Genomic DNA, 144,179 nt, shown 5'->3' with positions numbered 1-144,179 from the left:
GATATATTACCAATTTTCACGTAGCTAAAATGAGAAAAATTATCCAATCTTGTTTTACCCATAACTTCTTCACTTTAAATCCGTTTTGAGTGAATCAAATTGCTATGGTTTCATATTGAACTCTATTTAATGAATCTAAACAGAAAAAGTATAGGTTTATAGTCGGAAAAATAAGTTACAAGTCGTTTTTGTAAAGGTAGTCATTTCAGTCGAAAGAACGACGTCTAGATGACTATTTTAGAAAACATACTTCCACTTTGAGTTTAACCATAATTTTTGGATATAGTTTCATGTTCATAATAAAAATAATTTTTTCAGAATAACAACTTTTAAATCAAAGTTTATAATAGTTTTTAATTAACTATCCCAAAACTGAAGGTATTTCATATGCCCGAGAGACATATTAAATTAATGTGGCTAACTTGTTATGATCCAAGTCGGGTCATACCCAATAACAAGCTTACCGACACCTTATTCGTATTTGATCTTAAAGATTGGATCGTGGATTAAAATACGCGACACTTGGATTTTAGAAAAATGGTTTTCTAATATAATATAACTTGATGTGGATATAAATTATGGAATAATTTATATAATGTGGATTTAATTATTTATAGGTTAAATAATTAATTTTGTTATGTTACATTTTATAAAATTGGTTTTATAAAATAAAAATGTGCATAACAAATAATGGAAGTTTATAAAACTAATTTTATTTAAATTCATTAGTGGCATTGGTAGTGGGTTCTTGCATGGCTTTTGATTGGCTAAAGATGTAAGACCCATGTGCTTATCTTGGAGGCACAAAAACACCAATACACACACATGCAAAAACATCAAACAAGCAAAAAAAAAATCTGCATTTCTCCTCCTTGCTGCTGGCCGAAATATTTTGGGAGCAAAAGGGTGTTCAAATTTTTTTTTGCAAGCTAATCTCAAGTGTAATTAAATCCTAACTAAAGGCTAGGGTGTTGGTGATAAGTTTGGGGTATTATCTCTTGAGGTTTCATACATTTGGAGCTCCATTCATCCTCATCTTCTTCATCATATTGTTGTAACCCTCAACTAGCTTGAGGAGGTAAATTACTAAACCCACTTGTTGTATGTAAGCATATTATTTCAAGACTTGATATATTTATGGAATTTGTCTTTTAAAATGGTTGATATATAACATGATACTTGCATGCTTCCGCTCACTTTATCTTCATAAAATGGGTTTATGAACTTGTTAAAATGTAGAACATGTTTCTCAAAAAGTTTGTCAAATTCCATCAATGGTATCTAGAGCCAAGGTCTTTGAAATATGCTTCTTGTTTATGACTTTTAAATCCACTAATCTTACAATCTAGTAACATGCATGAAACTAGAATGTAAAAATTTTTGGATTTTGGGTGGGTTCTTATTTTGGCCGAATTTTAGGGAGTTCCAAAGTGGGTTTGGAACTTATTTTTTGGTCAAATTTTGTTGTTTAATGTGGTTCACAATCATGCCTAGACCTTGTGTTTGAATGGTTGTATGTTGTGGTTGATTTATTCATTCTTATGGTTTGTAATATTAATCATTCATTTGGTTTGTAATAATTTGTAATATTCATTCATTTGTAATTTATTTTATATTTGGTATGTAAAATAGATTAGGTTGTAATTTCATTTTCTAGAAAAAAATGTATTAGGATATATTTTTTGTAAAGAGAATGAAGAATGAAGATGATGAAGAAGATTACAAGATGGAACTTTGAAGATTACAAGATTTAGTGGGAGATTTTGCTTAAAATCTTTTACTTGTTTAACCCTTTAGGTAACACTTGTTTTGGCTAAACAAGTGCTTACCACTTTGGCATGATTGTGGACTTTTATTTTGCATGCTTGTATGGTTTTGTGTATGTGTTTGGTTGCTACAACAATTTCACATGTTTACAACTTGTAAAATACATTATAAATGGTTATAATATAAATAACAAATGACACTAATAATTGGTTATTAGACCTAAATAAAATGGTTTATTTAAAAGGTTATGAAATGGTTTATAACTAGTAATTGGTTTACTAAAAGGACATGAAAATAGGTTTTTCATAAAACACTACACACCAAATGCATGTTGGTGTATAGCATTTTGTTTTCTAAAACTAGAATGTAGAAAACATAAAATCCCTTTAACTAAAACAAGGTAAACAAGTTAAACGCCATCCTTTTGTGGAAACACTTAGACATATTAGGAATCTCTTGATGGGATAAAGGTCACCTAACCGTCATGAGTGAACTAATATGAATAAGGTACACTTCGCATAAATGTGGGATAAAGGTCACCTAACCACTTGTATGTTAAGTCTACATGTTTACACAAATAGGACGACTTGATTTGGAAATCATGAACTTAGGGTCACCGAAGCATGAGGAACAAATAGTCGTTGATGGGATTAATATGCCATGCAAAAGGATTGCATGATCCCATAACTTAGAAGTTGCAAAAGGATTGCAATTGTCATTATGACTACCTAGCTAAATCAAATGAAGGGATAAAGGTCACCTAACCGAAATTTGATTTACCGTTGGATTCTAATATTTAATAAAACAAATTAAAAGGGTATTGTTTATTAAATTTAAAATCGATACTTAAAAGGACTTTGTTGAATTTTGTAGATGGCCGCCAATAACAACAACAACAACTTGCAAAACGTACCACTTAACATGAACAACCTATCGTTACGGTCTCTCTTAGAGAAAGACAAACTCAATCATACCAACTTTATGGATTGGTTCCGCAATCTTCGGATTGTCCTCAAACAAGAGGATAAAGCGTATGTACTTGAGGACCCCATTCCCGATCAACCGGATGAGAATGATGTGGAGGCAATGGCCTCTTACGATAAGTATTGCCACGACTCCCTTCAAGTCTCATGTTTAATGCTTGGGACTATGATACCCGAACTCCAAAAGGATTTCGAGCATCATAGTTCATACGACATGATAACGCAATTGAAGGAGATGTTCCTCCAACAAGCGCGTGTCGAGCGCTTCGAAACGGTTCGGGTGCTACATGCTTGTCATATGGACGATACCCAATCGGTTTCATCTTATGTACTTAAGATGAAAAGCCTTATCGATCGTGCTAACCGTCTTAACCTAAACATATCTAATGAGTTAGCTACCGATCTTATCCTTAACTCCCTATCAAAAAGGTTTGATCAATTTGTAATAAATTACAATATGAATGAGATGGATAAGAGCATAGGTGAGCTTCACGGTATGCTTAGAACGGCGGAAACTAGCATGGGTAAAAGGGCTTTACCCGTGTTAGCAATCGATCAAGGTGGATCCAAAGGTAACACCTCTAAGCCAAAGTTGGCTAAGAGAAAAGGACCCGCCCATCAAGGCAAAGGGAAGGGGAAGATGGTTACCCCAACCATCAACAAGGCTAAGAAGCAAAAGGTAGCCGAGAAAGCAAACCCCAAGGAAGACCCATGTTTCGGTTGCGGTGAGATGGGTCATTGGAAACGAAACTGTCCGGTCTATCTTAAGGAGTTGAAGGACAAGAGGGATGCAGGGCAAACCTCAGGTAATATATATATGGTATATATAGAGCTTAATATTACTTCTTCTAATACATGGGTATTAGACACGGGATGTGGAACTCATATTTGCAATTCTTTGCAGGGGTTCAAAAGAAGTGATCATAAGGTGGGAACATCAAGTCTCTATATGGGCAATGGTGCAAAGGTGCATGTTAAAGCTCAAGGAGATTTTGTTTTGAAGCTTCCAAGCGGATTGGAACTTATATTAGAAAATGTTTTGTATGCTCCGGATTTGTGTAGAAACATTATTTCTATTTCTCGCTTAAAACAATGTGGTTACGTTGTTAATTTTATTGATGATGATATTCATGTTACTAAAAATAAAATTTTCTATTTCAAGGCTTCGCCTTCAAATGGAATTTATGAATTGGTTCATGATGACGCATCATCGAGCTCTATATACCATACTAGCACCAAGAAACTCAAAAGGGATTTGAGTGATTCCTATTTATGGCATTGTCGCCTTGGTCACATAAACAAGAACCGAATGCATACACTTCAAAGGAATGGACTTTTGAAATCAAATGAAATGGATTCGTTTGATGTATGCGAATCTTGTTTACAAGGCAAGATGACTAAAGCACCTTTCAAAGGGACTTATGAAAGGGCTAAAGATTTATTGGGATTAATACATTCGGATGTATGTGGACCCTTTAAACCCATGACTAGGAATGGTGAAAGATACTTTGTTACTTTCATTGATGACTTTAGTCGTTTCGGATATGTCTACTTATTAAGACACAAGGACGAAACGTTTGAAGCATTCAAAGAATATCAAAACGAAGTACAAAATCAACTCAATAGGACAATTAAGGTACTTCGTACCGATAGAGGAGGTGAATACCTAAGCGATGCCTTCCAAGATCATCTTAGGAGTTGTGGGATTATCTCACAACTTACTCCACCCAGAACACCCCAACTTAATGGAGTTTTCGAAAGGAGGAACCAAACCCTAATGGATATGGTTCGATCTATGATGGCAAGAAGCTCGTTATCTCTATGATTTTGGGGTTATTGTCTAAGCTCCGCGGCTCGTATTTTAAATATGGCCCCAACCAAGAAAGTGGAACGAACTCCTCATGAGATGTGGTTTGGAAAACCTCCTTCTCTATCATACTTGAAAGTATGGGGATGTGAAGCTTATCCTAAGCGTCATGTTGCTAATAAGTTGCATGCTCGATCCACAAAGTGTATCTTCATAGGATATTCCAAGGATGATATGGGATACTATTTTTATGATCCGACCGAGCAAAATGTATTTGTTGCTAGAAAGGCGGAATTCCTTGAAACCAAATTCCTTATGGAAGGTGATGGTGAAAGGAAAATAGATCTTGTAGAGGTACAAGATCAAGTCGATGATACACAAATGGTTGACACTAGTACTCAACATGAGGATGTTGAAAATGATCAAGTGGATGATCAAGGTACACAAGACGTTCGAAGATCTAGTAGGATTAGTAATCCTCCGGAGAGATATGGTTTTCTCGTGGGTAGTTGCTATACGGTTGATTTAGATGAACCGACAAACTACGAAGATGCTTTATCAAGGATTGATAAAGATACATGGCAGGAAGCCATGAACGCCGAGATGCAATCTATGTATGAAAACCAAGTTTGGGAACTTGTTGTGCAACCTCCTAGCTCCAAGCTAGTTGATTGCAAATGGCTTTTCAAGAAGAAAACCGACATACATGGAAACTTGGATACATACAAAGCTAGACTTGTAGCAAAAGGTTTCACTCAAACTCAAGGGGTTGATTATGATGAAACTTTCTCGCCAGTGGCAATGCTAAAGTCTATTAGGATATTATTTGCCATTGCTGCTCACTATGACTATGAAATATGGCAAATGGATGTCAAAACCGCTTTCCTAAATGGATATCTTGAGGAAGATGTCTATATGGTACAGCCCGAAGGTTTTGTTGATCCGAAAAATCCTAAAAAGGTATGCAAGTTAAAGAAATCAATCTACGGATTGAAACAAGCATCTAGAATGTGGAATCATCGCTTTAATGAAGAGGCAAAGAAATTTGGCTTCATTAAAAATGGTGATGAAGCTTGTGTGTACAAGAAGGCTAGTGGGAGCTCTATAATGTTCCTTGTGCTATATGTGGATGATATATTATTGTTTGGGAATGATATTACCACAATGCAAGGAGTCAAAACTTGGCTAAAGAGTTGCTTCTCTATTAAGGATCTTGGAGAAGCATAATACATATTGGGGATTGGGATCTATAGGAATAGATCCAAGAGATTAATAGGTTTAAGTCAAAGTGCATACATTGATAAAATCTTGAAAAGGTTCAAGATGGAAAACTCTAAGAAAGGTTTGGTACCTATTCAAAAGGGAACCATTCTCAGTTCATCTCAATGTCCTACCACGAAAGATGAGCAAGAGAGAATGAAGAAAGTCCCATACGCATCTGCTATTGGGTCTATCATGTATGCAATGATATGTACTAGACCGGATGTGTCATGCGCCCTAAGCTTGACAAGTAGATACCAGAATAACCCGGGAAATAGTCATTGGACTGCGGTTAAATGTATATTGAAATACCTTAGAAGGACTAAGGATATGTTTCTAATATATGGGTCTGGTGAGGAGGAACTCGCTGTAAAAGGTTACGTGGACGCGAGCTTCCAAACTGATCGAGATGACTCTCGATCACAATCCGGTTATGTCTTCATGTTAAATGGTGGTGCAGTCTCTTGGAAGAGCTCTAAACAGGAAGTTGTTGCGTTATCCACTACAGAGTCGGAGTACATTGCCGCCTCACTAGCAGCTCAGGAAGCTGCATGGATGAAGAAATTCATCGACGACTTAGGAGTGGTCCCTTCCATTCAGGACCCTCTTGAGATCTTTTGTGACAACGAGGGTGCGATTGCTCAAATCAAGGAACCTCGTGCTCATCAAAAGACTCGTCACATTGAGCGGAGATTCAACTACATCAGGGATGAGGTTGAAAAGGGAAAGATATGTATTCACAAAGTTCACACAGATCAAAATGTTGCGGATCCACTCACGAAGCTTTTACACGGGCCAAAACATGAGGGACATGTTTGTGCATTAGGGCTTCGATATTCTAGTGATTGGAATTGATCTATTTTATGTATTGTATCGGAACGAATTAGTTCAAACTCATTAATATAATTATGGTATTAATTTAATTATGAGTCATGTTCCAATTTTGCATATTTTATCCATGAATAAACTATTATTCTAAATTCCGTAGTTGATCACATTTGTGGGAACAAGTGTGAGGTCTAGACTATTATGAACTTGGATTGGTTAATATTCAAATGGTGAATGTGGGGCAAGGTTGCAACCAAGGTTCATAGATATTTGTGGGACACAAATATTGGAAGACCCGCTCTCAAGATTTACTATATGGAGCCTTTGTGGTTGATCACATGTAATCTTGAGTAAAGGAGAATATCATTATATCCTCTGACCTGAGGCACATATTGGGTTCAGACTTTCACCGAATATTGTGCCTTGATTCTTTCCTTCGCTATTCTGAAACATGGTAGTACATAAGGGAGGCTTCAGGTATGCTACGAAGTGTAGTGTCTAGGACGTATGTAGTCAAGATGGAATTTGTCCCTCTTATTCGTTGAGAGTCGGATGTCTAAGGCCTGATAAAGTTAGATCTATAAGAGAGTGATCACTCTATGTCTCTTGGATTTGACATGACATCTAGGACAAAAGGATATATTGAAAGATTCACCTAATCATATTCGAGATGGGAACTCGAAAGGGATGATGTTATTGAATGGCACTAAGTCATAACATATTAGGGGTGATGGACGGTCGTTAGGTGGTATCCATCACTTGCATTAATTTCTTATGTTTCTCGTGCAAGTGGGAGATTGAAGGTATTTCATATGCCCGAGAGACATATTAAATTAATGTGGCTAACTTGTTATGATCCAAGTCGGGTCATACCCAATAACAAGCTTACCGACACCTTATTCGTATTTGATCTTAAAGATTGGATCGTGGATTAAAATACGCGACACTTGGATTTTAGAAAAATGGTTTTCTAATATAATATAACTTGATGTGGATATAAATTATGGAATAATTTATATAATGTGGATTTAATTATTTATAGGTTAAATAATTAATTTTGTTATGTTACATTTTATAAAATTGGTTTTATAAAATAAAAATGTGCATAACAAATAATGGAAGTTTATAAAACTAATTTTATTTAAATTCATTAGTGGCATTGGTAGTGGGTTCTTGCATGGCTTTTGATTGGCTAAAGATGCAAGACCCATGTGCTTATCTTGGAGGCACAAAAACACCAATACACACACATGCAAAAACATCAAACAAGCAAAAAAAAATTCTGCATTTCTCCTCCTTGCTGCTGGCCGAAATATTTTGGGAGCAAAAGGGTGTTCAAATTTTTTTTTGCAAGCTAATCTCAAGTGTAATTAAATCCTAACTAAAGGCTAGGGTGTTGGTGATAAGTTTGGGGTATTATCTCTTGAGGTTTCATACATTTGGAGCTCCATTCATCCTCATCTTCTTCATCATATTGTTGTAACCCTCAACTAGCTTGAGGAGGTAAATTACTAAACCCACTTGTTGTATGTAAGCATATTATTTCAAGACTTGATATATTTATGGAATTTGTCTTTTAAAATGGTTGATATATAACATGATACTTGCATGCTTCCGCTCACTTTATCTTCATAAAATGGGTTTATGAACTTGTTAAAATGTAGAACATGTTTCTCAAAAAGTTTGTCAAATTCCATCAAAAACAGCTCGCGGTGTTACTACGACGGCGTAAATCCGGTTTTACGGTGTTTTTCGTGTTTCCAGGTTTTAAATCATTAAGTTAGCATATCATATAGATATAGAACATGTGTTTAGTTGATTTTAAAAGTCAAGTTAGAAGGATTAACTTTTATTTGCGAACAAGTTTAGAATTAACTAAACTATGTTCTAGTGATTACAAGTTTATACCTTCGAATAAGATAGCTTTATATGTATGAATCGAATGATGTTATGAACATAATTACTACCTCAAGTTCCTTGGATAAACCTACTGGAAATGAGAAAAATAGATCTAGCTTCAAAGGATCCTTGGATGGCTTGAAATTTCTTGAAGCAGAATCATGACACGAAAACAATTTCAAGTAAGATTTCCACTCGAAATAAGATTGTTATAGTTATAGAAATTGAATTAAAGTTTGAATATGATTATTACCTTGTATTAGCAAGATAACCTACTGTAAGTAACAAAGGTTTCTTGATCTTGGATGATTACTTGGAATGGATTTAGAAAACTTGGAAGTAAACTTGCAATCTTGGAAGTATTCTTGATTTTATGAAACTAGAACTTTTGGAATTTATGAAGAACACTTAGAAATTGAAGATAGAACTTGAGAGAGATCAATTAGATGAAGAAAATTGAAGAATGAAAGTGTTTGTAGGTGTTTTTGGTCGTTGGTGTATGGATTAGATATAAAGGATATGTAATTTTGTTTTCATGTAAATAAGTCATGAATGATTACTCATATTTTTGTAATTTTATGAGATATTTCATGCTAGTTGCCAAATGATGGTTCCCACATGTGTTAGGTGACTCACATGGGCTGCTAAGAGCTGATCATTAGAGTGTATATACCAATAGTACATACATCTAAAAGCTGTGTATTGTACGAGTACGAATACGGGTGCATACGAGTAGAATTGTTGATGAAACTGAACGAGGATGTAATTGTAAGCATTTTTGTTAAGTAGAAGTATTTTGATAAGTGTCTTGAAGTCTTTCAAAAGTGTATGAATACATATTAAAACACTACATGTATATACATTTTAACTGAGTCGTTAAGTCATCGTTAGTCGTTACATGTAAATGTTGCTTTGAAACCTTTAGGTTAACGATCTTGTTGAATGTTGTTAACCCATTGTTTATTATAACAAATGAAATGTTAAATTGTTATATTATCATGATATTATGATATATAATATATCTTAGTATGATGTATATACAGTTAAATGTCGTTACAACGATAATCGTTACATATATGTCTCGTTTCGAAATCATTAAGTTAGTAGTCTTATTTTTACATATGTATTTCATTGTTAATACACTTAATAATATATTTACTTATCATTTAACATAATTAACTAAGTGTATCAATATCTTAATATGATTCATATGTACCTAGTAAGACGTTGTTATAACGATAATCGTTATATATATCGTTTTCGAGTTTCTTAAATTAATAGTCTCATTTTTATGTATATAACTCATTGTTAAAATACCTAATGAGATACATACTTATAATAAAATCATGTTAACTATATATATAACCATATATATGTCATCGTATAGTTTTTACAAGTTTTAACGTTCGTGAATCACCGGTCAACTTGGGTGGTCAATTGTCTATATGAAACCTATTTCAATTAATCAAGTCTTAACAAGTTTGATTGCTTAACATGTTGGAAACACTTAATCATGTAAATAACAATTTCATTTAATATATATATAAACATGGAAAAGTTCGGGTCACTACATATAACTCATTGTTAAAATACCTAATGAGATACATACTTATAATAAAATCATGTTAACTATATATATATATATATATATATATATATATATATATATATATATATATATATATATATATATATATATATATATATATATATATATATATCCATATATATGTCATCGTATAGTTTTTACAAGTTTTAACGTTCGTGAATCACCGGTCAACTTGGGTGGTCAATTGTCTATATGAAACCTATTTCAATTAATCAAGTCTTAACAAGTTTGATTACTTAACATGTTGGAAACACTTAATCATGTAAATAACAATTTCATTTAATATATATATAAACAAGGAAAAGTTCGGGTCACTACAAAAGGATCGTTGGATGGCTTGAAAGTTCTTGAAGCAGAATCATGACACGAAAACAGTTCAAGTAAGAATTTCACTCGAAATAAGATTGTTATAGTTATAGAAATTGAATCAAAGTTTGAATATGAGTATTACCTTATATTAGAAAGATATCTTACTGTAAATAAGAAAGATTTCTTGAGGTTGGATGATCACTCTACAAGATTGGAAGTAAGCTAGCAAACTTGGAACTATTCTTGATTTTATGAAACTAGAACTTGTAGAATTTATGAAGAACACTTAGAACTTGAAGATAGAACTTGAGAGAGATCAATTAGATGAAGAAAATTGAAGAATGAAAGTGTTTGTAGGTGTTTTTGGTCGTTGGTGTATGCATTAGATATAAAGGATATGTAATTTTGTTTTCATGTAAATAAGTCATGAATGATTACTCATATTTTTGTAATTTTATGAGATATTTCATGCTAGTTGCCAAATGATGGTTCCCACATATGTTAGGTGACTCACATGGGCTGCTAAGAGCTGATCATTGGAGTGTATATACCAATAGTACATACATCTAAAAGTTGTGTATTGTACGAGTACGAATACGGGTGCATACGAGTAGAATTGTTGATGAAACTGAACGAGGATGTAATTGTAAGCACTTTTGTTAAGTAGAAGTATTTTGATAAGTGTCTTGAAGTCTTTCAAAAGTGGTTGAATACATATTAAAACACTACATGTATATACATTTTAACTGAGTCGTTAAGTCATCGTTAGTCGTTACATGTAAGTGTTGTTTTGAAACCTTTAGGTTAACGATCTTGTTAAATGTTGTTAACCCAATGTTTATAATATCAAATGAGATTTTAAATTGTTATATTATCATGATATTATGATGTACGAAAATCTCTTAATATGATATATATACATTAAATGTCGTTACAACGATAATTGTTACATATATGTCTCGTTTCTAAATCATTAAGTTAGTAGTCTTGTTTTTACATATGTAGTTCATTATTAATATACTTAATGATATGTTTACTTATCATAATATCATGTTAACTATATATATAACCATATATATGTCATCATATAGTTTTTACAAGTTTTAATGTTCGTGAATCACCGGTCAACTTGGGAGGTCAATTGTCTATATGAAACCTATTTCAATTAATCAAGTCTTAACAAGTTTGATTTCTTAACATGTTGGAAACACTTAATCATGTAAATAACAATTTCATTTAATATATATATAAACATGGAAAAGTTCGGGTCACTACAATTAGGGCACAACAAAGTCAACTCAAAGAATCTCTGCTCGTAGGCATCTAATTCGGTGCCCTTCATTTTCAAGTTTTTAAGTTCAACCTCTAACTTCTTAACCTCACCCCTAGGTCGGTAGCGGGTGATCATTCTTTCCTTGAAATTATTCCAAGTTAAACCATAAGCCACATCATTTCCTAAACTGTTAACCAAGTTGTTCCACCAGGTCAATGCACTATCCTTCAAAGTGCAGCTAGCAAAACTAATCTTGTCCTCCTCTCGGACACGGCTAACCCTGAAAATAGACTCAATTTTCTCGAACCAGCGGGTAAGTCCTATGGGTCCTTCTGTACCACTGAATTCCTGTGGGCGACTTGCCATGAACGTTTTGTGGGAGCATCTGTAACGACCCTACTTTTTCCGTTATCTTTTGCCGTTAATTATTTAACGACCGTTAATTATTTTTCGTGCCACGTCATTTCTATGACCTATATTATTATTTTTGTAATAATATATTAATTATTATGTGTTATATGAATATTTGTATTCATATCTTTAATTGTACGTTTCTACGTGTCGCGGATTTCTATCCGGCGAATCTTTTCGGTTTTCAAACCAACGGTCGAACTTTTGGAATTTTTAAGTCCTAATTATTTTAAATATGATATTTTAATGTCATATGATTATATATAGTGTTTATATATTCTATTCGTCGCGTATTTATTATCTCTTCGAAAAATCAATCGCGTAGCGGCGTTTTCGCGTTTCGGGTTTCGTTCGGGCGTTCGGGCCACTGGGATTTTGTCATTTATCAAATTGGGCCACTATGGGGTCCACCCCATTCAGTTCTTGGCCGAAATTGTCAAGGAGGGGGGTATACCCCATTCATTTTTGCAATACTCCTCATTTTTACATTTTATTCCTAATTTTATCAAACCTAATTTTAGATATTTGCTCTCTTCCTCCCCTTTTGCTCCCTTGAGCCGTCGCCACTTCCACCACCAACATCATCATCATCAATTAATTTTAAAGCTTGGATCAAGGATTGATTAACACCAACGCGTTCCTCTCAATCTCCTCTACGCGATAACATCCATTGATTATTGATTAGGGTATAAACCCTAACCCTAGAACTTTTGATTTTTCATTTATTTTCTGTATTTTTATGATTATTTAGTAGTATGATGTTTGTGGATTATTGTAATGGTGTTTGTATGCATAGATGTACTCATAATCACATGTTTTCGGTTTGTAAAATTCTGGACAGCAGCTTTTTCGTGTGTTTCTGATATGATGACTGATATAAATGTTAAAATAAAGTATCTAGATGAGTTCCTCTCATCAAGACGTTAATTTTAGACTCCGGATTCATGTCGTTTCGATTCCCGGAACCCTAATTATGATCAAAGTGGTATTTTGTTAAGATTGAAATGTGATTTTGGTATGAACCAGGTTTGGTCCGACTTTGTGACCATATTTGGTGACTTTAGGGTGTGTTAGTGTGTTAGAACTGATGGTGGGGCGAACTTTCATGTTTGGGTCATCTCAATCCAAGCCACGAATCACCCGTTACGTCTAAAACACGTTTTTGATTGAATTAAAGTTCCAAGTAGTGTATTGGCTGTATATCACGACTTGTGGGCTGTTATTGGTGTGTTCTTGAGTGTACCAAAGTGTCGGGTGGTTTGCTTAGGCGGAGATATATGTAAGGCTCGCCGAAAACCGACAACCGGGGCTCAAGATACGACCCGATGAACTTTTGATTAAAACTTATGGTTAAATATTAAAACTTATGAGAAAAATAATGATTTTCATTATTGATTAATTACTTATGATATAAGAAGTAATTATTATTATTTAAGACTTATGATATATATTTATTATATCATTTAATTATGACTTATGATTTAATTAACATTTTAATTAAACTTATGATTAATAATACTTTTATTATTAATGAAAAATACTTATGATAAGTATTAAACTTATATTATGAGATTACTATTATTATAGGACTTATAATAAGGATTAAATAATTATTTAATTATTATAAGACTTAGTTATTATTTAATTATTAAATACTTATGATTTAATAAGTATAATTAGAAATTTATGATATGATTAATAATTCATTATTAATTAATAATACTTATGATATGATTTAAAATTTATTATTAATTAATAATACTTATATTATGACTAATATTTAATTAATTAATTAAATACTTATGTTATATTAATTATATCATTTAAACTTATCTAAACTTTAATAATTCATTTTTATTTAATTAAACTTATGTTAAGACATAATTATACACTTTTGACTTTAATAAACATTATAACCTATGTTATTATTATAACTTACACTTTTCAAATTAATGTTGACTATGTTTGACCAAGGTTGACTTTTGAGTTGACTTTCGGTTGACTTTGACTTTCAGTTGACTTCTGTTGACTTTCTAAATAAAGAAACTTTCCTAACTTCAAAACTTTCTAAAAATAGAACTTTCTAAATTTGGAAACTTTCCAAAAATAGAAACTTTCCAAAAATAGAAACTTTCCTAAAATAGAAAACTTTCCAAAAATGGAAACCTGCTAAAAATAGAAACTTTCTAAAAATAGAAAGTGTGTGTCCGTATGCTGTTCTAGTCAAACCGATGCTTGCCGATTGTTATTCTATGTCTACTTGCAACATGTACAATCGCTATCATACTAAGACTTGACCTAAGTTAGTTATTTATATCGGCCTGCTTTATTTATAGGTTGGCGTTGTGATCTTTCTTGATCACTTTACTTTATTTGCTGTTCGCTTGTTTGTGAGATTTCTTCAGTTGCTATTAAGGTGAGTTATAGTCCTATTTTTCTATCTTAAATCTTTTGGGATGAGAATACATGCAATTTATTTTATATTTTGGACACAAGTGGAAGTTGGTTTAAATTATTCATTGTGAGTTGAACAAAAATATTCCCTAGTCTGGTAACTGTAATCACTGGTTTCTACTGGTGAACGCGAATCCTACGGATAGATCTATCGGGTTTGACAACCCCATTTCGAGCTAGTGGCGCTAGCAATTTGTTATCGGAATGTTTAGTACTTCGTATTTTGTTGTAAATACACTTGTTCGGTGTATATTATTTATTGTGTTTGGCAAGGGTAAATAAATGGTTAAGTGGTTACCAGGTGGCTCACGGAAAATGGAATAATGTTTTATTATATGTTTTCTAGCATATAATTTGGTGGTTCAAAAAGGAGTTTTTATGTTTTCAAACATAAATTTTTATTGTTTAAATTAAATATTGTTTGCAATATTAAACCTATAATTCACTCAACATTTTTGTTGACAGTTACTCGCATGTTTTATTCTCAGGTTCATGATTGATTTCTTCCGCTGTGCTTAGAGAGTCTGCATATTTATGACGGCAGCTTTTGTTAAACATTAACTTGCATTCTATTTTGTTACATTAAAAAGTGGTTGTTTGTTGACTTTATTTTGGTCAACTCTTGGTTAAAGTATTATTGTATAGTTTTTTTCTAAACTTATACATTTTAGTAGATTTCCTTTATAGGAAATCATTTTTAAATAAAGAATGCAAGGTTGTTTTATTAAATTCATATAGAGTTTCGATCAAGCTGTGGGACCAAGTGACGGAGCCGTTAAGTGTTTTGACGGAGTCGTCACAGTTGGTATCAGAGCGTTGGTTGTAGGGATTTAGGCTGCATTGATGTCGTTACCCGAGTCAATAGGGTGCATTAGTGAGTCTAGTCTACAGCCCGGCCTATTATATATTATTATATGGGATTATTTGTATCGTGTTGGTATGTATATTGTTATTATACATACATTTTTATTATGTTCTGAATCCGGTAGGAACTCCCATTCCGATTTAAACGTATTCTCCGACTCATGCGAGTTCATCTTTTAAAGGAACACCTCGGTTAGTGAAACCGAGGGGGTGTCATTCTTGACTTCTGAAATTCTCGACATTTCTATGTCATAATTTGTGCTTATTGATATAACGTTTGAGTTACATTACGTGTTCTAGAATTCTAGGCATTTCTATGTCATCTATTATGGTTATGTATATGACTTTTGAGTTATATTGCGCGAGATGTCATTCTTGACTTCTAAAGGCTCGGCATTTCAATGTCAGCTATTGTGTTTGGGTATATAACATTTTTGTTATATTACGTGCCTTTGTGCCGTTGTGCCTATATACTTTGGTTTTTGAAACGGAAAACGTCATTCTTGACTTTTAGAGATTCTTGGTACTTCGAAGACATTTTTATGACATCGTTACTCCTATTCATTACTTACGATGTCTTTGTCTCTTGTGCTATCCTTAGCACATTATTAAGAAATTGTTTTAGGGAAATTGTGTTGAAATTCGAGGTTGACCACGTGTCCTGACCTTATGTAGTGATATTGGAATGGAACTATGAGTTAGTGAAATATAATGGCGTCAGGCCAACGTGATTATATTACGTTAATTCATAAGAAGTCCCAATATTGTGACATGAGGAATAGAAAGCGAGTCAAAGAAAATTTGTACACCACTCATTCGGAAATTCTAACGTTATTACATGAGTAAGGAAGATACTCATTATCTTATTTGTTGATATGCGAGAGACTCGTCTTAACCGAACTACCTACCCCATGTTTTATCATTTATAACTCGCTTGTTAGTGACAGTTTCGCACGTGAATAGTTTTGACCCAAGGACTTGTGTTCTGATAAAAGTCAAGACAATATTTAACTCATTGGTTTTCATGACCTCGTAGCATTTATTGATTAGATGTCGCAAGACGATTCAAGTCCATCACCCGAGCTTTAACGATCTTACTTCAACTCATAACCTCTGTAATGCGGATACCCTGCTTTTCATTAAAATTTTTACACATTTGTGTAATTGGGCTGTTCTCACGAGATTTATGGGCGAATAGAAGTAATGAAATATTTTGTCATGTATACTATTTATAAAATCATATATGTACGTATGAATTCAAATGGACTAATTTATATAACGACCCTCATTTTTCCATTCTATATTTTTCCAATATTAAATGCCCAAACAATATAATCAAAACTTAATGATTAAACTTTAATCAACAATTGTTAAGTATTAAGAGTTAGAAAACATATTAATTAACTTTGTGCAATAATTGACAAGTTAATAAAAGATGAAAATAATAAACTGTTAGTCGACACTCACTGCTAATTAAAATTTATGCATTTATGTAATATTATAACTGATAACCTATAAGTAATAAATAAAAATTGACATTTATATAAATAATAAAACAATTGAGAACTAAATATATACAAGTCATGAATTAGTAAAAAGAAAATAATACTTATCATGTAGTAAATGTAAAAAATAATAATAGTAATAATAGTAATAATAATGAGACTAAAGAATCTTAAACAATTACATCCTTATGTTGACTAAAAATTAAAATAATATATATATAAACTAGTACCACCTATTGTTGACTAAAAATTATAAAATAAAATAAAATCATTAATTAGAACATCCTTATGTTGACTAACACTCTAATACTTGCACTATATAAACTCCTAGTTTCTCATTCACAAATCACACCAAAATCCTCTCTCAAAAACAATCTCTCCCTCTCCCTCTCTTGTGGTATTCGGATCTTCAAGCTTTTTCTTCGTGTTCTTCAAGAATCTTCAAGGAGTTCTTCAAGATTTTTAAGGCTTTGATCTTCCATCTTCATCGTGTTCATCTTTTCTTTGTTAATTATCTTGAATCTTCAAAGGTATAACATAAACCCTAAACTATTTACATAAACTTTAATCTTTGTTAATTCATATTCATATTATAAACTTGTTATTCATAAGTATATACATAAACACTCCTAGATTTATATATACATATATACATGTAAAAAAAAAAATATTTTTATGTATATATACGAATTATATATACATATACATATTAAAACCTTAAACCCTAATACTACTTATACTAGTACTTAACATGTATACACTATTACTATTACTAGCACCTATAACCTACTACTTATATTGTAGCACAAAAATATTTTGGGATATGTATTAGAGATGTATAGATCTTCGAACTTTCTTGACGAATGGTTTCTACGAGATTCTAGGCAGAGGGTTTGGACTTCCGATTTAAAGGGTCCTATGGCTCAAGCCCCTAGATCTAAATTAGCCATTCGAAGGGAAAGGGGTGATTGGAAGCTTATCTAATACGGCAAGTATCCTAAAATGAAAAACACTCATAAAAGTAGAAACTCTATAGTCATAGAAACTTAGTAAAATGAGAAACTTTCTAAAAATGGAAACATTATAAAAATAGTAACTTACTAGGAATAGAAACTTAGTAAGACAAACTATACTTAAACACATACTTAAACTTAAACATGGGCAAAACACTTAACTACTCTTAAATGTCAATAGGTTGACTTTCCTGCTCACTCGTTCAACTCTTTATTCCGAGGAATAACTCTCTCTCTACTTACTAAGGTGAATTCATAGCCCCACTCTTTATTGCTAGCAAACTTATTTAATTTATTTGGGGTGAGACACATGCTGCTTTTACTATTTACAATTTAGACACAAGTACCAACTGCTAAAACTATGCTATACCCGGCTATGTCCGACTAAGTCCCTACAGTGATATTTTTAAGTGCTGCGGCATGCTTATTTATTGGGGGTAGGCCTATCGGGAGTAACGTCCCCGATACATTTGACTCAGTCTTTGTATTACTTGATAATGAAATTTAAACCGACAAGGACAGACACAACTTGTCATGGGGCAAACTTGAACGTTTAGTCTAAATATCACGCACTGGCATAACTTTTTGATCCTGCGGGAGATCAACCTTACAAATTAAATCTTGTGGTCTAAAACAAACGGTCAAACTTATTTGTTAAACCTATGAACTTCACTCAACCTTTTGGTTGACACTTTAGCATGTTTTGTCTCAGGTGCTATTTGATTCAAGCTCTTATACTTACTGCTTATGTGATGCTACTTGGACATAGGATCAAGAGATATCGCATTTATTACTTCTGCATGTGAACATTTCCATTATTGTTATTCCTATCATTGTAACTACGTTTCATTTTCCGCTGCGTGCTCAATAAAGTTTGTTTTATCATTTAGTATTGTTCTCGTATATTATAATATGTTGGTTGATTTGATATTAAGTCACATTTCACCCAGGCCCTAACTGGGGGTGTGACAGATTGGTATCAGAGCAAACCAGGCTGTTATAGAGAACCAGGATTGCATTTTTATGTGTGCCTTACTTGTTAGCTAGGGTGCCTTAGCAATCTAGGAAACTATAACCTTTCCTGCCTTGGACTTAAAGCACTTAGGATTGTCGTATAATCTTAACAATTATGCTTTAATAAACTTGACTCAAAGATTCTAATCAAGGTATCTTTCCTAATGATAGGATGTTAAGCTCAAGCGTTAACAAGCCCAACAAAGCAACTCACAACCCTACCACCGAAGTAGGTGTTGGACACTCTTCAACTTCGAGACCAGTTCGAAGTCCTCTTTATAATCCTGCTTCACCACCACTGAATTATAGCCCGAATACTATTTTAGATTCACATGGGTCTCCTCAATACTACCCAACTCCAAGAACCCAAGATAAGGGAAAACGGCATGAAGAAGTTGGTCCATCAAGGAAGAGAGCCCGATCTCCTTTTTATGATGGTCCTAAGTATGAAATCATGAGATTACGAAACGATACCGAGAGAAACATTGGAGGTCTACTTCGCCACATGGAAAGAGTGGATCGTCGAATGAAGAAACTTATGAAAGAAAACGTCGAGCTAAGAAAGGAGTTGCTGATGCTAAAGTGCGAGGAAGAACGCAACACTCGCTGGGGAAAGCAATCACTTGCTTACCTCAAGGAGGATGTTGATGTCCGAATGAAAATGGAGAAAGGTCGAGTCGACGAACAACTTGCCATAAGAGAGTACAACACTAATGCCTTAAACAGTCGTGTTACCAACCTTTATGACAACTTCGAGTATCTCTATGAGAAACAAAAGTCGAAAAATGAGAAAGTTGAGGAGTTTATGAAGAAGGTTGGAGACGAAATATGAAGACTACTTCAATCTTAATATTTCCTAGTTATTTTTCCTATTTTCCATCTATGTAAAGGCTGTGCCTTAAACAATTTCTATTTCCGAATCGTGTAATAAAGGCTTATTTAATGCCTCGTTCTAATAATATAAAGTGTTTTATTAATATCATGCGATATCAATACTTTAGTTTATTCATACTTGTGATTACTCAAACTTATAACTTGTTAAACTTATCAAACATATGTTCACTTTTATGTAGTGACATCATGGTTCGTTCAGCTGCACCTACCGTTAACAACGTTGTGTTAACTACTGAGCAATTCCAACAGTTACTCGCTGCTGCCCAAGGCAACGCCCAAGCTAATCATGCTAATACTCAACCAAAACCTTGTTCCTACAAGGACTTTACAAACTGTCACCCTCCCGCTTTTAAGGGAAACGAAGAAGCTGTCGAACTAGTTCGTTGGTTCGAAAAGATGGAATCTATTTTCCGTATTTGCAACTGTGGTGATGATGATCGAGTAAAGTATGCCACTAGCTCGTTGGGTGGTAATGCTTTAACTTGGTGGACTGCTTATGCCAAGTCCGTAGGAATTGATAATGCTAATGCAATTCCATGGGACGAACTCAAAAGTATGATGGTCAACAAATTCTGCCCAAGGAGTCAAGTTCAGAAGCTTGAAGCTGAGTTCTGGGAACTCAGGGTCAAGGGTACTGACATTGAGAATTATACCAATCGTTATCTGGAGCTTTCTACTCTATGTCCTGAAATGTTTCCTACTGAAGCTAGAAGAATTGAGCGGTATATTGAAGGTCTTCCCGAGGATGTTCAAGGGAATGTTATTGCTGCTGAGAAGGTTACTTTGGATGCTGTGATTCTCATGGCACAAAATCTCATGTTGGCCAAGAGAAGAAGGGCGTCGGCCAATAAGCAAGTTGAAACCAAGGGTAATGATGGTAAGAGGAAGTTTGAGCCGTCTCAAGGTTCAAATCAGAATGTTAGTAAAAAGCTTATGGATAGTACAAGTACGAATTATAAGGGCACTTATCCTTTTTGTGTTCGTTGTGAAAGGCATCACCCGGGGCAGTGCACTGCCACTTGTTCGTTGTGTAAGAAAGTGGGACACGTAGCTAAGACGTGTAGGACTCCTCCAAAGAATAAATCTATTGTTCCTGCCAAAGCTCCTCCTACTTGTTATACTTGTGGGGAAAAGGGACACATTAGTCCAAATTGCCCTAAGAAGAGAGATAATCCTGCTACTGGAGCCAATACTACTGCTGCAAAGGGTCGTGCATTTGTTATTACTGCTGCTGAAGCCCGAGATGAAGATGAGGTCATCACGGGTACGTATCTCGTCAATAATTGCTACGCAACTATTTTATTCGATACTGGTGCCGACCGAAGTTACGTATCTAATGAATTTTGTACCCTATTTACTGAAAAGCCTCAACCCTTAGAAACTAAACGATTAGTAGAAGTAGCCAATGGAAAGATCATGAAAGTTGATAAAATTTATAAAAACTGCAACCTAATCTTAGCCAGCAAAGAATTTAAGATAGACCTTTTGCCGGTCGAGCTAGGAAGTTTCGATGTCGTAGTTGGAATGGATTGGTTACGTCCATTAAGAGCTGCGATCATGTGTTACGATAAAACCGTTCATGTTCCATTAGGAAATGGAGAGACTCTTATTATCCAAGGTGAAAAGAGTGGTTCCAATCTCAATATTATCTCCTGTATTAAAACCCGCAAATACCTTATGAAAGGTTATCCAGCTATTCTAGCCCACGTTAATCTGATTGAATCGAAAGAGAAGCGAATTGAAGATGTACCAGTAGTTAAAGACTTTCCCGATGTGTTTCCCGAAGATCTTCCGGGTATTCCACCTCCTCGACAAGTTGAATTCCAAATTGATTTAACTCCTGGTGCTGCTCCTGTTGCTAAAGCACCATACCGTTTAGCACCTTCCGAAATGAAGGAACTATCCAACCAACTCCAAGAACTATTGGATAAAGGTTTCATTCGTCCAAGCTCGTCCCCTTGGGGAGCTCCTATTCTGTTTGTTAAAAAGAAGGATGGTACATTAAGGATGTGCATTGATTACCGTGAACTTAACAAGCTTACTATCAAGAACCGTTATCCGTTGCCACGTATTGATGATCTATTTGACCAACTTCAAGGGTCAAGTGTTTATTCAAAGATTGATTTAAGATCCGGTTATCACCAACTCAAGGTCAAGGAATCCGATATTCCTAAGACTGCTTTTCGCACTCGTTATGGGCACTATGAATTCTGTGTCATGCCTTTTGGTTTAACTAATGCTCCTGCCGTGTTCATGGACCTCATGAATCGTGTTTGTAAACCGTATCTTGACAAATTTGTCATCGTATTCATTGACGACATCTTGATCTATTCGAAGAATGAGAAAGAGCATGAGCAACATTTGCGCATGATTCTTGAACTCTTACGAAAGGAACAACTTTATGCTAAATTTTCTAAGTGCGAGTTTTGGCTCAAAACCGTACAATTTCTCGGACATGTTGTTGATAGAAACGGAATACATGTCGATCCAGCTAAGATTACTGCTATTCAGAACTGGGAGATACCAAAGACTGCAAAGCATATTCGTCAATTTTTGGGACTTGCCGGTTACTATCGAAGGTTTATAAAAGATTTTTCTCTCATTGCCAAACCTCTTACAAAGCTGACTCAAAAAGGGAAGAAATTTGAGTGGTCCGAAGAACAGGAATCGGCTTTCAAGATTCTGAAGGAGAAGTTGACCACAGCCCCGATTCTTTCTTTACCTGAAGGTACCGACGACTTTGTTGTTTACTGCGATGCCTCAAAGCATGGCTTTGGTTGTGTTTTAATGCAACGAGAGAAGGTTATCGCCTATGCATCTAGACAGTTGAAGAAACATGAAGTAAACTATACCACACATGACCTAGAGTTAGGTGCCGTGGTATTTGCATTAAAGATATGGAGACATTATCTCTATGGTAATCACTTTACGGTGTACACTGACCATAAAAGTCTTCGACACATCTTTGATCAAAAACAGCTGAATATGAGGCAAAGTCGATGGCTCGAGACATTGAACGATTATTATTGTGAGCTGAAATATCATCCTGGCAAGGCGAATGTAGTTGCCGATGCCCTTAGTCGAAAAGACGATATTAAACGTGTTCGTGCTTTAAACCTAAAAATCAAATCGAATCTTATTTCACGAATCTGTGAAGCTCAATTGGAAGCTATTAGACCGACACTTATCGAAGGTGAAGGACCTATTGGTTTTGAGAACCAACTTCAAGTGAAAGCTAATGGTACACGGTACTTTGGCAATAGAATCTGGGTTCCTCGTTTTGGTAATCTTCGCGAACTAGTCTTGGATGAAGCACATAAGACTAGATATTCTATCCATCCCGGTTCCAGTAAGATGTATCACGATGTGAAGGAATTCTACTGGTGGCCTAACATGAAAGCCGATATTGCTACTTATGTTAGTAAGTGTCTCACTTGTTTGAAAGTCAAGGCCGAACATCAAAAGCCTTCTGGTCTATTGACACAACCCGACATTCCGCAGTGGAAGTGGGAAGGTATCACTATGGACTTCGTTACTAAGTTACCTAAGACTTCGAACGGTAACGATACTATTTGGGTCGTAGTTGATCGTCTTACTAAATCTGCACATTTTATACCAATCAAGGAAACCGACAAGATGGAGAGATTAGCACAGCTTTATATTAAAGAAATCGTCTCACGTCATGGTGTTCCTATCTCGATCATTTCTGATCGCGATAGTCGATTTGTTTCTAGATTTTGGAAAACTTTACAATCTGCTCTTGGAACTCAACTCGACATGAGTACAGCTTATCATCCGCAAACCGATGGTCAAAGTGAACGAACCATTCAAACTATGGAGGATATGCTACGTGCTTGTGCAATCGATTTCGGCAAAGGATGGGATAGACATCTACCTTTGGTTGAATTTTCTTATAATAACAGTTATCACTCCAGCATTAAGGCTGCACCTTTTGAAGCTTTATATGGACGGAAGTGTAGATCCCCTTTGTGTTGGGATGAACTTGAGGACAGACATTTAACTGGTCCTGAAATTATTCACGAAACTACCGAAAAGATCGTTCAAATCAAGCAACGTTTAGAAACTGCCCGTAGCCGACAGAAAAGCTATGCCAATAAGAAACGAAAAGACATCGAATACCAAGTTGGAGATAAAGTCATGTTGAAAGTATCCCCTTGGAAAGGTGTTGTCCGCTTCGGTAAGCGAAGTAAACTCAGTCCACGATATGTTGGACCATTCACAATCACTGAAAGAGTCGGTCCCGTGGCATACCGATTAAAACTGCCAACCGAACTTAGTCAAGTACATGATGTGTTTCATGTCTCAAATCTTAAACGGTGTCTTGCCGATGACACACTCGTTATTCCTCTGGATGATGTCCGCATTGATGAGCAAATGCACTTCGTTGAAGAACCTATAGAAATCATGGAAGGAGAGGTCAAACAAACGCGTAAAAGCAATATACCTATCGTTAAAGTCCGGTGGAATTCGCGTAGAGGCCCCGAATATACCTGGGAACGCAAAGACCATATGAAACGGAAATATCCCCATCTCTTCTCAACTGCTGATGCAAACGAGAAAACTACCTAAAAACTTCGGGACGAAGTTTTCAATAACGGGGAGGTACTATAACGACCCTCATTTTTCCATTCTATATTTTTCCAATATTAAATGCCCAAACAATATAATCAAAACTTAATGATTAAACTTTAATCAACAATTGTTAAGTATTAAGAGTTAGAAAACATATTAATTAACTTTGTGCAATAATTGACAAGTTAATAAAAGATGAAAATAATAAACTGTTAGTCGACACTCACTGCTAATTAAAATTTATGCATTTATGTAATATTATAACTGATAACCTATAAGTAATAAATAAAAATTGACATTTATATAAATAATAAAACAATTGAGAACTAAATATATACAAGTCATGAATTAGTAAAAAGAAAATAATACTTATCATGTAGTAAATGTAAAAAATAATAATAGTAATAATAGTAATAATAATGAGACTAAAGAATCTTAAACAATTACATCCTTATGTTGACTAAAAATTAAAATAATATATATATAAACTAGTACCACCTATTGTTGACTAAAAATTATAAAATAAAATAAAATCATTAATTAGAACATCCTTATGTTGACTAACACTCTAATACTTGCACTATATAAACTCCTAGTTTCTCATTCACAAATCACACCAAAATCCTCTGTCAAAAACAATCTCTCCCTCTCCCTCTCTTGTGGTATTCGGATCTTCAAGCTTTTTCTTCGTGTTCTTCAAGAATCTTCAAGGAGTTCTTCAAGATTTTTAAGGCTTTGATCTTCCATCTTCATCGTGTTCATCTTTTCTTTGTTAATTATCTTGAATCTTCAAAGGTATAACATAAACCCTAAACTATTTACATAAACTTTAATCTTTGTTAATTCATATTCATATTATAAACTTGTTATTCATAAGTATATACATAAACACTCCTAGATTTATATATACATATATACATGTAAAAAAAAAAATATTTTTATGTATATATACGAATTATATATACATATACATATTAAAACCTTAAACCCTAATACTACTTATACTAGTACTTAACATGTATACACTATTACTATTACTAGCACCTATAACCTACTACTTATATTGTAGCACAAAAATATTTTGGGATATGTATTAGAGATGTATAGATCTTCGAACTTTCTTGACGAATGGTTTCTACGAGATTCTAGGCAGAGGGTTTGGACTTCCGATTTAAAGGGTCCTATGGCTCAAGCCCCTAGATCTAAATTAGCCATTCGAAGGGAAAGGGGTGATTGGAAGCTTATCTAATACGGCAAGTATCCTAAAATGAAAAACACTCATAAAAGTAGAAACTCTATAGTCATAGAAACTTAGTAAAATGAGAAACTTTCTAAAAATGGAAACATTATAAAAATAGTAACTTACTAGGAATAGAAACTTAGTAAGACAAACTATACTTAAACACATACTTAAACTTAAACATGGGCAAAACACTTAACTACTCTTAAATGTCAATAGGTTGACTTTCCTGCTCACTCGTTCAACTCTTTATTCCGAGGAATAACTCTCTCTCTACTTACTAAGGTGAATTCATAGCCCCACTCTTTATTGCTAGCAAACTTATTTAATTTATTTGGGGTGAGACACATGCTGCTTTTACTATTTACAATTTAGACACAAGTACCAACTGCTAAAACTATGCTATACCCGGCTATGTCCGACTAAGTCCCTACAGTGATATTTTTAAGTGCTGCGGCATGCTTATTTATTGGGGGTAGGCCTATCGGGAGTAACGTCCCCGATACATTTGACTCAGTCTTTGTATTACTTGATAATGAAATTTAAACCGACAAGGACAGACACAACTTGTCATGGGGCAAACTTGAACGTTTAGTCTAAATATCACGCACTGGCATAACTTTTTGATCCTGCGGGAGATCAACCTTACAAATTAAATCTTGTGGTCTAAAACAAACGGTCAAACTTATTTGTTAAACCTATGAACTTCACTCAACCTTTTGGTTGACACTTTAGCATGTTTTGTCTCAGGTGCTATTTGATTCAAGCTCTTATACTTACTGCTTATGTGATGCTACTTGGACATAGGATCAAGAGATATCGCATTTATTACTTCTGCATGTGAACATTTCCATTATTGTTATTCCTATCATTGTAACTACGTTTCATTTTCCGCTGCGTGCTCAATAAAGTTTGTTTTATCATTTAGTATTGTTCTCGTATATTATAATATGTTGGTTGATTTGATATTAAGTCACATTTCACCCAGGCCCTAACTGGGGGTGTGACAATTTACCCTTACCTATTTTGGCTAGTATACACTAAATTATACCTTCAAAATTATTTTAAAAACCACTCTTGTTGAGTTGTCTAGTTAACTCAAATTGATTTACGTAAAATGGTACACGTTGTACATACTTCTAAATTTACTAAGAGCTTCGTTCCATTTATGGGGTTACATCAGACGTTTAAAGTTTTTTTTTCAAAACTTCTTTGATTGATTACATTAGAATTTTCGCATTACTCTACAGAGTGTTTGGATCACATTTCTTCTCATCCTCCGTTTAAGGATGAAAATTTACCATTAAGTCCATTGATAGAAATTCTTACACCAGCTTGGATGCCGGTTTTATAAAATTTGTTGGAAAGTCTTTGCGCTCATAGAATTTTCCCTCTTATGGTTGGACATGGCCGAAACGCAGACCGATAAATCAAGTTTCTGGGGTACACTCGATGGTCACCTTATTGTAGAAAAGGCGCTAGGTGGGTTTCTACCCCAACTGTTGTTATAATGGGTATCATGGATATATATTACTCTAGACCGTTTGAGGAGTTTCTACTCTCAATTTTCGCTGTCAACCGCAACACCCTCGTAAACATCAATCCTAGGATTCAATACTTTGAGGTACACGAAATTATTTTTGGAGATTCATCTCACTTGGAGTCGACCATTCTTTATAACCCATGATTCGCGTTCTTTTCATCCGCACATAAATTTAAGAATATGGATGAATCCTAGACTTCCTCGCTCATTGTACAAGGAAGTTCACTCTCGTTGAATTATCACACCTTTCATACGTCTTCCTTTCGGAAATATAATGAAAATTTACTTTGGAGTCCATGATCCTCGTTAACTCCTTTGAGAGAATTGCCTTAAATATCTATGCCACCGATGTGACTACTCCATATTTATTTCTTCCTTCATTATTGCAACTTTATTTCATCCGTCCCAGTTCGTCCCCTTGGGGAGCTCCCGTTTTGTTCGTTGAGAAGAAAGATGGTTCATTTCGTTTGTGTATTGATTATCGTGAATTGAACGAGCTTACTGTTAAAAACCGTTACCCTCTTCCGAGAATTGATGATCTGTTCGATCAACTTCAAGGTTCGTCCATTTATTATAAGATTGATCTTCGTTCCGGTTATCACCAATTACGCGCTAAAGAAACTGATATTCTGAAAAACGCTTTCTGTACCCGTTATAGTCACTTTGAATTTCTTGTTATGCCGTTCAGATTGACAAATGCACCTGTTGTGTTCATGGACCTCATGAACCGTGGGTGTAGACCCTATCTGGACAAATTCGTTACTGTTTTCATCGACCACATCCTTATTTATTCTAAGAGTGATGAAGGGCGAAGAACATTTGAAGTTAGTGCTTGATCTGTTGAGGAAAGGAGAGTTGTACGCTAAGTTCTCTAAGCGTGCTTTCTGGTTAAGAGAAGTTCAATTTCCTCGGACATATTGTTAGTAAATAGGGAATACAAGTTGATTCTGCTAAGATTGAGGCGATTGAAAAGTGGGAAGTTCCGAAAACTCCTACTCAGATTCGCCAGTTTCTAGGATTAGCAGGCTATTATAGAAGGTTCATTCAAGATTTTTCACGAGTAGCGAAACCTCTGACTGCTTTAACGCATAAGGGGAAGAAGTACGAGTGGAAGAGTGAACAAGAGTCTGCTTTCCAAACTCTGAAGAAGAAGTTAACTTCTGCACCGATATTATCACTACCTAAGGGTAATGATGGTTTTGTTATCTATTGTGATGCTTCGTGTCAAGACTTTGGTTGTGTTTTGATGCAACGAACGAAAGTTATTACGTACGCGTCACGTCAGTTGAAGATTCACGAGCAGAATTACGTAACCCATGATTTAGAGTTGAGAGCTGTTGTGTTTGCGCTTAAGATTTGCAGACATTATCTATATGGGGTCAAAGGTACATTGTACACTGATCACAAAAGTCTTCAACATATTCTTGATCAGAAACAGTTAAACATGAGACAACGCAGATGGATTGAGACGTTGAATGATTATGATTGTGAACTTTTATATCATCCAGGAAAGGCCAATGTTGTGGCCGATGCGTTAAGTTGCAAAGAGAGGGCTGAACCCCGCAGGTTTAGAGCCTTGAGCATGACCATTCGAACAAACCTCGCAAGGCAGATTCTTGCAGCTCAACAAGAAGCCTTGAAGGATGGGAATTTTGTAACGGGAAGGTCCGAGGCTTGAGTAAACAGTTAGATGTACGAACCGATGGTACTCGGTATTTTGCGGGACATCTTTGGGTTCCGGAGTTTGGTGACCTACGACAACTTGTTTTAGATAAGGCTCATAAGTCTAGGTACTCTATTCATCCTGGTTCAGGAAAGATGCATCATGATCTTAAGGAGCTGTATTGGTGGACTCATTTGAAGGCTGATGTGGCTACGTATGTGGCTAAGTGTTTGACCAGTGCTAAGATTATAGCTGAACATCAGAAACCGTTTGGACTTTTGGTGCAACCTGAAATTCCCGAGTGGAAGTGGGAAGGTATTACGATGGACTTCATTACGAAGTTACCAAGAGTTGTGGGTGGTTATGATACCATTTAGGTGATTGTTGACCGACTCGCTAAGTCAACTCATTTCTTGCCAATTAAGGAAACAGATTCGATAGAGAAGCTTACCCGTTTGTATTTGAAGGAGATTGTTTCTAGACATGGTGTTCCCGTATCTATTATTTCGGACCGAGACAGTCGATTTACATCGAGGTTTTGGCGATCCTTACAGGAAGCTTTGGGAACTAAGTTGGATGTGAGCACCGCTTATCATCCTCAGATGAAAGGTCATAGTGAAAGGACCATTCAAACGTTGGAAGACATGTTACGAGCATGCATCATTGATTTTGGTAATGGTTGGGATAAGTACTTGCCACTGGCTGAATTTTCTTATAATAATAGTTATCATGGAAGTATTAAAGCCGCACCGTTTGAAGCTCTGTATGGTAGAAAGTGTAGGTCTCCTATCTGTTGGAATGAGGTTGGGGATGCTCATCTCACAGGTCCAGAAATTATTCATGAGACTACCGAGAAGATTGCACAGATTAAGGAAAGATTGAGAACTGCCAGGAGTAGGCAAAAGAGTTATGCTGATAAGAGAAGGAACGATATCGACTTTCAGGTCGGTGATCGTGTTATGTTGAAAGTTTCACCTTGGAAGGGTGTGGTACGTTTTGGTAAAAGGGGAAAGTTGAATCCTCGATTTGTTGGACCTTTTGGGATTATTGAGAGAGTTGGACCAGTGGCTTATCGTTTGAAATTTCCACAAGAACTCAGTGCTATTCGTGACGTTTTTCATGTATCGAATTTAAAGAAGTGTTTGGCCGAGGCCAATGAAACTATTCTTTTTGATGAACTTTATGTTGATAAGCAACTTTATTTTATTGAAGAACCTGTTGAAATTATGGACCGAGAGGTAAAGACTCTTAAGCAGAGTAAAATTCCTATTGTTCGAGTTAGATGGAACACCGGACGCGGTCCCGAGTTCACTTGGGAGCGTGAAGGTCAGATGAAGCAGAAGTAACCGCATTTGTTCCCAGATGCCGAGGAAACCCCTGCACCTGCTTAAATTTCGGGACGAAATTTCCGTAACGGGAAGGTACTGTAACGACCCTACTTTTTCCGTTATCTTTTGCCGTTAATTATTTAACGACCGTTAATTATTTTTCGTGCCACGTCATTTCTATGACCTATATTATTATTTTTGTAATAATATATTAATTATTATGTGTTATATGAATATTTGTATTCATATCTTTAATTGTACGTTTCTACGTGTCGCGGATTTCTATCCGGCGAATCTTTTCGGTTTTCAAACCAACGGTCGAACTTTTGGAATTTTTAAGTCCTAATTATTTTAAATATGATATTTTGATGTCATATGATTATATATAGTGTTTATATATTCTATTCGTCGCGTATTTATTATCTCTTCGAAAAATCAATCGCGTAGCGGCGTTTTCGCGTTTCGGGTTTCGTTCGGGCGTTCGGGCCACTAGGATTTTGTCATTTATCAAATTGGGCCACTATGGGGCCCACCCCATTCAGTTCTTGGCCGAAATTGTCAAGGAGGGGGGTATACCCCATTCATTTTTGCAATACTCCTCATTTTTACATTTTATTCCTAATTTTATCAAACCTAATTTTAGATATTTGCTCTCTTCCTCCCCTTTTGCTCCCTTGAGCCGTCGCCACTTCCACCACCAACATCATCATCATCAATTAATTTTAAAGCTTGGATCAAGGATTGATTAACACCAACGCGTTCCTCTCAATCTCCTCTACGCGATAACATCCATTGATTATTGATTAGGGTATAAACCCTAACCCTAGAACTTTTGATTTTTCATTTATTTTCTGTATTTTTATGATTATTTAGTAGTATGATGTTTGTGGATTATTGTAATGGTGTTTGTATGCATAGATGTACTCATAATCACATGTTTTCGGTTTGTAAAATTCTGGACAGCAGCTTTTTCGTGTGTTTCTGATATGATGACTGATATAAATGTTAAAATAAAGTATCTAGATGAGTTCCTCTCATCAAGACGTTAATTTTAGACTCCGGATTCATGTCGTTTCGATTCCCGGAACCCTAATTATGATCAAAGTGGTATTTTGTTAAGATTGAAATGTGATTTTGGTATGAACCAGGTTTGGTCCGACTTTGTGACCATATTTGGTGACTTTAGGGTGTGTTAGTGTGTTAGAACTGATGGTGGGGCGAACTTTCATGTTCGAGTCATCTCAATCCAAGCCACGAATCACCCGTTACGTCTAAAACACGTTTTTGATTGAATTAAAGTTCCAAGTAGTGTATTGGCTGTATATCACGACTTGTGGGCTGTTATTGATGTGTTCTTGAGTGTACCAAAGTGTCGGGTGGTTTGCTTAGGCGGAGATATATGTAAGGCTCGCCGAAAACCGACACCCGGGGCTCAAGATACGACCCGATGAACTTTTGATTAAAACTTATGGTTAAATATTAAAACTTATGAGAAAAATAATGATTTTCATTATTGATTAATTACTTATGATATAAGAAGTAATTATTATTATTTAAGACTTATGATATATATTTATTATATCATTTAATTATGACTTATGATTTAATTAACATTTTAATTAAACTTATGATTAATAATACTTTTATTATTAATGAAAAATACTTATGATAAGTATTAAACTTATATTATGAGATTATTATTATTATAGGACTTATAATAAGGATTAAATAATTATTTAAGTATTATAAGACTTAGTTATTATTTAATTATTAAATACTTATGATTTAATAAGTATAATTAGAAATTTATGATATGATTAATAATTCATTATTAATTAATAATACTTATGATATGATTTAAAATTTATTATTAATTAATAATACTTATATTATGACTAATATTTAATTAATTAATTAAATACTTATGTTATATTAATTATATCATTTAAACTTATCTAAACTTTAATAATTCATTTTTATTTAATTAAACTTATGTTAAGACATAATTATACACTTTTGACTTTAATAAACATTATAACCTATGTTATTATTATAACTTACACTTTTCAAATTAATGTTGACTATGTTTGACCAAGGTTGACTTTTGAGTTGACTTTCGATTGACTTTGACTTTCAGTTGACTTCTGTTGACTTTCTAAATAAAGAAACTTTCCTAACTTCAAAACTTTCTAAAAATAGAACTTTCTAAATTTGGAAACTTTCCAAAAATAGAAACTTTCCAAAAATAGAAACTTTCCTAAAATAGAAAACTTTCCAAAAATGGAAACCTGCTAAAAATAGAAACTTTCTAAAAATAGAAAGTGTGTGTCCGTATGCTGTTCCAGTCAAACCGATGCTTGCCGAGTGATGTACAATAGCTATCATACTAAGACTTGACCTAAGTTAGTTATTTATATCGGCCTGCTTTATTTATAGGTCGGCGTTGTGATCTTTCTTGATCACTTTACTTTATTTGTTGTTCGCTTGTTTGTGAGATTTCTTCAGTTGCTATTAAGGTGAGTTATAGTCCCATTTTTCTATCTTAAATCTTTTGGGATGAGAATACATGCAATTTATTTTATATTTTGGACACAAGTGGAAGTTGGTTTAAATTATTCATTGTGAGTTGAACAAAAATATTCCCTAGTCTGGTAACTGTAATCACTGGTTTCTACTGGTGAACGCGAATCCTACGGATAGATCTATCGGGTTTGACAACCCCATTTCGAGCTAGTCGCGCTAGCAATTTGTTATCGGAATGTTTAGTACTTCGTATTTTGTTGTAGATACACTTGTTCGGTGTATATTATTTATTGTGTTTGGCAAGGGTAAATAAATGGTTAAGTGGTTACCAGGTGGCTCACGGAAAATGGAATAATGTTCTATTATATGTTTTCTAGCATATAATTTGGTGGTTCAAAAAGGAGTTTTTATGTTTTCAAACATAAATTTTTATTGTTTAAATTAAATATTGTTTGCAATATTAAACCTATAATTCACTCAACATTTTTGTTGACAGTTACTCGCATGTTTTATTCTCAGGTTCATGATTGATTGCTTCCGCTGTGCTAAGAGAGTCTGCATATTTATGATGGCAGCTTTTGTTAAACATTAACTTGCATTCTATTTTGTTACATTAAAAAGTGGTTGTTTGTTGACTTTATTTTGGTCAACTCTTGGTTAAAGTATTATTGTATAGTTTTTTTCTAAACTTATACATTTTAGTAGATTTCCTTTATAGGAAATCATTTTTAAATAAAGAATGCAAGGTTGTTTTATTAAATTCATATAGAGTTTCGATCAAGCTGTGGGACCAAGTGACGGAGCCGTTAAGTGTTTTGACGGAGTCGTCACAGCATCCCACCTGATTGTTGTTCGCATTAGCATTAGCATTAGCATTTGCTGCCATAGCAGCAGCTATCCCTTCGTTAATAAGACGTTGCATACTGGCTTCGTTGGACTCTCTAGGAGGCATGATCTTCAAAACAGAATAACACAACCGTTAGTACTAAGAATAATACTAGTGTTATAAAGGAATAGATCGAACATGAAAAGATTAACCATTAAAATAATAGTCAGTAACCACTATGTGTAATAACATGACAGTTATGATTGTTATAGAAATAACCACCACATGCATACATATTTTATGATAACATCATACAACATACATAGCACCTAACATACATGATCTACATTACGCATAATATAACATGCCAAGAGTCACAAAATCAGAAATAAAATGTGATAATGACAATAGATGTCATAAAAATAACCATCCATACATAATGAAAAACATCCCATAACAAAATCTTAATAAAATCCTTGGCAAAATGCCGTACATAACCCAAAAATGTATGTATGAAAGGATATTAAGTCTTATGAAATAAATTATCAATCATGAATCATCATATCACATCTGCTTAGAGCGGGTGTGATAAGCTGGGCCAGCATGATTCTCAGCAGGTGGCTCACACTTTCGCAACTTTCCTTTCACTTCTTCCAACTCTTCCTTCAAACCACGAACTGTGCTCTCCAGAGCCTCGAACCTAGCATCAACTTCACGGTTACGCTTACGACTCTCGATCCCAACATTGTTCTTGAAGCTAACAAACGAATCCATACTAGCTCGAATCTGGTCCATCATCTCGTTATGTGGCAAGGTACGCATACAATCACTAAGAGCATTAATACGCGTCACTTCATTGTAATCCCTGTTCATATGGGTAAGGGTGGAAAAGTAGTAGTGAACAATATCATCGATCTCTGGTTGACCAGCACGGCGTCTGGCAGCAGCCGGAGGAGCAGGAGCAGCAACTGAGTTATCGCTCAAAGTCGACATCTGCAAATAGTAAAACCGCAAACCACATACCAAAAGATATAAATGCTAATGATATAACACATCTGAAATGAAATGCATAATAATGCTATAGCAAAAGGGTCGGGCTGTAGACTAGACTCTAATGCACCCTAAGATCCACGGGTTGACCACATTAAGACCGCCTAGTTCCCTACAACCAGAGTATAGTGACCCGAACTTTTCCATGTTTATATATATTAATTGAGATTGATGTTTACATGATTAAATGTTTCCAACATGTTAAGCAATCAAACTTGTTAAGACTTGATTAATTGAAATAGGTTTCATATAGACAATTGACCACCCAAGTTGACCGGTGATTCACGAACGTTAAAACTTGTAAAAAAACTATATGATGACATATATATGGTTATATATATAGTTAACATGATATTATGATAAGTAAACATATCATTAATTATATTAACAATGAACTACATATGTAAAAACAAGACTACTAACTTAATGATTTTGAAACGAGACATATATGTAACGTTTATCGTTGTAACGACATTTAATGTATATATATCATATTAAGAGATATTCGTACATCATAATATCATGATAATATAATAATTTAAAATCTCTTTTGATATTATAAACATTGGGTTAACAACATTTAACAAGATCGTTAACCTAAAGGTTTCAAAACAACACTTACATGTAACGACTAACGATGACTTAACGACTCAGTTAAAATGTATATACATGTAGTGTTTTAATATGTATTTATACACTTTTGAAAGACTTCAATACACTTATCAAAATACTTCTACTTAACAAAAATGCTTACAATTACATTCTCGTTCAGTTTCATCAACAATTCTACTCGTATGCACCCGTATTCGTACTCGTACAATACACAGCTTTTAGATGTATGTACTATTGGTATATACACTCCAATGATCAGCTCTTAGCAGCCCATGTGAGTCACCTAACACATGTGGGAACCATCATTTGGCAACTAGCATGAAATATCTCATAAGATTACAAAAATATGAGTAATCATTCATGACTTATTTACATGAAAACAAAATTACATATCCTTTATATCTAATCCATACACCAACGACCAAAAACACCTACAAACACTTTCATTCTTCAATTTTCTTCATCTAATTGAACTCTCTCAAGTTCTATCTTCAAGTTCTAAGTGTTCTTCATAAATTCCAAAAGTTCTAGTTCATAAAATCAAGAATACTTTCAAGTTTGCTAGCTCACTTCCAATCTTGTAAGGTGATCATCCAACCTCAAGAAATCTTTGTTTCTTACAGTAGGTTATCATTCTAATACAAGGTAATAATCATATTCAAACTTTGGTTCAATTTCTATAACTATAACAATCTTATTTCAAGTGATGATCTTACTTGAACTTGTTTTCGTGTCATGATTTTGCTTCAAGAACTTTGAGCCATCCAAGGATCCATTGAAGCTAGATCCATTTTTTCTCTTTTCCAGTAGGTTCATCCAAGGAACTTAAGGTAGTAATGATGTTCATAACATCATTCGATTCATACATATAAAGCTATCTTATTCGAAGGTTTAAACTTGTAATCACTAGAACATAGTTTAGTTAATTCTAAACTTGTTCGCAAACAAAAGTTAATCCTTCTAACTTGACTTTTAAAATCAACTAAACACATGTTCTATATCTATATGATATGCTAACTTAATGATTTAAAACCTGGAAACACGAAAAACACCGTAAAACCGGATTTACGCCGTCGTAGTAACACCGCGGGCTGTTTTGGGTTAGTTAATTAAAAACTATGATAAACTTTGATTTAAAAGTTGTTATTCTGAGAAAATGATTTTTATTATGAACATGAAACTATATCCAAAAATTATGGTTAAACTCAAAGTGGAAGTATGTTTTCTAAAATGGTCATCTAGACGTCGTTCTTTCGACTGAAATGACTACCTTTACAAAAACGACTTGTAACTTATTTTTCCGACTAGAAACCTATACTTTTTTTGTTTAGATTCATAAAATAGAGTTCAATATGAAACCATAGCAATTTGATTCACTCAAAACGGATTTAAAATGAAGAAGTTATGGGTAAAACAAGATTGGATAATTTTTCTCATTTTAGCTACGTAAAAATTGGTAACAAATCTATTCCAACCATAACTTAATCAACTTGTATTATATATTATGTAATCTTGAGATACCATAGACACGTATACAATGTTTCGACCTATCATGTCGACACATCTATATATATTTCGGAACAACCATAGACACTCTATATGTGAATGTTGGAGTTAGCTATACAGGGTTGAGGTTGATTCCAAAATATATATAGTTTGAGTTGTGATCAATACTGAGATACGTATACACTGGGTCGTGGATTGATTCAAGATAATATTTATCGATTTATTTCTGTACATCTAACTGTGGACAACTAGTTGTAGGTTACTAACGAGGACAGCTGACTTAATAAACTTAAAACATCAAAATATATTAAAAGTGTTGTAAATATATTTTGAACATACTTTGATATATATGTATATATTGTTATAGGTTCGTGAATCAACCAGTGGCCAAGTCTTACTTCCCGACGAAGTAAAAATCTGTGAAAGTGAGTTATAGTCCCACTTTTAAAATCTAATATTTTTGGGATGAGAATACATGCAGGTTTTATAAATGATTTACAAAATAGACACAAGTACGTGAAACTACATTCTATGGTTGAATTATCGAAATCGAATATGCCCCTTTTTATTAAGTCTGGTAATCTAAGAATTAGGGAACAGACACCCTAATTGACGCGAATCCTAAAGATAGATCTATTGGGCCTAACAAACCCCATCCAAAGTACCGGATGCTTTAGTACTTCGAAATTTATATCATATCCGAAGGGTGTCCCGGAATGATGGGGATATTCTTATATATGCATCTTGTTATTGTCGGTTACCAGGTGTTCACCATATGAATGATTTTTATCTCTATGTATGGGATGTGTATTGAAATATGAAATCTTGTGGTCTATTGTTACGATTTGATATATATAGGTTAAACCTATAACTCACCAACATTGTTGTTGACGTTTTAAGCATGTTTATTCTCAGGTGATTATTAAGAGCTTCCGCTGTCGCATACTTAAATAAGGACAAGATTTGGAGTCCATGCTTGTATGATATTGTGTAAAAACTGCATTCAAGAAACTTATTTTGTTGTAACATATTTGTATTGTAAACCATTATGTAATGGTCGTGTGTAAACAGGATATTTTAGATTATCATTATTTGATAATCTACGTAAAGCTTTTTAAACCTTTATTGATGAAATAAAGGTTATGGTTTGTTTAAAAATGAATGCAGTCTTTGAAAAACGTCTCATATAGAGGTCAAAACCTCGCAACGAAATCAATTAATATGGAACGTTTTTAATCAATAAGAACGGGACATTTCAGTTGGTATCCGAGCGTTGGTCTTAGAGAACCAGAAAATTTGCATTAGTGTGTCTTATCGAGTTTGTTAGGATGCATTAGTGAGTCTGGACTTCGACCGTGTTTTCTTTAAAAATGATTGCTTAACATTTTTGTTGGAAACTATATATTTTTAACATATGAATATTATGTGATATATTAATCTCTTAACGTGTTTGATATTATGTGATAGATGTCTACCTCTAGAACAAGTCCCATTGACTCACCTAATAATAATGAAGAGTCAAATGTAAATTGGAATGATTTGTGGACTGATTCACAAGTTCCCGAAGAGGAACCGGAAGAAGAGTCGGAACCGGAAGAAGAATCGGAACCGGAAGAAGAATCGGAACCGGATGAAGAAATAGAACCGGTGGGGGAAATAATAAAACGGTTAAGTAAAAGAAAATCCTCAACCAACCGACCAAAGTTAATTATGGTCAATGGTGTTTCCGCCAAGGAAGCAAAATATTGGGAGGATTACCAATTCTCCGATGAATCGGATTCCGACGAGAATTCCGATGATGTTATAGAAATTACCCCAACTGAATTTAAAAAGGCAAAAGAAAATAATAAGGGAAAGGGCATAAAAATAGAGAAATCTAATTCCAACCCCGATGAACTTTATATGTATCGTCAACCCCCGAAGTCCTTAAGTTGTAACAATGACCCGGGAACCTCTAAACCACCAGGTTTTTCTAAACCAATGTGGACAACGACGGCTCGTATTAGGGGAACATCATATATCCCTAGAAACTTGGCAAAACGAACCAAAACCGAAGAAGAAGAAACGAGCGAGTCGGAATAAGATAGTTGTATTCGTGTGGTGTAATATATGGAATATATTGTTCTTATGCTTTATGATATATGTAAAAATTGCTTGTATTAATAAGTATTTTTTTATGAATCTAACTCTTGTCTATTTTACAGTTTAAAAACACAAAATGGATAGACAACCCAATATTTTAAGAGACCTACCCGGAGACATGATTGATGAAATCTTGTCTAGAGTCGGCCAGAATTCTTCGGCACAACTATTTAAGGCGAGATCAGTTTGTAAGACATTCGAAGAACGTTCCAAGAATGTCTTGGTTTATAAGAGACTTTCGTTTGAAAGATGGGGGATATCACATTGGGAAACCCATAAGTTACGATGTGTTTACTTTGACGCATATATTGCGGGGAACCCAAATGCTATTTTACGCAACGGGTTAAGAAATTATTTTGACTCAATATATCCGAATATTGGACTTCGTGATTTAGAAAAAGCGGCTAACATGCAACATAAAGAAGCATGTTATGCTTACGGATTAGTAATGTTCGCTTCTCACCAAAGTGAGAACAAGAACATCGGGCTACAACTATTAAACAAAACGTTTCCACAAGTGACGGAGTCGGTAATTGGGGTAAGAAATGAGGTTTTTAGATTATTACGGGACTGTTGGACATTACGTAACCCTCGTCCCTTTGATGACGTTACAACACGCTGTCTTATCAACGGCCATAACGGTTATGTTGCACAAGACCAAGGATGGGAAGTAGTCCTAGTAAAACCAGAATGCATGACTTGTTTCTGGACGTATGAATTACGTGTCTTTATTGCCTTTGCTGAACGACTTGTGTACTAGCTAGAATTGTCTTCACAACTATCTTGTATCAAAGTTATTGTGTGCTATATTTCATGCTTTATGTAAAATAAGCGGTATTGTAAGTTTGTAAAATATTGTATAAAAGTTTGAACGCGAAATATTATTATAATCAGTTTTTCATATAGAATTGTAGTAGTTGAATTGTATATTAGCTACTAAGTATGAACTTAACGGGTAGGTACTACCCGAATTTAAACTTATAAAACGCTAATATGAAGAAAAAGCTTTTATAAATGAGTTCATATTATGCTACGAAATACTATTAACTACTCTTAATATTCTGTATGATTAACTTGTTCCATTTAACTATTTTGAAGGAAATGGCACCGACTACTCGACACACCGTGAATATGAATGAAGAGGAATTCCGTACTTTTCTAGCTTCAAACATAGCCGCAGTACAGGCTGCGCTACATACCAACAATAACCTTGGATCTAGCAGTACAGGAAATCGTGTAGGATGCACCTACAAAGAATTCACTGCCTGCAAACCTTTGGAATTTGATGGAACCGAAGGACCGATCGGATTGAAACGGTGGACCGAGAAGGTCGAATCGGTGTTTGCCATAAGTAAGTGTACTGAAGAGGACAAAGTAAAGTACGCTACGCATACCTTCACAGGTTCTGCGTTAACATGGTGGAATACCTATCTAGAGCAAGTGGGACAAGATGATGCGTACGCACTACCGTGGTCAGCATTCAAGCACTTGATGAACGAGAAGTACCGTCCCAGAACTGAGGTCAATAAGCTCAAGACAGAACTTAGAGGGTTACGAACCCAAGGATTTGATATTACCACGTACGAAAGACGATTCACAGAATTGTGCCTATTGTGTCCGGGAGCATTCGAAGATGAGGAAGAGAAGATCGACGCGTTTGTGAAAGGATTACCGGAAAGAATCCAAGAAGATATAAGTTCACACGAGCCCGCCTCCATACAACAGGCATGTAGAATGGCTCACAAACTAGTGAACCAGATTGAAGAAAGAATTAAAGAACAGACTGCTGAAGAGGCCAATGTGAAGCAAGTCAAAAGAAAGTGGGAGGAAAACGGTGATAAGAATCACCAATACAACAACAACAGCAATTACAACAATAATCGCAACAATTATCCCAACAATCGCAACATCAATCGCAACTACAACAAACGGCCCAACAACAACAACAACAACAACAACAACAGCAACTACAACAATCATCCCAACAACAATAATAACCGCAACAACAACAACAATCAGAAGCAACTATGCCAAAGGTGTGAAAAGAATCACTCAGGGTTCTGCACCAAATTTTGCAACAAGTGTAAAAGAAATGGTCATAGCGCGGCGAAGTGTGAGGTCTACGGACCAGGGGTTAATAGAACGAAAGGAACAAATGGTGTCGGAACGAGTAATGGCGGAGCAAGTAGTGTCGGAGCAAGTTATGCCAATGTAGTTTGTTATAAATGTGGAAAACCAGGCCACATTATTAGAAATTGCCCGAACCAGGAGAACACGAATGGACAAGGCCGTGGAAGAGTTTTCAATATTAATGCGGTAGAGGCACAGGAAGACCCGGAGCTTGTTACGGGTACGTTTCTTATTGACAATAAATCTGCTTACGTTTTATTTGATTCGGGTGCGGATAGAAGCTATATGAGTAGAGATTTTTGTGCTAAATTAAGTTGTCCATTGACGCCTTTGGATAGTAAATTTTTACTCGAATTAGCAAATGGTAAATTAATTTCAGCAGATAATATATGTCGGAATCGAGAAATTAAACTGGTTAGCGAAACATTTAAGATTGATTTGATACCAGTAGAGTTAGGGAGTTTTGATGTGATAATCGGTATGGACTGGTTGAAAGAAGTGAAAGCGGAGATCGTTTGTTACAAAAATGCAATTCGCATTATACGAGAAAAAGGAAAACCCTTAATGGTGTACGGAGAAAAGGGCAACACGAAGCTACATCTTATTAGTAATTTGAAGGCACAAAAACTAATAAGAAAAGGTTGCTATGCTGTTCTAGCACACGTCGAGAAAGTACAAACTGAAGAAAAGAGCATCAATGATGTTCCCATTGCAAAAGAATTTCCCGATGTATTTCCGAAAGAATTACCGGGATTACCCCCACATCGATCCGTTGAATTTCAAATAGATCTTGTACCAGGAGCTGCACCAATAGCTCGTGCTCCTTACAGACTCGCACCCAGCGAGATGAAAGAACTGCAAAGCCAATTACAAGAACTTTTAGAGCGTGGTTTCATTCGACCAAGCACATCACCGTGGGGAGCTCCTGTTTTGTTTGTCAAGAAGAAAGATGGTACATTCAGGTTGTGTATCGACTACCGAGAGTTGAACAAACTTACCATCAAGAACCGCTACCCACTACCGAGAATCGACGACTTATTTGATCAACTACAAGGCTCGTCTGTTTATTCAAAGATTGACTTACGTTCCGGGTATCATCAAATGCGGGTGAAAGAAGATGATATTCCAAAGACTGCTTTCAGAACACGTTACGGTCATTACGAGTTTATGGTCATGCCGTTTGGTTTAACTAATGCACCAGCTGTGTTCATGGACCTTATGAACCGAGTGTGTGGACCATACCTTGACAAGTTTGTCATTGTTTTCATTGATGACATACTTATTTACTCAAAGAATGACCAAGAACACGGTGAACATTTGAGAAAGGTGTTAGAAGTATTGAGGAAGGAAGAATTGTACGCTAAGTTTTCAAAGTGTGCATTTTGGTTGGAAGAAGTTCAATTCCTCGGTCACATAGTGAACAAAGAAGGTATTAAGGTGGATCCGGCAAAGATAGAAACTGTTGAAAAGTGGGAAACCCCGAAAACTCCGAAACACATACGCCAGTTTTTAGGACTAGCTGGTTACTACAGAAGGTTCATCCAAGACTTTTCCAGAATAGCAAAACCCTTGACTGCATTAACGCATAAAGGGAAGAAATTTGAATGGAATGATGAACAAGAGAAAGCGTTTCAGTTATTGAAGAAAAAGCTAACTACGGCACCTATATTGTCATTGCCTGAAGGGAATGATGATTTTGTGATTTATTGTGACGCATCAAAGCAAGGTCTCGGTTGTGTATTAATGCAACGAACGAAGGTGATTGCTTATGCGTCTAGACAATTGAAGATTCACGAACAAAATTATACGACGCATGATTTGGAATTAGGCGCGGTTGTTTTTGCATTAAAGACTTGGAGGCACTACTTATATGGGGTCAAAAGTATTATATATACCGACCACAAAAGTCTTCAACACATATTTAATCAGAAACAACTGAATATGAGGCAGCGTAGGTGGATTGAATTATTGAATGATTACGATTTTGAGATTCGTTACCACCCGGGGAAGGCAAATGTGGTAGCCGATGCCTTGAGCAGGAAGGATAGAGAACCCATTCGAGTAAAATCTATGAATATAATGATTCATAATAACATTACTACTCAAATAAAGGAGGCGCAACAAGGAGTTTTAAAAGAGGGAAATTTAAAGGATGAAATACCCAAAGGATCGGAGAAGCATCTTAATATTCGGGAAGACGGAACCCGGTATAGGGCTGAAAGGATTTGGGTACCAAAATTTGGAGATATGAGAGAAATGGTACTTAGAGAAGCTCATAAAACCAGATACTCAATACATCCTGGAACGGGGAAGATGTACAAGGATCTCAAGAAACATTTTTGGTGGCCGGGTATGAAAGCCGATGTTGCTAAATACGTAGGAGAATGTTTGACGTGTTCTAAGGTCAAAGCTGAGCATCAGAAACCATCAGGTCTACTTCAACAACCCGAAATCCCGGAATGGAAATGGGAAAACATTACCATGGATTTCATCACTAAATTGCCAAGGACTGCAAGTGGTTTTGATACTATTTGGGTAATAGTTGATCGTCTCACCAAATCAGCACACTTCCTACCAATAAGAGAAGATGACAAGATGGAGAAGTTAGCACGACTGTATTTGAAGGAAGTCGTCTCCAGACATGGAATACCAATCTCTATTATCTCTGATAGGGATGGCAGATTTATTTCAAGATTCTGGCAGACATTACAGCAAGCATTAGGAACTCGTCTAGACATGAGTACTGCCTATCATCCACAAACTGATGGGCAGAGCGAAAGGACGATACAAACGCTTGAAGACATGCTACGAGCATGTGTTATTGATTTCGGAAACAGTTGGGATCGACATCTACCGTTAGCAGAATTTTCCTACAACAACAGCTACCATTCAAGCATTAAGATGGCGCCGTTTGAAGCACTTTATGGTAGAAAGTGCAGGTCTCCGATTTGTTGGAGTGAGGTGGGGGATAGACAGATTACGGGTCCGGAGATTATACAAGAAACTACCGAGAAGATCATCCAAATTCAACAACGGTTGAAAACCGCCCAAAGTCGACAAAAGAGCTACGCTGACATTAAAAGAAAAGATATAGAATTTGAAATTGGAGAGATGGTCATGCTTAAAGTTTCACCTTGGAAAGGCGTTGTTCGATTTGGTAAACGAGGGAAATTAAATCCAAGGTATATTGGACCATTCAAGATTATTGATCGTGTCGGACCAGTAGCTTACCGACTTGAGTTACCTCAACAACTCGCGGCTGTACATAACACTTTCCACGTCTCGAATTTGAAGAAATGTTTTGCTAAAGAAGATCTCACTATTCCGTTAGATGAAATCCAAATCAACGAAAAACTCCAATTCATCGAAGAACCCGTCGAAATAATGGATCGTGAGGTTAAAAGACTTAAGCAAAACAAGATACCAATTGTTAAGGTTCGATGGAATGCTCGTAGAGGACCCGAGTTCACCTGGGAGCGTGAAGATCAGATGAAGAAGAAATACCCGCATCTATTTCCAGAAGATTCGTCAACACCTTCAACAGCTTAAAATTTCGGGACGAAATTTATTTAACGGGTAGGTACTGTAGTGACCCGAACTTTTCCATGTTTATATATATTAATTGAGATTGATGTTTACATGATTAAATGTTTCCAACATGTTAAGCAATCAAACTTGTTAAGACTTGATTAATTGAAATAGGTTTCATATAGACAATTGACCACCCAAGTTGACCGGTGATTCACGAACGTTAAAACTTGTAAAAAAACTATATGATGACATATATATGGTTATATATATAGTTAACATGATATTATGATAAGTAAACATATCATTAATTATATTAACAATGAACTACATATGTAAAAACAAGACTACTAACTTAATAATTTTGAAACGAGACATATATGTAACGTTTATCGTTGTAACGACATTTAATGTATATATATCATATTAAGAGATATTCGTACATCATAATATCATGATAATATAATAATTTAAAATCTCTTTTGATATTATAAACATTGGGTTAACAACATTTAACAAGATCGTTAACCTAAAGGTTTCAAAACAACACTTACATGTAACGACTAACGATGACTTAACGACTCAGTTAAAATGTATATACATGTAGTGTTTTAATATGTATTTATACACTTTTGAAAGACTTCAATACACTTATCAAAATACTTCTACTTAACAAAAATGCTTACAATTACATTCTCGTTCAGTTTCATCAACAATTCTACTCGTATGCACCCGTATTCGTACTCGTACAATACACAGCTTTTAGATGTATGTACTATTGGTATATACACTCCAATGATCAGCTCTTAGCAGCCCATGTGAGTCACCTAACACATGTGGGAACCATCATTTGGCAACTAGCATGAAATATCTCATAAGATTACAAAAATATGAGTAATCATTCATGACTTATTTACATGAAAACAAAATTACATATCCTTTATATCTAATCCATACACCAACGACCAAAAACACCTACAAACACTTTCATTCTTCAATTTTCTTCATCTAATTGAACTCTCTCAAGTTCTATCTTCAAGTTCTAAGTGTTCTTCATAAATTCCAAAAGTTCTAGTTCATAAAATCAAGAATACTTTCAAGTTTGCTAGCTCACTTCCAATCTTGTAAGGTGATCATCCAACCTCAAGAAATCTTTGTTTCTTACAGTAGGTTATCATTCTAATACAAGGTAATAATCATATTCAAACTTTGGTTCAATTTCTATAACTATAACAATCTTATTTCAAGTGATGATCTTACTTGAACTTGTTTTCGTGTCATGATTTTGCTTCAAGAACTTTGAGCCATCCAAGGATCCATTGAAGCTAGATCCATTTTTTCTCTTTTCCAGTAGGTTCATCCAAGGAACTTAAGGTAGTAATGATGTTCATAACATCATTCGATTCATACATATAAAGCTATCTTATTCGAAGGTTTAAACTTGTAATCACTAGAACATAGTTTAGTTAATTCTAAACTTGTTCGCAAACAAAAGTTAATCCTTCTAACTTGACTTTTAAAATCAACTAAACACATGTTCTATATCTATATGATATGCTAACTTAATGATTTAAAACCTGGAAACACGAAAAACACCGTAAAACCGGATTTACGCCGTCGTAGTAACACCGCGGGCTGTTTTGGGTTAGTTAATTAAAAACTATGATAAACTTTGATTTAAAAGTTGTTATTCTGAGAAAATGATTTTTATTATGAACATGAAACTATATCCAAAAATTATGGTTAAACTCAAAGTGGAAGTATGTTTTCTAAAATGGTCATCTAGACGTCGTTCTTTCGACTGAAATGACTACCTTTACAAAAACGACTTGTAACTTATTTTTCCGACTAGAAACCTATACTTTTTTTGTTTAGATTCATAAAATAGAGTTCAATATGAAACCATAGCAATTTGATTCACTCAAAACGGATTTAAAATGAAGAAGTTATGGGTAAAACAAGATTGGATAATTTTTCTCATTTTAGCTACGTAAAAATTGGTAACAAATCTATTCCAACCATAACTTAATCAACTTGTATTATATATTATGTAATCTTGAGATACCATAGACACGTATACAATGTTTCGACCTATCATGTCGACACATCTATATATATTTCGGAACAACCATAGACACTCTATATGTGAATGTTGGAGTTAGCTATACAGGGTTGAGGTTGATTCCAAAATATATATAGTTTGAGTTGTGATCAATACTGAGATACGTATACACTGGGTCGTGGATTGATTCAAGATAATATTTATCGATTTATTTCTGTACATCTAACTGTGGACAACTAGTTGTAGGTTACTAACGAGGACAGCTGACTTAATAAACTTAAAACATCAAAATATATTAAAAGTGTTGTAAATATATTTTGAACATACTTTGATATATATGTATATATTGTTATAGGTTCGTGAATCAACCAGTGGCCAAGTCTTACTTCCCGACGAAGTAAAAATCTGTGAAAGTGAGTTATAGTCCCACTTTTAAAATCTAATATTTTTGGGATGAGAATACATGCAGGTTTTATAAATGATTTACAAAATAGACACAAGTACGTGAAACTACATTCTATGGTTGAATTATCGAAATCGAATATGCCCCTTTTTATTAAGTCTGGTAATCTAAGAATTAGGGAACAGACACCCTAATTGACGCGAATCCTAAAGATAGATCTATTGGGCCTAACAAACCCCATCCAAAGTACCGGATGCTTTAGTACTTCGAAATTTATATCATATCCGAAGGGTGTCCCGGAATGATGGGGATATTCTTATATATGCATCTTGTTATTGTCGGTTACCAGGTGTTCACCATATGAATGATTTTTATCTCTATGTATGGGATGTGTATTGAAATATGAAATCTTGTGGTCTATTGTTACGATTTGATATATATAGGTTAAACCTATAACTCACCAACATTGTTGTTGACGTTTTAAGCATGTTTATTCTCAGGTGATTATTAAGAGCTTCCGCTGTCGCATACTTAAATAAGGACAAGATTTGGAGTCCATGCTTGTATGATATTGTGTAAAAACTGCATTCAAGAAACTTATTTTGTTGTAACATATTTGTATTGTAAACCATTATGTAATGGTCGTGTGTAAACAGGATATTTTAGATTATCATTATTTGATAATCTACGTAAAGCTTTTTAAACCTTTATTGATGAAATAAAGGTTATGGTTTGTTTAAAAATGAATGCAGTCTTTGAAAAACGTCTCATATAGAGGTCAAAACCTCGCAACGAAATCAATTAATATGGAACGTTTTTAATCAATAAGAACGGGACATTTCACAGAGCTCTGATACCAACTGTGATGGCCCCATCAAAGCACTTAACGGCTCCGTCACTTGGTCCCACAGCTTGATCGAACTTAAATGAATTTAATAAATGACATTGCATTCTTTTATATCAAAAGTTTCCCAAAAAGGAAAGCATACCAAAATATGTAGTTTAAAAGTAACCCAACATATTAATAATCTAAAGTTGACACAAAAACATTGTCAACAACACACAAGTATTAATTATTCAAAAACCGAATGCAAGCCAAAGTTTCATAAATTGTTTCATAAAAATCTGCCCAAATGCATACAGACTCTTCTAAACACAGCGGAAGCATCACATAAACTCAAGTACCTGTGAAAACATGCGAGTAAACTGTCAACACAAAGGTTGAGTGAATTATAGGTTTAAATAATTGAATAAACTTTAGACCACAAGATTTAAAAATGTTAGAAAACATTAAACATTATTCCATTATCAATGAGCCACCTGGTAACCACTTAACCCTTTATTTACCCTTGCCAAACACAATAAAAATATACACTTGACAGTGTATCTACAACAAAATACGAAGTACTAAACATTACGATTATAAATTGCTAGCGCGACTAGCTCAAAATGGGGTTGTCAAACCCGATAGATCTATCAGTAGGATTCGCGTTCACCGGTAGAAACCAATGATTACAGTTACCATACTAGGGAATATTTTTGTCCAACTCACAATGAATAATTTAAATTTAATTGTCACTTGTGTCTAAACGTGAAATAAAATGCATGTAATCACATCCCAAAAATATACTTTGAAAAGTATGTAAAAACGGGACTATAACTGTAGTGACCCAAACTTTTCCATGTTTATATATATTAATTGAGATTGATATTTACATGATTAAATGTTTCCAACATGTTAAGCAATCAAACTTGTTAAGACTTGATTAATTGAAATATGTTTCATATAGACAATTGACCACCCAAGTTGACCGGTGATTCACGAACGTTAAAACTTGTAAAAACTATATGATGACATATATATGGATATATATATAGATAACATGATACTATGATAAGTAAACATATCATTAAGTATATTAACAATGAACTACATATGTAAAAACAAGACTACTAACTTAATGATTTTTAAACGAGACATATATGTAACGATTATCGTTGTAAAGACATTTAATGTATATATATCATATTAAGAGATATTCATACATGATAATATCATTATAATATAATAATTTAAAATCTCATTTGATATTATAAACATTGGGTTAACAACATTTAACAAGATCCTTAACCTAAAGGTTTCAAAACAACACTTACATGTAACGACTAACGATGACTTAACGACTCAGTTAAAATGTATATACATGTAGTGTTTTAATATGTATTTATACACTTTTGAAAGACTTCAAGACACTTATCAAAATACTTCTACTTAACAAAAATGCTTACAATTACATCCTCGTTCAGTTTCATCAACAATTCTACTCGTATGCATCCGTATTCGTACTCGTACAATACACAGCTTTTAGATGTATGTACTATTGGTATATACACTCCAATTATCAGCTCTTAGCAGCCCATGTGAGTCACCTAACACATGTGGGAACCATCATTTGGCAACTAGCATGAAATATCTCATAAAATTACAAAAATATGAGTAATCATTCATGACTTATTTACATGAAAACAAAATTACATATCCTTTATATCTAATCCATACACCAACGACCAAAAACACCTACAAACACTTTCATTCTTCAATTTTCTTCATCTAATTGATCTCTCTCAAGTTCTATCTTCAAGTTCTAAGTGTTCTTCATAAATTCCAAAAGTTCTAGTTTCATAAAATCAAGAATACTTTCAAGTTTGCTAGCTCACTTCCAATCTTGTAAGGTGATCATCCAACCTCAATAAATCTTTGTTTCTTACAGTAGGTTATCATTCTAATACAAGGTAATAATCATATTCAAACTTTGGTTCAATTTCTATAACTATAACAATCTTATTTCAAGTGATGATCTTACTTGAACTTGTTTTCGTGTCATGATTCTGCTTCAAGAACTTCGAGCCATCCAAGGATCCATTGAAGCTAGATCCACTTTTCTCTTTTCCAGTAGGTTTATCCAAGGAACTTAAGGTAGTAATGATGTTCATAACATCATTCGATTCATACATATAAAGCTATCTTATTCGAAGGTTTACACTTGTAATCACTAGAACATAGTTTAGTTAATTCTAAACTTGTTCGCAAATAAATGTTAATCCTTCTAACTTGACTTTTAAAATCAACTAAACACATGTTCTATATCTATATGATATGCTAACTTAATGATTTAAAACCTGGAAACACGAAAAACACCGTAAAACCGGATTTACGCCGTCGTAGTAACACCGCGGGCTGTTTTGGGTTAGTTAATTAAAAACTATGATAAACTTTGATTTAAAAGTTGTTATTCTGAGAAAATGATTTTTATTATGAACATGAAACTATATCCAAAAATTATGGTTAAACTCAAAGTGGAAATATGTTTTCTAAAATGGTCATCTAGACGTCGTTCTTTCGACTGAAATGACTACCTTTACAAAAATGACTTGTAACTTATTATTCTGACTATAAACCTATACTTTTTCTGTTTAGATTCATAAAATAGAGTTCAATATGAAACCATAGCAATTTGATTCACTCAAAACGGATTTAAAATGAAGAAGTTATGGGTAAAACAAGATTGGATAATTTTTCTCATTTTAGCTACGTGAAAATTGGTAACATATCTATTCCAACCATAACTTAATCAACTTGTATTGTATATTATGTAATCTTAAGATACCATAGACACGTATACAATGTTTCGACCTATCATGTCGACACATCTATATATATTTCGGAACAACCATAGACACTCTATATGTGAATGTTGGAGTTAGCTATACAGGGTTGAGGTTGATTCCAAAATATAATAGTTTGAGTTGTGATCAATACTGAGATACGTATACACTGGGTCGTGGATTGATTCAAGATAATATTTATCGATTTATTTCTGTACATCTAACTGTGGACAACTAGTTGTAGGTTACTAACGAGGACAGCTGACTTAATAAACTTAAAACATCAAAATATATTAAAAGTGTTGTGAATATATTTTGAACATACTTTGATATATATGTATATATTGTTATAGGTTCGTGAATCAACCAGTGGCCAAGTCTTACTTCCCGACGAAGTAAAAATCTGTGAAAGTGAGTTATAGTCCCACTTTTAAAATCTAATATTTTTGGGATGAGAATGAAGGTATTTCGTATGCCCGAGAGACATATTAAATTAAAGTGGCTAATATGTTTTGATCCAAGTCGGGTCATACCCAATAACAAACTTACCGACACCTTATAAGTATTAAATCTTAACGGTTGGATCGTTAAGTAAATACGCGACGCTTGAACTTTAGAAAATCGGTTTTCTAAAATATCATCACTTGAGACAAATTATTTGGATAATTTATATGTAATTATTTATAGGTTTAAATAATTATGTTGTGTTATATTTTATAAAATGGTTTATAAAATCATTGCAAGAACAAATAAATATACAAGTTTTATAAAAGTTTATACAAGTTTTATAAAAATTACATCTTGTATATAAAAATGGGTTAGTGTGTGGGCAGATTTTGTAGCCCCAAGAAATGCCCTCCCATGCTTATTCCTTTGGTATTTTTGAGGCTTTAACTTTCAAGGACAAGCACATCAAGTATACCAAGGCATTTGACCAAAAACTTGAATGTAACACACATACAACACACTTAAAAAATTCTGCTCTCTTTCTCTTCATTTCTGGCCGAAACTTTCAGCCTTTTGGAGAGGGTTTTCAAGTTTATTTTCAAGCTAAATTTAAGTGTCAATAAATCCTAACCATTGCATTAGGTGTTGGGTAAAAGTTTGGGGTATTATCTCTTGAGGTTTCATAGTTTTGGGACTCCATTCATCACCATCTTTTACAACCTGCTGTCCAGATTTTGGGTTCAAAGAAAAGTGGGTTTCTAGCTTGGTTTTAAGGTGATTAAGTGTATAAAACATAACCAAGTTCAAGGGTGGTGTTGGTGCATCAAAAGCTTGGGGTTTTAACACACTTGTTCATCATCTTCATTATCATTTTAACCTCCTAACTTGGAGAAGGTATAACTTCATGAACTAGCTCTTTTACTTTTAAGCATATATTCTTGACTTGATATTCATATGGGATTCATGTTTAAATGGTTAAACTTTATATTAATTTGTTTACATTAATATGCTTCCGCTTTATGTTCGATTTGGTTTTGACATGCTCTACATGAAACTTGTTAATATAATGAATTCCAACAATGGTATCTAGAGCCAAAGTCATAGATATATGCTTCTTGTATTTGGCTTGTAAACCCATTTTCTTTACAATCTAGTAACATGCATGAAACTAGAAAGTAAAATTTTTGGGTTTTGGGTGGGGGTTATATTTTGGCCGAAAATATGGGGTTCCAAATGGGTTTTGGAGCTTCAAGTTTGGCCAAGATTTGTTGTTGTTTTGGTTCACAATCATGCCTTGACCTTGTGGTTGGATTTGTGTGTGATTTGGTTGTATTTTGATGCTTGTAAATTCATTCATTTGGTTTGTAATAATCTTGTAATTTTATGATGTAATTTATTTTATTTGGTATGTAAAATAGATTAGGTTGTAATTTCCTTTTCTAGAAAAAATGTATTAGGTTATATATTTTGTAAAAAGAAAAGTGAAGATTCAAGAAGATTACAAGATGGAGCATAAGGATGCAAGAGTTAGTGGGAGATTTGTTAATCTCCTACTTTGTGATTTTAACCCTTTAGGTAACACTTGTTTTGGCTAAAGAAGTGTTTACCACTTTGGCATGATTGTGGACTTTTATTTTGCATGCTTGGTTGTTTATTGTATGATTGTGGATTGTATGTTTGTATGCTACAAGTTAATCACACAAGTTAACAACAAATAAAACTAAAATTTAATTGGTTAAATTAGACGTTATTAACAACATGCAAAAATGACAATTTAAATGGTTAAATTGAAACAACAAAAGGACACTAATAAATGGTTATTAAGGACATAAATAACAATGCATATAAAATGATTTATAGCAAAGTAATTGGCTTTACTAATATGACATGAAAATTGGCTTTTCATAATGAACTATACACCAAATGCATGTTGGTGTATGGCAAATGTTTTCTTAAACTAGAATTTATGAAAACTTAAAATCCCTTAACTAAAACTAGGCAAACAAGTTAAACGCCATCCTTTTGTAGGAACACTTGAACATAGTAGTGAACTCATAATGGAATAAAGGTCACCTAATCATTATGAACTAACTAATATGGTTAAGGTAAAATTCGCATACTTGTGGGATAAAGGTCACCTAACCACTTGTATGTTAATTTTACAAGTTTACACAAGTAGGACGACTTGATTTGGAAATCATGAACTTAGGGTCACCGAAGCATGAGGAACAAATAGGCGTTGATGGGATAAATATGCCATGCAAAAGGATTGCATGATCCCATAATTTAGAAGTTGCAAAAGGATTGCAATTGTCATATAAATGACTACCTAGCTAAATCAAATAACGGGATAAAGGTCACCTAACCGAAATTTGATTTACCGTTGGATTCTAATATTTAATAAAACAATTAATTATAAAAGGGTGTTGTTTATTAAATTTAAAATCGATACTAAAATGAACTTTGTTAAATTTTGTAGATGGCCGCAAATAACAACAACATGCAAAATGCACCACTTAACCTAAACAACCTATCATTAAGGTCTCTCCTCGAGAAAGACAAACTCAACCATACGAACTTTATGGATTGGTTCTGTAATCTTAGGATTGTCCTCAAACTTGAGGACAAAGCGTATGTGTTGGAGGACCCTATTCCCGACCAACCGGATGAGGAAGATATAGAGGGCATGGCTTATTATGACAAGTATTGCGTCGATTCGGTGCAAGTCGCTTGTCTAATGCTTGGGACTATGATACCCGAACTCCAAAAGGATTTCGAACATCATAGTGCATATGACATGATTACGCAATTGAAGGAGATGTTCCTTCAACAAGCACGTGTCGAGCGCTTCGAAACGGTTCGAGCGCTACATGCATGTCGTATGGATGACACCCAATCCGTCTCCTCTTATGTCCTCAAATTGAAGAGCCTTATTGATCGTGCTAACCGTCTTAACCTAAACATATCAAATGAGTTAGCCACCGATCTTATCCTTAATTCCCTATCAAAAAGGTTTGATCAATTTGTAATTAATTACAATATGAATGGGATGGATAAGAGCATAGGTGAGCTTTACGGTATGCTTAGAACGGCGGAAACTAGCATGGGTAAAAGGGCTTTACCCGTGTTAGCAATCGATCAAGGTGGGTCCAAAGGTAACACCTCTAAGCCAAAGGTAGCTAAGAGAAAAGGACCCGCCTATCAAGGCAAAGGGAAGGGGAAGATGGTTACCCCAACCATCAACAAGGCCAAGAAGCAAAAGGTCACCGAGAAGGCAAACCCCAAAGAAGACCCGTGTTTCGGTTGCGGTGAAATGGGTCACTAGAAGCGAAATTTCCCGGTCTATCTTAAGGAGTTGAAGGACAAGAGGGATGCGGGGCAAACCTCAGGTAATATATATATGGTATATATTGAGCTTAATATTACTTCTTCTAATACATGGGTATTAGACACGGGATGTGGAACTCATATTTGCAATTCTTTGCAGGGGTTCAAAAGAAGTGATCATATGGCGGGAACATCGAGTCTCTATATGGGCAATGGTGCAAAGGTGCATGTTAAAGCTCAAGGAGATTTTGTTTTGAAGCTTCCAAGCGGATTGGAACTTATTTTAGAAAATGTTTTGTATGCTCCGGATTTGTGTAGAAACATTATTTCTATTTCTCGTTTGAAACAATGTGGTTTTAATGTTAATTTTATTAATGATGATATCCATGTTTGTTTAGATAATGTGTTCTATTTCAAGGCTTCGCCTTCAATTGGAATTTATGAATTGGTTCATGATGACACATCATCTAGTAGCTCAATGTACCATACAAGCACCAAGAAACTCAAAAGGGATTTGAGTGATTCCTACTTATGGCATTGTCGCCTTGGTCACATAAACAAGAACCGAATGCATACACTTCAAAAGAATGGACTTTTGAAATCAAATGAAATGGATTCGTTTGATGTATGTGAATCTTGTTTACAAGGCAAGATGACTAAAGCACCTTTCAAAGGGACCTACGAAAGGGCTAAAGACTTATTGGGATTAATACATTCGGATGTGTGTGGACCCTTTAAGCCCATGACAAGGAATGGTGAAAGATACTTTGTTACTTTCATTGATGACTTTAGTCGTTTCGGATATGTCTACTTGTTAAGACATAAGGATGAAACTTTTGAAGCATTCAAAGAATATCAAAACGAAGTACAAAATCAACTCAATAAGACAATTAAGGTACTTCGTACCGATAGAGGAGGTTAATACCTAAGCGATGCCTTCCAAGATCATCTTAGGAGTTGTGGGATCATCTCACAACTTACTCCACCCAGAACACCCCAACTTAATGGAGTTTCTGAAAGGAGGAACCGAACCCTAATGGATATGGTTCAATCTATGATGGCAAGAAGCTCGTTACCTCTATCATTTTGGGGTTATTGTCTAAGCTCCGCGGCTCGTATTTTAAATATGGCCCCAACCAAGAAAGTGGAACGAACTCCTCATGAGATGTGGTTTGGAAAACCTCCTTCTCTTTCATACTTGAAAGTATGGGGATGTGAAGCTTATCCTAAGCGTCATGTTGCTAATAAGTTGCATGCTCGATCCACAAAGTGTATCTTCATAGGATATCCCAAGGATGATATGGGATACTATTTCTATGATCCGACCGAGCAACGTGTATTTATTAATCGAAAGGCGGAATTCCTTGAAACCAAATTCCTTATGGAAGGTGATGGTGAAAGGAAAATAGATCTTGTAGAGGTACAAGATCAAGTTGATGATACACAAATGGTTGACACTAGTACTCAACATGAGGATGTTGAAAATGATCAAGTGGATGATCAAAGTACACAAGACGTTCGAAGATCTAGTAGGATTAGTAATCCTCCTGAGAGATATGGTTTTCTCGTGGATGGTTGCTATACGGTTGATTTGGATGAACCGACAAACTACGAAGATGCTTTATCAAGGATTGATAAAGATAAATGGCAGGAAGCCATGAACGCCGAGATGCAATCCATGTATGAAAACCAAGTTTGGGAACTTATAGTGCAACCTCCTAGCTCCAAGCTAGTTGATTGCAAATGGCTTTTCAAGAAGAAAACCGACATACATGGAAACTTGGATACATACAAAGCTAGACTTGTAGCAAAAGGTTTCACTCAAACTCAAGGGGTTGACTATGATGAAACTTTCTCGCCAGTGGCAATGCTAAAGTCTATTAGGATATTATTTGCCATTGCTGCTCACTATGACTATGAAATATGGCAAATGGATGTCAAAACCGCTTTCCTAAATGGATATCTTGAGGAAGATGTCTATATGGTACAGCCCGAAGGTTTTGTTGATCCGAAAAATCCTAAAAAGGTATGCAAGTTAAAGAAATCAATCTACGAATTGAAACAAGCATCTAGAATGTGGAATCATCGTTTTAATGAAGAGGCAAAGAAATTTGGCTTCATTAAAAATGGTGATGAAGCTTGTGTATACAAGAAGGCTAGTGGGAGCTCTATAATATTCCTTGTGCTATATGTGGATGATATATTATTATTTGGGAATGATATTACCACAATGCAAGGAGTCAAAACTTGGCTAAAGAGTTGCTTCTCCATTAAGGATCTTGGAGACGCACAATACATATTGGGGATAGGGATCTATAGGAATAGATCCAAGAGATTGATAGGTTTAAGTCAAAGTACATACATTGATAAAATCTTGAAACGGTTCAAGATGGAAAACTCTAAGAAAGGTTTGGTACCTATTCAAAGAGGAACCGTTCTCAGTTCATCTCAGTGTCCTACCACGAAATATGAACAAGAGAGAATGAAGAAAGTCCCATACGCATCTGCTATTGGGTCTATCATGTATGCGATGATATGTACTAGACCGGATGTGTCATGCGCTCTAAGCTTGACAAGTAGATACCAGAATAACCCAGGAAACAGTCATTGGATTGCTGTTAAAAGTATATTGAAATACCTTAGGAGAACTAAGGATATGTTTCTAATATATGGGTCTGGTGAGGAGGAACTCGCCGTAAAAGGTTACGTGGACGCGAGTTTCCAAACTGATCGAGATGACTCTCGATCACAATCCGGTTATGTCTTCATGTTAAATGGTGGTGCAGTCTCTTGGAAGAGTTCAAAACAGGATGTTGTTGCGTTATCCACTACAGAGTCGGAGTACATTGCCGCCTCACTGGCAGCTCAGGAAGCTGCATGGATGAAGAAATTCATCGACGACTTAGGAGTGGTCCCTTCCATTCAGGACCCTCTTGAGATCTTTTGTGACAACGAGGGTGCGATTGCTCAAATCAAGGAACCTCGTGCTCATCAAAAGACTCGTCACATTGAGCGGAGATTCAACTACATCAGGGATGAGGTTGAAAAGGGAAAGATATGTATTCACAAAGTTCACACAGATCATAATGTTGCGGATCCACTCACGAAGCTTTTACATGGGCCAAAACATGAGGGACATGTTTGTGCATTAGGGCTTCGATATTCTAGTGATTGGAAATGATCTATTTTATGTATTGTAACGGAACGAATTAGTTCAAACTCATTAATATAATTATGGTATTAATTTAATTATGAGTCATGTTCCAATTTTGCATATTTTATCCATGAATAAACTATTATTCTAAATTCCGTAGTTGATCACATTTGTGGGAACAAGTGTGAGGTCTAGACTATTATGAACTTGGATTGGTTAACATTCATATGGTGAATGTGGGGCAAGGTTGCAACCAAGGTTCATAGATATTTGTGAGACACAAATATTGGAAGACCTGCTCTCAAGATTTACTGTATGGAGCTTTTGTAGTTGATCACATGTAATCTTGAGTAAAGGAGAATATCATTGTATCCTCTGACCTGAGATACATATTGGGTTCAGATATTCACTGAATATCGTACCTTGATTCTTTCCTTCGCTATTCTGAGAAGGTAGCTCATAAGGGAGGCTTCAGGTATGGTACAAGGTGTAGTGTCTAGGACGTATGTAGTCAAGATGGAATTTGTCCCTCTTATTCGTTGAGAGTCAGATGTCTAAGGCCTGATAAAGTTAAATCTATAAGAGAGTGATCATTCTATATCTCTTGGATTTAACATGACATCTAGGACAAAAGGATATATTGAAAGATTCACCTAAATCATATTCGAGATGGGAACTCAAAAGGGATGATGTTATTGAATGGCACTAAGTCATAACATATTAGGGGTGATGGACGGTAGTTAGGTGGTATCCATCACTTGCATTAATTTCTTATGTTTCTCGTGCAAGTGGGAGATTGAAGGTATTTCGTATGCCCGAGAGACATATTAAATTAAAGTGGCTAATATGTTTTGATCCAAGTCGGGTCATACCCAATAACAAACTTACCGACACCTTATAAGTATTAAATCTTAACGGTTGGATCGTTAAGTAAATACGCGACGCTTGAACTTCAGAAAATCGGTTTTCTAAAATATCATCACTTGAGACAAATTATTTGGATAATTTATATGTAATTATTTATAGGTTTAAATAATTATGTTGTGTTATATTTTATAAAATGGTTTATAAAATCATTGCAAGAACAAATAAATATACAAGTTTTATAAAAGTTTATACAAGTTTTATAAAAATTACATCTTGTATATAAAAAATGGGTTAGTGTGTGGGCAGATTTTGTAGCCCCAAGAAATGCCCTCCCATGCTTATTCCTTTGGTATTTTTGAGGCTTCAACTTTCAAGGACAAGCACATCAAGTATACCAAGGCATTTGACCAAAAACTTGAATGTAACACACATACAACACACTTGAAAAATTCTGCTCTCTTTCTCTTCATTTCTGGCCGAAACTTTCAGCCTTTTGGAGAGGGTTTTCAAGTTTATTTTCAAGCTAAATTTAAGTGTCAATAAATCCTAACCATTGCATTAGGTGTTGGGTAAAAGTTTAGGGTATTATCTCTTGAGGTTTCATAGTTTTGGGACTCCATTCATCACCATCTTTTACAACCTGCTGTCCAGATTTTGGGTTAAAAGAAAAGTGGGTTTCTAGCTTGGTTTTAAGGTGATTAAGTGTATAAAACATAACCAAGTTCAAGGGTGGTGTTGGTGCATCAAAAGCTTGGGGTTTTAACACACTTGTTCATCATCTTCATTATCATTTTAACCTCCTAGCTCTTTTACTTCATGAACTAGCTCTTTTACTTTTAAGCATATATTCTTGACTTGATATTCATATGGGATTCATGTTTAAATGGTTAAACTTTATATTAATTTGTTTACATTAATATGCTTCCGCTTTATGTTCAAATTGGTTTTGACATGCTCTACATGAAACTTGTTAATATAATGAATTCCAACAGAGAATACATGCAGGTTTTATAAATGATTTACAAAATAGACACAAGTACGTGAAACTACATTCTATGGTTGAATTATCGAAATCGAATATGCCCCTTTTTATTAAGTCTGGTAATCTAAGAATTAGGGAACAGACACCCTAATTGACGCGAATCCTAAAGATAGATCTATTGGGCCTAACAAACCCCATCCAAAGTACCGGATGCTTTAGTACTTCGAAATTTATATCATATCCGAAGGGTGTCCCGGAATGATGGGGATATTCTTATATATGCATCTTGTTAATGTCGGTTACCAGGTGTTCACCATATGAATGATTTTTATCTCTATGTATGGGATGTGTATTGAAATATGAAATCTTGTGGTCTATTATTATGATTTGATATATATAGGTTAAACCTATAACTCACCAACATTTTTGTTGACGTTTTAAGCATGTTTATTCTCAGGTGATTATTATGAGCTTCCGCTGTCACATACTTAAATAAGGACGAGATTTGGAGTCCATGCTTGTATGATATTGTGTAAAAACTGCATTCAAGAAACTTATTTTGTTGTAACATATTTGTATTGTAAACCATTATGTAATGGTCGTGTGTAAACAGGATATTTTAGATTATCATTATTTGATAATCTACGTAAAGCTTTTTAAAACCTTTATTTATGAAATAAAGGTTATGGTTTGTTTTAAAAATGAATGCAGTCTTTGAAAAACGTCTCATATAGAGGTCAAAACCTCGCAACGAAATCAATTAATATGGAACGTTTTTAATCAATAAGAACGGGACATTTCAGTTGGTATCCGAGCATTGGTCTTAGAGAACCAGAATTTTGCATTAGTGTGTCTTATCGAGTTTGTTAGGATGCATTAGTGAGTCTGGACTTCGACCGTGTTTACTTGAAAAATGATTGTGTTGGGATTTAACAAGTTTCATAATACTTATAATCATTCAAGAAATAAGATTTGCGGAAGCGTGTAGATTACCATTTTGAAACTTGTAAATCTTTAACCAATTAAAGTTAAATCCCAATAAGGATCAAGTTGTGAAACATACTTACAAACTAAGAGTGGGTTTAGAGTTTATACCTCCTCAAGCTAGTTGAGGGTTAGTTCAAAAGAAGATGATGAAGATGATGAAGAATGGAGCTTCAAAGTGATGAAACCTCAAGTAGTTATACCCCAAGCTTTAGTGCACCAACACCACCCTTAATTTAGTTAGGATTTAGAGACACTTGAATGACCAAAACCCAAGCTTGAAGATCCCTTCTTTCTGCCCAAAAAGGTCGAACAGCAGCAGCAATTTTGGACAGCAATATTCAGCTGTTTTGGCACTTCAAAATGTTATTTATTTTGAGTCTTTCTTTGGTCTATTAAAACTAGCATGCACTTAGGGAGTTGTGGTCTTTAAAAGTCACAAGAATAAGCATGGGTGGACTCTTCTTGGAGCCTACAAAACTGCCCACACTTACACATTTATTTTATACAAGATTCAATTTTATAAAACTTGTATATAAGTTTATAAAACTTATATAAAACAAACATGTATTTGTTACTTGCAACAATTTTATAAACCATTTTATAAAATATAACACAACATAATTATTTGAACCTATAAATAATTACATATAAATTATCCAAATAATTTATCCCAAGTGATGATATTTTAGAAAACCGATTTTCTAAAATCCAAGTGTCGCGTATTTATTTAACGATCCATTCGTTAAGATTAAATACTTATAAGGTGTCGGTAAGCTTGTTATTGGGTATGACCCGACTTGGATCATGACATATTAGCCACATTAATTTAATATGTCTCTCGGGCATACGAAAAACCTTCAATCTCCCACTTGCACGAGAAACATAAGAAATTAATGCAAGTGATAGATACCACCTAACGACCGTCCATCACCCCCAATATGCTATGACTTTGTGCCATTCAATAACATCATCCCTTTCGAGTTCCCACCTCGAATATGAATAGGTGAATCTTTCATTATTTCCTTTCGTCCTAGATGTCATGTTAAATCCAAGAGATACAGAGTGATCACTCTCTTTTAGATTTAACTTTATCAGGCCTTAGACATCTGACTCTCAACGAATAAGAGGGACAAATTCCATCTTGACTACGTATGTCCTAAATATGTACCTTGCATTATACCTGAGCTCTTCCTTGTGAGCTACCATATTTCAGAATAGCGAAGGAAAGAATCAAGGCACAATACTTGGTAAATATCCGAACCCAATATGTATCTCAGGTCAGAGGATACAATGATATTCGCCTTTACTCAAGACTACATGTGATCAACCACAAAGGCTCCATTTCGTAAATCTTGAGGGCGGGTCTTCCAATATTTGTATCCCACAAATATCTATGAACCTTGGTTGCAACCTTGCCCCACATTCAGTCCGTGAATGTATACCAATCCAAGTTCATAATAGTCTAAACCTCACACTTGTTCCCACAAATGTGATCAACTACGGAATTTAGAATAATTGCTTATTCATGGATAAAATATGCAAAATAGGAACTTAACTCAAAATAAATTAAACCATAATTATATTAATGAGTTTGAACAATTTCGTTCCGTTACAATACTTAAAACAGATCATGACCAATCACTATAATATCGAAGCCCTAATGCACAAACATGTCCTGCATGTTTTGATCCATGTAAGAGCTTCGTGAGAGGATCCGCTATATTAAGATCTGTGTGAACTTTGCGAATACATATCTTTCCCTTTTCAACTTCATCCCTTATGTAGTTGAATCTCCGCTCAATGTGACGGGTCTTTTGATGAGCACGAGGTTCCTTGATTTGAGCAATCGCACCCTCGTTGTCACAAAAGATCTCAAGAGGGTCCTGAATGGAAGGGACTACTCCTAAGTCGTCGATGAATTTCTTCATCCATGCAGCTTCCTGAGCTGCCAATGATGCGGCAATGTACTCCGACTCTGTAGTGGATAAAGCAACAACATCCTGTTTTGAACTCTTCCAAGAGACCGCACCTCCATTTAATGTGAAGACATAACCGGATTGTGATCGAGAATCATCACGATCAGTTTGGAAACTCGCATCCACGTAACCTTTTACAGCGAGTTCCTCCTCACCAGACCCATATATCAGAAACATATCCTTAGTCCTCCTAAGGTATTTCAATATACTTTTAACAGCAATGCAATGACCGTTTCCTGGGTTATTCTGGTATCTACTTGTCAGGCTAAGAGCGCATGACACATCCGGTCTAGTGCATATCATTGCATACATGATTGACCCATTGGCAGAAGCATATGGGACTTTCTTCATTCTCTCCTGTTCATCTTTCGTGGTGGGGCACTGAGATGAACTTGAAAGGACCCGTTCATATACATTATAAACGATTCACAATAGTTGATTACATTGCGAGGTATTTGACCTCTATATGATACATTTTACAAACATTGCATTCGTTTTTAAAAGACAAACTTTCTTTACATCGAAAATTGACAGGCATGCATACCATTTCATAATATCCACTATCCAACTATAAATTGATTTAATAATAATCTTTGATGAACTCAATGACTCGAATGCAACGTTCTTCAAAATATGCTATGAAAGACTCCAAGTAATATCTTTAAAATGAGCAAATGCACAGCGGAAGATTTCTTTAACACCTGAGAATAAACATGCTTTAAAGTGTCAACCAAAAGGTTGGTGAGTTCATTAGTTTATCATAATCATTTATTTCCATCATTTTAATAGACCACAAGAATTTCATTTTCAGTTCTCATAAATATACGTCCCATGCATAGAGACAAAAATAATCATTCATATGGTGAACACCTGGTAACCGACATTAACTAGATACATATAAGAATATCCCCTATCATTCCGGGATCCTCCTTCGGACATGATATAAATTTCGAAGTACTAAAGCATCCGGTACTTTGGATGGGGTTTGTTAGGCCCAATAGATCTATCTTTAGGATTCGCGTCAATTAGGGTGTCTGTTCCCTAATTCTTAGATTACCAGACTTAATAAAAAGGGGCATATTCGATTTCGATAATTCAACCATAGAATGTAGTTTCACGTACTTGTGTCTATTTCGTAAAACATTTATAAAAGTTGCGCATGTATTCCCAGCCCAAAAATATAAAAGGTAAAAAGGCAAATGAAACTCACCATAATGTATTTCGTAGTAAAAATACATATAACGTCATTGAACAAGTGCAAGGTTGGCCTCGGATTCACGAACCTAAATTAATTATATATATTTATATGTTGGTCAATATTTGTCTAACAAATTAGGTCAAGTCATAGTGTACCACAATCCTAATGCTCGAGACTAATATGCAAAAGTCAACAAAAGTAAATTTGACTCAAAATAATTTCTAGAAATCTATACATGATTAATATATAGTTTAAATATCGTCGTTTTATATTTTTAAATATTTTAAAAAGATTTATTAGAGTAAATAATATAATAAAATTTTATATTAAATTTATATAATCAAATATACTTTTATATATATTAAGTAATAAAATTTATAGGGTTCATTTAATATCATAAAGATAATATGATAGGTATTATTAAAGTAAGTTATTACACGTAGTAAAATATGTTTGTATCACATATTTATTTGATAAAATAATATCTATAATGATAGTAAGTAAAAGTTGTATTATTTTGTAATAATAATTATTATTATAAAAATATCAATATTTATAATTACTAAGATGACATTATGATAAAACGATAATTATAATTATGATAAATTTAATATTTACAATAATTTTTAATATTATCTTTAAAATAATAATTCTATTTAAAAATAATAATAATAATGATATTTTATAGTAACAATGACATTTCTATTAAAATGATAATTTTTGTTAAAATGATAGTTTTAATACTAACGATACTTTTAATAATAATAGTAATGATAAAAATAATAAGAACGATAATTTTATCTAAATTAATATCTTATAATATTTTAATTTCATCATGATACTCTTACTCATTATTTCCTAATCGTTTCGTTTAACAGCTTTTAATCGTCTTTTATATCGTGTTCATAATAATGATAATAATAGTAATCAAAATATTTAGGTGTTACAATTATTTGTTTTAATTGCACTAATATTAATAATGATAGTCACTATAATATTATTAACGATAATACTAATAATTATCTTAATGATAATATAGTAATAATAATAATAACAATAACAATAACCATTTTTAAATAATGATATATATATATATATATATTAATAATGATAATAATAATAATAATAATAATAATAATACTAATAATAATAATAATAATAATAATAATGATAATGATAATGGGATAATAATAATAATAATACTAATTATAACTTTAACGATAATAACGATAGTAATAAAGAAAACAATTTTTAATGATAAATCCCTTTTATTGATAAAGATAATAATAATGATAATAATAAGATAAAACTAGAACGACGATAAAAACGACGATAATAATAATCATTTTTAATAAAAATATCGAAAATTCAATTGATTATAACTTCTAATCCGTTCATCGAAACCATTCGATATCTAAAGGAAAAGTTCTTAATTTTTCGCTAGCTTTCCAAGGACATGCATATCTTATACCTTATCTCAACCGCAAGTGTAACTAATTCAAGATTCAACCTAACCTGTCTAAGGGCAATATCAAAAGTACAAGCATGCATAATCCTAAATACTCGAGCACTAGTCAAGGATACACTATTAGTATGTAAAAGTTAAATTATGAGTACTCACGTATCAATATTGAGATTCAATATTGCAGGAAAGGTACGTAGACGCAACGGAAATGATAAACACTATATTGACCTCACGAGCATACCCATGAACCATACTCAATCACCTCTATAGCTATAACCCATAATTTCCTTAATCCTATCCTACTCGAAAAACAATTTCGAAATCACTCAGACAACACTCCGTCGTAATATTTTATGTATACTAATAATATCTTGAAATAATACGGAGTAAATATATATATGTAAATCGATTGAGAGAGTTTAGAGAAAAATATTTTCAAGTTTCTATGAAATAATGAAACCTATTGAATTCTATTTATAATAGATTTTTGAATTATTAAAATGAATTATTAAAGTATGAATTATTAAAGTGAATTATTAAAGTATGAATTATTAAAGTGAATTATTAAAGTATGAATTATTAAAGTGAATTATTAAAGTATAAATTATTAAAGTATGAATTATTAAAGTGAATTATTAAAGTTAAAGTAAAGTAAAAATAAAGTAAAGGTAAAGTTTAAGTATAGTAAAAGTATAAAACTATGTACGTATTATACGCGTATAAATATATATAATATTAATTTAGATCGTTATATATATATATATTTAATAAAATAAAATATAAATATCGTTATCTTTATCATACTAGTTAAGTAATGAGTTGTCAAAAGTGGTTCTAGATATTTATAAAAGTTATATACGTTTTAATAATAAAGTTCTTTTTAAACTGAAAACATTTTTGTACGTTTGAAACTAAATAGATCAATCGAGTCTTTATGAGATTCAATCTTCCACTATCCTTTGTCTAGTTCTCAATGATTGACAATTTGTTCTTATTTATAAATTACTTTACCATTTTCCGAATATTGTTAAAATGGAAAGATTTCTCAAATCAACGTGGGCCTTTCAACAGAGACTTGTAATCATAATTTAATATATCTGATAATTCAATCAGTTGATCTTATCTTCTAATTCCATTGATAAACATTTTGAAACAGATACAATCATATAAAGTATTTAATATAATATTTCATTTACGTTTCAAGTTATAATATATATACACATATACATATATAATCATATTCGTTTAATGGTTCGTGAATCGTTGGAACTTGGTCGAAGTTGAATGAATGTATGAACATAGTTTAAAATTCTTGAAATTTAACTTAACAAATATTGCTTATTGTGTCGGAAACATATAAAGATTAAAGTTTAAATTTGGTTGGAAATTTCCGGGTTGTCACAGTACCTACCCGTTAAAGAAATTTCGTCCCGAAATTTAAGTGGAAAGGTCGTGAATGATAATAAGTATGTTTTCATGATACATACGGGCTAAAAATTATAGTTTTATCATCAGCGAATAATTTGGATAAACAATCCATTTATATGAAGAGTACGAATGAAGCTAACATAGAAGAGTGAAATGAGTAAGTGTAGATTCATCTTATCATTTGACGTAGATATGATTGATTCCCAGATTTCAAGGGATTTGAAGAAAATCTTCTTAATAAGATTTGACTCTCCGGTAATCAAGGAAATTAGGATCCGCTTTAAATGCGATCGTCCGTTTTAATTATTCTGTCGGAGATTTTCTTATAAATTCACCTCCTTCGTTTCCTTACAACTCACACCTTCTGTTGATGCATTTTATGCAAGTCCCTAGACATCTACCCACGTCCATTGCAGGTACAACAGTTTACAGGCCACCATGATTGCTCATTATTATCCTGTGTTTGTATGTGGTTACAGGAACTGCAGGAACGAGATTTAGATGTTTGACTATGTTAGACTTAGTCAGACGTACGAGTGAAGCCTCACTAGTACGGCTGATAGGCTCATACGCACGGTTGATGCTGAGCTAAGTCACAATTACAACCTAAATGAGAAGACACGAGTGAGTGATCACCCGTACGGCTGATGAAGCCAACTCGTACGTGTGATGAATGAATCGTATGGGTGAGTCAACAGCAGGGGTATATAAAGTCTTATGTTCTTCATTTTAGGTTAAGCCTCTTATTTGTTACACACACTCAGATCTAGTGAGCTCCTCCGATTCTCTCTCAGTCCAAATCACCCATGTGGTGAATAATAGCTCTAGGTGTTGATCTAATCACACTTGATTTAGTTGTGGTTTGACTAAATTAATCAAAAAAAAACTTAACCTATTCACTAGAGGGTTTGATTCACTTATTCTGCCATTGTGTGAGTTAAATCTGTTGATTTCTAAGTTCCTAGTCATGTTTCATCACCTTCTATTCTTTCCCCCTCAACTCATATTTTAAAGTATTCATCAATATGCTCCATCCAGCTCTGATTCTCGATATACTTCTAACTTTCATATCGGTCATTCTTCTTTTTCATCTACCGCCGGAAGAATCTATTTACTTCTACTATACTCTTGGGTTTATAGTGTTTCTAGTTCTCCCGTGTCTTTATATTGCTATATGCATCGATATATGGTTTATAATTTCTGGTTTGTCGTTGAGCTTTATATGTTCCCTTATATTTCAAAGTCTCTGCTTCTGTCTTCTATAATCATTATCATTCACAGTTAATGCTCTCTTTTATTTGCTGCAATTTATACCCCAATTTCTATTTCGGAGTTTTGTCCTTTCGTTTCTTCTTCTTGCGATTAAGCACCGCTTGTAATGGTCCAGAATTCACAGATATGAATTTCGGAATGAACATTGTTAATGTTCTAGGAAGGAAATTGTGATGGCACGATCTTGACTTGTCAAATTACTAGAATACCTTGGAAAAGGCCGAATCATCAAGAAATATTTTTTTGATATTTTAGAGGTTAAATAGAATACAAGAGTCGTATAACATGGCACATGATGATGTTATGATCTGTGAATCATCACGTTCCATTTAGAAACTTAGCATGACTTACTGTAATATAATCACATTGATCAAGTGTCATTATATTATACTAATTCATGCTTCAGTTCTCAACACTACTTCAAAATATTCCTATTTTAAACTTGAATCTTTCAGAATTTAGAAACTAAAATAGTTTCTTTTATGATGTAATACAGATAGCGCGAAGAGGTAAATGATTTCAAATAAGAAGAATTAAGAAAATATCTTCAGAAATATGGAGGATATTTATAATGAAAGATATGATGATATTTTAGAATTTCTAATATCAGAGGATGATGAAGAATATTGTCCGCAGGGGTTTAGAGTCAGGAGCAAGGTATTCGTTAATGACTGAATCATTTGGATCCTTTAAAGTCAAGGTTCAGTCTTTGTAATTTGTCCACAGCCTCCTTCCTACTTTGCTCAATCCGTTTTCCAGTTCCAAAACTTCTCTTTTTCTGCGCTTTGCCAGCACACTTCATCATTATCATCCAGCTTTTACCATTTAAAGTCGTTTATAGTTTTTGCTGCTTCATCAGCATTTTTTCCATTTTCGGAGAACCAATTCGTAGTTCGGAGTGTTTTTCAGAAACTTCACATTCAAATTAAGTCCAGAAGATAGACGTTATATATACACATATAACTGTTGGCGCAGACATGCTGCAAGATTTCAAAATACTGATTGCTAATTCCCAATGATTCGTATGGCAATTCTCATTACAAGATGCGAATGAGTAAATGATGGGGTTTCAATGAATAATTATGATGACTTTTTGGAGAGGCTAAAGTCAAAGGGTAATGAAGTTGTTGGTACATCTGCTAATAATATGGTGGAATGTAAAAGGTTCCCTGGTAACGATGGTGTATATCTCAAGGTTATAATAAGGTTAGTCTGACTGAAAATTCGAAGTTGACTTGCTGGAGCTGTGACAAAACTGGCTACTTTGAATAGGAGTCGCAAAGTTATTTTTGCTAATAAATGCCAAAGAATCTGACGCGGATACGTTGTTTAAACTTTTACTTTGGTTTCAAGAGTTTTTCGGGTACATAACTGTGGGTAACATGTGGTTGGATCATTATCTCGATTGCTCATCATTCGAAGTGTCTTCAGAAATTTTCGAAGGGTTTGAACACAGATTGTAATCGTTAACATACATTTGATGTTCTAACACAGTTTTGAAGTCAAAATATAGCTTGTGAAAGATGTAAGGATCTAAGAGTGATGATTTTGGTCATATCTCAAGTTAAATTTTGAGATTTCAAAATCAGAATATGTAATTAAATTTTGAATGAGTATGGTTGTTTTGATTTCTATAAAAGAATGTATATTGTTGTGAAAGTAGGGAGTATAATGGATGATTTGCTGAATCAGATTCGAAGAATGTAACATATTAATTGTGAATTTATATATCTCTCGGGTATTACCTACCCGTTAAAAAAAAATTCACAATTAATATTTTGTACAAAAGAATTTTATTACAGTCTTTATGAAAATATATATATGTATATTTTCTTCAGATGTAACATAGATTTAATGAGTTAATGTTAAATTAAACTCATTTAATTTACGGTTGAAACTAGAATTGAATAATCCCTAAAAGCTTTAAAAAGTACATAACTTTTACGCAGTATTTCTTTAATGACATTAAAATTATGAATCAATACTTCGTTATTTGTTGATGTATGGTGTTCGGTTCGTGGAATTCTTGTGAATTTCGCAAAGTACGAATGATGTTATCTGAAAAGTTTCGGGTACATTGATGATGAAAGTGTAAAATCAAATATATACTTGATTTATTATGAATTGGAATTTGTTGAATTGCGACAGAGATTGTAGTTAACGCTGGTTAAGTTGCGGCCGAAGGACGTACATTATTGCATATTTGTAATATGAATTAACCGAGTAGTTAAGATTCACACACAATAGCTTAGCACTGAAAGATTTATTTCAATATATATATATATATATATACATATAATTTCTTCAGAGGAAATGAGTTAATTCTTCATAACTCGTTGATACAATATAAACGTTATTGATTCGTAATGATGTCCACAGTGATTCTTGAACTGACGGAGTTTGTGATGTTATCGGTGTTGTTGATTCGGATGTTGACTGTACTGACGATGCTGGTAACACTGATGGTACTATTGATGTTGTTGGTAAAGCAAGTTTAGCTTGTTAATCACACACCATTTTTGTCAGGGTTTCTACTCTTCCTTCCATCATTTTGGTTCGCTTAACTGATTTATGGTTAGGGCTAGATTAGATAATCTCTAAGACTTTAGAGATTACATAATCACCGCGGAATGTTTCTCCAATGAAGTTATGAATTAATACTTCGTCAGTTATTGTTGTTGGTACTCCTTGGTATCTATGGTGCGTATGACGTTGATGCTCGTGGGACAGATTGTGAAGTTGAGGTTTACGACGCGGTTGTGGTTGGAGGTGGTAATGGTACTGTTGGTGTTGATGATGGTGGTACTGGTTATGCTGCTGATGCTGCTGCTGGTGTTTGTAATCTCTGCACCATATTCTCCAAAGCCACTACCCGAGCGCGAAGCTCGTTGACTTCTTCTATTACACCGGGGTGATTGTCGGTTCGGACGAGCGGATAAATAAAATCTAAAATTTGATGTAATATATAATCGTGACGAGATACTCTGGAAATGAGCGAGAAAATGGTGTTTCGGACAGGTTCGCCGGTAAGTGCTTCAGGTTCTTCATCAAGAGGGCAATGTGGTGGATGGAAGGGATCACCTTCTTCTTGTCTCCAATGATTGAGGAGGCTACGAACCCATCCCCAATTCATCCAGAATAGGTGATGACTGATTGGTTGATCTATTCCGGTCACACTACTTTCGGAGCTTGAATGGGATTCCATTTCGGAATCTGAGTGACTTGAACTGATGACGAATTCCATTTCGTACGATTGGATAAAGGATTTTTTTTTTCCGATATGAAATGATTTTGGCTAACGGATGGTATTCTAATTACATAGAATATATATATATATATATATATATATATATATATATATATATATATATATATATATATATATATATAGATCAAAAGATTTCGTAGATTACGGAGGACTTTGCGGGATATGTCAGGCAAAGTTTAAAGTAACAGATACGATAAGATATGATTTAGCAGATATGCTAAGATATGAATTTTTGTCTATACACTATTCATGCAATCAATACAGCAAGACGTGTCTTAGACTAAAAATGATAAGCAGGTAATTTTCTGAGGATGATAAGTGTAGTGACCCGAACTTTTCCATGTTTATATATATTAATTGAGATTGATATTTACATGATTAAATGTTTCCAACATGTTAAGCAATCAAACTTGTTAAGACTTGATTAATTGAAATAGGTTTCATATAGACAATTGACCACCCAAGTTGACCGGTGATTCACGAACGTTAAAACTTGTAAAAACTATATGATGACATATATATGGTTATATATATAGTTAACATGATATTATGATAAGTAAACATATCATTAAGTATATTAACAATGAACTACATATGTAAAAACAAGACTACTAACTTAATGATTTTGAAACGAGACATATATGTAACGATTATCGTTGTAACGACATTTAATGTATATATATCATATTAAGAGATATTCGTACATCATAATATCATGATAATATAATAATTTAAAATCTCTTTTGATATTATAAACATTGGGTTAACAACATTTAACAAGATCGTTAACCTAAAGGTTTCAAAACAACATTTACATGTAACGACTAACGATGACTTAACGACTCAGTTAAAATGTATATACATGTAGTGTTTTAATATGTATTCATACACTTTTGAAAGACTTCAAGACACTTATCAAAATACTTCTACTTAACAAAAATGCTTACAATTACATCCTCGTTCAGTTTCATCAACAATTCTACTCGTATGCACCCGTATTCGTACTCGTACAATACACAGCTTTTAGATGTATGTACTATTGGTATATACACTTCAATGATCAGCTCTTAGCAGCCCATGTGAGTCACCTAACACATGTGGGAACCATCATTTGGCAACTAGCATGAAATATCTCATAAAATTACAAAAATATGAGTAATCATTCATGACTTATTTACATGAAAACAAAATAACATATCCTTTATATCTAATCCATACACCAACGACCAAAAACACCTACAAACACTTTCATTCTTCAATTTTCTTCATCTAATTGATCTCTCTCAAGTTCTATCTTCAAGTTCTAAGTGTTCTTCATAAATTCCAAAAGTTCTAGTTTCATAAAATCAAGAATACTTTCAAGTTTGCTAGCTCACTTCCAATCTTGTAAGGTGATCATCCAACCTCAAGAAATCTTTGTTTCTTACAGTAGGTTATCATTCTAATACAAGGTAATAATCATATTCAAACTTTGGTTCAATTTCTATAACTATAACAATCTTATTTCAAGTGATGATCTTACTTGAACTTGTTTTCGTGTCATGATTCTGCTTCAAGAACTTCGAGCCATCCAAGGATCCATTGAAGCTAGATCCATTTTTCTCTTTTCCAGTAGGTTTATCCAAGGAAATTAAGGTAGTAATGATGTTCATAACATCATTCGATTCATACATATAAAGCTATCTTATTCGAAGGTTTAAACTTGTAATCACTAGAACATAGTTTAGTTAATTCTAAACTTGTTCGCAAACAAAAGTTAATCCTTCTAACTTGACTTTTAAAATCAACTAAACACATGTTCTATATCTATATGATATGCTAACTTAATGATTTAAAACCTGGAAACACGAAAAACACCGTAAAACCGGATTTACGCCGTCGTAGTAACACCGCGGGCTGTTTTGGGTTAGTTAATTAAAAACTATGATAAACTTTGATTTAAAAGTTGTTATTCTGAGAAAATGATTTTTATTATGAACATGAAACTATATCCAAAAATTATGGTTAAACTCAAAGTGGAAGTATGTTTTCTAAAATGGTCATCTAGACGTCGTTCTTTCGACTGAAATGACTACCTTTACAAAAACGACTTGTAACTTATTTTTCCGACTATAAACCTATACGTTTTCTGTTTAGATTCATAAAATAGAGTTCAATATGAAACCATAGCAATTTGATTCACTCAAAACGGATTTAAAATGAAGAAGTTATGGGTAAAACAAGATTGGATAATTTTTCTCATTTTAGCTACGTGAAAATTGGTAACAAATCTATTCCAACCATAACTTAATCAACTTGTATTGTATATTATGTAATCTTGAGATACCATAGACACGTATACAATGTTTCGACCTATCATGTCGACACATCTATATATATTTCGGAACAACCATAGACACTCTATATGTGAATGTTGGAGTTAGCTATACAGGGTTGAGGTTGATTCCAAAATATATATAGTTTGAGTTGTGATCAATACTGAGATACGTATACACTGGGTCGTGGATTGATTCAAGATAATATTTATCGATTTATTTTTTGTACATCTAACTGTGGACAACTAGTTATAGGTTACTAACGAGGACAGCTGACTTAATAAACTTAAAACATCAAAATATATTAAAAGTGTTGTAAATATATTTTGAACATACTTTAATATATATGTATATATTATTATAGGTTCGTGAATCAACAGTGGCCAAGTCTTACTTCCCGACGAAGTAAAAATCTGTGAAAGTGAGTTATAGTCCCACTTTTAAAATCTAATATTTTTGGGATGAGAATACATGCAGGTTTTATAAATGATTTACAAAATAGACACAAGTACGTGAAACTACATTCTATGGTTGAATTATCGAAATCGAATATGCCCCTTTTTATTAAGTCTGGTAATCTAAGAATTAGGGAACAGACACCCTAATTGACGCGAATCCTAAAGATAGATCTATTGGGCCTAACAAACCCCATCCAAAGTACCGGATGCTTTAGTACTTCGAAATTTATATCATATCCGAAGGGTGTCCCGGAATGATGGGGATATTTTTATATATGCATCTTGTTATTGTCGGTTACCAGGTGTTCACCATATGAATGATTTTTATCTCTATGTATGGGATGTGTATTGAAATATGAAATCTTGTGGTCTATTGTTACGATTTGATATATATAGGTTAAACCTATAACTCACCAACATTTTTGTTGACGTTTAAAGCATGTTTATTCTCAGGTGAATATTAAGAGCTTCCGCTGTTGCATACTAAAATAAGGACAAGATTTGGAGTCCATGTTTGTATGATATTGTGTAAAAACTGCATTCAAGAAACTGATTTCGATGTAACATATTTGTATTGTAAACCATTATGTAATGGTCGTGTGTAAACAGGATGTTTTAGATTATCATTATTTGATAATCTACGTAAAGCTTTTTAAACCTTTATTTATGAAATAAAGGTTATGGTTTGTTTTAAAAATGAATGCAGTCTTTGAAAAACGTCTCATATAGAGGTCAAAACCTCGCAACGAAATCAATTAATATGGAACGTTTTTAATCAATAAGAACGGGACATTTCAGTTGGTATCCGAGCGTTGGTCTTAGAGAACCAGAAAATTTGCATTAGTGTGTCTTATCGAGTTTGTTAGGATGCATTAGTGAGTCTGGACTTCGACCGTGTTTTCTTTAAAAATGATTGCTTAACATTTTTGTTGGAAACTATATATTTTTAACATATGAATATTATGTGATATATTAATCTCTTAACGTGTTTGATATTATGTGATAGATGTCTACCTCTAGAACAAGTCCCATTGACTCACCTAATAATAATGAAGAGTCAAATGTAAATTGGAATGATTTGTGGACTGATTCACAAGTTCCCGAAGAGGAACCGGAAGAAGAGTCGGAACCGGAAGAAGAATCGGAACCGGAAGAAGAATCGGAACCGGATGAAGAAATAGAACCGGTGGGGGAAATAATAAAACGGTTAAGTAAAAGAAAATCCTCAACCAACCGACCAAAGTTAATTATGGTCAATGGTGTTTCCGCCAAGGAAGCAAAATATTGGGAGGATTACCAATTCTCCGATGAATCGGATTCCGACGAGAATTCCGATGATGTTATAGAAATTACCCCAACTGAATTTAAAAAGGCAAAAGAAAATAATAAGGGAAAGGGCATAAAAATAGAGAAATCTAATTCCAACCCCGATGAACTTTATATGTATCGTCAACCCCCGAAGTCCTTAAGTTGTAACAATGACCCGGGAACCTCTAAACCACCAGGTTTTTCTAAACCAATGTGGACAACGACGGCTCGTATTAGGGGAACATCATATATCCCTAGAAACTTGGCAAAACGAACCAAAACCGAAGAAGAAGAAACGAGCGAGTCGGAATAAGATAGTTGTATTCGTGTGGTGTAATATATGTAATATAGTGTTCTTATGCTTTATGATATATGTAAAAATTGCTTGTATTAATAAGTATTTTTTTTATGAATCTAACTCTTGTCTATTTTACAGTTTAAAAACACAAAATGGATAGACAACCCAATATTTTAAGAGACCTACCCGGAGACATGATTGATGAAATCTTGTCTAGAGTCGGCCAGAATTCTTCGGCACAACTATTTAAGGCGAGATCAGTTTGTAAGACATTCGAAGAACGTTCCAAGAATGTCTTGGTTTATAAGAGACTTTCGTTTGAAAGATGGGGGATATCACATTGGGAAACCCATAAGTTACGATGTGTTTACTTTGACGCATATATTGCGGGGAACCCAAATGCTATTTTACGCAACGGGTTAAGAAATTATTTTGACTCAATATATCCGAATATTGGACTTCGTGAGTTAGAAAAAGCGGCTAACATGCAACATAAAGAAGCATGTTATGCTTACGGATTAGTAATGTTCGCTTCTCACCAAAGTGAGAACAAGAACATCGGGCTACAACTATTAAACAAAACGTTTCCACAAGTGACGGAGTCGGTAATTGGGGTAAGAAATGAGGTTTTTAGATTATTACGGGACTGTTGGACATTACGTAACCCTCGTCCCTTTGATGACGTTACAACACGCTGTCTTATCAACGGCCATAACGGTTATGTTGCACAAGACCAAGGATGGGAAGTAGTCCTAGTAAAACCAGAATGCATGACTTGTTTCTGGACGTATGAATTACGTGTCTTTATTGCCTTTGCTGAACGACTTGTGTACTAGCTAGAATTGTCTTCACAACTATATTGTATCAAAGTTATTGTGTGCTATATTTCATGCTTTATGTAAAATAAGCGGTATTGTAAGTTTGTAAAATATTGTATAAAAGTTTGAACGCGAAATATTATTATAATCAGTTTTTCATATAGAATTGTAGTAGTTGAATTGTATATTAGCTACTAAGTATGAACTTAACGGGTAGGTACTACCCGAATTTAAACTTATAAAACGCTAATATGAAGAAAAAGCTTTTATAAATGAGTTCATATTATGCTACGAAATACTATTAACTACTCTTAATATTCTGTATGATTAACTTGTTCCAATTAACTATTTTGAAGGAAATGGCACCGACTACTCGACACACCGTGAATATGAATGAAGAGGAATTCCGCACTTTTCTAGCTTCAAACATAGCCGCAGTACAGGCTGCGCTACATACCAACAATAACCTTGGATCTAGCAGTACAGGAAATCGTGTAGGATGCACCTACAAAGAATTCACTGCCTGCAAACCTTTGGAATTTGATGGAACCGAAGGACCGATCGGATTGAAACGGTGGACCGAGAAGGTTGAATCGGTGTTTGCCATAAGTAAGTGTACTGAAGAGGACAAAGTGAAGTACGCTACGCATACCTTCACAGGTTCTGCGTTAACATGGTGGAATACCTATCTAGAGCAAGTGGGACAAGATGATGCGTACGCACTACCGTGGTCAGCATTCAAGCACTTGATGAACGAGAAGTACCGTCCCAGAACTGAGGTCAATAAGCTCAAGACAGAACTTAGAGGGTTACGAACCCAAGGATTTGATATTACCACGTACGAAAGACGATTCACAGAATTGTGCCTATTGTGTCCGGGAGCATTCGAAGATGAGGAAGAGAAGATCGACGCGTTTGTGAAAGGATTACCGGAAAGAATCCAAGAAGATATAAGTTCACACGAGCCCGCCTCCATACAACAGGCATGTAGAATGGCTCACAAACTAGTGAACCAGATTGAAGAAAGAATTAAAGAACAGACTGCTGAAGAGGCCAATGTGAAGCAAGTCAAAAGAAAGTGGGAGGAAAACGGTGATAAGAATCACCAATACAACAACAACAGCAATTACAACAATAATCGCAACAATTATCCCAACAATCGCAACATCAATCGCAACTACAACAAACGGCCCAACAACAACAACAACAACAACAACAACAACAACAACAGCAACTACAACAATCATCCCAACAACAATAATAACCGCAACAACAACAACAATCAGAAGCAGCTATGCCAAAGGTGTGAAAAGAATCACTCGGGGTTCTGCACCAAATTTTGCAACAAGTGTAAAAGAAATGGTCATAGCGCGGCGAAGTGTGAGGTCTACGGACCAGGGGTTAATAGAACGAAAGGAACAAATGGTGTCGGAACGAGTAATGGCGGAGCAAGTAGTGTCGGAGCAAGTTATGCCAATGTAGTTTGTTATAAATGTGGAAAACCAGGCCACATTATTAGAAATTGCCCGAACCAGGAGAACACGAATGGACAAGGCCGTGGAAGAGTTTTCAATATTAATGCGGTAGAGGCACAGGAAGACCCGGAGCTTGTTACGGGTACGTTTCTTATTGACAATAAATCTGCTTACGTTTTATTTGATTCGGGTGCGGATAGAAGCTATATGAGTAGAGATTTTTGTGCTAAATTAAGTTGTCCATTGACGCCTTTGGATAGTAAATTTTTACTCGAATTAGCAAATGGTAAATTAATTTCAGCAGATAATATATGTCAGAATCGAGAAATTAAACTGGTTAGCGAAACATTTAAGATTGATTTGATACCAGTAGAGTTAGGGAGTTTTGATGTGATAATCGGTATGGACTGGTTGAAAGAAGTGAAAGCGGAGATCGTTTGTTACAAAAATGCAATTCGCATTATACGAGAAAAAGGAAAACCCTTAATGGTGTACGGAGAAAAGAGCAACACGAAGCTACATCTTATTAGTAATTTGAAGGCACAAAAACTAATAAGAAAAGGTTGCTATGCTGTTCTAGCACACGTCGAGAAAGTACAAACTGAAGAAAAGAGCATCAATGATGTTCCCATTGCAAAAGAATTTCCCGATGTATTTCCGAAAGAATTACCGGGATTACCCCCACATCGATCCGTTGAATTTCAAATAGATCTTGTACCAGGAGCTGCACCAATAGCTCGTGCTCCTTACAGACTTGCACCCAGCGAGATGAAAGAACTGCAAAGCCAATTACAAGAACTTTTAGAGCGTGGTTTCATTCGACCAAGCACATCACCGTGGGGAGCTCCTGTTTTGTTTGTCAAGAAGAAAGATGGTACATTCAGGTTGTGTATCGACTACCGAGAGTTGAACAAACTTACCATCAAGAACCGCTACCCACTACCGAGAATCGACGACTTATTTGATCAACTACAAGGCTCGTCTGTTTATTCAAAGATTGACTTACGTTCCGGGTATCATCAAATGCGGGTGAAAGAAGATGATATTCCAAAGACTGCTTTCAGAACACGTTACGGTCATTACGAGTTTATGGTCATGCCATTTGGTTTAACTAATGCACCAGCTGTGTTTATGGACCTTATGAACCGAGTGTGTGGACCATACCTTGACAAGTTTGTCATTGTTTTCATTGATGACATACTTATTTACTCAAAGAATGACCAAGAACACGGTGAACATTTGAGAAAGGTGTTAGAAGTATTGAGGAAGGAAGAATTGTACGCTAAGTTTTCAAAGTGTGCATTTTGGTTGGAAGAAGTTCAATTCCTCGGTCACATAGTGAACAAAGAAGGTATTAAGGTGGATCCGGCAAAGATAGAAACTGTTGAAAAGTGGGAAACCCCGAAAACTCCGAAACACGTACGCCAGTTTTTAGGACTAGCTGGTTACTACAGAAGGTTCATCCAAGACTTTTCCAGAATAGCAAAACCCTTGACTGCATTAACGCATAAAGGGAAGAAATTTGAATGGAATGATGAACAAGAGAAAGCGTTTCAGTTATTGAAGAAAAAGCTAACTACGGCACCTATATTGTCATTGCCTGAAGGGAATGATGATTTTGTGATTTATTGTGACGCATCAAAGCAAGGTCTCGGTTGTGTATTAATGCAACGAACGAAGGTGATTGCTTATGCGTCTAGACAATTGAAGATTCACGAACAAAATTATACGACGCATGATTTGGAATTAGGCGCGGTTGTTTTTGCATTAAAGACTTGGAGGCACTACTTATATGGGGTCAAAAGTATTATATATACCGACCACAAAAGTCTTCAACACATATTTAATCAGAAACAACTGAATATGAGGCAGCGTAGGTGGATTGAATTATTGAATGATTACGACTTTGAGATTCGTTACCACCCGGGGAAGGCAAATGTGGTAGCCGATGCCTTGAGCAGGAAGGACAGAGAACCCATTCGAGTAAAATCTATGAATATAATGATTCATAATAACCTTACTACTCAAATAAAGGAGGCGCAACAAGGAGTTTTAAAAGAGGGAAATTTAAAGGATGAAATACCCAAAGGATCGGAGAAGCATCTTAATATTCGGGAAGACGGAACCCGGTATAGGGCTGAAAGGATTTGGGTACCAAAATTTGGAGATATGAGAGAAATGGTACTTAGAGAAGCTCATAAAACCAGATACTCAATACATCCTGGAACGGGGAAGATGTACAAGGATCTCAAGAAACATTTTTGGTGGCCGGGTATGAAAGCCGATGTTGCTAAATACGTAGGAGAATGTTTGACGTGTTCTAAGGTCAAAGCTGAGCATCAGAAACCATCAGGTCTACTTCAACAACCCGAAATCCCGGAATGGAAATGGGAAAACATTACAATGGATTTCATCACTAAATTGCCAAGGACTGCAAGTGGTTTTGATACTATTTGGGTAATAGTTGATCGTCTCACCAAATCAGCACACTTCCTACCAATAAGAGAAGATGACAAGATGGAGAAGTTAGCACGACTGTATTTGAAGGAAGTCGTCTCCAGACATGGAATACCAATCTCTATTATCTCTGATAGGGATGGCAGATTTATTTCAAGATTCTGGCAGACATTACAACAAGCATTAGGAACTCGTCTAGACATGAGTACTGCCTATCATCCACAAACTGATGGGCAGAGCGAAAGGACGATACAAACGCTTGAAGACATGCTACGAGCATGTGTTATTGATTTCGAAAACAGTTGGGATCGACATCTACCATTAGCAGAATTTTCCTACAACAACAGCTACCATTCAAGCATTGAGATGGCGCCGTTTGAAGCACTTTATGGTAGAAAGTGCAGGTCTCCAATTTGTTGGAGTGAAGTGGGGGATAGACAGATTACGGGTCCAGAGATTATACAAGAAACTACCGAGAAGATCATCCAAATTCAACAACGGTTGAAAACCGCCCAAAGTCGACAAAAGAGCTACGCTGACATTAAAAGAAAAGATATAGAATTTGAAATTGGAGAGATGGTCATGCTTAAAGTTGCACCTTGGAAAGGCGTTGTTCGATTTGGTAAACGAGGGAAATTAAATCCAAGGTATATTGGACCATTCAAGATTATTGATCGTGTCGGACCAGTAGCTTACCGACTAGAGTTACCTCAACAACTCGCGGCTGTACATAACACTTTCCACGTCTCGAATTTAAAGAAATGTTTTGCTAAAGAAGATCTCACTATTCCGTTAGATAAAATCCAAATCAACGAAAAACTTCAATTCATCGAAGAACCCGTCGAAATAATGGATCGTGAGGTTAAAAGACTTAAGCAAAACAAGATACCAATTGTTAAGGTTCGATGGAATGCTCGTAGAGGACCCGAGTTCACCTGGGAGCGTGAAGATCAGATGAAGAAGAAATACCCGCATCTATTTCCAGAAGATTCATCAACACCTTCAACAGCTTAAAATTTCGGGACGAAATTTATTTAACGGGTAGGTACTGTAGTGACCCGAACTTTTCCATGTTTATATATATTAATTGAGATTGATATTTACATGATTAAATGTTTCCAACATGTTAAGCAATCAAACTTGTTAAGACTTGATTAATTGAAATAGGTTTCATATAGACAATTGACCACCCAAGTTGACCGGTGATTCACGAACGTTAAAACTTGTAAAAACTATATGATGACATATATATGGTTATATATATAGTTAACATGATATTATGATAAGTAAACATATCATTAAGTATATTAACAATGAACTACATATGTAAAAACAAGACTACTAACTTAATGATTTTGAAACGAGACATATATGTAACGATTATCGTTGTAACGACATTTAATGTATATATATCATATTAAGAGATATTCTGAAATGTCCCGTTCTTATTGATTAAAAACGTTCCATATTAATTGATTTCGTTGCGAGGTTTTGACCTCTATATGAGACGTTTTTCAAAGACTGCATTCATTTTTAAACAAACCATAACCTTTATTTCATCAATAAAGGTTTAAAAAGCTTTACGTAGATTATCAAATAATGATAATCTAATATATCCTGTTTACACACGACCATTACATAATGGTTTACAATACAAATATGTTACAACAAAATAAGTTTCTTGAATGCAGTTTTTACACAATATCATACAAGCATGGACTCCAAATCTTGTCCTTATTTAAGTATGCGACAGCGGAAGCTCTTAATAATCACCTGAGAATAAACATGCTTAAAACGTCAACAAAAATGTTGGTGAGTTATAGGTTTAACCTATATATATCAAATCGTAACAATAGACCACAAGATTTCATATTTCAATACACATCCCATACATAGAGATAAAAATCATTCATATGGTGAACACCTGGTAATCGACAATAACAAGATGCATATATAAGAATATCCCCATCATTCCGGGACACCCTTCGGATATGATATAAATTTCGAAGTACTAAAGCATCCGGTACTTTGGATGGGGTTTGTTAGGCCCAGTAGATCTATCTTTAGGATTCGCGTCAATTAGGGTGTCTGTTCCCTAATTCTTAGATTACCAGACTTAATAAAAAGGGGCATATTCGATTTCGATAATTCAACCATAGAATGTAGTTTCACGTACTTGTGTCTATTTTGTAAATCATTTATAAAACCTGCATGTATTCTCATCCCAAAAATATTAGATTTTAAAAGTGGGACTATAACTCACTTTCACAGATTTTTACTTCGTCGGGAAGTAAGACTTGGCCACTGGTTGATTCACGAACCTATAACAATATATACATATATATCAAAGTATGTTCAAAATATATTTACAACACTTTTAATATATTTTGATGTTTTAAGTTTATTAAGTCAGCTGTCCTCGTTAGTAACCTACAACTAGTTGTCCACAGTTAGATGTACAGAAATAAATCGATAAATATTATCTTGAATCAATCCACGACCCAGTGTATACGTATCTCAGTATTGATCACAACTCAAACTATATATATTTTGGAATCAACCTCAACCCTGTATAGCTAACTCCAACATTCACATATAGAGTGTCTATGGTTGTTCCGAAATATATATAGATGTGTCGACATGATAGGTCGAAACATTGTATACGTGTCTATGGTATCTCAAGATTACATAATATACAATACAAGTTGATTAAGTTATGGTTGGAATAGATTTGTTACCAATTTTCACGTAGCTAAAATGAGAAAAATTATCCAATCTTGTTTTACCCATAACTTCTTCATTTTAAATCCGTTTTGAGTTAATCAAATTGCTATGGTTTCATATTGAACTATATTTTATGAATCAAAACAGAAAAAGTATAGGTTTATAGTCGGAAAAATAAGTTACAAGTCGTTTTTGTAAAGGTAGTCATTTCAGTCGAAAGAACGACGTCTAGATGACCATTTTAGAAAACATACTTCCACTTTGAGTTTAACCATAATTTTTGGATATAGTTTCATGTTCATAATAAAAATCATTTTCTCAGAATAACAACTTTTAAATCAAAGTTTATCATAGTTTTTAATTAACTAACCCAAAACAGCCCGCGGTGTTACTACGACGGCGTAAATCCGGTTTTACGGTGTTTTTCGTGTTTCCAGGTTTTAAATCATTAAGTTAGCATATCATATAGATATAGAACATGTGTTTAGTTGATTTTAAAAGTCAAGTTAGAAGGATTAACTTTTGTTTGCGAACAAGTTCAGAATTAACTAAACTATGTTCTAGTGATTACAAGTTTAAACTTTCGAATAAGATAGCTTTATATGTATGAATCGAATGATGTTATGAACATCATTAATACCTTAAGTTCCTTGGATAAACCTACTGGAAAAGAGAAAAATGGATCTAGCTTCAACGGATCCTTGGATGGCTCGAAGTTCTTGAAGCAGAATCATGACACGAAAATAAGTTCAAGTAAGATCATCACTTGAAATAAGATTGTTATAGTTATAGAAATTGAACCAAAGTTTGAATATGATTATTACCTTGTATTAGAATGATAACCTACTGTAAGAAACAAAGATTTTTTGAGGTTGGATGATCACCTTACAAGATTGGAAGTGAGCTAGCAAACTTGAAAGTATTCTTGATTTTATGTAACTAGAACTTGTAGAATATATGAAGAACACTTAGAACTTGAAGATAGAACTTGAGAGAGATCAATTAGATGAAGAAAATTGAAGAATGAAAGTATTTGTAGGTGTTTTTGGTCGTTGGTGTATGGATTAGATATAAAGGATATGTAATTTTGTTTTCATGTAAATAAGTCATGAATGATTACTCATATTTTTGTAATTTTATGAGATATTTCATGCTAGTTGCCAAATGATGGTTCCCACATGTGTTAGGTGACTCACATGGGCTGCTAAGAGCTGATCATTGGAGTGTATATACCAATAGTACATACATCTAAAAGCTGTGTATTGTACGAGTACGAATACGGGAGCATACGAGTAGAATTGTTGATGAAACTGAACGAGGATGTAATTGTAAGCATTTTTGTTAAGTAGAAGTATTTTGATAAGTGTATTGAAGTCTTTCAAAAGTGTATAAATACATATTAAAACACTACATGTATATACATTTTAACTTAGTCGTTAAGTCATCGTTAGTCGTTACATGTAAATGTTGTTTTGAAAACTTTAGGTTAACCATCTTGTTAAATGTTGTTAACCCAATGTTTATAATAACAAAAGAGATTTTAAATTATTATATTATCATAATATTATGATGTACGAATATCTCTTAATATGATATATATACATTAAATGTCGTTACAACGATAAACGTTACATATATGTCTCGTTTCAAAATCATTAAGTTAGTAGTCTTGTTTTTACATATGTAGTTCATTGTTAATATAATTAATGATATGTTTACTTATCATAATATCATGTTAACTATATATATAACCATATATATGTCATCATATAAGTTTTTTTACAAGTTTTAACGTTCGTGAATCACCGGTCAACTTGGGTGGTCAATTGTCTATATGAAACCTATTTCAATTAATCAAGTCTTAACAAGTTTGATTGCTTAACATGTTGGAAACATTTAATCATGTAAACATCAATCTCAATTAATATATATAAACATGGAAAAGTTCGGGTCACTACAGTACCTACCCGTTAAATAAATTTCGTCCCGAAATTTTAAGCTGTTGAAGGTGTTGACGAATCTTCTGGAAATAGATGCGGGTATTTCTTCTTCATCTGATCTTCACGCTCCCAGGTGAACTCGGGTCCTCTACGAGCATTCCATCGAACCTTAACAATTGGTATCTTGTTTTGCTTAAGTCTTTTAACCTCACGATCCATTATTTCGACGGGTTCTTCGATGAATTGGAGTTTTTCGTTGATTTGGATTTCATCTAACGGAATAGTGAGATCTTCTTTAGCAAAACATTTCTTCAAATTCGAGACGTGGAAAGTGTTATGTACAGCCGCGAGTTGTTGAGGTAACTCAAGTCGGTAAGCTACTGGTCCGACACGATCAATAATCTTGAATGGTCCAATATACCTTGGATTTAATTTCCCTCGTTTACCAAATCGAACAACGCCTTTCCAAGGTGAAACTTTAAGCATGACCATCTCTCCAATTTCAAATTCTATATCTTTTCTTTTAATGTCAGCGTAGCTCTTTTGTCGACTTTGGGCGGTTTTCAACCGTTGTTGAATTTGGATGATCTTCTCGGTAGTTTCTTGTATAATCTCCGGACCCGTAATCTGTCTATCCCCCACCTCACTCCAACAAATCGGAGACCTGCACTTTCTACCATAAAGTGCTTCAAACGGCGCCATCTCAATGCTTGAATGGTAGCTGTTGTTGTAGGAAAATTCTGCTAACGGTAGATGTCGATCCCAACTGTTTCCGAAATCAATAACACATGCTCGTAGCATGTCTTCAAGCGTTTGTATCGTCCTTTCGCTCTGCCCATCAGTTTGTGGATGATAGGCAGTACTCATGTCTAGACGAGTTCTTAATGCTTGCTGTAATGTCTGCCAGAATCTTGAAATAAATCTGCCATCCCTATCAGAGATAATAGAGATTGGTATTCCATGTCTGGAGACGACTTCCTTCAAATACAGTCGTGCTAACTTCTCCATCTTGTCATCTTCTCTTATTGGCAGGAAGTGTGCTGATTTGGTGAGACGATCAACTATTACCCAAATAGTATCAAAACCACTTGCAGTCCTTGGCAATTTAGTGATGAAATCCATGGTAATGTTTTCCCATTTCCATTCCGGGATTTCGGGTTGTTGAAGTAGACCTGATGGTTTCTGATGCTCATCTTTGACCTTAGAACACGTCAAACATTCTCCAACGTATTTAGCAACATCGGCTTTCATACCCGGCCACCAAAAATGTTTCTTGAGATCCTTGTACATCTTCCCCGTTCCAGGATGTATTGAGTATCTGGTTTTATGAGCTTCTCTAAGTACCATTTCTCTCATATCTCCAAATTTTGGTACCCAAATCCTTTCAGCCCTATACCGGGTTCCGTCTTCCCGAATATTAAGATGCTTCTCCGATTCTTTGGGTATTTCATCCTTTAAATTTCCCTCTTTTAAAACTACTTGTTGCGCCTCCTTTATTTTTGTAGTAATGTTATTATGAATCATTATATTCATAGATTTTACTCGAATGGGTTCTCTGTCCTTCCTGCTCAAGGCATCGGCTACCACATTTGCCTTCCCCGGGTGGTAACGAATCTCAAAGTCGTAATCATTCAATAATTCAATCCACCTACGCTGCCTCATATTCAGTTGTTTCTGATTAAATATGTGTTGAAGACTTTTGTGGTCGGTATATATAATACTTTTGACCCCATATAAGTAGTGCCTCCAAGTCTTTAATGCAAAAACAACCGCGCCTAATTCCAAATCATGCGTCGTATAATTTTGTTCGTGAATCTTCAATTGTCTAGACGCATAAGCAATCACCTTCGTTCGTTGCATTAATACACAACCGAGACCTTGCTTTGATGCGTCACAATAAATCACAAAATCATCATTCCCTTCAGGCAATGACAATATAGGTGCCGTAGTTAGCTTTTTCTTCAATAACTGAAACGCTTTCTCTTGTTCATCATTCCATTCAAATTTCTTCCCTTTATGCGTTAATGCAGTCAAGGGTTTTGCTATTCTGGAAAAGTCTTGGATGAACCTTCTGTAGTAACCAGCTAGTCCTAAAAACTGGCGTATGTGTTTCGGAGTTTTCGGGGTTTCCCACTTTTCAACAGTTTCTATCTTTGCCGGATCCACCTTAATACCTTCTTTGTTCACTATGTGACCGAGGAATTGAACTTCTTCCAACCAAAATGCACACTTTGAAAACTTAGCGTACAATTCTTCCTTCCTCAATACTTCTAACACTTTTCTCAAATGTTCACCGTGTTCTTGGTCATTCTTTGAGTAAATAAGTATGTCATCAATGAAAACAATGACAAACTTGTCAAGGTATGGTCCACACACTCGGTTCATAAGGTCCATGAACACAGCTGGTGCATTAGTTAAACCAAACGGCATGACCATAAACTCGTAATGACCGTAACGTGTTCTGAAAGCAGTCTTTGGAATATCATCTTCTTTCACCCGCATTTGATGATACCCGGAACGTAAGTCAATCTTTGAATAAACAGACGAGCCTTGTAGTTGATCAAATAAGTCGTCGATTCTCGGTAGTGGGTAGCGGTTCTTGATGGTAAGTTTGTTCAACTCTCGGTAGTCGATACACAACCTGAATGTACCATCTTTCTTCTTGACAAACAAAACAGGAGCTCCCCACGGTGATGTGCTTGGTCGAATGAAACCACGCTCTAAAAGTTCTTGTAATTGGCTTTGCAGTTCTTTCATCTCGCTGGGTGCGAGTCTGTAAGGAGCACGAGCTATTGGTGCAGCTCCTGGTACAAGATCTATTTGAAATTCAACGGATCGATGTGGGGCTAATCCCGGTAATTCTTTCAGAAATACATCAGGAAATTCTTTTGCGATGGGAACATCATTGATGCTCTTTTCTTCAGTTTGTACTTTCTCGACGTGTGCTAGAACAGCATAGCAACCTTTTCTTATTAGTTTTTGTGCCTTCAAATTACTAATAAGATGTAGCTTCGTGTTGCCCTTTTCTCCGTACACCATTAAGGGTTTTCCTTTTTCTCGTATAATGCGAATTGCATTTTTGTAACAAACGATCTCCGCTTTCACTTCTTTCAACCAGTCCATACCGATTATCACATCAAAACTCCTTAACTCTACTGGTATCAAATCAATCTTAAATGTTTCGCTAACCAGTTTAATTTCTCGATTCCGACATATATTATCTGCTGAAATTAATTTACCATTTGCTAATTCGAGTAAAAATTTACTATCCAAAGGCGTCAATGGACAACTTAATTTAGCACAAAAATCTCTACTCATATAGCTTCTATCCGCACCCGAATCAAATAAAACGTAAGCAGATTTATTGTCAATAAGAAACGTACCCGTAACAAGCTCCGGGTCTTCCTGTGCCTCTGCCGCATTAATATTGAAAACTCTTCCACGGCCTTGTCCATTCGTGTTCTCCTGGTTCGGGCAATTTCTAATAATGTGGCCCGGTTTTCCACATTTATAACAAACTACATTGGCATAACTTTCTCCGACACTACTTGCTCCGCCATTACTCGTTCCGACACCATTTGTTCCTTTCGTTCTATTAACCCCTGGTCCGTAGACCTCACACTTCGCCGCGCTATGACCATTTCTTTTACACTTGTTGCAAAATTTGGTGCAGAACCCCGAGTGATTCTTTTCACACCTTTGGCATAGCTGCTTCTGATTGTTGTTGTTGTTGCGGTTATTATTGTTGTTGGGATGATTGTTGTAGTTGCTGTTGTTGTTGTTGTTGTTGGGCCGTTTGTTGTAGTTGCGATTGATGTTGCGATTGTTGGGATAATTGTTGCGATTATTGTTGTAATTGCTGTTATTGTTGTATTGGTGATTCTTATCACCGTTTTCCTCCCACTTTCTTTTGACTTGCTTCACATTGGCCTCTTCAGCAGTCTGTTCTTTAATTCTTTCTTCAATCTGGTTCACGAGTTTATGAGCCATTCTACATGCCTGTTGTATGGAGGCGGGCTCGTGTGAACTTATATCTTCTTGGATTCTTTCCGGTAATCCTTTTACAAACGCGTCGATCTTCTCTTCCTCATCTTCAAATGCTCCCGGACACAATAGGCACAATTCTGTGAATCGTCTTTCGTACGTGGTAATATCAAATCCTTGGGTTCGTAACCCTCTAAGTTCTGTCTTGAGCTTATTGACCTCGGTTCTGGGACGGTACTTCTCGTTCATCAAGTGCTTGAATGCTGACCACGGTAGTGCGTACGCATCATCTTGTCCCACTTGCTCTAGATAGGTATTCCACCATGTTAACGCAGAACCTGTGAAGGTATGCGTAGCGTACTTCACTTTGTCCTCTTCAGTACACTTACTTATGGCAAACACCGATTCAACCTTCTCGGTCCACCGTTTCAATCCGATCGGTCCTTCGGTTCCATCAAATTCCAAAGGTTTGCAGGCAGTGAATTCTTTGTAGGTGCATCCTACACGATTTCCTGTACTGCTAGATCCAAGGTTATTGTTGGTATGTAGCGCAGCCTGTACTGCAGCTATGTTTGAAGCTAGAAAAGTACGGAATTCCTCTTCATTCATATTCACGGTGTGTCGAGTAGTCGGTGCCATTTCCTTCAAAATAGTCAAATGGAACAAGTTAATCATACAGAATATTACGAGTAGTTAATAGTATTTCGTAGCATAATATGAACTCATTTATAAAAGCTTTTTCTTCATATTAGCGTTTTATAAGTTTAAATTCGGGTAGTACCTACCCGTTAAGTTCATACTTAGTAGCTAATATACAATTCAACTACTACAATTCTATATGAAAAACTGATTATAATAATATTTCGCGTTCAAACTTTTATACAATATTTTACAAACTTACAATACCGCTTATTTTACATAAAGCATGAAATATAGCACACAATAACTTTGATACAAGATAGTTGTGAAGATAATTCTAGCTAGTACACAAGTCGTTCAGCAAAGGCAATAAAAACACGTAATTCATACGTCCAGAAACAAGTCATGCATTCTGGTTTTACTAGGACTACTTCCCATCCTTGGTCTTGTGGAACATAACCGTTATGGCCGTTGATAAGACAGCGTGTTGTAACGTCATCAAAGGGACGAGGGTTACGTAATGTCCAACAGTCCCGTAATAATCTAAAAACCTCATTTCTTACCCCAATTACCGACTCCGTCACTTGTGGAAACGTTTTGTTTAATAGTTGTAGCCCGATGTTCTTGTTCTCACTTTGGTGAGAAGCGAACATTACTAATCCGTAAGCATAACATGCTTCTTTATGTTGCATGTTAGCCGCTTTTTCTAAATCACGAAGTCCAATATTCGGATATATTGAGTCAAAATAATTTCTTAACCCGTTGCGTAAAATAGCATTTGGGTTCCCCGCAATATATGCGTCAAAGTAAACACATCGTAACTTATGGGTTTCCCAATGTGATATCCCCCATCTTTCAAACGAAAGTCTCTTATAAACCAAGACATTCTTGGAACGTTCTTCGAATGTCTTACAAACTGATCTCGCCTTAAATAGTTGTGCCGAAGAATTCTGGCCGACTCTAGACAAGATTTCATCAATCATGTCTCCGGGTAGGTCTCTTAAAATATTGGGTTGTCTATCCATTTTGTATTTTTAAACTGTAAAATAGACAAGAGTTAGATTCATAAAAAAAAATACTTATTAATACAAGCAATTTTTACATATATCATAAAGCATAAGAACACTATATTCCATATATTACACCACACGAATACAACTATCTTATTCCGACTCGCTCGTTTCTTCTTCTTCGGTTTTGGTTCGTTTTGCCAAGTTTCTAGGGATATATGATGTTCCCCTAATACGAACCGTCGTTGTCCACATTGGTTTAGAAAAACCTGGTGGTTTAGAGGTTCCCGGGTCATTGTTACAACTTAAGGACTTCGGGGGTTGACGATACATATAAAGTTCATCGGGGTTGGAATTAGATTTCTCTATTTTTATGCCCTTTCCCTTATTATTTTCTTTTGCCTTTTTAAATTCAGTTGGGGTAATTTCTATAACATCATCGGAATTCTCGTCGGAATCCGATTCATCGGAGAATTGGTAATCCTCCCAATATTTTGCTTCCTTGGCGGAAACACCATTGACCATAATTAACTTTGGTCGGTTGGTTGAGGATTTTCTTTTACTTAACCGTTTTATTATTTCCCCCACCGGTTCTATTTCTTCATCCGGTTCCGATTCTTCTTCCGGTTCCGATTCTTCTTCCGGTTCCGACTCTTCTTCCGGTTCCTCTTCGGGAACTTGTGAATCAGTCCACAAATTATTCCAATTTACATTTGACTCTTCATTATTATTAGGTGAGTCAATGGGACTTGTTCTAGAGGTAGACATCTATCACATAATATCAAACACGTTAAGAGATTAATATATCACATAATATTCATATGTTAAAAATATATAGTTTCCAACAAAAATGTTAAGCAATCATTTTTAAAGAAAACACGGTCGAAGTCCAGACTCACTAATGCATCCTAACAAACTCGATAAGACACACTAATGCAAATTTTCTGGTTCTCTAAGACCAACGCTCGGATACCAACTGAAATGTCCCGTTCTTATTGATTAAAAACGTTCCATATTAATTGATTTCGTTGCGAGGTTTTGACCTCTATATGAGACGTTTTTCAAAGACTGCATTCATTTTTAAACAAACCATAACCTTTATTTCATCAATAAAGGTTTAAAAAGCTTTACGTAGATTATCAAATAATGATAATCTAATATATCCTGTTTACACACGACCATTACATAATGGTTTACAATACAAATATGTTACAACAAAATAAGTTTCTTGAATGCAGTTTTTACACAATATCATACAAGCATGGACTCCAAATCTTGTCCTTATTTAAGTATGCGACAGCGGAAGCTCTTAATAATCACCTGAGAATAAACATGCTTAAAACGTCAACAAAAATGTTGGTGAGTTATAGGTTTAACCTATATATATCAAATCGTAACAATAGACCACAAGATTTCATATTTCAATACACATCCCATACATAGAGATAAAAATCATTCATATGGTGAACACCTGGTAATCGACAATAACAAGATGCATATATAAGAATATCCCCATCATTCCGGGACACCCTTCGGATATGATATAAATTTCGAAGTACTAAAGCATCCGGTACTTTGGATGGGGTTTGTTAGGCCCAGTAGATCTATCTTTAGGATTCGCGTCAATTAGGGTGTCTGTTCCCTAATTCTTAGATTACCAGACTTAATAAAAAGGGGCATATTCGATTTCGATAATTCAACCATAGAATGTAGTTTCACGTACTTGTGTCTATTTTGTAAATCATTTATAAAACCTGCATGTATTCTCATCCCAAAAATATTAGATTTTAAAAGTGGGACTATAACTCACTTTCACAGATTTTTACTTCGTCGGGAAGTAAGACTTGGCCACTGGTTGATTCACGAACCTATAACAATATATACATATATATCAAAGTATGTTCAAAATATATTTACAACACTTTTAATATATTTTGATGTTTTAAGTTTATTAAGTCAGCTGTCCTCGTTAGTAACCTACAACTAGTTGTCCACAGTTAGATGTACAGAAATAAATCGATAAATATTATCTTGAATCAATCCACGACCCAGTGTATACGTATCTCAGTATTGATCACAACTCAAACTATATATATTTTGGAATCAACCTCAACCCTGTATAGCTAACTCCAACATTCACATATAGAGTGTCTATGGTTGTTCCGAAATATATATAGATGTGTCGACATGATAGGTCGAAACATTGTATACGTGTCTATGGTATCTCAAGATTACATAATATACAATACAAGTTGATTAAGTTATGGTTGGAATAGATTTGTTACCAATTTTCACGTAGCTAAAATGAGAAAAATTATCCAATCTTGTTTTACCCATAACTTCTTCATTTTAAATCCGTTTTGAGTTAATCAAATTGCTATGGTTTCATATTGAACTATATTTTATGAATCAAAACAGAAAAAGTATAGGTTTATAGTCGGAAAAATAAGTTACAAGTCGTTTTTGTAAAGGTAGTCATTTCAGTCGAAAGAACGACGTCTAGATGACCATTTTAGAAAACATACTTCCACTTTGAGTTTAACCATAATTTTTGGATATAGTTTCATGTTCATAATAAAAATCATTTTCTCAGAATAACAACTTTTAAATCAAAGTTTATCATAGTTTTTAATTAACTAACCCAAAACAGCCCGCGGTGTTACTACGACGGCGTAAATCCGGTTTTACGGTGTTTTTCGTGTTTCCAGGTTTTAAATCATTAAGTTAGCATATCATATAGATATAGAACATGTGTTTAGTTGATTTTAAAAGTCAAGTTAGAAGGATTAACTTTTGTTTGCGAACAAGTTCAGAATTAACTAAACTATGTTCTAGTGATTACAAGTTTAAACTTTCGAATAAGATAGCTTTATATGTATGAATCGAATGATGTTATGAACATCATTAATACCTTAAGTTCCTTGGATAAACCTACTGGAAAAGAGAAAAATGGATCTAGCTTCAACGGATCCTTGGATGGCTCGAAGTTCTTGAAGCAGAATCATGACACGAAAATAAGTTCAAGTAAGATCATCACTTGAAATAAGATTGTTATAGTTATAGAAATTGAACCAAAGTTTGAATATGATTATTACCTTGTATTAGAATGATAACCTACTGTAAGAAACAAAGATTTTTTGAGGTTGGATGATCACCTTACAAGATTGGAAGTGAGCTAGCAAACTTGAAAGTATTCTTGATTTTATGTAACTAGAACTTGTAGAATATATGAAGAACACTTAGAACTTGAAGATAGAACTTGAGAGAGATCAATTAGATGAAGAAAATTGAAGAATGAAAGTATTTGTAGGTGTTTTTGGTCGTTGGTGTATGGATTAGATATAAAGGATATGTAATTTTGTTTTCATGTAAATAAGTCATGAATGATTACTCATATTTTTGTAATTTTATGAGATATTTCATGCTAGTTGCCAAATGATGGTTCCCACATGTGTTAGGTGACTCACATGGGCTGCTAAGAGCTGATCATTGGAGTGTATATACCAATAGTACATACATCTAAAAGCTGTGTATTGTACGAGTACGAATACGGGAGCATACGAGTAGAATTGTTGATGAAACTGAACGAGGATGTAATTGTAAGCATTTTTGTTAAGTAGAAGTATTTTGATAAGTGTATTGAAGTCTTTCAAAAGTGTATAAATACATATTAAAACACTACATGTATATACATTTTAACTTAGTCGTTAAGTCATCGTTAGTCGTTACATGTAAATGTTGTTTTGAAAACTTTAGGTTAACCATCTTGTTAAATGTTGTTAACCCAATGTTTATAATAACAAAAGAGATTTTAAATTATTATATTATCATAATATTATGATGTACGAATATCTCTTAATATGATATATATACATTAAATGTCGTTACAACGATAAACGTTACATATATGTCTCGTTTCAAAATCATTAAGTTAGTAGTCTTGTTTTTACATATGTAGTTCATTGTTAATATAATTAATGATATGTTTACTTATCATAATATCATGTTAACTATATATATAACCATATATATGTCATCATATAGTTTTTTTACAAGTTTTAACGTTCGTGAATCACCGGTCAACTTGGGTGGTCAATTGTCTATATGAAACCTATTTCAATTAATCAAGTCTTAACAAGTTTGATTGCTTAACATGTTGGAAACATTTAATCATGTAAACATCAATCTCAATTAATATATATAAACATGGAAAAGTTCGGGTCACTACATATTCGTACATCATAATATCATGATAATATAATAATTTAAAATCTCTTTTGATATTATAAACATTGGGTTAACAACATTTAACAAGATCGTTAACCTAAAGGTTTCAAAACAACATTTACATGTAACGACTAACGATGACTTAACGACTCAGTTAAAATGTATATACATGTAGTGTTTTAATATGTATTCATACACTTTTGAAAGACTTCAAGACACTTATCAAAATACTTCTACTTAACAAAAATGCTTACAATTACATCCTCGTTCAGTTTCATCAACAATTCTACTCGTATGCACCCGTATTCGTACTCGTACAATACACAGCTTTTAGATGTATGTACTATTGGTATATACACTTCAATGATCAGCTCTTAGCAGCCCATGTGAGTCACCTAACACATGTGGGAACCATCATTTGGCAACTAGCATGAAATATCTCATAAAATTACAAAAATATGAGTAATCATTCATGACTTATTTACATGAAAACAAAATAACATATCCTTTATATCTAATCCATACACCAATGACCAAAAACACCTACAAACACTTTCATTCTTCAATTTTCTTCATCTAATTGATCTCTCTCAAGTTCTATCTTCAAGTTCTAAGTGTTCTTCATAAATTCCAAAAGTTCTAGTTTCATAAAATCAAGAATACTTTCAAGTTTGCTAGCTCACTTCCAATCTTGTAAGGTGATCATCCAACCTCAAGAAATCTTTGTTTCTTACAGTAGGTTATCATTCTAATACAAGGTAATAATCATATTCAAACTTTGGTTCAATTTCTATAACTATAACAATCTTATTTCAAGTGATGATCTTACTTGAACTTGTTTTCGTGTCATGATTCTGCTTCAAGAACTTCGAGCCATCCAAGGATCCATTGAAGCTAGATCCATTTTTCTCTTTTCCAGTAGGTTTATCCAAGGAAATTAAGGTAGTAATGATGTTCATAACATCATTCGATTCATACATATAAAGCTATCTTATTCGAAGGTTTAAACTTGTAATCACTAGAACATAGTTTAGTTAATTCTAAACTTGTTCGCAAACAAAAGTTAATCCTTCTAACTTGACTTTTAAAATCAACTAAACACATGTTCTATATCTATATGATATGCTAACTTAATGATTTAAAACCTGGAAACACGAAAAACACCGTAAAACCGGATTTACGCCGTCGTAGTAACACCGCGGGCTGTTTTGGGTTAGTTAATTAAAAACTATGATAAACTTTGATTTAAAAGTTGTTATTCTGAGAAAATGATTTTTATTATGAACATGAAACTATATCCAAAAATTATGGTTAAACTCAAAGTGGAAGTATGTTTTCTAAAATGGTCATCTAGACGTCGTTCTTTCGACTGAAATGACTACCTTTACAAAAACGACTTGTAACTTATTTTTCCGACTATAAACCTATACGTTTTCTGTTTAGATTCATAAAATAGAGTTCAATATGAAACCATAGCAATTTGATTCACTCAAAACGGATTTAAAATGAAGAAGTTATGGGTAAAACAAGATTGGATAATTTTTCTCATTTTAGCTACGTGAAAATTGGTAACAAATCTATTCCAACCATAACTTAATCAACTTGTATTGTATATTATGTAATCTTGAGATACCATAGACACGTATACAATGTTTCGACCTATCATGTCGACACATCTATATATATTTCGGAACAACCATAGACACTCTATATGTGAATGTTGGAGTTAGCTATACAGGGTTGAGGTTGATTCCAAAATATATATAGTTTGAGTTGTGATCAATACTGAGATACGTATACACTGGGTCGTGGATTGATTCAAGATAATATTTATCGATTTATTTTTTGTACATCTAACTGTGGACAACTAGTTATAGGTTACTAACGAGGACAGCTGACTTAATAAACTTAAAACATCAAAATTGTAAGACCCGAATATTTATCTTGCTTGTTTGTGTATTAAGACGTTCGAGATTGGGTTTCGCGGATTATTTATATAAAGTTTAAAATGCAAAAGAATCTGTTTCTGTTATGTCGCGCGCCGCGCGGGGATTCGGCGCGCCGCGCCGTTTGCTGCTGACAGAATCCCTTGTTTTTAATTGGTTTAAATGAAGGGCAAATGGGTAATTTCACTTGAGGCCGGATTTGTGAGGCTTATGAGCTAGTTTGGATCAGTTTTGGATCCCATTCACATCCACTCATCATCTTCATCCATTTTAGAGAGAGAGTAAGAGTTTAGAGAGAGATTGGAGGTTTTGGTGAGGAAGAAGCTCGAATCGTTCTAAGTCTCGGGTTTTAAAGTTGTTCCTTTCGTTCTCGGCTACACGGTGATAGTATTGGTAAGCTCAAACTCCGAATTTCAATTATTTAATTTGATATTCAAGTTAGGGTTTTGAGTTAATTAGTTGTAAAACCTCTTAGATGATGAAATGGGTTTATGGTGACTAGTTATTCTTGTCACTTGGCGGGTTTTGGGTTGATTGACGATTTGGCCTTGATTAGGCTTTAATCTTGGGATTTATCACTTGGATTAGTGATTATGGAAGTATTGGAAACCATTTAGGGTATTTGGTTGACTAATTGTGACTTTGGGTCAAATTAGGGTTTGGTTGTGATTATGACCCATTTGGTGACTTAATGAGGTTTATAAACTTAAAATGGATTAAGTTGAAGTATAAAACCGAGTTAAATGTGTTTTGGTGTCAAAACTTATAAAGGACGAGATTTTGACCTTTATGGGTCAAAATTAGGGTTTAAGTGTCTAAATGGGTATGACACGTGTTTGACACTTGAGTTCGGGTTTAATTGGCTTATTAGGACCATTCTCACTTGTGTTAGTGATTATTGGTTAGTTCGGGCACGGTTTGTGCTTGGAAGTGCAATTGGGTCGAAATTGCACTAAGTGTTGAATTGGGTTGGTTTGTAAATCCATCCTAATTGTATTGTTGTAATTGTGATAATGGAATAGGTATTTTCCATTGGCGAGTTGCGGATTACTTGGAAGCTTTCTTCAAGACTTCAAGGTGAGTGATATTATCCTATGTGCATATGTATGTGTAGGATGGGTGCGGGTCGGGTGAAGTGATTTTCGGCTATAGAGCTCACTTCACATGTAGGTGGACTTGATGGACTTTTGTATAAGTCCAATTGGCACGGTTGTGCGTTTTGGTTGACCATCTTTGGCGAAGTACACGTTCGTGTGTACATTATCACACGTGATTGTGATTTGGATGTTGTGGCCCCGATGTGGTGGATTTTATAATCCCGTGACCGTGGGTTTGAGTTGGAGAATTGAATCGCGTGTAGTTTCGGATTCACGATGACGCGTGTGGTTTCGGTCATCTTATCGAATGAATCTCGTGTAGTTCGGATTCATGGTGACTCGTGTAGTTCGGTCATCTTATTGAGGTAGTAATCTCGTGTGGTTTCGGATTACTAAGGCTCGTGTAGTTCGGCCAACCTCGATGTTGTGAAGATAGTAATCTCGTGTGGTTTCGGATTACTAAGGCTCGTGTAGTTCGGCCAATCTTCATTGTGGTATTTGGTTCTCGGTATTGGGTTAAGGTGTTAACCTTGTTCGTTTATATTGTTATATATATTAATGTATTGTTGTGTTGTAGCTAACCCTCCGGGTGTAGCTATTTGGAGATGTTCACTTTGTCGTTGGTGGACTCATATTTGTTGTTGTACCTTTAGCTTGATGCTTAGAGATTGTACGGTATGCTTAGTGTAGTTGCTTTATATTTGGATGCTACGGTATGCGGTATTTGTTTGTGTGGCGTATTCATTTTATACATATATATGTATGTAGTATATTATCATTCACTAAGCGTTAGCTTACCCTCTCGTTGTTGACTCTTTTTATAGATTGCATGCGGATGGTGGCTCGGGTAAGCGCGAGGATTTGAGGACTTGCATAGTTTGCGTAGAAGGCTTGCTTTTGGATTTATTAGGATTGGGTAGCGTGTCCCCAATCGCCATGCTCGGCTTTGTTTTGTATTAAGAGTCTTATGGTTTAAAATTGTATTTTTATACTTAAGGGGTAATTTGGGCACGTGTGGGCCCCACTTTGTAAAACTCGCTCAAACCTTAGTTATGTGCTAGTTTTACATATATTAATGTACGGTTAAAAGCGTTTTGGCTAAATGTGTCGGGAACTAGTCAAACATTTTCGTTAAATTGACTTCCGGGGACAGCGGGCTGTCCAGGTGATTTGGCGCGCCGCGCGCCCACCTGGCGCGCCGCGCGGATGAACTGCACCAGAAAATTTTTTTTATGTTGTAAAAATTAACGGGGTTTTGACGTGGTTTGGTTTGGGTTGTTACAAGTGGTATCAGAGCATGGTCTAAGGGATTTAGGTGACTTGAGATAGGTGCCTAGACTTAGACTTGTGTGTGCTTAAATTGTTGCGGGACTTGTAGGATTACGGGTCGGAATGGGTTTGGTTAGTGCCTTGGCTATAGGTTGACTAACGTTTATATTAGTAATGCGGATATTATTAATATGTTGTTGTGTTGTGATAATAATTCTCGCGTGTGTTTGTACCGCGTAGAATTTTGGTTGTGTTTGTGTATATCATCGAGCCAGACGGTCGTTGTACTAACGAGTCGATGCGGCATGTGTGCGTAATAAGAACTTGCAAACCTTATTACGGGTGCAAATCGTGTCTAACAAGTGATGTACGATGAGTGTTTAGCAAGATGGGGCTGTGTCGTGCGTACGGTTTTACACGTTCGTGGACTAATCGTTTTGCATTCTTTAGAATGACGACGCGAAACGAGACCGAGGCGAATGACGCGGAGTTTAACACTAGGGTTGCGGCCGCCGTTGCGGAGCAAATGGGTGCGTTAGAAGAAAGAATGGAAAGGAGGTATTCCGAACTTCAAAGTAGTGGTGAAATGGAACGTTATCTTAAGAGCTTCATGAGGACTAAACCCCCGATGTACGACGGAAAACCGGATCCTTTGGTAAGCACAACTTGGATTTCGGATGTCGAAGGGTGTTTTCGTACTATTGATTGCCCTCCCGAGAGGAAGACGAGACTCGCTACGAGTTTGTTGCGTGGTAGGGCAAGGGATTGGTTGGATGGTAAGATTGATCTTGTCGGTGGTGAGACGTTTATGGCCTTATCATGGGACGAGTTTAAGGAAGAATTCTTTGAGGAGTTCCGGACTTCGGCCGATTTGTGGGAATTGCGTAATGAGTTGCGAAATTTGCGACAAGGATCTATGGATTTGAGTACTCTTAAGACGACCTTTATGGCGAAGGCTCGTTTTTGTCCGGAGTATTTGGGGAATGATCGTTTGTTGATGGGGGATTTCTATCGGACCTTGAATGATGACTTGAAAAGTAGGATTAGTCGGGGTCAAGCGAAATCGTTTTCGGAATTATTCGACTTGGCTAGAGGTTTCGAGTCGTATTCACGATCGAAGAGGGGTGAATCTTCAAGTGAGAAAAGAGTTGTTTCTTATGGTGCTCCGAGTAAGAGGACTAAGGGTCCGAGTGTGAGCACGGGTGGTACGCGAACGGGTATATCGGATTCTAGTACGGCTAGATGTTACAATTGTGGCGTAAGGGGTCACAAGTCTTGGGAATGTTCGGTACCAAAGGGTGGTAGTATGGTGTGCTTCAATTGCCAAAAGGAAGGACATCGTAAGTCGGAATGTCCCAAGTTAGCGGGGACGGGTGCGGCGAGGAGACGTTAAGGTACGTTTAATTTTGATAAATATGTCTTTTGATTATTTATTAAATGCCGTTTGAGTTTGAGTTGTATGCCTTTGTTGTGTATGTTATGCTATGGGTGACGTTCCTAATGGAAGTACCCTAAGGTGATGTTTGATTGTCGGGCGAAGGGCGTAAGACTTGGTGCAACCAAGCATTCCTTAGTATTTGGGGTATGTTTCTACCAAGCCACGGAAATGGTTTTGGTGTTCGATTGTTAAGCGCGTGTTCGCTTGCGTGTCGAAGTTGACGAATCATGAGGTTCGTCGGTTGGTTGGAACCCTTGAGATCGAGTGTTTTAAATCTCGATGGGCGTTGGTAATGGAGTCTTTATGACGCGACGTTAGGTGCCTCTTTTATACCTACTAGCGTGGTGTCGACTCCGATTGTGTTGTAGTTACATTGTACTTAGGGTACCGGGAGGAACCCTTAAGTATACGAGTGACTCGGTGAAATTGACAACTATAGTAATTGGATGATTGCGAGGGTGTAGTTTGTGTAATGCGTGGTACACTTTTCGTTCGAAATGTTTAAGGATTGTTTGAAATCCTTCGTATGCTCAAGGTTGGAGCAAGGTGTAGTGATGGGTCGTGTGTACCCAATCGTTGGTAAAGTCTACCTTTGGTAGCATTGTACGGTTGTACGAGTGTGATATAGGAACGTGGTTCCAAGAGGGGGAGTCGCATTTCCGCACGAGGAAGTTTTAGTGTGATATTTCGGATGATGTTTTTGGTAGATCCGGAAATTTCGTCGAGACCTAGTTTTGGTCAACTTGTGGTAGAGTACAATTTTGGTTAAATTGTACTTATGATATTGGATTGGAATTACCACTGAGGTGGTAATGTGGTAAATCTCGTTGAGAGATAATGGAAGTGTTTGGTGAGCAAGGTGAAATCCTTTGGTTAAGGGAGGTGTGTGTCGGATTCTCTTTTGGGGAATCATTGTTTGGTACCTATGTTTGATATAGGTGGTTCTTGCTCGATTGTGGGGATGGTTAGTGGTATCCGTTAGGATTCACTATAGTGTAGCAGGGCGCGATGTTGCACTACTCGTTGTTTGAGGCCGAAAGTGCGTATGTGATCGATGAAGCATGATCTTTAGGGTCCGCTGACTTCATCGTGGTATTGATGATTTATGAAGCATGACCTTCGGGGTCCGCTGACTTCATTATGGTACGGTTGATTGATGAAGCATGATCTTTAGGGTCCGCTGACTTCATCATGGGAGTACGTGATTGGTGGAGCATGACTTTCGGGGTCCGCTGACTTCATCATGAGCGTGGTGTTATATCGGTGAAGCATGATCTTCGGGTCCGCTGACTTCATCCGGTGTTGAGATTGGTGAAGCATGATCTTCGGGTCCGCTGACTTCATCATGGTTGTGAATCGCGTGTGTTTTCGGATTCACGATGACGCGTGTAGTTTCGGTCATCTTATCGAATGAATCTCGTGTAGTTCGGATTCATGGTGACTCGTGTAGTTCGGTCATCTTATTGAGGTAGTAATCTCGTGTGGTTTCGGATTACTAAGGCTCGTGTAGTTCGGCCAACCTCGATGTTGTGGAAGTGAATCTCGTGTAGTTCGGATTCACAAATGACTCGTGTGGTTTCGGTCATTGCATTGAGGAGTGAGTCTCGTGTAGTTCGGATTCACAAATGACTCGTGTAGTTCGGTCATTCCTCCGGGATAGTGACTCTCGTGTAGTTCGGATTCACTATGGCGCGTGTAGTTCGGCCATTCCCGATTGTTGTTGTGGTGAAGGTAGTGAGTCGCGTGTAGTTCGGATTCACTAAGGCGCGTGTGTTTTCGGCCAGCCTTCGTGTTGTGTGATCTGTCGGTTGTTTTATACACCGATGGTGGGGTCGTGAGGACCATGTTGTGTGATTAGTGATGCGGTAGCCGTGTTTCGCTCACATGTTGTTACGGGTGTGACGAAAGTCGATTTTGTACACCTTGGTTTAGCGTTGCCATCATCGTTTTGGACGTTATCGGTTTTAGCCGTTTGTTATGATGTTACGGTAGTTGCGCTTTGGTCGTATTGCGCACTACAAGGGATGTTAGTGGTTGGTGTTGTCCGTAAGGATTCGTTTGGTTCGTTCTTCATCGTTTTGGGTTGTTGACCTTAGGTTGAGACTTGGTTGCTTGTAGCGTTGTACTCGGTAATAGTACGCTAAGGGATTGATATCTCGGTATGAGATTGGTTGAGTTTTCCCGATGTTAGGGAATGAGCATGGTTTTAGCGCTCGGATGGTGATTTGAATAAATCGCGGGTGACGATTTAGTTGTGGAAGGCGATTCGTTGGGAAGGAATTGCTTAGGAAAGTCGGATTGGGACTTATGTCGAGGACCGTAGGGTGAGGTCCACTTGGTTAAGTGATGAGGATCACGAGGACGTGATCGAGTTTAAGTGGGGGAGAGTTGTAAGACCCGAATATTTATCTTGCTTGTTTGTGTATTAAGACGTTCGAGATTGGGTTTCGCGGATTATTTATATAAAGTTTAAAATGCAAAAGAATCTGTTTCTGTTATGTCGCGCGCCGCGCGGGGATTCGGCGCGCCGCGCCGTTTGCTGCTGACAGAATCCCTTGTTTTTAATTGGTTTAAATGAAGGGCAAATGGGTAATTTCACTTGAGGCCGGATTTGTGAGGCTTATGAGCTAGTTTGGATCAGTTTTGGATCCCATTCACATCCACTCATCATCTTCATCCATTTTAGAGAGAGAGTAAGAGTTTAGAGAGAGATTGGAGGTTTTGGTGAGGAAGAAGCTCGAATCGTTCTAAGTCTCGGGTTTTAAAGTTGTTCCTTTCGTTCTCGGCTACACGGTGATAGTATTGGTAAGCTCAAACTCCGAATTTCAATTATTTAATTTGATATTCAAGTTAGGGTTTTGAGTTAATTAGTTGTAAAACCTCTTAGATGATGAAATGGGTTTATGGTGACTAGTTATTCTTGTCACTTGGCGGGTTTTGGGTTGATTGACGATTTGGCCTTGATTAGGCTTTAATCTTGGGATTTATCACTTGGATTAGTGATTATGGAAGTATTGGAAACCATTTAGGGTATTTGGTTGACTAATTGTGACTTTGGGTCAAATTAGGGTTTGGTTGTGATTATGACCCATTTGGTGACTTAATGAGGTTTATAAACTTAAAATGGATTAAGTTGAAGTATAAAACCGAGTTAAATGTGTTTTGGTGTCAAAACTTATAAAGGACGAGATTTTGACCTTTATGGGTCAAAATTAGGGTTTAAGTGTCTAAATGGGTATGACACGTGTTTGACACTTGAGTTCGGGTTTAATTGGCTTATTAGGACCATTCTCACTTGTGTTAGTGATTATTGGTTAGTTCGGGCACGGTTTGTGCTTGGAAGTGCAATTGGGTCGAAATTGCACTAAGTGTTGAATTGGGTTGGTTTGTAAATCCATCCTAATTGTATTGTTGTAATTGTGATAATGGAATAGGTATTTTCCATTGGCGAGTTGCGGATTACTTGGAAGCTTTCTTCAAGACTTCAAGGTGAGTGATATTATCCTATGTGCATATGTATGTGTAGGATGGGTGCGGGTCGGGTGAAGTGATTTTCGGCTATAGAGCTCACTTCACATGTAGGTGGACTTGATGGACTTTTGTATAAGTCCAATTGGCACGGTTGTGCGTTTTGGTTGACCATCTTTGGCGAAGTACACGTTCGTGTGTACATTATCACACGTGATTGTGATTTGGATGTTGTGGCCCCGATGTGGTGGATTTTATAATCCCGTGACCGTGGGTTTGAGTTGGAGAATTGAATCGCGTGTAGTTTCGGATTCACGATGACGCGTGTGGTTTCGGTCATCTTATCGAATGAATCTCGTGTAGTTCGGATTCATGGTGACTCGTGTAGTTCGGTCATCTTATTGAGGTAGTAATCTCGTGTGGTTTCGGATTACTAAGGCTCGTGTAGTTCGGCCAACCTCGATGTTGTGAAGATAGTAATCTCGTGTGGTTTCGGATTACTAAGGCTCGTGTAGTTCGGCCAATCTTCATTGTGGTATTTGGTTCTCGGTATTGGGTTAAGGTGTTAACCTTGTTCGTTTATATTGTTATATATATTAATGTATTGTTGTGTTGTAGCTAACCCTCCGGGTGTAGCTATTTGGAGATGTTCACTTTGTCGTTGGTGGACTCATATTTGTTGTTGTACCTTTAGCTTGATGCTTAGAGATTGTACGGTATGCTTAGTGTAGTTGCTTTATATTTGGATGCTACGGTATGCGGTATTTGTTTGTGTGGCGTATTCATTTTATACATATATATGTATGTAGTATATTATCATTCACTAAGCGTTAGCTTACCCTCTCGTTGTTGACTCTTTTTATAGATTGCATGCGGATGGTGGCTCGGGTAAGCGCGAGGATTTGAGGACTTGCATAGTTTGCGTAGAAGGCTTGCTTTTGGATTTATTAGGATTGGGTAGCGTGTCCCCAATCGCCATGCTCGGCTTTGTTTTGTATTAAGAGTCTTATGGTTTAAAATTGTATTTTTATACTTAAGGGGTAATTTGGGCACGTGTGGGCCCCACTTTGTAAAACTCGCTCAAACCTTAGTTATGTGCTAGTTTTACATATATTAATGTACGGTTAAAAGCGTTTTGGCTAAATGTGTCGGGAACTAGTCAAACATTTTCGTTAAATTGACTTCCGGGGACAGCGGGCTGTCCAGGTGATTTGGCGCGCCGCGCGCCCACCTGGCGCGCCGCGCGGATGAACTGCACCAGAAAATTTTTTTTATGTTGTAAAAATTAACGGGGTTTTGACGTGGTTTGGTTTGGGTTGTTACAAAAATATATTAAAAGTGTTGTAAATATATTTTGAACATACTTTAATATATATGTATATATTATTATAGGTTCGTGAATCAACAGTGGCCAAGTCTTACTTCCCGACGAAGTAAAAATCTGTGAAAGTGAGTTATAGTCCCACTTTTAAAATCTAATATTTTTGGGATGAGAATACATGCAGGTTTTATAAATGATTTACAAAATAGACACAAGTACGTGAAACTACATTCTATGGTTGAATTATCGAAATCGAATATGCCCCTTTTTATTAAGTCTGGTAATCTAAGAATTAGGGAACAGACACCCTAATTGACGCGAATCCTAAAGATAGATCTATTGGGCCTAACAAACCCCATCCAAAGTACCGGATGCTTTAGTACTTCGAAATTTATATCATATCCGAAGGGTGTCCCGGAATGATGGGGATATTTTTATATATGCATCTTGTTATTGTCGGTTACCAGGTGTTCACCATATGAATGATTTTTATCTCTATGTATGGGATGTGTATTGAAATATGAAATCTTGTGGTCTATTGTTACGATTTGATATATATAGGTTAAACCTATAACTCACCAACATTTTTGTTGACGTTTAAAGCATGTTTATTCTCAGGTGAATATTAAGAGCTTCCGCTGTTGCATACTAAAATAAGGACAAGATTTGGAGTCCATGTTTGTATGATATTGTGTAAAAACTGCATTCAAGAAACTGATTTCGATGTAACATATTTGTATTGTAAACCATTATGTAATGGTCGTGTGTAAACAGGATGTTTTAGATTATCATTATTTGATAATCTTCGTAAAGCTTTTTAAACCTTTATTTATGAAATAAAGGTTATGGTTTGTTTTAAAAATGAATGCAGTCTTTGAAAAACGTCTCATATAGAGGTCAAAACCTCGCAACGAAATCAATTAATATGGAACGTTTTTAATCAATAAGAACGGGACATTTCAATAAGTAGTTAATTTTCGACACAAAATGATAAGCAAAACTTTTGACATGCAGATACGGTCGAAGTCCAGACTCACTAATGCATCCTATCGACTTATCAGTTAGACACACTAATGCAGACCTGGTTCGCTAAGACCACCGCTCTGATACCAACTGAAAGGACCCGTTCATATACATTATAAACGATTCACAATAGTTGATTACATTGCGAGGTATTTGACCTCTATATGATACATTTTACAAACATTGCATTCGTTTTTAAAAGACAAACTTTCTTTACATCGAAAATTGACAGGCATGCATACCATTTCATAATATCCACTATCCAACTATAAATTGATTTAATAATAATCTTTGATGAACTCAATGACTCGAATGCAACGTTCTTCAAAATATGCTATGAAAGACTCCAAATAATATCTTTAAAATGAGCAAATGCACAGCGGAAGATTTCTTTAACACCTGAGAATAAACATGCTTTAAAGTGTCAACCAAAAGGTTGGTGAGTTCATTAGTTTATCATAATCATTTATTTCCATCATTTTAATAGACCACAAGAATTTCATTTTCAGTTCTCATAAATATACGTCCCATGCATAGAGACAAAAATAATCATTCATATGGTGAACACCTGGTAACCGACATTAACTAGATACATATAAGAATATCCCCTATCATTCCGGGATCCTCCTTCGGACATGATATAAATTTCGAAGTACTAAAGCATCCGGTACTTTGGATGGGGTTTGTTAGGCCCAATAGATCTATCTTTAGGATTCGCGTCAATTAGGGTGTGTGTTCCCTAATTCTTAGATTACCAGACTTAATAAAAAGGGGCATATTCGATTTCGATAATTCAACCATAGAATGTAGTTTCACGTACTTGTGTCTATTTCGTAAAACATTTATAAAAGTTGCGCATGTATTCCCAGCCCAAAAATATAAAAGGTAAAAAGGCAAATGAAACTCACCATACTGTATTTCGTAGTAAAAATACATATAACGTCATTGAACAAGTGCAAGGTTGGCCTCGGATTCACGAACCTAAATTAATTATATATATTTATATGTTGGTCAATATTTGTCTAACAAATTAGGTCAAGTCATAGTGTACCACAATCCTAATGCTCGAGACTAATATGCAAAAGTCAACAAAAGTAAATTTGACTCAAAATAATTTCTAGAAATCTATACATGATTAATATATAGTTTAAATATCGTCGTTTTATATTTTTAAATATTTTAAAAAGATTTATTAGAGTAAATAATATAATTTATTTATTAATAAATAAAATTTTATATTAAATTTATATAATCAAATATACTTTTATATATATTAAGTAATAAAATTTATAGGGTTCATTTAATATCATAAAGATAATATGATAGGTATTATTAAAGTAAGTTATTACACGTAGTAAAATATGTTTGTATCACATATTTATTTGATAAAATAATATCTATAATGATAGTAAGTAAAAGTTGTATTATTTTGTAATAATAATAATTATTATAAAAATATCAATATTTATAATTACTAAGATGACATTATGATAAAACGATAATTCTAATTATGATAACTTTAATATTTACGATAATTTTTAATATTATCTTTAAAATAATAATTCTATTTAAAAATAATAATAATAATGATATTTTATAGTAACAATGACATTTCTATTAAAATGATAATTTTTGTTAAAATGATAGTTTTAATACTAACGATACTTTTAATAATAATAGTAATGATAAAAATAATAAGAACGATAATTTTATCTAAATTAATATCTTATAATATTTTAATTTCATCATGATACTCTTACTCATTATTTCCTAATCGTTTCGTTTAACAGCTTTTAATCGTCTTTTATATCGTGTTCATAATAATGATAATAATAGTAATCAAAATATTTAGGTGTTACAATTATTTGTTTTAATTGCACTAATATTAATAATGATAGTTACTATAATATTATTAACGATAATACTAATAATTATCTTAATGATAATATAGTAATAATAATAATAACAATAACAATAACCATTTTTAAATAATGATATATATATATATATATATTAATAATGATAATAATAATAATAATAATAATAATACTAATAATAATAATAATAATAATAATAATGATAATGATAATGGGATAATAATAATAATAATACTAATTATAACTTTAACGATAATAACGATAGTAATAAAGAAAACAATTTTTAATGATAAATCCCTTTTATTGATAAAGATAATAATAATGATAATAATAAGATAAAACTAGAACGACGATAAAAACGACGATAATAATAATCATTTTTAATAAAAATATCGAAAATTCAATTGATTATAACTTCTAATCCGTTCATCGAAACCATTCGATATCTAAAGGAAAAGTTCTTAATTTTTCGCTAGCTTTCCAAGGACATGCATATCTTATACCTTATCTCAACCGCAAGTGTAACTAATTCAAGATTCAACCTAACCTGTCTAAGGGCAATATCAAAAGTACAAGCATGCATAATCCTAAATACTCGAGCACTAGTCAAGGATACACTATTAGTATGTAAAAGTTAAATTATGAGTACTCACGTATCAATATTGAGATTCAATATTGCAGGAAAGGTACGTAGACGCAACGGAAATGATAAACACTATATTGACCTCACGAGCATACCCATGAACCATACTCAATCACCTCTATAGCTATAACCCATAATTTCCTTAATCCTATCCTACTCGAAAAACAATTTCGAAATCACTCAGACAACACTCCGTCGTAATATTTTATGTATACTAATAATATCTTGAAATAATACGGAGTAAATATATATATGTAAATCGATTGAGAGAGTTTAGAGAAAAATATTTTCAAGTTTCTATGAAATAATGAAACCTATTGAATTCTATTAATAATAGATTTTTGAATTATTAAAATGAATTATTAAAGTATGAATTATTAAAGTGAATTATTAAAGTATGAATTATTAAAGTGAATTATTAAAGTATGAATTATTAAAGTGAATTATTAAAGTATAAATTATTAAAGTATGAATTATTAAAGTGAATTATTAAAGTTAAAGTAAAGTAAAAATAAAGTAAAGGTAAAGTTTAAGTATAGTAAAAGTATAAAACTATGTACGTATTATACGCGTATAAATATATATAATATTAATTTAGATCGTTATATATATATATATTTAATAAAATAAAATATAAATATCGTTATCTTTATCATACTAGTTAAGTAATGAGTTGTCAAAAGTGGTTCTAGATATTTATAAAAGTTATATACGTTTTAATAATAAAGTTCTTTTTAAACTGAAAACATTTTTGTACGTTTGAAACTAAATAGATCAATCGAGTCTTTATGAGATTCAATCTTCCACTATCCTTTGTCTAGTTCTCAATGATTGACAATTTGTTCTTATTTATAAATTACTTTACCATTTTCCGAATATTGTTAAAATGGAAAGATTTCTCAAATCAACGTGGGCCTTTCAACAGAGACTTGTAATCATAATTTAATATATCTGATAATTCAATCAGTTGATCTTATCTTCTAATTCCATTGATAAACATTTTGAAACAGATACAATCATATAAAGTATTTAATATAATATTTCATTTACGTTTCAAGTTATAATATATATACACATATACATATATAATCATATTCGTTTAATGGTTCGTGAATCGTTGGAACTTGGTCGAAGTTGAATGAATGTATGAACATAGTTTAAAATTCTTGAAATTTAACTTAACAAATATTGCTTATTGTGTCGGAAACATATAAAGATTAAAGTTTAAATTTGGTTGGAAATTTCCGGGTTGTCACAGAACTAAGGAGTGTTCCTCTTTGAATAGGTACCAAACCTTTCTTAGAGTTCTCCATCTTGAACCTTTTCAAGATCTTTTCAATGTATGCACTTTGATTTAAACCTATCAGTTTCTTGGATCTATCCCTGTAGATCCCAATCCCCAAAACGTATTGTGCTTCTCCAAGATCCTTAATGGAGAAGCATTTGCTTAACCAAGTTTTAACACCTTGCATTGCCGGAATATCATTTCCAAATAACAATATATCATCCACATATAGTACAAGGAACATGATAGTGCTCCCACTAGCTTTCTTGTATACACAAGCTTCATCACCATTTTTAATGAAGCCAAATTTCTTGGCCTCCTCATTAAAACGATGATTCCACATTCTAGATGCTTGTTTCAATCCGTAGATTGACTTCTTTAACTTGCATACCTTTTTAGGATATTTCGGATCAACAAAACCCTCAGGCTGAACCATATAGACATCTTCCTCAAGATGTCCATTTAGGAAAGCGGTCTTGACATCCATTTGCCATATTTCATAATCATAATGAGCAGCAATGGCAAGTAATATCCTAATAGACTTTAGCATTGCCACAGGCGAAAAAGTTTCATCATAGTCAACCCCTTGAGTTTGAGTGAAACCTTTTGCTACAAGTCTAGCTTTATATGTATCCAAGTTTCCATGTATGTCGGTTTTCATTTTGAAAAGCCATTTACAATCAACTAGCCTTGAGCCAGCAGGTTGTGTAACAAGTTCCCAAACTTGGTTGTCATACATGGATTGCATCTCAGCGTTCATGGCTTCCTGCCATTTATCTTTATCAATCCTTGATAAAGCATCTTGGTAGTTTATTGGTTCATCCAAATCAACCACATAGCAACCATCCATGAGAAACCCATATCTCTCAGGAGGATTACTAATCCTACCAGATCTGCGAACGTCTTGTGTATTTTGATCATCCATTTGATCATTCTCAACATTTTCATGTTGAGTGCTAGTGTCAACCAATTGTGTATCATCTACTTGATCTTGAACCTCCTCAAGATCTATCTTCCTTTCACTATTTCCTTCCATTAGGAACTTAGTTTCAAGGAATTCCGCCTTCCGAGCAACAAATACATTCTGCTCGGATGGATCATAGAAATAATATCCTATATCATTCTTGGGATATCCTTTGAAGATACACTTCGTGGATCGAGCATTCAACTTATTAGGGACGTAACGCTTAGGGTAAGCTTCACATCCCCATACCTTTAAGTATGATAGAGATGGAGGTTTTCCAAACCAGATCTCATGAGGTGTTCGTTCCACTTTCTTGGTTGGGGCCATATTTAAAATACGAGCCGCGGAGCATAGACAATAACCCCAAAATGATAGAGGTAATGAGCTTCTAGCCATCATAGATCGAACCATATCCATTAGGGTTCGGTTCCTCCTTTCGGAAACTCCATTCAGTTGGGGTGTTCCAGGAGGAGTGAGTTGCGAGATAATCCCACAACTTCTAAGATGATCTTGGAAAGCATCACTTAGGTATTCACCTCCTCTATCGGTACGAAGTACCTTGATTGTCTTATTGAGTTGATTTTGTACTTCACTTTGATACTCTTTGAATGCTTCAAAAGTTTCGTCCTTATGTCTTAACTAGTAGACATATCCGATGAAATGTCCCGTTCTTATTGATTAAAAACGTTCCATATTAATTGATTTCGTTGCGAGGTTTTGACCTCTATATGAGACGTTTTTCAAAGACTGCATTCATTTTTAAACAAACCATAACCTTTATTTCATCAATAAAGGTTTAAAAAGCTTTACGTAGATCATCAAATAATGATAATCTAAAATATCCTGTTTACACACGACCATTACATAATGGTTTACAATACAAATATGTTACAACAAAATAAGTTTCTTGAATGCAGTTTTTACACAATATCATACAAGCATGGACTCCAAATCTTGTCCTTATTTAAGTATGCGACAGCGGAAGCTCTTAATAATCACCTGAGAATAAACATGCTTGAAACGTCAACAAAAATGTTGGTGAGTTATAGGTTTAACCTATATATATCAAATCGTAACAATAGACCACAAGATTTCATATTTCAATACACATCCCATACATAGAGATAAAAATCATTCATATGGTGAACACCTGGTAACCGACAATAACAAGATGCATATATAAGAATATCCCCATCATTCCGGGACACCCTTCGGATATGATATAAATTTCGAAGTACTAAAGCATCCGGTACTTTGGATGGGGTTTGTTAGGCCCAATAGATCTATCTTTAGGATTCGCGTCAATTAGGGTGTCTGTTCCCTAATTCTTAGATTACCAGACTTAATAAAAAGGGGCATATTCGATTTCGATAATTCAACCATAGAATGTAGTTTCACGTACTTGTGTCTATTTTGTAAATCATTTATAAAACCTGCATGTATTCTCATCCCAAAAATATTAGATTTTAAAAGTGGGACTATAACTCACTTTCACAGATTTTTACTTCGTCGGGAAGTAAGACTTGGCCACTGGTTGATTCACGAACCTATAACAATATATACATATATATCAAAGTATGTTCAAAATATATTTACAACACTTTTAATATATTTTGATGTTTTAAGTTTATTAAGTCAGCTGTCCTCGTTAGTAACCTACAACTAGTTGTCCACAGTTAGATGTACAGAAATAAATCGATAAATATTATCTTGAATCAATCCACGACCCAGTGTATACGTATCTCAGTATTGATCACAACTCAAACTATATATATTTTGGAATCAACCTCAACCCTGTATAGCTAACTCCAACATTCACATATAGAGTGTCTATGGTTGTTCCGAAATATATATAGATGTGTCGACATGATAGGTCGAAACATTGTATACGTGTCTATGGTATCTCAAGATTACATAATATATAATACAAGTTGATTAAGTTATGGTTGGAATAGATTTGTTACCAATTTTCACGTAGCTAAAATGAGGAAAATTATCCAATCTTGTTTTACCCATAACTTCTTCATTTTAAATCCGTTTTGAGTGAATCAAATTGCTATGGTTTCATATTGAACTCTATTTTATGAATCTAAACAAAAAAAGTATAGGTTTCTAGTCGAAAAAATAAGTTACAAGTCGTTTTTGTAAAGGTAGTCATTTCAGTCGAAAGAACGACGTCTAGATGACCATTTTAGAAAACATACTTCCACTTTGAGTTTAACCATAATTTTTGGATATAGTTTCATGTTCATAATAAAAATCATTTTCTCAGAATAACAACTTTTAAATCAAAGTTTATCATAGTTTTTAATTAACTAACCCAAAACAGCCCGCGGTGTTACTACGACGGCGTAAATCCGGTTTTACGGTGTTTTTCGTGTTTCCAGGTTTTAAATCATTAAGTTAGCATATCATATAGATATAGAACATGTGTTTAGTTGATTTTAAAAGTCAAGTTAGAAGGATTAACTTTTGTTTGCGAACAAGTTTAGAATTAACTAAACTATGTTCTAGTGATTACAAGTTTAAACCTTCGAATAAGATAGCTTTATATGTATGAATCGAATGATGTTATGAACATCATTACTACCTTAAGTTCCTTGGATGAACCTACTGGAAAAGAGAAAAATAGATCTAGCTTCAATGGATCCTTGGATGGCTCAAAGTTCTTGAAGCAAAATCATGACACGAAAACAAGTTCAAGTAAGATCATCACTTGAAATAAGATTGTTATAGTTATAGAAATTGAACCAAAGTTTGAATATGATTATTACCTTGTATTAGAATGATAACCTACTGTAAGAAACAAAGATTTCTTGAGGTTGGATGATCACCTTACAAGATTGGAAGTGAGCTAGCAAACTTGAAAGTATTCTTGATTTTATGAAACTAGAACTTTTGGAATTTATGAAGAACACTTAGAACTTGAAGATAGAACTTGAGAGAGTTCAATTAGATGAAGAAAATTGAAGAATGAAAGTGTTTGTAGGTGTTTTTGGTCGTTGGTGTATGGATTAGATATAAAGGATATGTAATTTTGTTTTCATGTAAATAAGTCATGAATGATTACTCATATTTTTGTAATCTTATGAGATATTTCATGCTAGTTGCCAAATGATGGTTCCCACATGTGTTAGGTGACTCACATGGGCTGCTAAGAGCTGATCATTGGAGTGTATATACCAATAGTACATACATCTAAAAGCTGTGTATTGTACGAGTACGAATACGGGTGCATACGAGTAGAATTGTTGATGAAACTGAACGAGAATGTAATTGTAAGCATTTTTGTTAAGTAGAAGTATTTTGATAAGTGTATTGAAGTCTTTCAAAAGTGTATAAATACATATTAAAACACTACATGTATATACATTTTAACTGAGTCGTTAAGTCATCGTTAGTCGTTACATGTAAGTGTTGTTTTGAAACCTTTAGGTTCACGATCTTGTTAAATGTTGTTAACCCAATGTTTATAATATCAAAAGAGATTTTAAATTATTATATTATCATGATATTATGATGTGCGAATATCTCTTAATATGATATATATACATTAAATGTCGTTACAACGATAAACGTTACATATATGTCTCGTTTCAAAATCATTAAGTTAGTAGTCTTGTTTTTACATATGTAGTTCATTGTTAATATAATTAATGATATGTTTACTTATCATAATATCATGTTAACTATATATATAACCATATATATGTCATCATATAGTTTTTTTACAAGTTTTAACGTTCGTGAATCACCGGTCAACTTGGGTGGTCAATTGTCTATATGAAACCTATTTCAATTAATCAAGTCTTAACAAGTTTGATTGCTTAACATGTTGGAAACATTTAATCATGTAAATATCAATCTCAATTAATATATATAAACATGGAAAAGTTCGGGTCACTACAGTACCTACCCGTTAAATAAATTTCGTCCCGAAATTTTAAGCTGTTGAAGGTGTTGACGAATCTTCTGGAAATAGATGCGGGTATTTCTTCTTCATCTGATCTTCACGCTCCCAGGTGAACTCGGGTCCTCTACGAGCATTCCATCGAACCTTAACAATTGGTATCTTGTTTTGCTTAAGTCTTTTAACCTCACGATCCATTATTTCGACGGGTTCTTCGATGAATTGGAGTTTTTCGTTGATTTGGATTTCATCTAACGGAATAGTGAGATCTTCTTTAGCAAAACATTTCTTCAAATTCGAGACGTGGAAAGTGTTATGTACAGCCGCGAGTTGTTGAGGTAACTCAAGTCGGTAAGCTACTGGTCCGACACGATCAATAATCTTGAATGGTCCAATATACCTTGGATTTAATTTCCCTCGTTTACCAAATCGAACAACGCCTTTCCAAGGTGAAACTTTAAGCATGACCATCTCTCCAATTTCAAATTCTATATCTTTTCTTTTAATGTCAGCGTAGCTCTTTTGTCGACTTTGGGCGGTTTTCAACCGTTGTTGAATTTGGATGATCTTCTCGGTAGTTTCTTGTATAATCTCCGGACCCGTAATCTGTCTATCCCCCACCTCACTCCAACAAATCGGAGACCTGCACTTTCTACCATAAAGTGCTTCAAACGGCGCCATCTCAATGCTTGAATGGTAGCTGTTGTTGTAGGAAAATTCTGCTAACGGTAGATGTCGATCCCAACTGTTTCCGAAATCAATAACACATGCTCGTAGCATGTCTTCAAGCGTTTGTATCGTCCTTTCGCTCTGCCCATCAGTTTGTGGATGATAGGCAGTACTCATGTCTAGACGAGTTCCTAATGCTTGCTGTAATGTCTGCCAGAATCTTGAAATAAATCTGCCATCCCTATCAGAGATAATAGAGATTGGTATTCCATGTCTGGAGACGACTTCCTTCAAATACAGTCGTGCTAACTTCTCCATCTTGTCATCTTCTCTTATTGGTAGGAAGTGTGCTGATTTGGTGAGACGATCAACTATTACCCAAATAGTATCAAAACCACTTGCAGTCCTTGGCAATTTAGTGATGAAATCCATGGTAATGTTTTCCCATTTCCATTCCGGGATTTCGGGTTGTTGAAGTAGACCTGATGGTTTCTGATGCTCAGCTTTGACCTTAGAACACGTCAAACATTCTCCTACGTATTTAGCAACATCGGCTTTCATACCCGGCCACCAAAAATGTTTCTTGAGATCCTTGTACATCTTCCCCGTTCCAGGATGTATTGAGTATCTGGTTTTATGAGCTTCTCTAAGTACCATTTCTCTCATATCTCCAAATTTTGGTACCCAAATCCTTTCAGCCCTATACCGGGTTCCGTCTTCCCGAATATTAAGATGCTTCTCCGATCCTTTGGGTATTTCATCCTTTAAATTTCCTTCTTTTAAAACTCCTTGTTGCGCCTCCTTTATTTGAGTAGTAATGTTATTATGAATCATTATATTCATAGATTTTACTCGAATGGGTTCTCTATCCTTCCTGCTCAAGGCATCGGCTACCACATTTGCCTTCCCCGGGTGGTAACGAATCTCAAAATCGTAATCATTCAATAATTCAATCCACCTACGCTGCCTCATATTCAGTTGTTTCTGATTAAATATGTGTTGAAGACTTTTGTGGTCGGTATATATAATACTTTTGACCCCATATAAGTAGTGCCTCCAAGTCTTTAATGCAAAAACAACCGCGCCTAATTCCAAATCATGCGTCGTATAATTTTGTTCGTGAATCTTCAATTGTCTAGACGCATAAGCAATCACCTTCGTTCGTTGCATTAATACACAACCGAGACCTTGCTTTGATGCGTCACAATAAATCACAAAATCATCATTCCCTTCAGGCAATGACAATATAGGTGCCGTAGTTAGCTTTTTCTTCAATAACTGAAACGCTTTCTCTTGTTCATCATTCCATTCATATTTCTTCCCTTTATGCGTTAATGCAGTCAAGGGTTTTGCTATTCTGGAAAAGTCTTGGATGAACCTTCTGTAGTAACCAGCTAGTCCTAAAAACTGGCGTATGTGTTTCGGAGTTTTCGGGGTTTCCCACTTTTCAACAGTTTCTATCTTTTCCGGATCCACCTTAATACCTTCTTTGTTCACTATGTGACCGAGGAATTGAACTTCTTCCAACCAAAATGCACACTTTGAAAACTTAGCGTACAATTCTTCCTTCCTCAATACTTCTAACACCTTTCTCAAATGTTCACCGTGTTCTTGGTCATTCTTTGAGTAAATAAGTATGTCATCAATGAAAACAATGACAAACTTGTCAAGGTATGGTCCACACACTCGGTTCATAAGGTCCATGAACACAGCTGGTGCATTAGTTAAACCAAACGGCATGACCATAAACTCGTAATGACCGTAACGTGTTCTGAAAGCAGTCTTTGGAATATCATCTTCTTTCACCCGCATTTGATGATACCCGGAACGTAAGTCAATCTTTGAATAAACAGACGAGCCTTGTAGTTGATCAAATAAGTCGTCGATTCTCGGTAGTGGGTAGCGGTTCTTGATGGTAAGTTTGTTCAACTCTCGGTAGTCGATACACAACCTGAATGTACCATCTTTCTTCTTGACAAACAAAACAGGAGCTCCCCACGGTGATGTGCTTGGTCGAATGAAACCACACTCTAAAAGTTCTTGTAATTGGCTTTGCAGTTCTTTCATCTCGCTGGGTGCGAGTCTGTAAGGAGCACGAGCTATTGGTGCAGCTCCTGGTACAAGATCTATTTGAAATTCAACGGATCGATATGGGGGTAATCCCGGTAATTCTTTCGGAAATACATCGGGAAATTCTTTTGCAATGGGAACATCATTGATGCTCTTTTCTTCAGTTTGTACTTTCTCGACGTGTGCTAGAACAGCATAGCAACCTTTTCTTATTAGTTTTTGTGCCTTCAAATTAATAATAAGATGTAGCTTCGTGTTGCCCTTTTCTCCGTACACCATTAAGGGTTTTCCTTTTTCTCGTATAATGCGAATTGCATTTTTGTAACAAACGATCTCCGCTTTCACTTCTTTCAACCAGTCCATACCGATTATCACATCAAAACTCCCTAACTCTACTGGTATCAAATCAATCTTAAATGTTTCGCTAACCAGTTTAATTTCTCGATTCCGACATATATTATCTGCTGAAATTAATTTACCATTTGCTAATTCGAGTAAAAATTTACTATCCAAAGGCGTCAATGGACAACTTAATTTAGCACAAAAATCTCTACTCATATAGCTTCTATCCGCACCCGAATCAAATAAAACGTAAGCAGATTTATTGTCAATAAGAAACGTACCCGTAACAAGCTCCGGGTCTTCCTGTGCCTCTACCGCATTAATATTGAAAACTCTTCCACGGCCTTGTCCATTCGTGTTCTCCTGGTTCGGGCAATTTCTAATAATGTGGCCTGGTTTTCCACATTTATAACAAACTACATTGGCATAACTTGCTCCGACACTACTTGCTCCGCCATTACTCGTTCCGACACCATTTGTTCCTTTCGTTCTATTAACCCCTGGTCCGTAGACCTCACACTTCGCCGCGCTATGACCATTTCTTTTACACTTGTTGCAAAATTTGGTGCAGAACCCCGAGTGATTCTTTTCACACCTTTGGCATAGTTGCTTCTGATTGTTGTTGTTGTTGCGGTTATTATTGTTGTTGGGATGATTGTTGTAGTTGCTGTGGTTGTTGTTGTTGTTGTTGTTGTTGGGCCGTTTGTTGTAGTTGCGATTGATGTTGCGATTGTTGGGATAATTGTTGCGATTATTGTTGTAATTGCTGTTGTTGTTGTATTGGTGATTCTTATCACCGTTTTCCTCCCACTTTCTTTTGACTTGCTTCACATTGGCCTCTTCAGCAGTCTGTTCTTTAATTCTTTCTTCAATCTGGTTCACTAGTTTGTGAGCCATTCTACATGCCTGTTGTATGGAGGCGGGCTCGTGTGAACTTATATCTTCTTGGATTCTTTCCGGTAATCCTTTCACAAACGCGTCGATCTTCTCTTCCTCATCTTCGAATGCTCCCGGACACAATAGGCACAATTCTGTGAATCGTCTTTCGTACGTGGTAATATCAAATCCTTAGGTTCGTAACCCTCTAAGTTCTGTCTTGAGCTTATTGACCTCGGTTCTGGGACGGTACTTCTCGTTCATCAAGTGCTTGAATGCTGACCACGGTAGTGCGTACGCATCATCTTGTCCCACTTGCTCTAGATAGGTATTCCACCATGTTAACGCAGAACCTATGAAGGTATGCGTAGCGTACTTCACTTTGTCCTCTTCAGTACACTTACTTATGGCAAACACCGATTCAACCTTCTCGGTCCACCGTTTCAATCCGATCGGTCCTTCGGTTCCATCAAATTCCAAAGGTTTGCAGGCAGTGAATTCTTTGTAGGTGCATCCTACACGATTTCCTGTACTGCTAGATCCAAGGTTATTGTTGGTATGTAGCGCAGCCTGTACTGCGGCTATGTTTGAAGCTAGAAAAGTACGGAATTCCTCTTCATTCATATTCACGGTGTGTCGAGTAGTCGGTGCCATTTCCTTCAAAATAGTTAAATGGAACAAGTTAATCATACAGAATATTAAGAGTAGTTAATAGTATTTCGTAGCATAATATGAACTCATTTATAAAAGCTTTTTCTTCATATTAGCGTTTTATAAGTTTAAATTCGGGTAGTACCTACCCGTTAAGTTCATACTTAGTAGCTAATATACAATTCAACTACTACAATTCTATATGAAAAACTGATTATAATAATATTTCGCGTTCAAACTTTTATACAATATTTTACAAACTTACAATACCGCTTATTTTACATAAAGCATGAAATATAGCACACAATAACTTTGATACAAGATAGTTGTGAAGACAATTCTAGCTAGTACACAAGTCGTTCAGCAAAGGCAATAAAGACACGTAATTCATACGTCCAGAAACAAGTCATGCATTCTGGTTTTACTAGGACTACTTCCCATCCTTGGTCTTGTGCAACATAACCGTTATGGCCGTTGATAAGACAGCGTGTTGTAACGTCATCAAAGGGACGAGGGTTACGTAATGTCCAACAGTCCCGTAATAATCTAAAAACCTCATTTCTTACCCCAATTACCGACTCCGTCACTTGTGGAAACGTTTTGTTTAATAGTTGTAGCCCGATGTTCTTGTTCTCACTTTGGTGAGAAGCGAACATTACTAATCCGTAAGCATAACATGCTTCTTTATGTTGCATGTTAGCCGCTTTTTCTAAATCACGAAGTCCAATATTCGGATATATTGAGTCAAAATAATTTCTTAACCCGTTGCGTAAAATAGCATTTGGGTTCCCCGCAATATATGCGTCAAAGTAAACACATCGTAACTTATGGGTTTCCCAATGTGATATCCCCCATCTTTCAAACGAAAGTCTCTTATAAACCAAGACATTCTTGGAACGTTCTTCAAATGTCTTACAAACTGATCTCGCCTTAAATAGTTGTGCCGAAGAATTCTGGCCGACTCTAGACAAGATTTCATCAATCATGTCTCCGGGTAGGTCTCTTAAAATATTGGGTTGTCTATCCATTTTGTGTTTTTAAACTGTAAAATAGACAAGAGTTAGATTCATAAAAAAAATACTTATTAATACAAGCAATTTTTACATATATCATAAAGCATAAGAACACTATATTCCATATATTACACCACACGAATACAACTATCTTATTCCGACTCGCTCGTTTCTTCTTCTTCGGTTTTGGTTCGTTTTGCCAAGTTTCTAGGGATATATGATGTTCCCCTAATACGAGCCGTCGTTGTCCACATTGGTTTAGAAAAACCTGGTGGTTTAGAGGTTCCCGGGTCATTGTTACAACTTAAGGACTTCGGGGGTTGACGATACATATAAAGTTCATCGGGGTTGGAATTAGATTTCTCTATTTTTATGCCCTTTCCCTTATTATTTTCTTTTGCCTTTTTAAATTCAGTTGGGGTAATTTCTATAACATCATCGGAATTTTCGTCGGAATCCGATTCATCGGAGAATTGGTAATCCTCCCAATATTTTGCTTCCTTGGCGGAAACACCATTGACCATAATTAACTTTGGTCGGTTGGTTGAGGATTTTCTTTTACTTAACCGTTTTATTATTTCCCCCACCGGTTCTATTTCTTCATCCGGTTCCGATTCTTCTTCCGGTTCCGATTCTTCTTCCGGTTCCGACTCTTCTTCCGTTTCCTCTTCGGGAACTTGTGAATCAGTCCACAAATCATTCCAATTTACATTTGACTCTTCATTATTATTAGGTGAGTCAATGGGACTTGTTCTAGAGGTAGACATCTATCACATAATATAAGAGATTAATATATCACATAATATTCATATGTTAAAAATATATAGTTTCCAACAAAAATGTTAAGCAATCATTTTTAAAGAAAACACGGTCGAAGTCCAGACTCACTAATGCATCCTAACAAACTCGATAAGACACACTAATGCAAATTTTCTGGTTCTCTAAGACCAACGCTCGGATACCAACTGAAATGTCCCGTTCTTATTGATTAAAAACGTTCCATATTAATTGATTTCGTTGCGAGGTTTTGACCTCTATATGAGACGTTTTTCAAAGACTGCATTCATTTTTAAACAAACCATAACCTTTATTTCATCAATAAAGGTTTAAAAAGCTTTACGTAGATCATCAAATAATGATAATCTAAAATATCCTGTTTACACACGACCATTACATAATGGTTTACAATACAAATATGTTACAACAAAATAAGTTTCTTGAATGCAGTTTTTACACAATATCATACAAGCATGGACTCCAAATCTTGTCCTTATTTAAGTATGCGACAGCGGAAGCTCTTAATAATCACCTGAGAATAAACATGCTTGAAACGTCAACAAAAATGTTGGTGAGTTATAGGTTTAACCTATATATATCAAATCGTAACAATAGACCACAAGATTTCATATTTCAATACACATCCCATACATAGAGATAAAAATCATTCATATGGTGAACACCTGGTAACCGACAATAACAAGATGCATATATAAGAATATCCCCATCATTCCGGGACACCCTTCGGATATAATATAAATTTCGAAGTACTAAAGCATCCGGTACTTTGGATGGGGTTTGTTAGGCCCAATAGATCTATCTTTAGGATTCGCGTCAATTAGGGTGTCTGTTCCCTAATTCTTAGATTACCAGACTTAATAAAAAGGGGCATATTCGATTTCGATAATTCAACCATAGAATGTAGTTTCACGTACTTGTGTCTATTTTGTAAATCATTTATAAAACCTGCATGTATTCTCATCCCAAAAATATTAGATTTTAAAAGTGGGACTATAACTCACTTTCACAGATTTTTACTTCGTCGGGAAGTAAGACTTGGCCACTGGTTGATTCACGAACCTATAACAATATATACATATATATCAAAGTATGTTCAAAATATATTTACAACACTTTTAATATATTTTGATGTTTTAAGTTTATTAAGTCAGCTGTCCTCGTTAGTAACCTACAACTAGTTGTCCACAGTTAGATGTACAGAAATAAATCGATAAATATTATCTTGAATCAATCCACGACCCAGTGTATACGTATCTCAGTATTGATCACAACTCAAACTATATATATTTTGGAATCAACCTCAACCCTGTATAGCTAACTCCAACATTCACATATAGAGTGTCTATGGTTGTTCCGAAATATATATAGATGTGTCGACATGATAGGTCGAAACATTGTATACGTGTCTATGGTATCTCAAGATTACATAATATATAATACAAGTTGATTAAGTTATGGTTGGAATAGATTTGTTACCAATTTTCACGTAGCTAAAATGAGGAAAATTATCCAATCTTGTTTTACCCATAACTTCTTCATTTTAAATCCGTTTTGAGTGAATCAAATTGCTATGGTTTCATATTGAACTCTATTTTATGAATCTAAACAAAAAAAGTATAGGTTTCTATTCGAAAAAATAAGTTACAAGTCGTTTTTGTAAAGGTAGTCATTTCAGTCGAAAGAACGACGTCTAGATGACCATTTTAGAAAACATACTTCCACTTTGAGTTTAACCATAATTTTTGGATATAGTTTCATGTTCATAATAAAAATCATTTTCTCAGAATAACAACTTTTAAATCAAAGTTTATCATAGTTTTTAATTAACTAACCCAAAACAGCCCGCGGTGTTACTACGACGGCGTAAATCCGGTTTTACGGTGTTTTTCGTGTTTCCAGGTTTTAAATCATTAAGTTAGCATATCATATAGATATAGAACATGTGTTTAGTTGATTTTAAAAGTCAAGTTAGAAGGATTAACTTTTGTTTGCGAACAAGTTTAGAATTAACTAAACTATGTTCTAGTGATTACAAGTTTAAACCTTCGAATAAGATAGCTTTATATGTATGAATCGAATGATGTTATGAACATCATTACTACCTTAAGTTCCTTGGATGAACCTACTAGAAAAGAGAAAAATAGATCTAGCTTCAATGGATCCTTGGATGGCTCAAAGTTCTTGAAGCAAAATCATGACACGAAAACAAGTTCAAGTAAGATCATCACTTGAAATAAGATTGTTATAGTTATAGAAATTGAACCAAAGTTTGAATATGATTATTACCTTGTATTAGAATGATAACCTACTGTAAGAAACAAAGATTTCTTGAGGTTGGATGATCACCTTACAAGATTGGAAGTGAGCTAGCAAACTTGAAAGTATTCTTGATTTTATGAAACTAGAACTTTTGGAATTTATGAAGAACACTTAGAACTTGAAGATAGAACTTGAGAGAGTTCAATTAGATGAAGAAAATTGAAGAATGAAAGTGTTTGTAGGTGTTTTTGGTCGTTGGTGTATGGATTAGATATAAAGGATATGTAATTTTGTTTTCATGTAAATAAGTCATGAATGATTACTCATATTTTTGTAATCTTATGAGATATTTCATGCTAGTTGCCAAATGATGGTTCCCACATGTGTTAGGTGACTCACATGGGCTGCTAAGAGCTGATCATTGGAGTGTATATACCAATAGTACATACATCTAAAAGCTGTGTATTGTACGAGTACGAATACGGGTGCATACGAGTAGAATTGTTGATGAAACTGAACGAGAATGTAATTGTAAGCATTTTTGTTAAGTAGAAGTATTTTGATAAGTGTATTGAAGTCTTTCAAAAGTGTATAAATACATATTAAAACACTACATGTATATACATTTTAACTGAGTCGTTAAGTCATCGTTAGTCGTTACATGTAAGTGTTGTTTTGAAACCTTTAGGTTCACGATCTTGTTAAATGTTGTTAACCCAATGTTTATAATATCAAAAGAGATTTTAAATTATTATATTATCATGATATTATGATGTGCGAATATCTCTTAATATGATATATATACATTAAATGTCGTTACAACGATAAACGTTACATATATGTCTCGTTTCAAAATCATTAAGTTAGTAGTCTTGTTTTTACATATGTAGTTCATTGTTAATATAATTAATGATATGTTTACTTATCATAATATCATGTTAACTATATATATAACCATATATATGTCATCATATAGTTTTTTTACAAGTTTTAACGTTCGTGAATCACCGGTCAACTTGGGTGGTCAATTGTCTATATGAAACCTATTTCAATTAATCAAGTCTTAACAAGTTTGATTGCTTAACATGTTGGAAACATTTAATCATGTAAATATCAATCTCAATTAATATATATAAACATGGAAAAGTTCGGGTCACTACATCCGAAACGACTGAAGTCATCAATGAAAGTAACGAAGTATCTTTCACCATTCCTAGTTATGGGCTTAAAGGGTCCACATACATCTGAATGTATTAATCCCAATAAGTCCTTAGCCCTTTCATAGGTCCCTTTGAAAGGTGCTTTAGTCATTTTGCCTTGTAAACAAGATTCACATACATCAAACGAGTCTAGTTCATTTGATTTCAAAAGGCCATTCTTTTGAAGTGTATGCATTCGATTCTTGTTTATGTGACCAAGGCGGCAATGCCATATGTAGGAATCACTCAAATCCCTTTTGAGTTTCTTGGTGCTAGTATGGTATATTGAGCTACTAGATGATGTGTCATCATGAACCAATTCATAAATTCCATTTGAAGGCGAAGCCTTAAAATAGAATACATTATCTAAATAAACGTGAATATCATCATTAACAAAATTAAGATAAAAACCATATTGTTTTAAACGGGAAACTGAAATAATGTTTCGACATAAATCCGGTGCATACAAAACATTGTTCAAAATAAGTTCCAAACCACTTGGAAGCTTTAATACAAAGTCTCCTTGAGCCTTCACTTGCACTTTGGCTCCATTACCCATAAAGAGATTTGATGTTCCCGTTTGCTTGCTACTTCTTTTGAACCCCTGCAAAGAATTGCAAATGTGAGTTCCACATCCAGTGTCTAATACCCACGTATTAGAAGAAGTAATACTAAGCTCTATATATACCATATATATATTACCTGAGGATTGCCCCGCATCCCTCTTTTCCTTCAACTCCTTAAGGTAGACCGGACAGTTTCGTTTCCAATGACCCATCTCACCGCAACCGAAAGATGGGTCTTCCTTGGGGTTTGCCTTTTCCGCAACCTTTTGCTTTTTATTCTTGTTCTTGGTTGGGGTAACCATCTTCACCTTTCCCTTGCCTTGATAGGCGGGTCCTTTTCTCTTAGCCACCTTAGGCTTAGAGGCGTTGTTACCTTTTGACCCGCCATCATTGATCATTAGCACGGGTGAAGCCCTCTTACCCATGCTAGTTTCTGCCATCCTAAGCATGCCATGAAGTTCGCCAATGGTCTTATCCATCCCATTCATATTGTAATTAATTACAAATTGGTCAAACCTCTTTGACAAGGAGTTTAGGATAAGATCCGTGGCTAGCTCATTAGATATGTTGAGATTAAGATGGTTTGCGCGATCAATGAGGCTTTTCATCTTAAGGACATAAGATGAAACGGATTGGGAGTCGTCCATACGACATGCATGAAGCGCTCGGACCGTTTCAAAGCGCTCGACACGATCTTGTTGAAGGAACATCTCCTTCAATTGCGTGATCATGTCGTATGCAGTATGATGCTCGAAATCCTTTTGGAGTTCGGGTATCATAGTCCCAAGCATTAGGCAAGCAACTTGCACTGAATCGGCGCAATACTTATCCCAATAAGCCATGCCTTCCGTATCATCCTCGTCGGGTTGATCGGGAATGGGGTCTTCCAACACATACGCCTTATCCTCAAGTTTGAGGACAATCCTAAGATTGCGGAACCAATCCATAAAGTTCGTATGGTTGAGTTTGTCTTTCTCGAGGTGAGACCTTAATGATAGGTTGTTCAAGTTAATAGGTGCGTTTTGCATGCTGTTGTTATTGGCGGCCATCTACAAAATTTAACAAAGTTCATTTAAGTATCGATTTTAAATTTAACAATCAATACCCTTTAAATCCAATTGATATATATATTAAATTTTAGAATCCAACGGTAAACCAAATTTCGGTTAGGTGACCTTTATCCCGTCATTTGATTTAGCTAGGTTGTCATTATATGACAATTGCAATCCTTTTGCAACTTCTAAGTTATGGGATCATGCAATCCTTTTGCATGACATATTATCCCATCAACGCCTATTTGTTCATCATGCTTCGGTGACCCTAAGTTCATGATTTCCAAATCAAGTCGTCCTACTTGTTTAGACATGTAAACTTAACATACAAGTGGTTAGGTGACCTTTATCCCACAAGTGTGCAAAATTTACCTTAATCATATTAGTTTGCTCATAACGGTTAGGTGACCTTTATCCCATTGTGAGTTCCCTAATATTTTTAAGCGTTGCACAAAAGGATGGCGTTTAACTTGTTTGCCTCGATAATAAGGGATTTTAAGTTTTCATTAATTCTAGTTTGAGAAAACTTTTATGCCATACACCAACATGCATTTAGTGTATGGTTCTTATGAAAATCCATTTTCATGTCTATAAACCATTTTATATATATGATCCTAATCATGTTCTTAATAACCGTTTATTAATGTCCTTTTAGCCATTTTTAATTTAACCAATTACATTGTCGTTTTGCATGTCGTTAATTAATGTATAATTTAACCAATTAAATTGCCATTTTACTTGTTGTTAACTTGTGTGATTAACTTGTGACATACAAACATACAATCCACAATCATACAATAAACAACCATGCATGCAAAACAAATATGTTCACAATCAAGCCATTTTGGTAGACATTTGTTTAGCCGAAAACAAATGCCACCGGATAAGGGGTAATTACACAAAGTAGGAGATTTCAAATCTCCCACTTAACCTTGCATCCAAATGCTTCTTCATGTGTTCTTCAAGTCTTCATCATTCTTCATCATTTTACAAAATATATCCTAATACATTTTGTCTAAAAAATGAAATTACAACCTAATCTATTTTACATACCAAATATAAAATAAATTACATAACCAAATGAATTATTACATGCCAAATGAATAAATATTATTACAAACCAATTGAATAAATATCAATCAACCATGCATGCAACCAAACACAAGGTCAAGGCTTAGATTGTGAACTTTAACTACATAAGAGATAGGCAATACAGAATCACAAGTGATTGGCAGTACAGAATCACAAGTGATTGGTAGTACAGAATCACAAGTGATTGGCAGTACAGAATGCAGAATCACAAGTGATTTTGGCCAAAATGACAAACCACCCAAAACCAAAAATTTTACATTCTACTTCATGCATGTTCATAGAATGCAAAATTATAGTGGGTTTAATAAATCATCTCGAAGCATATTCCATCAACTTCGGCTCTAGATACCATTGTTGGGATTTAACAAGTTTCATAATACTTATAATCATTCAAGAAATAAGATTTGCGGAAGCGTGTAGATTACCATTTTGAAACTTGTAAATCTTTAACCAATTAAAGTTAAATCCCAATAAGGATCAAGTTGTGAAACATACTTACAAACTAAGAGTGGGTTTAGAGTTTATACCTCCTCAAGCTAGTTGAGGGTTAGTTCAAAAGAAGATGATGAAGATGATGAAGAATGGAGCTTCAAAGTGATGAAACCTCAAGTAGTTATACCCCAAGCTTTAGTGCACCAACACCACCCTTAATGTAGTTAGGATTTAGAGACACTTGAATGACCAAAACCCAAGCTTGAAGATCCCTTCTTTCTGCCTAAAAAGGTCGAACAGCAGCAGCAGTTTTGGACAGCAATATTCAGCTGTTTTGGCACCTCAAAATGTTATTTATTTTGAGTCTTTCTTTGGTCTATTAAAACTAGCATGCACTTAGGGAGTTGTGGTCTTTAAAAGTCACAAGAATAAGCATGGGTGGACTCTTCTTGGAGCCTACAAAACTGCCCACACTTACACATTTATTTTATACAAGATTCAATTTTATAAAACTTGTATATAAGTTTATAAAACTTATATAAAACAAACGTGTATTTGTTACTTGCAACAATTTTATAAACCATTTTATAAAATATAACACAACATAATTATTTAAACCTATAAATAATTACATATAAATTATCCAAATAATTTATCCCAAGTGATGATATTTTAGAAAACCGATTTTCTAAAATCCAAGTGTCGCGTATTTATTTAACGATCCATTCGTTAAGATTAAATACTTATAAGGTGTCGGTAAGCTTGTTATTGGGTATGACCCGACTTGGATCATGACATATTAGCCACATTAATTTAATATGTCTCTCGGGCATACGAAAAACCTTCAGATTGCTTAACAAATTTTGTTGGAAACTATATATTTTTAACATGTGAATATTATGTGATATATTAATCTCTTAACGCGTTTGATATTATGTGATAGATGTCTACCTCTAGAACAAGTCCCATTGACTCACCTAATAATAATGAAGAGTCAAATGTAAATTGGAATGATTCGTGGACTGATTCACAAGTTCCCGAAGAGGAACCGGAAGAAGAGTCGGAACCGGAAGAAGAATCGGAACCGGAAGAAGAATCGGAACCGGATGAAGAAGTAGAACCGGTGGGGGAAATAATAAAACGGTTAAGTAAAAGAAAATCCTCAACCAACCGACCAAGGTTAATTATGGTCAATGGTGTTTCCGCCAAGGAAGCAAAATATTGGGAGGATTACCAATTCTCCGATGAATCGGATTCCGACGAGAATTCCGATGATGTTATAGAAATTACCCCAACTGAATTTAAAAAGGCAAAAAAAAATAATAAGGGAAAGGGCATAAAAATAGAGAAATCTAATTCCAACCCCGATGAACTTTATATGTATCGTCAACCCCCGAAGTCCTTAAGTTGTAACAATGACCCGGGAACCTCTAAACCACCAGGTTTTTCTAAACCGTTGTGGAAAACGACAGTTAGTATTAGGGGAACATCATATATCCCTAGAAACTTGGCAAAATGAACCAAAACCGAAGAAGAAGAAACGAGCGAGTCGGAATAAGATAGTTGTATTCGTGTGGTGTAATATATGTAATATAGTGTTCTTATGCTTTATGATATATGTAAAAATTGCTTATATTAATAAGTATTTTTTTAATGAATCTAACTCTTGTCTATTTTACAGTTTAAAAACACAAAATGGATTGACAACCCAATATTTTAAGAGACCTACCCGGAGACATGATTGATGAAATCTTGTCTAGAGTCGGCCAGAATTCCTCGGCACAACTATTTAAGGCGAGATCAGTTTGTAAGACATTTGAAGAACGTTCCAAGAATGTCTTGGTTTATAAGAGACTTTCGTTTGAAAGATGGGGGATATCACATTGGGAAACCCATAAGTTACGATGTGTTTACTTTGACGCATATATTGCGGGGAACCCAAATGCTATTTTACGTAACGGGTTAGGAAATTATTTTGACTCAATATATCCGAATATTGGACTTCGTGATTTAGAAAAAGCGGCTAACAAGCAACATAAAGAAGCATGTTATGCTTACGGATTAGTAATGTTCGCTTCTCACCAAAGTGAGAACAAGAACATCGGGCTACAACTATTAAACAAAACGTTTCCACAAGTGACGGAGTCGGTAATTGGGGTAAGAAATGAGGTTTTTAGATTATTACGGGACTGTTGGACATTACGTAACCCTCGTACCTTTGACGACGTTACAACACGCTGTCTTATCAACGGCCATAACGGTTATGTTTGAAAGGATCCGAAACTAATCATTCGGACGTTGTCCATATTGATTACAAACGAATTACAATAGTTGATAACATTGCGAGGTACTTGCCCTCTATATGATACATCTTACAAACGTTGCATTTATTCTTAAAAGGCAATCTATAGTTACATCCATAATTGACATATTCGCCTGACATTTCATAATATTCAAATGACCTAAACCGCCATTTACTTAATAATAGTCTCTATGAACTTCAATGACTCGAATGCAACGCCTTTTGATATAAGTCCTTAATGGCCTCAAGTAGTATCCTTAGTACGAGATAATGCACAGCGGAAGACTTAATTCATACCTGAGAATAACATGCTTTAAAATGTCAACATAAAGTTGGTGAGATATAGGTTTAATGTCGACAGCGATATAAATATAGACCACAAGATTTCATATATAAACATTTTAATAAAAATATTCTAAGTGGTTGAGCACTTGGTAACCATACTTAACAATTAATCACGTCGCATATTCCCTTTAATATGAAATCTTACTACACTGTACCAAGTGTAGTCACGAAACGAAGTACTGTGCAACCGTTGAATACTGGTCGTCCAGTCCGGTTGGGGTTGTCAGGCCCGATAGATCTATCAACAGGATTCGCGTTTACAATGCCGCTGTAAATATTAGTTACCAAGCTACAGGGAAGTATGCCAGTGGTACAACTCAACGTAGAATATATTTTTCAGTTACTTGTGTCCATAACGTAAAACATAAAATACATGTATTCTCATCCCGAAATATTTAGAGTTTAAAAATGGGACTATATACTCACTTTCGTCTTGAAGATATATATAATTTGACTTGGTCTCCGGTTGATATCACGAACCTATCCATATATAATATATCAATACCTTTTCTTTTTAAACAAACGTCACATATATATACTTGTTATACTTTTAATACTTTGAATAATTCCTTAGTCCGTAGTTAGCAGCTCGTTGTTAGTAATTCAATTTTAATGGTTCATTTTTAGATGTTTAATATACCCGCAATGAAATAAATAAAACCCCCAACGAAATAAATAAAACCCCATCGTATATGTATTGGTCAAGATTAATCTTGACCCACGGTACCGGTGTTGTCAAATGACGTGTTGCGTACATAAAGTACCGGTGTTGTCAAATGACGTGTTGCGTACAAACATGGGATCTTATGATTAATCTTCTCGTGTTGTTTACGGGTGATCCTGAACCATATAAAATTGAATTATAAGTACATATATATAAAATATCATGTTATCTTAGAAATATGTGATTTATTTAATTTTTCCCAATTAATCCCGAAGTTAAACAAGTCTAGGATAACCAATTTTGTTTCGGTCATAGTTTCTTCGTTACAAATCCGTTTTCGTTGATTCAACTTGCCATCTCCTTGGATCGAGTCCCTCTTTAAGACTATGAACTGAAAATACCTTGGTTTGTATTCAAAATCACACGGCATAGGTGAAACTTTAGTGAAACTTATGAAGTTAAACATTTTTGTTACAAAAAAATAACACTTAATGACCATTTTTCTAAAAATACTTATACTTTGAATTAAATCATGAAATTTTTATGTGTTAACATATTTATAGTAAAAATCATTTTTCCAGAACATAAACCTCCAATTCAAAGTTTAAGATAGTTTTTAATTATCCAACCCAAAACAGTCCCCGGTTACACTCCGACGTCGTAAAAACAGTTTTTAAGATATTCTTTGAAAAACCAAGTTATACCTTGTTAAGTTAGCATATATTTAAGTTATATTACAGGTCTTGAAGTATTTTAAAAGTTAAGTTAGAAGGATCTATTTAGTTTGCAAACAAGTTTGAAAACTTTCAAACTATGTTCTTGTTGTTAAAATTGTATACCACAAAATATGATAGCTATATATATATGAATCGAATAAGGTTATGAACATAGATACTACCTCAAGTTCCTTGGACAAGGTTGCTGTAAAAGAGGAGTAAAAAGCTAGAACCAAAAGGGTGATGGAATTGGATGAAAGATTGGAAGTAAGTTTGTGTTCTTGGAAGGATTTCTTGAAGTGTTTTTGTATGGTTTTCTTATGGTGTTTAAGTAAGGTTTTTGAAGCTAAATGATGGGGAAAATGCTTGGAGATGATCAAGTATGAAGTTAAGAGTATTTTGAGAGAGAAATGGAAGTGTAAGTATGAGAAAATGGGGTGAAGAAATGGTGTGCATGCATAAAAACGTTTTTAGGTTATAAAGGAAAAAAAAATACCTAACTTTGTTTTCTTGCTAAATAATTCATGCTACTTGACAAATGGTTGGTTCCACATGTTTCTTAATCATTTAAGGCTGCTAAGGAGCAGATTTTTATTGGTATATACCAATAGTAAATACATCTAGAAGCTGCGTATGATACGGGTACATATACCCTAGGTATACGTATAGAAATCTTTGAGAAAATGGAACGAGGATTCAAATATAGCTATCTTTTGTAAATATACTTATATTGTTTTATGTATTTAAGTCTTTAAAAGTGATTAAATACATTACTTATACAATATATGTATAAACATTAAAGGTCATAAGTATTTAAGTCAAATAACGTTACGTATGGTTATCGTTTTGAAAACTTAAGTTAGTAGTTTCAAAATATACTTATAACTTATTGTTATTAATACAAAATGAGATATTAAAACATTCTTAGATCATGTTAAATATGTATATATACATATATACACACAAACGTATAATTATCATATATTGTATAGTTCGTGATATCATCGGTCAAACTAGACGGTCAAACGTTGTGTAAAACTCTTTTCGAAAACATAAGTCTCAACAATTTGTATTGCTTATCATGTTGGTAAGGTTTAATTTATGTAAATATTAATCTTATAAGTATAGAACGATCGAAAAAGTGCGGGTCAACTTTAGGGTTTTTGCTTATCGTGTCGGAACCATATAGAGATTAGAGTTTAAATTTGGTCGGAAATTTCCGGGTCGTTACAGTACCCACCCGTTAAAGAAATTTCGTCCTCGAAATTTGGTAGAGGTTGTCATAAATAACAATAGGAATGTTTTCATGACGAATATGAGGTAATAATGAAATTTTATCATTATTGAAAGATTTAGATAAAACGATTCGGTTATGTGAGACGCACGAGCGAAGCTATCACAAAAGAGTGAAATGAGTAAATATAGAATTGTTGTAACCGATGACGTGATTATGATCGATTTCCGGGATTTAAGGGTTTTAAAGAAAATCTTATGTAATAAGATTTAGTTTTGCGGCGATCAGGATCTTCTTTGATTTAACGCGGCAATCTGTTTTGATTTCTTTGTCGAATATTTCACTATAAATTTACCTCCTTCCCTTTCTTTCTTCCCACATCTTCTATTCTTTCTCTTTAGTTCCTACTTTAAGACATTCGCTAATATGCTCCATCCCATTCTAATCCTTGTTATATTTCTAACTTTCATATCTTTCATTCTTCTTTTTCATCTATCACCAGAAGAATATATTCTCTTTTATCCTTTCCTTGGAATTATAATGTTTTTAATTCTCCCGTGCCTTTACGTTGCAATACGTATTGATATGCACGGTTTGTAGTTTCGGGGTTGTTGTTAGGTTTTATACCTTCCCTTATATTTCGATGTTCCTACTCCCGTCCCTTAAAATCATTGTCATCCACAGTTAATGCTCTCTCTTATTTGCTGTGGTTTATGTTCCTATTTCTATTCTGAGGTTTTGTCCCTTCGTTTCTTCTTCCCGTCCTCGAGCCAAGCGAACAATGGTCCGAAATTCGTAGGTAGGAAATTTGGAATGAACCTAGCTATTGGTTTTAGAATGAAATTGTAATGGCACGATCTTGATTCGTTAAATTACTCGAATATTCCGGAAAAATAGAACTATCAAGGTGATACGTTCTAATATGTTTGGAGACTTGATAGAATGTAGGAGCCGTGTAACATGGCACATGATGACGGTACTGTGAATCATCACATTCCATTAGAAACTTAACATGACTTACTGTAATATAATGAAGTTGATCAAGTTTCATTATATTATACTAATTCATGCATCAGTTCCCAACACTACTTCAAATCATTTATATTTTAATCTCGGAGGTTTCAGAATTTAGAAATTAACACAGTTTCTTTTATATTGTAACGCAGATGTTACGGAGAGATAAATGATCGCAGATAGGAATAGTTGTAAAAATATCTCCAGAAATATGAAAAATATGTATAACGAATGATATGAAGATATCTTATAATATCTAAGATAAGATGATGATGAAAAATATCATCCGGGCAAGGTTTTGAATAAAGAGTAGGGTTCTTACTGACGGTTTCAGCAGGTACGGAATCGTTTGTATTCTTTGAGAGCAGGTTCAGTCCCTGTGATTTATCCACAGCCTCTTTCATACTTTGCTTCATCCGTTTTCTAGTTCCAAACTTTTTTTTTTTTTTTTTCAGCTTACTATTCTTTGTCATCAAACTTTTGACCGTTAAAGTCGTTTACAGTTTTTGCTGCTTCGTTAGCATTTCAAGAACTATTTCATAGTCCCGGGTGTTTTTCAGAAACTTCACGTTCAAATTATGAAATTCTTAGGGATAGACATTATAGATATGATGGAAGAAGTTCCGCGAGATTTTCAAAATACTGATTGTTGATTTCGCCAAAAGGATAACGATCTGCTGGTGCACCTGTTGATGTTGTCGAGGGATATAAAAGGTTTTCCGGTAATGACGGCGAAAGGACAAGGTATAAATATCATGATTATAATAGAAATAATCTCACTGAAAAGTCGAAGTGGAGCTGTGACAAAATTAGCTTCTTGAAAAGGAATTGTAGGGTTGTTCTTGCTAATAAATGGCAAAGGATTCAATACGTTATGTGTTAAATTATGAATTTGGATTCGAGAGTTCTTCAGGTGTATAACTGTATGTATAAATCTTCATTCCGTAGGCGAGGTGCGGCGGGTTCAACTTCTCGGTCGAGGTGTTTTCAGGAATCATGAAAGGATTTGAATGCGAATTGTAATCGTCAAGTTACGAATGAGGTTTAAGATAAAATCAAGTGGCAAGCTTGAAGAATTGTTTAGCTTCATATGTTACAATCAACATTTTAATTCATTTTAATTGTCCAGAGTTAGCTGGAACAGTTAGCGTGGAATCCTTAATAGATTTTTAATTAGTTAAATCGTGTGTTTCTAACAAAATTTTTTTTTATTTTGTCCAATGTTTTCTTCTTTATGCCACTTGTTGGATTCTGGTAGGTCAAAATCCGAATATGAAATTTGATTGAAAATGGTTATTCTGGGGTGAGCGGATACGAATATCGGTGGTTGTAAGTAAGATAATAGATAACCGTTGAATCAGATTCAAGAATGTACAATATAACTTATTAATGTGAATTCTAAATATTCCTCGGGTACTACCCACCCGTTAAAATATTTTCATCATTAATAGTTTGTACGAAGGAATTTTTAATTACTATCTTTATGAAAATATACTTGCATATATATTTTCTTCAGAGATAATCATAGATTTAATGAGTCAATATGATATTAAACTCATTTGATTTATCGTTAATTCTAGATTACATAATCTCTAAGACTTTAGAAATTACATAATCGTCATACGATACGTAAAGCGAAGATAATCGATGTAGAACGATATATAGAACGAAGATCATACTCGAAGTACAGATATTGAGTCGTGTGATGTTGATATTCGAGATACAGATTGTGATGTTGAGATTTAAGGGGCGGTTGTGATTGGGGTGATAAAGGTACTGTCGGCGTTGACGATGGTAGTACGGATTATGCTGCTGGTGCTGCTGTTGGTGTTTGTAACCTTCGCACCATATTCTCCAAAACCACTACCCGAGCACGGAGTTCGTTGACTTCTTATATTATACCGGGATGATTGACGGTTGGAACGAGCGAATGAACAAGATTTGAAATATGGGATAGTATGTAATCATGACGAGATACTCTAGAAATGAGCGAGAAAATGGTGTTTCGAATAGGTTCGCCGGTAAGTGCTTCAGGTTCATCGTTAAGAGGACAATTTGGTGGATGGAATGGATCACCTTCTTCTTGCCTCCAGAAATTTAGTATATTACGAACCCATCCCCAATTCATCCAGAATAGATGATGGGAAATTGGTTGATCCATTCCGGTAACGCTGTTCTCGGAGCTCGAATGGAAATCCATATCGGCGAAGCTATCGAAGTCGGAGGAATTTGAGCTGGATGAAGAATCCATCTTGTATGGTCGGAGAAATGAATTTTTGGTTTGGAATAGATTATAGGAGTTGGGTTTGGTACTCTTCAATACATAATTTACATATGTATATATAATATCAAAATCCCATGAATTACGGAGAATCTTTGAAATACGTCAGGCAATGTCTATCGTAACAGATACGCTAGGATATGAATTTTGTCTATACACTATCGATGCACTAAATGCAGTAGGACGTGTCTAGACTTAAGAATGATAAGCAGGCAGTTCCCTAAGAATGATAAGCAGATGATTTCCGACTAGGATTGATAAGCAAAACTTTTGACAGGCAGACACGGTCAAAGTCCAGACTCACTTAATGTATCCTAACAACTACTAGTTAGACACACTAATGCAAGGCCTGGTTCGCTAAGACCAACGCTCTGATACCAACTGAAAGGATCCGAAACTAATCATTCGGACGTTGTCCATATTGATTACAAACGAATTACAATAGTTGATAACATTGCGAGGTACTTGCCCTCTATATGATACATCTTACAAACGTTGCATTTATTCTTAAAAGGCAATCTATAGTTACATCCATAATTGACATATTCGCCTGACATTTCATAATATTCAAATGACCTAAACCGCCATTTACTTAATAATAGTCTCTATGAACTTCAATGACTCGAATGCAACGCCTTTTGATATAAGTCCTTAATGGCCTCAAGTAGTATCCTTAGTACGAGATAATGCACAGCGGAAGACTTAATTCATACCTGAGAATAACATGCTTTAAAATGTCAACATAAAGTTGGTGAGATATAGGTTTAATGTCGACAGCGATATAAATATAGACCACAAGATTTCATATATAAACATTTTAATAAAAATATTCTAAGTGGTTGAGCACTTGGTAACCATACTTAACAATTAATCACGTCGCATATCCCCTTTAATATGAAATCTTACTACACTGTACCAAGTGTAGTCACGAAACGAAGTACTGTGCAACCGTTGAATACTGGTCGTCCAGTCCGGTTGGGGTTGTCAGGCCCGATAGATCTATCAACAGGATTCGCGTTTACAATGCCGCTGTAAATATTAGTTACCAAGCTACAGGGAAGTATGCCAGTGGTACAACTCAACGTAGAATATATTTTTCAGTTACTTGTGTCCATAACGTAAAACATAAAATACATGTATTCTCATCCCGAAATATTTAGAGTTTAAAAATGGGACTATATACTCACTTTCGTCTTGAAGATATATATAATTTGACTTGGTCTCCGGTTGATATCACGAACCTATCCATATATAATATATCAATACCTTTTCTTTTTAAACAAACGTCACATATATATACTTGTTATACTTTTAATACTTTGAATAATTCCTTAGTCCGTAGTTAGCAGCTCGTTGTTAGTAATTCAATTTTAATGGTTCATTTTTAGATGTTTAATATACCCGCAATGAAATAAATAAAACCCCCAACGAAATAAATAAAACCCCATCGTATATGTATTGGTCAAGATTAATCTTGACCCACGGTACCGGTGTTGTCAAATGACGTGTTGCGTACATAAAGTACCGGTGTTGTCAAATGACGTGTTGCGTACAAACATGGGATCTTATGATTAATCTTCTCGTGTTGTTTACGGGTGATCCTGAACCATATAAAATTGAATTATAAGTACATATATATAAAATATCATGTTATCTTAGAAATATGTGATTTATTTAATTTTTCCCAATTAATCCCGAAGTTAAACAAGTCTAGGATAACCAATTTTGTTTCGGTCATAGTTTCTTCGTTACAAATCCGTTTTCGTTGATTCAACTTGCCATCTCCTTGGATCGAGTCCCTCTTTAAGACTATGAACTGAAAATACCTTGGTTTGTATTCAAAATCACACGGCATAGGTGAAACTTTAGTGAAACTTATGAAGTTAAACATTTTTGTTACAAAAAAATAACACTTAATGACCATTTTTCTAAAAATACTTATACTTTGAATTAAATCATGAAATTTTTATGTGTTAACATATTTATAGTAAAAATCATTTTTCCAGAACATAAACCTCCAATTCAAAGTTTAAGATAGTTTTTAATTATCCAACCCAAAACAGTCCCCGGTTACACTCCGACGTCGTAAAAACAGTTTTTAAGATATTCTTTGAAAAACCAAGTTATACCTTGTTAAGTTAGCATATATTTAAGTTATATTACAGGTCTTGAAGTATTTTAAAAGTTAAGTTAGAAGGATCTATTTAGTTTGCAAACAAGTTTGAAAACTTTCAAACTATGTTCTTGTTGTTAAAATTGTATACCACAAAATATGATAGCTATATATATATGAATCGAATAAGGTTATGAACATAGATACTACCTCAAGTTCCTTGGACAAGGTTGCTGTAAAAGAGGAGTAAAAAGCTAGAACCAAAAGGGTGATGGAATTGGATGAAAGATTGGAAGTAAGTTTGTGTTCTTGGAAGGATTTCTTGAAGTGTTTTTGTATGGTTTTCTTATGGTGTTTAAGTAAGGTTTTTGAAGCTAAATGATGGGGAAAATGCTTGGAGATGATCAAGTATGAAGTTAAGAGTATTTTGAGAGAGAAATGGAAGTGTAAGTATGAGAAAATGGGGTGAAGAAATGGTGTGCATGCATAAAAACGTTTTTAGGTTATAAAGGAAAAAAAAATACCTAACTTTGTTTTCTTGCTAAATAATTCATGCTACTTGACAAATGGTTGGTTCCACATGTTTCTTAATCATTTAAGGCTGCTAAGGAGCAGATTTTTATTGGTATATACCAATAGTAAATACATCTAGAAGCTGCGTATGATACGGGTACATATACCCTAGGTATACGTATAGAAATCTTTGAGAAAATGGAACGAGGATTCAAATATAGCTATCTTTTGTAAATATACTTATATTGTTTTATGTATTTAAGTCTTTAAAAGTGATTAAATACATTACTTATACGATATATGTATAAACATTAAAGGTCATAAGTATTTAAGTCAAATAACGTTACGTATGGTTATCGTTTTGAAAACTTAAGTTAGTAGTTTCAAAATATACTTATAACTTATTGTTATTAATACAAAATGAGATATTAAAACATTCTTAGATCATGTTAAATATGTATATATACATATATACACACAAACGTATAATTATCATATATTGTATAGTTCGTGATATCATCGGTCAAACTAGACGGTCAAACGTTGTGTAAAACTCTTTTCGAAAACATAAGTCTCAACAATTTGTATTGCTTATCATGTTGGTAAGGTTTAATTTATGTAAATATTAATCTTATAAGTATAGAACGATCGAAAAAGTGCGGGTCAACTTTAGGGTTTTTGCTTATCGTGTCGGAACCATATAGAGATTAGAGTTTAAATTTGGTCGGAAATTTCCGGGTCGTTACAATGTTCCACAAGACCAAGGATGGGAAGTAGTCCTAGTAAAACCAGAATGCATGACTTGTTTCTGGACGTATGAATTACGTGTTTTTATTGCCTTTGCTGAACGACTTGTGTACTAGCTAGAATTATCTTCACAACTATCTTGTATCAAAGTTATTGTGTGCTATATTTCATGCTTTATGTAAAATAAGCGGTATTGTAAGTTTGTAAAATATTGTATAAAAGTTTGAACGCGAAATATTATTATAATCAGTTTTTCATATAGAATTGTAGTAGTTGATGTGAAGACCCGTCCTAATCCATCCGGACGAAGTCCATATCGATTATAAACGATTCACAATAGTTGATTACATCGCGAGGTACTTGACCTCTATATGATACATTTTACAAACATTGCATTCGTTTTTGAAAAGACAAACTTTCATTACATCGAAAGTTGACAGGCATGCATACCATTTCATAATATATCCAACTATAATTGACTTGATAATAATCTTGATGAACTCGACGACTCGAATGCAACGTCTTTTGAAATATGCCATGAATGACTCCAAGTAATATCTATAAAATGAGCAAATACACAGCGGAAGATTTCTTTCGTATCTGAGAATAAATATGCTTTAAAGTGTCAACCAAAAGGTTGGTGAGTTCATTAGTTTAACTTAAACAATCGTTTCCATCATTTTAATAGACCACAAGATTTCAGATTTCCATTTCTCATAAACATACGTCCCATGTATAGAGACAAAAATATCATTCATATGGATTGAACACCTGGTAACCGACATTAACAATATGCATATATAAGAATATCTCCATCATTCCGGGATCCTCCTTCGGACATGATATAAATTTCGAAGTACTAAAACATCCGGTACTTTGGATGGGGCTTGTTGGGCCCGATAGATCTATCTTTAGGATTCACGTCAATTAGGGTGTCTGTTCCCTAATTCTTAGATTACCAGACTTAATAAAAAGGGGCATATTCGACTTCGATAATCCAACCATAGAATGTAGTTTCACGTACTTGTGTCAATTTCGTAAAACAGTTATAAAAGTTGCGCATGTATTCTCAGCCCAAAAATATAAAGGGTAAAAAGGCAAATGAAACTCACGATACTGTATTTTGTAGTAAAAATACATATGACGTCATTGAACAATGCAGGGTTGGCCTCGGATTTACGAACCTATATCAATTGTGTATATATTAATACGTATAATGTAAGTTACAAAATTTCATTTATTAATATGTATTATTTATATATTATAGTTTTGTAGAATTTATTCTAACCTTTATTTTAAAACGTATACTTATATTATATTTTATATATATATCGATTTTATGTATATATATCTATAATGATTTACGTTTATATAAATAGTGACATTAATATATTTATATACATATATTTGTGGTTAGTATTGTATTTATGAAATTTTATTAGTTTGTTATGTGAATTATTAATACAATCCTAGTATATACCATAAGTATATATATAGTGTACAAAATATTTATTTGTTAAAATAATAATTTAGATAATAATGATTTACTAATAATAATAATAATTTTATTAATAATGATAATACTAATAGCAAAAAAAAATGAAAATGATAACTGTTAATGATACTAATAATAATAACTCTAAAATAATATTAATACTAATACCATACTTATGTTAATAATAAGGGTTCTAATATTTATAAAATGATAAATGATAATCATAATAATACTAGTAAATATTAATGATGATACTGATAAATATGATATTATTAATTGTAAATGTACTGATGATACTATTATTTAAACCGGTACAAATTCTAATATTGATGATAATAATATATTTTTATTTCCTTCATAATAATAATAATGATAATCATAATCATAATCCTAATGATGATAAAATACTAAAATGATAAGTTTATTACTAATAATAATATTATTAATACCTATCATAATAATAATAGTAATGTCTATAATACTTTCAAATATGATAACAAGTATGATACTAATAATAACAATCACAATAACAATCAAAACAATCACAATAATAATAATAATAATAATACTAATAATAATTAATATATAATAACAATAATAAAATTAGAAAAGAAAACTACCTCACATGAAAAGAGTTTCAAAAAAAAAAAAGAAACTACCGTCCTCTGGAATCGATCTCGTGACCACATGCTCACACGCAAACACTCTCGACCATCCCACCAATTCTGATTCTCTGTACTAATATCGAATTTAAATTTTATATATAAACTGTTTTTCTTCTATTCATCTTCTTCTCCACAAGTCTCATGGATTCAACAAAACATCAATAACCAAAAAAAAAAAAAAACAAAATCGGGGTTCCCTTTAAAGCTTCAAAACATTACAGAAAAAAATAATTTGGGTTCTAAAATAAAAAAAAATACTAAAGGCCTACTGCAGCGTCGGTTCTTGGAACAAAAAAAAATTGATTTCGTAATAGATAACATTATAGATAATGTTTATAACACGAAATAGTTTTCTAAACATGTATAAAAACTACTGGAATCGTCAATTTGATCAGAAACATATACACGAACGCGAATTTGTCTCAAGAACAATTGTTGACTTTTTTTAAACTAAACTTTGACTTCAAAATTCAAGATCGATATAAAGATTTAAGAGTTGAGATTTTGCAGATAGATTCAAAGAAAGATTTCTAACCTTTCTGCATTTTTAGATTTTGAAACTTTATTCGAAATTGAATTAAGAGAAAAAAAAATTGGAGCGTGCAGAGAAGAAGAAAAAAAAATATCGCTGTGCTCTTTAATCCCATTGGATTTCCTTTTTATTTGATTTGCAATTATACATAATCATGTTGTAATAATAGAGATCGGTTGATAAAAAATGGAGAAAATGTCAACACAGGTTCACGAGTTGGGAGCAGGAAAGAAACAAAAAAATAATAATAATAGAGATAAAGGATACAGAGGTCACGCGTATAATATAGATCCCTACTGTTTTTTTTTAATTAATAATAATAATATATAATACAATACTATTAATATCTAATAATATTAATAAAATTAATAATAATGATAAATATAATATTAATGATAATAATAATTGTAAAAATGATAATAATAATAATATAATAATAATAATAATAATAATACCATACTAATTATGATAATATTAATATTTTATCGATAATAATAATATTAGTAATAATAATCTAATATATACATCCAATTTCATCTTTATATGATATAAAGTGATATTATGAATACAAATATTGATATTTGACGATACAAATAACATTACTACAACAACTATATTTGTATTTAAATTTAATTTATTAATATCATCTATTATTATGTAATATTTAATAATTATGTAATATGTATTGTAACATATACTGAATATTATATATTTATGCATTTTAATATAAATATATTATAATATTTATTTACATACTAATTATATTATACTTATGTATGTAATTATGAAAAATATAAATGTTTTATATATGTAAGTATTATATATATTTATTAAAATAGTACATTATTTCATCATAGATATATTATAAATTTCTACATATACATAATATAATAATTATGTATAAAATCATATATATAGTTATATTTATGTATATATGTATACTACCATATATATAAAATCATGTTTTAAATGTTGAGTAGATGATTAATTATGTATATTAAACAATTAACTACAAAGTATAACATTGTACATTTAATATTTTGATAACGTTGGTAAAATATGTTTGAATCATTTATATACAATATACTATTACTATATATATTCAAAATGAAAATCTTTAGTTATTAAATGTTATCTTTTATAATAACAAAATTACTTAATAGTTCATTAATACTAATATAATTAGTTTTATATATAATTATTTATATTTACATTCTTAGTTACAATTAAAGGTTCGTGAATCGTCGGAAATAGTTAAAGGTCAAATGTTATCATGAAATAGTTCAAACATAATGAGACTCGGTTTAATAGACTTTGCTTATCGAGTCGAATCATATAAGATTATGTTTAAATTTGGTCGGAAATTCCCGGGTCATCACAGTACTGTAGTGACCCGAACTTTTCCATGTTTATATATATTAATTGAGATTGATATTTACATGATTAAATGTTTCCAACATGTTAAGCAATCAAACTTGTTAAGACTTGATTAATTGAAATAGGTTTCATATAGACAATTGACCACCCAAGTTGATCGGTGATTCACGAACGTTAAAACTTGTAAAAAAA

The sequence above is a fragment of the Rutidosis leptorrhynchoides genome, chromosome 11 (assembly GCF_046630445.1).
Source record: "Rutidosis leptorrhynchoides isolate AG116_Rl617_1_P2 chromosome 11, CSIRO_AGI_Rlap_v1, whole genome shotgun sequence".
Lineage (NCBI taxonomy): Eukaryota > Viridiplantae > Streptophyta > Magnoliopsida > Asterales > Asteraceae > Rutidosis > Rutidosis leptorrhynchoides.
Note: the sequence above shows the minus strand (reverse complement) of the source record.